General features: G+C 44.8%; 1 protein-coding gene across 1 annotated transcript; it reads right to left on the bottom strand.

The window, feature by feature from the left end:
* Positions 1-36,626: 36,626 nt before the first annotated feature.
* On the bottom strand, positions 36,627-113,093 carry LOC141145599 (cytochrome P450 2C29-like). The gene is made up of 10 exons (XM_073632425.1): positions 112,988-113,093; positions 104,498-104,682; positions 83,395-83,557; positions 75,411-75,551; positions 65,586-65,746; positions 54,312-54,485; positions 51,733-51,874; positions 46,847-47,034; positions 44,291-44,432; positions 36,627-37,615 (listed from the first exon to the last, which is right to left on the bottom strand). The coding sequence occupies exons 2-10, from the start codon at positions 104,675-104,677 to the stop codon at positions 37,419-37,421; spliced, it is 1,488 nt and encodes a 495-aa protein (XP_073488526.1). The 5' UTR covers positions 104,678-104,682; positions 112,988-113,093; the 3' UTR covers positions 36,627-37,418.
* Between the last annotated feature and the right edge of the window lie 31,086 nt (positions 113,094-144,179).

The raw sequence follows: 144,179 nt of genomic DNA on the forward strand, positions 1-144,179 counted from the left end.
GCAGGGGGTATTACCAGTATGCTGGGCATGGGGGAGTGAGGGCAGATGAAACTTGGGGGGAAGTTCCACTGGCCACACTCACCCCATGCCCAGGGTGGTAGCATCCCCTCTTGGTGGTAGACGATTGCATATAGGTGGGGGCAGGGGGTATTACCAGTATGCTGGGCGTGGGGGAGTGAGGACGGATGAAACTTGGGGGGAAGTTCCACTGGCCACACTCACCCCTTACCCAGGGTGGTAGCGTCCCCTCTTGGTGGTAGATGAGTGGGTGTAGGTGGGGGCAGGGGGTATTACCAGTATGCTGGGCGTGGGGGAGTGAGGACAGATGAAACTTGGGGGGGAAGTTCCACTGGCCACACTCACCCCATGCCCGGGGTGGTAGCGCCCCCTCTTGGTGGTAGATGAGTGGGTGTATTGGGTTGTGAGGCAGTTGATCCAGAGGAAGGCGAAAAACCACAGCAAAGCATGATCCAATGTGCTCCAGCTGGGGAAAAAATTCCTTCCTGATCCCCCGAGAGGCAATCGAATATTTCCTGGATCGGCCCTGTGTGTGGGGGAGGGCGGGCAATTGGAGCCCCACCCTCGGTGGTAGGTGAGTGGCGATGTGGGTGTCAGTGTGTGGGGAGCGGGGGAGAAGGGACCATCCCCCACACAGAGCTCTGGAGGGAGGAGCCATTGTCCGGACTACAGCCGGGTCACGGCGTGTCTGTGTGATCTGCCTCCTCTGTTCAGGCTCTAAAGGAACTACAAGTTCCAGCAATCTGGGAGTTGTAGTTCCTCAGAGCCTGAGCAGAGGAGGCAGGTTCCCCGGACACACAGACACGCTGTGACCCGGCTGTAGTCCGGACAATGGCTCCTCCCTCCGGAGCTCTGTGGTGGAGATGTTTCCTGGATTGGCCCCCTGTGTGGGGGAGGGCGAGCAATTGGAGCCCCACCCTCGGTGGTAGGTGAGTGGAGATGTGGGTGTCAGTGTGTGGAGAGCGGGGGAGGAGGGACCATCCCCCACACAGAGCTCTGGAGGGAGGAGCCATTGTCCGGACTACAGCCGGGTCATGGCGTGTCTGTGTGATCTGCATCCTCTGCTCAGGCTCTAAAGGAACTACAACTCCCAGCAATCTCTGTCCGCATGAGGAACTACAACTCCCAGCATGCACTGTGTAAGTGCGGGGGTTCCGCTCCCAGCCTGGAATAAGATGCTGTGGGACTACATATCCCAGCATGATTTTCTCTATGGAGATATTACAGGTCCAGTGATCTCTACATACCCCAGTCTGCTCCCCGGCCCCTCCCCCTCCTCAGAGGGAATTGCACCTCCCCAGTCCTGACCAGCCCTCCCCCATCCTAGGGGGAGGGGACCCACCACCTGTGGTGGGAGAGGATGGTGGGGTGCAATTACCCCTGAGGAGGGGGAGGGTAGCAGGCTGGGGTATGTAGAGATTGCTGGGACTTGTAGTACATCTATAGAAGAAATCATGCTGGGATATGTAGTCCTGTAACATCCTATTCCAGGCTGGGAGCTGAACCCCCATTACTTACACAGTACATGCTGGGAGTTGTAGTTCCTCACGCGGACAGAGATTGCTGGGAGTTGTAGTTCCTCATGTGTACAGAGATTGCTGGGAGTTGTAGTTCTTCAGAGGCTGAGCAGAGGAGGCAGGTTCCCCGGACACACAGACACGCTGTGACCCGGCTGTAGTCCGGACAATGGCTCCTCCCTCCGGAGCTCTGTGCTGGAGATGTTTCCTCCTCTCCGCTCTCCTCATACTGACGCGCTGCCTTCCCCGCTCGGCTATTTATCAGAACAAGCCGTGACGTCACAAGTGTAACGGCTCCAGCCTCCAGCTCCTGATTGGCTATTCGTCCTCTGGTCACGTGGCCTCGCTCTACCTGCTACGTGCAACACGTGACTCCCGCAGAGAGCGACGTAACGGCTCAGGTGGGAGTCACGTGTTGCACGTAGCAGGTAGAGCGAGGCCACGTGACTTCACAAGAGGCGAAGCAAGACATCCTGCCTGCAGCTACTGCGCATGTGCGGCTCAGAAACGGCAGAAGGTAAACAAGCCGAGGGGATGATTTCCATGGAAACCATTAGCCCCATAAATGGCAGACACTGGAGTCTCCGCCCCCTGCAGGTTCCCAGCCTATCTCGTGCAGGCTGCTGCTTGAGTGGGCGGGATGGGGGTGTAACTAAACAGAGTGTAAACATTCCTGAGTCCTCAGCACTGAGATGGTAGAAAGATAAGAAGTAATACTTCAGCTCTGAGCCATTCGTCTATCAGACGGGAGATCACGTCCAGTAGCAGCAGGTTACTGTATAATCACAACATGGGTGGGACAAAGAGATGTCACCAAGAGAGGTAATAAAGAGGAGGGACAAGCATGGTAGAGGTAAGAGAAGTATAGAAAGCTTTATTGGTGAAATATCGATCAGTCACAGAATAGAGCCAATCAGAGCAGACAAATGGGGGTGTGGCCTGGAAGAGGGAGGAGTTCCTGGAGGTGCATTACTTTCCAGGCTCCTCTATGCTGACCAATGGGGTGCCATCTCCTTCTCATGTATCCCGTGTGTCATGTATGTAATCTCTGACCGTCCCGTGTGTCATGTATGTAATCTCTGACCGTCCCGTGTGTCATGTATGTAATCTGTGACTGTCTCGTGTGTCATGTATGTAATCTCTGACCGTCCCGTGTGTCATGTATGTAATCTCTGACCGTCCCGTGTGTCATGTATGTAATCTCTGACCGTCCCGTGTGTCATGTATGTAATCTCTGACTGTCCTGTGTGTCATGTATGTAATCTCTATACAAGTACATATTTGGGGGGCACACCATACAATGCATTTAAATTCAAGATGGTGCTGCTGTAAGACCTATAAACAGTACAAAATATTTTACAGCGCACACATACAAGAATGACATTTCCTGCAGGGCTAGTTAAAAACACCTGAACACCTGAACATATTCAAAAAATACGGGGGTTTGGTCACACTATATGGTCATATAGTGCTAAGCCCACTTACTGCGACAAAGTACCCCGAATTAGTGGGTCCTACACTAGTAATAGAATGGAAGATCCTCTGTCTCAACCATGGGAGCTGAACTCCTCTATGTGGGAGAACTGAAAGGGATACATCCTAATCACTGGTGGCCACTAAATAGGAGGTAATGAGGAGGGGGAGGGGTGCTCCAGCCCAAAAACCTGGTCAGGGCCTATTACAACATACAAGTACATATTTGGGGGGCACACCATACAATGCATTTAAATTCAAGATGGTGCTGCTGTAAGACCTATAAACAGTACAAAATATTTTACAGCGCACACATACAAGAATGACATTTCCTGCAGGGCTAGTTAAAAACACCTGAACACCTGAACATATTCAAAAAATACGGGGGTTTGGTCACACTATATGGTCATATAGTGCTAAGCCCACTTACTGCGACAAAGTACCCCGAATTAGTGTTCAGGTGTTCAGGTGTTTTTAACTAGCCCTGCAGGAAATGTCATTCTTGTATGTGTGCGCTGTAAAATATTTTGTACTGTTTATAGGTCTTACAGCAGCACCATCTTGAATTTAAATGCATTGTATGGTGTGCCCCCCAAATATGTACTTGTATGTTGTAATAGGCCCTGACCAGGTTTTTGGGCTGGAGCACCCCTCCCCCTCCTCATTACCTCCTATTTAGTGGCCACCAGTGATTAGGATGTATCCCTTTCAGTTCTCCCACATAGAGGAGTTCAGCTCCCATGGTTGAGACAGAGGATCTTCCATTCTATTACTAGTGTAGGACCCACTAATTCGGGGTACTTTGTCGCAGTAAGTGGGCTTAGCACTATATGACCATATAGTGTGACCAAACCCCCGTATTTTTTGAATATGTTCAGGTGTTCAGGTGTTTTTAACTAGCCCTGCAGGAAATGTCATTCTTGTATGTGTGCGCTGTAAAATATTTTGTAATGTATGTAATCTCTGACTGTCCCGTGTGTCATGTATGTAATCTCTGACCATCATGTGTGTCATGTATGTAATCTCTGACCGTCCCGTGTGTCATGTATGTAATCTCTGACCGTCCTGTGTGTCATGTATGTAATCTCTGACTGTCCTGTGTGTCATGTATGTAATCTCTGGCCGTCCCGTGTGTCATGTATGTAATCTCTGACCGTCCCGTGTGTCATGTATGTAATCTATGACTGTCCCGTGTGTCATGTATGTAATCTATGACTGTCCCGTGTGTCATGTATGTAATCTCTGGCCGTCCCGTGTGTCATGTATGTAATCTATGACTGTCCCGTGTGTCATGTATGTAATCTCTGGCCGTCCCATGTGTCATGTATGTAATCTCTGACCGTCCCGTGTGTCATGTATGTAATCTCTGGCCGTCCCGTGTGTCATTTATGTAATCTCTGACTGTCCCGTGTGTCATGTATGTAATCTCTGACCGTCCCGTGTGTCATGTATGTAATCTCTGACTGTCCCGTGTCATGTATGTAATCTCTGACTGTCCCGTGTGTCATGTATGTAATCTCTGACTGTCCCGTGTGTCATGTATGTAATCTGTGACTGTCCCGTGTGTTATGTATGTAATCTCTGACTGTCCCGTGTGTCATGTATGTACCGTCCCGTGTGTCATGTATGTAATCTCTGACCGTCCCCTGTGTCATGTATGTAATCTCTGACCGTCCCCTGTGTCAAGTATGTAATCTCTGACCACCCGTGTGTCATGTATATCATTATACCTCTCATCCATTCATGATTAACCGGTTTGAGACCAGCCGCTGCCGTTTGACGGTGGCACAATGGCCCTAATGCGCGAATCGTCGTAGCTGTACACCGGCTCGCGCAGGCTCAGTTGCGGGTGGGCGCGCGGTCGCTCTCGCTGCGGGGGAGTGCCCGTGGGTTGGGAGGACTCGATGTTCTCCGGCGGCCCATGATTGACTTGTACACAGGCAGAACGGGGATGTAAACAAGGCAGTTCCTCGTTCTGATGGGTGACATGACAGGGATCTACTGTTCCCAGTGATCTCTGTCATGTCCCAGTAAGCCCATCCCCCCCCCCTACAGTTAGGGAACACAGTTAACCCCTTGATCGCCCCCTAGTGTTAACCCCTTCCCTGCCAGTGACATTTATACAGTAATCAGTGCCTATTTTTAGCTCTGATCGCTGTGTAAATGTCACTGGTCCCCAAAAAAGTGTCCGATCTGTCCGCCGCAATGTCGCAGTCCCGATAAAAATCGCAGATCGCCGCCATTACTAGTAAAAAAAATATAAAATAATAATAAAAATCACATTAATCTATTCCCCATTTTATAGATGCTATAATTTTTGCGCAAACCAATCGATATACGCTTATTGAGATATTTGATTTTTTATACCAAAAATATGTAGAAGAATAAACATCGGCCTAAACTGATGAAGAAATTTGTTTTAAAAAAATAAATGTAAAAAATATTGTTTTTTTTTTTCAAAATTGTCTCTCTTTTTTTTTGTTTATAGCACAAAAAATAAAAACCGCAGAGGTGATCAAATACCACCAAAAGAAATCTCTATTTGTGGGGAAAAAAAGGACGTCAATTTTGTTTGTGTACAACGTCGCACGGCCGCGCAATTGTCAGTTAAAGCGATGCAGCGCCGAATCACAAAAAATGCTCTGGCCATTAAGGGGGTAAAGCCTTCCGGGGCTGAAGTGGTTAAGGGTTCCTTGGACTCATTTTGGATATGTCATATGGATACTTTAGGATATGTCAACTTCATATACAGTATCTCACAAAAGTAAGTACACCCCTCAGTCACATTTTTGTAAATCTTTTCTTCTATCTTTTCATGTGACAACACTGAAGAAATGACACTTGTCTACAATGTAAAGTAGTGAGTGTACAGCTTGTATAACAGTGTAAATTTGCTGTCCCCTCAAAATAACTCAACACACAGCCATTAATGTCTAAACCGCTGGCAACAAAAGTGAGTACACCCCTAAGAGAAAATGTCCAAATTGGGCCCAAAGTGTCAATATTTTGTGTGGCCACCATTATTTTTCAGCACTGCCTTAACCCTCTTGGGCATGGAGTTCACCAGAGCTTCACAGGTTGTCACTGGAGTCCTCTTCCCCTCCTCCATGATGACATCACAGAGCTGGTGGATGTTAGAGACCTTGCGCTCCTCCACCTTCCCTTTGAGGATGTCCCACAGATGATCAATAGGGTTTAGGTCTGGAGACATGCTTGGCCAGTCCATCACCTTTACCCTCAGCTTCTTTAGCAAGGCAGTGGTCATCTTGGAGGTGTTTGGGGTCATTATCATGTTGGAATACTGCCCTGCGGCCCAGTCTCTGAAGGGAGGGGATCATGCTCTGCTTCAGTATGTCACAGTACATGTTGGTATTCATGGTTCCCTCAATGATCTGTAGCTCCCCAGTGCTGGCAGCACTCATGCAGCCCCAGACCATGACACTCCCACCACCATGCTTGACTGTAGAGACACACTTGTCTTTGTACTCCTCACCTGGTTGCCACCACACACGCTTGTCACCATCTGAACCAAATACATTTATCTTGGTCTCATCAGACCACAGGACATGGTTCCAGTAATCCATGTCCTTAGTCCGTAGGCTGAAAACTCGATTCCAGCTGGAGCATTGACAATGCAGGCATCAGTGCCACTATTCCTCTGGCGTTCCTGCTGGAGTAGACACTACTTGGCATTAGGAATGGGCTCGGGCATGTTGGGATTGAACCCGCCACTGCACACCACCAATCATAGGCAGCGCGTGTATGTGCAGCTGCTGGTCGAGAAAACGCCTCACTGCCTAGGACTGGCGGTGGGCAGCGACGGCTTCCTGGCGGGTTCAGTCCGAACACACCCCCAAGCCCATCACTACTTGGCATTATAGACAGGGCACTGGAGAAACAGCAGCAGGCATAGGAGGAGAGTTTCCTGGGGTCTCAGGGCCCACTATATTCAGACGCTGTCCCTGTGAGGGTTCAGTAGATACCGGAGCAGTATGAGGAGGAGAAGGATGAGGGTCACGGCGGACCTCAAGAAGCAGCGTTGGATAAGCTCTCACCCCTCTTCGCTGACACTCTGCTGATGTGGATCACCTGCTAACATCCAAGCCCAGGGGGCAGCTTCTCTATTGCGTTTGAAGGCTCCCGCCGGTGCACGGAGATCCAAAACATGTCGTGGCGTGGCTGTACGGCACCTATCAGTAACAGTTAGTGACGGACGGGACGTGGTTTTGGATCTCCGTGCACCGGCGGGAGCCTTCAAACGCAATAGAGAAGCTGCCCCCTGGGCTTGGATGTTAGCAGGTGATCCACATCAGTAGAGTGTCAGCGAAGAGGGGTGAGAGCTTATCCAACACTGCTTCTTGAGGTCCGCCGTGACCCTCATTTCCACAGTGGTGCTGGGCGTTTCACAGAGGAGGATTGAGTTTGATTTGGATTTGATTTGCAGTGTCAGTTTGGCTTGAAAGAAGAGTTTTTCTTGTGAGTGTAATGATTGAAGTTTTAAAGTTGAATAAATTTCATGTTTTACGGTATCACACTATTTTGAGTTCTTTTTATGAATTGAGGTGACACTTGGATAAATAAAGAATCTGGATCCTTTTACCTTCAATTGACCAACTATATACCTATGCCTTATTGCCAAAACACGAGAGTGTGAGGCATATTGAGCTGGTGAGTGTTGAATTCAAGGGGAGAGGAATCACCAACACTGAGTGAATTGGTGGACTGTTTCCAGATACTGCACATTTCCTTCACGGTGTCCTGTCTGTGGAATCTTTATGGACTAAATTACCTATATCTCACGTTCAATATCATTTTGCAATATAAATTGCTGTGTGTATGGTACACTTTTATGGAGATTGTCACGATTTTTTGTACACCGATGAGATTTTGTATGTTTGTTTTTTACTCATGATTTATTTATATACATTCTTTGCTACAGCACTAGATCACTTTAGTTTATACTAGACAGTATAGATACTGTCATTTAGCGCCACTTTTATTGATTCACAAGGACCAAAAAAGCTTAGGGCCTCTTGGAAACAATAGAAAGGTTTGTACAGTATAATTTAGTTAACCGATTGCCGACCGCCGCACACTGATATACGTCGGCGCAATGGCAGCAGTGGGCAAATGGGCGTACCTGTACGCCCCCTTTAATTTGCAGGGCTATTGGGCGCGCGCCCACCGCGTACAGCGTGACCGTGCCCGCAGACTCGATGTCCGCCGATGTCCCGCGATCGTGTCACGGAGAGGCAGAACGGGGAGATGCCTATGTAAACAAGGCATTTCCCCGTTCTGCCTAGTGACATGACAGAGATCTGCTGCTCCCTGTCATAGGGAGCAGTGATCGCTGTTATGTGAGTAGTAGCCCATCCCCCACACAGTTAGAATCACTCCCTAGGACACACTTAACCCCTTGATCGCCCCCTAGTGTTTAACCCCTTCACTGCCAGTGTCATTTACACAGTAATCTGCAGTTTTATAGCACTGATCGCTGTATAAATGACAATGGTCCCAAAAATAGTGTCAAAAGTGTCCGATGTGTCCGCCATAATGTCGCAGTCACAATAAAAATCGCAGATCGCTACCATTACTAATAAAAAAAAAATGAATATTAAAAAACACCATAAATCTATCCCCTATTTTGTAGACACTATAACTTTTGCGCAAACCAATCAATATAGTCTTATTGCGATTTTTTTTTTTTAACCAAAAATATGTAGAAGAATACATATCAGGCTAAACTAAGGAAAAAAATCGTTTTTTTATATATTTTTTGGGGATATTTATTATAGCAGAAAGTAAAAAATATTGCTTTTTTTCAAAATTGTCATTCTTGTATTTTATTTTTATTTTATAGTTTATAGCACAAAAAATAAAAACCGCAGAGGTGATCAAATATCACAAAAAGAAAGCTCTATTTGTGGGAACGTTTGATGTAACGTCGCACGGCCGCGCAGTTGTCAGTTAAAGCGACGCAGTGCCGCATCGCAAAAAGTGCTCTGGTAAGGAAGTGGTTAATATGTAAAGTTTAAAAAAAGGCAATTTATTCTTAAATATCTCTATGCAGTGGTAAATATAAATAACCAACTGTATGGTTAGGGAGTAAAATCTTAAATCCACTCTGAGAATAACGGACAGAAGAGATATACTGTATATAGTATTAGAGGAGATATATACTATTAGAGGAGATATATACTATTAGGGGAGATATACTGTATATACTATTAGAGGAGATATATACTATTAGAGGAGATATACTGTATATACTATTAGAGGAGATATATACTATTAGAGGAGATATACTGTATATACTATTAGAGGAGATATATACTATTAGAGGAGATATACTGTATATACTATTAGAGGAGATATATACTATTAGAGGAGATATACTGTATATACTATTAGAGGAGATATATACTATTAGAGGAGATATACTGTATATACTATTAGAGGAGATATATACTATTAGAGGAGATATACTGTATATACTATTAGAGGAGATATATACTATTAGAGGAGATATACTGTATATACTATTAGAGGAGATATGCTGTATATACTATTAGAGGAGATATATACTATTAGAGGAGATATACTGTATATACTGCTAGAGGAGATATACTGTATATACTGTTAGAGGAGATATACTGTATATACTGTTAGAGGAGATATACTGTATATACTATAAGAGGTTGAATCTAGAAAATATCATCAGACTCAGAGATCAATTTTTTTTATTTAAAAGAAAAAAAAGTTAAAGATTGTTTTGCAGATTTTCGAATAGAACTGTAATATATTATATGCTGGCCATACAAAAACAATGTCTTCCTTCAAGAAAAAAAAATTAATTTTAAGAACGTTCGTTCGATTTTCTAATCGTTAGTGGGGTCAAATCGATGTTCGTTTTCAAAAACAGTGATGGGAAAATTGAGAAATAATAGAAAACTTCTTGGTCAAAGGAATTTTCAGACAGTGGATGTGGTTTTAGTTCAGAAATGAAATTCGTTTTAAAACAGAATGTTAAAAATAAGTGAAAATTTCAAACAACGTTCTTTCATTCAGCGAATGTACAAAGATTTTTCGTCTGAAAATTGATCTGTGTGGCCAGCATAAGGCTTGGTGTACACACCTATGCAGTATACTTTTGATCTGTTTCTGCAGTGCTTTTTGCTGTGCGTTTTGATTTTATGGGCACAGCTGCCCACTATGCCCACTATGTATCTTCCCCACCTTCATATCAGCCAGGGAAGAAATAGAATAGAAAAAGGAGCAGAGAAGAGGATTGTGGGACATGTAGTCCCGAGGACTGGCAGCCCCACTGTAACATGGAAACTGCAGCCCACACAGCATGCTCAGCTGAATGGGAGAGAGAGAGACGGGAGCCCGGGAAAGCTTTCAGGGAAGAACACCCAGGACTTCAGAGGGAGAGGGCAGTGCTGAGGGAACACCATCAGAGAGAGAACCCCACTGCCCTGCGCCACCAGAGGGAAAGCCACAAAGCCTAGCGCCATCCCTGGTGGAGAAAGGAATGGAGTCATTGCAGAAATACAGATCTGAACTCTACCCAGCAGAGTCGCCATGGGCAATTCAGAGTGAGCTGACTCCTGATCAGAGGAACCTTTGTTGCTGTATAGCTGGGTCAAGTGAGAGGGCCGATCGGCCATTATCTACTAACGTCCATAGGAACTGCAGTCACTGACCATCTCCTGTACTATGTCTCCAGTCTCTGACCATCTCCTGTACTATGTCTGCAGTCTCTGATCATCTCCTGTATCATGTCTGCAGTCTCTGATCATCTCCTGTAGTATGTCTGCAGTCTCTGACCATCTCCTGTATCATGTCTGCAGTCTCTGATCATCTCCTGTACTATGTCTGCAGTCTCTGATCATCTCCTGTAGTATGTCTGCAGTCTCTGATCGTCTCCTGTATTATGTCTGCAGTCTCTGATCATCTCCTGTTCTATGATTGCAGTCTCTGATCATCTCCTGTTCTATGATTGCAGTCTCTGACCGTCTCTTGTATCATAACTACAGTCTCTGACCATCTCCTGTACTATGTCTGGGGGCTCTTTCTAACAGAATCTCTAACAGAAGCCCTCTCTGTGTGCATCAGAGAGTCCCCCTCCAGGTCTCATTAGTGTACGCTCTTCCTGTATTTTTTTTATTGTTAAAAGATCATAGGAGGATCCTAGGGTAACAAAGACTTCTTAGGGGAGCATCTCTGTTTTTGAGTCGTTGCCATAGAAACATTTGTAAAGCGGAGGAGTTGGTAAGATGACCACGCCCATGTGGGGGGCGCCGGAAATATTTCTGCACCCAGGCGCCAGTGACCCTAGGATCAGCCCTGAGAGATTGTGCAGACATAATACTAGAGAGATGGTTAGAGACTGTGTTGACATATTACAAGAGATGGTCAGAGATTGTGCAGACATAATACTAGAGATGGTCAGAATCTGTAAAGATATGATACAGGAGATGGTCAAAGACTGTGTGGCTATAATACAGGAAATGGTCAGAGACTGTGCGGACATACTAGAGATGGTCAGAGACTGTGTTGACATAATACATGAAATGGTCACAGACTGTGCAGACATGATACTAGAGAGATGGTCAGGGACTGTGCGGATATGATCCAAGAGATGGTCAGAGGCTGCAGACATGATCCAAGAGATGGTCAGAGGCTGTGCAAACATAATACAAAATATGGTCAGAGACTGTGTATAATACTACAGATGGTCAGAGACTGTAAAGATGTGATACAGGAGATGGTCAAAGACCGTACGCCCATAATACAAAAGATCTTCAGAGACTGCAGACATGATACAAGAGATGGTCAGAGGCTGTGCGGATATGATCCAAGAGATGGTCAGAGGCTGCAGACATGATCCAAGAGATGGTCAGAGGCTGTGCAAACATAATACAAAATATGGTCAGAGACTGTGTATAATACTAGAGATGGTCAGAGACTGTAAAGATGTGATACAGGAGATGGTCAAAGACCGTACGCCCATAATACAAAAGATCTTCAGAGACTGCAGACATGATACAAGAGATGGTCAGAGGCTGCAGACATGATACAATATGTGGTTAGAGACTGTGTGGCTATAATACAGGAGATGGTTAGAGACTGTGCGGACACAATACAGGAGATGGTCACAGACTGTGCGGACACGATACAGGAGATGGTCAGAGACTATACGGACACGATACAGGAGATGATCGGAGAATGTGCAAACACGATACAGGAGATGGTCAGAGACTGTGCAGACACGATACAGGAGATAGTCAGAGACTGGATCCTCCATGGCTTTACCTCAGTATGTGGTGGCCCGCTCACCCCGTCAGCCTGAGAACACCTAGGGCCGTCTTTAATATTGACTTGACCCTGGGCAAATATTTTAATAATGTAAACATAAACATCTGGTTCACATCTCACTGATTTCTCCAGGCTCACTGATTGGTTGCTAGGTTACTACACATCATAACCGCTGACTGGTTGCTAGAGGTTACTGCACCATTCTCATCACATCATTATCATCATTAGCACATCATTATCATCGCAACATTACCTCTCACTGGGTGGCAGGGCAGTATTGTGGTGTTTAATGCAACTGTTGGGGTACTGGGGGATGAAGATGACAGGGGGTGGGGTGGTAGGAAACTGCCAGTGGGGTACAGGGGGATAAAGATGATGGGGGTTGAGGTGGTAGGAAGCTGGCAATGGGTTACAGGTACAATGATGGGGGTGGGGTGGGTGGTCGGAAGCTAGCAGAGGGTTACAGGGGGGGATGAAGATGACAGGGTAGTGTGCTAGGAAGTTGGCAGTGGAGTACAGGGGGGATGAAGATGACAGGGGTGGGGTGGTAGGAAGCTGGCAGATGGGTACAGGGGGGATGAAGATGACAGGGTAGTGTGCTAGGAAGTTGGCAATGGAGTACAGGGGGGATGATGATGACAGGGAGTGGGTGGTAGGAAGCTAGCAGGGGGGGTGAAGATGACAGGGAGTGGGGTGGTAGGAAGCTGGCAGTGGAGTACAGGGGGATGAAGATGACAGGAGGTGGAGTGGTAGGAAACTGGCAATGGGGTACGGGGGGATGAAGACGACAGAGGGTGGGGTGGTAGGAAGCTGGCAGTGGAGTACAGGGGGGGATGATGAAGACAGGGAGTGGGGTGGTAGAAAGCTGGCAGGGGTGATGAAGATGACAGGGGTGGGGTGGTAGGAAGCTGGCAGAGGGTTACAGAGGGGATGAAGATGACAGGGGTGGGGTGGTAGGAAGCTGGCAGAGGGTTACAGAGGGGGTAATGATGATAGGGTTGGGGTGATGGGATGCCAGGCACAGGGAGATGATTAGGAGGATAGGACCGTTGTGCTGCACCTTGAGGCTCTGGCAGACAGGCTCCCCGATGATCGCCAAGAGCCTGCTCTGTGGCAGGTCCTCCATTACAGACCGTCCATCCTGGAGAGTGGATCAGAGAGCTGCTCGGCCGCTGCACATTGCAGGAAATCCGCAGAGCCTGGCAGAAGGGGATGCGCTAGGGAGGGGAGTACATTGGGTCACCCACTGACCCTGGGACCTCGGGCAGTGCAGTGGTCAGTCCGCCCCTGGCTGGGGAAAATTAGTTGCAGGTCATAAAGACCAATTTGACCTTTTCATTATTAAGCCATATTTGGAAAAGCGTTAAAACTGTCTCTAAGTCTTTTAATGCAAACTAAAAGTATCCCTGTCTCTTGAAGAGCACTGCTGTCATATACATTCTCTGAGCATACAGTGCCTTCAAAAAGTATTCACACCCCTTAAAATTTTGCACATTTTGTCATGTTACAACCAAAAACGTAAATGTATTTTATTGGGATTTTATGTGATAGACCAACACAAAGTGGCACATAATTGTGAATTGGAAGGAAAATGATAAATAGGTTCCAATTTTTTTTTACAAATAAATATGTGAAAAGTGTGGTGTACATTTGTATTCAGCCCCCTTTATTCTGATACCCCTAACTAAAATCTAGTGCAACCAGTTTCCTTCAGAAGTCACCTAATTAGTAAATAGAGTCCACCTGTGTGTAATTTAATCTCAGTATAAATACAGCTGTTCTGTGAAGCCCTCAGAGGTTTGTTAGAGAAACTTAGTGATCAAACAGCATCATGAAGGCCAAGGAACACACCAGACAGGTCAGGGATAAAGTTGTGGAGAAGTTTAAAGCAGGGTTAGGTTATAAAAAAATATCCCAAGCTTTGAACGGCTCACAGAGCTCTGTTAAATCCATCATCCGAAAATGGAAAGAGTATGGCACAACTGCAAACCTACCAAGACATGGCCGTCCACCTAAGCTGACCGGCCGGGCAAGGAGAGCATTCATCAGAGAAGAGCCAAGAGGTCCATGGTAACCCTGGAGGAGATGCAGAGATCCACACCTCAGGTGGGAGAATCTGTCCACAGGACAACTATTAGTCGTGTTCTCCACAAATCTGCCCTTTATGGAAGAGTGACAAGAAGAAAGACATTGGTGAAAGAAAGTCATAAGAAGTCCTGTTTGCAGTTTGTGAGAAGCCATGTGGACTTAACTTTTTGGCCTAAAAGCAAAACGCTATGTGTGGCAGAAAACTAACATGGCACATCACCCTGAACACACCATCCCCATCGTGAAACATGGTGGTGGAAGCATCATGTTGTAGGGGTTGCTTTTCTTCAGCAGGGACAGGGAAGCTGGTCAAAGTTGATGGGAAGATGGATGGAGCCAAATACAGTGCAATCTTAGAAGAAAACCTGTTATGCCTTGTACGCACGTTCGGATTTCTCTTAGGAAAAAGATATGATGGCTTTTCCGACGGGATTCCGCTCAAGGTGGCCTTGCATACACACGGTCATGCAAAAGTTCACTGAAATTACGACCGTCAAGAACCCGGTGATGTACAACACTACGACGAGCTGAGAAAATGAAGTTCAATGCTTCCCAGCATGCGTTGAACTGTTTCCGAGCATGCGTAGGAATTTTGCGCGTAGGAATTTTGCGCGTCGGAATTGCCACAGACGATCGCGTTTTCGGATAGGAACTTTTCCCGACTGAAAAATTGAGAACATGCTCTCAATCTTTTGCTGGCTGAAATTCGGCCAGCAAAAAAACCAATGGAGCAATACACACTCTCAAACTCTCATCGGTCTTTTGTGGTCCGAAATTCCGATCGTGTGTACGCGGCATTAGAGTCTGCAAAAGACTTGAGACTGGGGCGGAGGTTCACCTTCCAGCAGGACAACGACCCAAAACATACAGCCAGAGCTATAATGGAATGGTTTAGACGCTCTCCATCCAATCTGATAGAACTTGAGCTATTTTGCAAAGAATGGGTAAAAATGTCCCTCTCTAGATGTGCAAAGCTGGTAGAGACATCCCCAAAAAGACTTGCAGTTGTAATTGCAGTGTAAGGCGGTTCTACAAAGTATTGACTCAGGGGGGCGCCATACAAATGTACCCCACACTTTTCACATATTTATTTGTAAAATAAATGACAAAATGTGGAAAATTTCAAAGGGTATGAATACTTTTCCACACTTATGTTTGGGCCGAACTGTTCGCCCATCCCTATTGGTGAGAAGGGCAAGGGGTCTGACATCTGCGTTTTATCACACTAGACATGGGTTTTTATGTTCTCCTTCAAGCACTGTGACTTGCTTCTCCACTACAATCGGGAATTTAAAAAAGCCGTAATGTCACTTTTCCGGTGGTATGGCCCCTTTAACCAGTTCCCACCCAGCCTATAGTCAATTGGCGGCTGGCAGGCCTCTCGCCAATCTGGGTGGATGTCATATGACGTCCTCCTGGATCAGGCCGTGCTGTGGCACAATGTTGTGTCGCCCGGACACAGCCGATGACTGATCACTGTACCGTTGTAAACAATGGATGGCTATCTTTCATGCCATCCATTGTCAGGGCCGGACTGGGAATAAAAACCAGCCCTGGAAATAATTTCATACCAGCCCCAGGGACGTAGCGTGGGTTGTCAGCACCCAAGGTAAGGCAAGTAAATTGCACCCCTAACCGGCGGACATTTAGCACTCCCTGAGTCTCTTCCACTCATACTGTATTAAACCCCTTATGGTACATTTTAGGATGTACCACTCCTTCTCTTTGTTCTCTTTCCTTTTCCCTTTATTTCTCTCTATCATAATTTCTTGTTATTTTCCCCATCTCTCTCTCTCTCTATCCATCTTTCTTGTTCTCTCTCTTATTATGTCTCTCCCTTTTTCTTTGTTCCTCCCCCTCTTTTCCTCTCTCTTCCACGTATTCTCTTTTTTTCCCCCTCTCTCATTCTCATTTCCTTTCTTGCCCCCTCTCCCTCTCCCTCTCCCTCTTTCCGGAAAGTGCCCATTTATTGCATAAAATGCTAACACTAATATAAATATATATATATATATATATACACACACACACACACACACATATATATATATACACAGATATATATATTTATTTATTTCAGGTACTTATATAGCGCCGTCAATTTACGCAGCGCTTTACATATACATTGTGCATTCACATCAGTCTCTACCCTCAAGGAGCTTACAATCTAAGGTCCCTAACTCACATTCATACATACTAGGGCCAATTTAGACAGGATCCAATTAACCTACCAGCATGTCTTTGGAGTGTGGGAGGAAACCGGAGTACCCGGAGGAAACCCACGCAGGCACAGGGAGAACATGCAAACTCCAGGCAGGTAGTGTCGTGGTCGGGATTCGAACCAGCGACCCTTCTTACTGCTAGGCGAGAGTGCTACCCACTACACCACTGTGCCGCCCCCTAATAAATAAATATATATATATATATATATATATACACACACAGACTGCAGACATAGTACAGGAGATGGTCAGAGACTGCAGACATGATAAGGAGATGGTCAGAGACTGCAGACTAAGGAGGAGCTCCGGTGTGTTCGCACAGCGCACGTGCAGAGCCCGCCAGGAAGTCGGCATTGCGCTGTGCTAATCACAGGCAGTGAGACATTTCCCGATCTCTGCAGCCGCACACTGTGATTAGCGCAGCGCTGACTTCCTGGTGGGCTCTGCACGTGGGCTGTGTGAACACGCCGGAGCTCCTCCTTACTGCAGATATGATACAGGGGATGGTTAGAGACTGCAGACATAGTACAGGAGATGGTCAGAGACTGCAGACATAGTACAGGAGATGGTCAGAGACTGCAGACATAGTACAGGAGATGGTCAGAGACTGCAGACATAGTACAGGAGATGGTCAGAGACTGCAGACATAGTACAGGAGATGGTCAGGGAATGCATGTATGGCTGAACTCAGTGTAAAAGCATATAGTAGGGCTGCGCCACTCTACTTAAACCAGCTCTTCAAGATCAAGTTAGTAATCCTCCTTTTAAAGTACAACTAAGTGCCAGAAGACAGCAACACATCCAATTTCCAAAATTCAAATTGTCTTACAATGAACTGGTCAGGATTAGTGAAGAACTTTAAACAGGTAATGAGTCTGTGAAGCTTCCAGCCTGAATCAGCAATAAATCATCCAAAAAACATCAAACTGTGCAGAACACACAGAGCTCTGGCTAAATAGTTGAGCTGAAATGGTTAACAGCCAGCCATGTATGACCTGTCACTGGACACAGAATGCTGGCAGTGTCTCCCAGAGATCTTATCAGTGTGCAGGTTAGGAAGCTAAAAAAAACAAAGCATATGGAGTCAGACAAGAGGGAGGGAAGGCTGATCAGTAAACCTGCACACTGCCCAAAAGGCAGAGATTTCTGGATGACACCGGCCGGCCAGCATTACATATGACATTGCTCCCGATGATCTTGTTTCCGTTCAGCCAGAGCTCTGTGTATGCAGGATTCGTTTTGCTGTGGTCATACCTTCCTCTATCTCCTCGGCTTCAGGTACTGTGTGTATCTCCCTCCCGACGGCCCCATTCATCCCCAATCCAGCACCTCGGCACATTTAAATGTGGCGGGCTGGAGAGGGAGGGGGGTTACACTGCCTGCTGCACGATGGTTCCTCGCTCCTCCGGCCCTCGCTGCTACACATTTCCTCAGCCAGCCCCGCCTCCTGTTCACAGCACAGCCGCTTCTCTCTCAGCTGTTCTTTAAAAAAAAAAAAAAAAGTTCCAGAGCTCCTAGCTGACAGCGGCCTCGCAGCAGGGGGCCTACCGGGATATTTCCCGCTATCCCGGTAGGCCAGTCCGGCCCTGTCCATTGTGTACAATTGTATTGCTAGCTGTGATTGGTCACAGTGATCACATGGTACAGACTGGGGCAATCACAGCCCATCTGTGCCATGTGATCAGCTGTGGCCAATCACAGCTAGTCAAAACAAAACAAACTGAAGGAATCAATTTCATTCAGTAAAATGCTTGCTTATAGCAATGGAATTTTGATCACTTCCCCAGAGTAGTACAATGTTACAATGTTACTATGGTAACATTATATTGCTTTAGTCAAAGTTTGTGGGGGGGGAGAAGATCCCCCACTAACTGTCAGAGTGCGGATCGGGGGTAGCTGGGGACAGTCAGTTCATAACAAGTTACACCCTGAATATGGGTGCAACATGTAACATGTTACGAAAGGTGAACTTATCCTTTAAAGAACAACTAAACTTTTTTTTTTTGCATAGAGTGGAGAGGGATCAGAACCCTTGTCAGTTTTTATTGCGGCCTGTGCCCCTCCCCCCCCCCCTTTAAGGAGATTGACCCTCTCTATTTGTCCTGTTTACCATTATCATTAAAAGTAAGCTGGAAAAAAAATCCCAAAGGGGGGAGGGGAAATCTTCCAATGGAGACACTAGATTTGGTGACCTAGGAGTCCCCAAGGAATTCCCTTAACCACTTCAATACCGGGTACTTTCACCTCCTTCCTGCCCAGGCCAATTTTCAGCGCTGTCGCGCTTTGAATAACAATTGCGCGGTCATACAATGCTGTACCCAAACCAAATTTTTATAATTTTTTTTAAAAACAGATAGAGCTTTCTTTTGGTGTTATTTAATCAGCCCTGTTTTTTTTTTTTTGCTAGACAAATGAAAAAAGACTGAACTTTTTGAAGAAAAAAAAAAGTTTCTGTTACAAAATTTTGTAAATAAGTATTTTTTCTCCTTCACTGATGGGCACTGATAAGCTGCACTGATGGGCAATGATGAGGAGGCAATAATATGCAGCCCTGATAGATGGCACTGATATGCAGCACTGATGGGCACTGATAGACAACACTAATGGGCACTCTTTATGGGCGCTGATGGGCACTAATGAACAGCACTGATGGGCACTGATAGATGGCATTGATAGGCAGCACTAATGAGGAGGAACTGATAGGCAGCACTGATAGGCACTGATTGGCACTACTGGTGGGCAATGATTGGCATCACTAGTGGACATCGCTGGTGGACACAGGTGGGCATCACTCGTGGGCACTGGCAGGCATCAATGATGGGGCTACACTGATAATCAATGCACTGATTATCAGCACAGACCCCTCCCCCCCGTCAGGAGAGCCGCTTATCGGCTCTCCTCTACTCATGTCCTATTTACACTGTGATCAGCTGTGATTGGACACAGCTGATCGCATGGTAAAGAGCCAAGTGATAGGCTCTTTACTGTGATTGGAGATGCGGTGTGTCCGGGCCCCCCGGGGGCGCGCATAGTGGCTTGTTCTGAAGGACCTCATATGACGTCAAGTCAGAACAATGGAAACCCTAAAGCAAAATGACAGCCGGGCGTGAAGGTGTTAATATGCTGGGATTTCCCCTCACTTCCTGTTTGGAAATGGGACAGGAAGTGAAGGGAAATCTCCGAAATGGGGAACAGAACGTGAAAAAAAATCTGACGGGGGTTATAACCTTCCCTTTCTCTACCCAAAAGGAAAAAAAATGTTTTGCCTACAGTTCTACTTTACAACTGCCCACACCTGGGAAATCGCAATAATTTATGGTACCCAAAATTCTCCATAGGTGATGAGACAATTAAATTCATATTTGTAACATCTGGCAATTTGTCATCAGATTACAGACAAATGTGTAGTATATAAAGGGCGTAAGAGATGGCAGCGTCCATGCCTCCTGATGACATCCTGAATGCGACAAAATGCGTACCTGTGACAGACCCTTCCACTGATTATGGCCCACGGAGCAGGGTTGCACCTAATCCCCTCCAAAAGCCTCTGTCCTGATTGGGTCTGTCACAATACCCTTTATGAGGTTACAGCTCTGCTGATGTCCATCTTGGTTTTCCTACTAGGGCGGGAGGAGGAGCTAGCACCTCTTAGGGCGCAGAGGACACTCCTTACTATTTCTATGTACATAAGGCAGTATTATCACCCCTTCTTTGATGTTTTGGAAGGACCTGATTAAAAAAGCACTACCACTATTTAAAGGCACTTACTTAAATAGGGGCTGCCCCAAAAATTTGAGAAAGTTTGGGACAGCTGGCTCTCTAACACTTCTACGCCTAATTTAGGTTCCACTGCAGAAACCCAATTGTAGTATGCTGACTGTAGCCACCGTCCTTGTCTCATAAAGTTGGTTCGGTGTTGTCAATGGGGCCATAGGTCTTAGAGTACCTTTTATCTGGCCATTGACACTACATTGTAATGCCCCGTACACACGGTCGGACATTGATCGGACATTCCGACAACAAAATCCATGGATTTTTTCCAACGGATGTTGGCTCAAACTTGTCTTGCATACACACGGTCACACAAAGTTGTCGGAAAATCCGATCGTTCTGAACGTGGTGACGTAAAACACGTACATCGGGACTATAAACGGGGTAGTAGTCAATAACTATCGTCTCTTAATTTATTCTGAGCATGCGTGGCACTTTGTGCGTTGGATTTGTGTACACACGATCGGAATTTCTGACAAAGTATTTTGTTGTCGGAAAATTTTATAGCAAGCTCTCAAACTTTGTGTGTTGGAAATTCCTATGGAAAATGTGTGATGGAGCCTACACACGGTCAGAATTTCCGACAACAAGGTCCTATCACACATTTTCCATCGGAAAATCCTATCGTGTGTACAGGGCATTAGACTTACCCAGGCTCCATGGCCGTGTTCCTTTAATTGTTACATCAAAGGTAGCATCCTTCATTTCATCTTCCATGAAGGTGTATTACACAGTGTTGGGTGGGGGCACTTATGGTTGTTCGATGGATTGTTCATACCACCTCGGCGGGGTTCAACCCTGGCCGTGTTTTTGTTTTGATAATTGTAACTGGCATCCCAGAAAAGGTCTACTTTGAAGATCTTAGACATGTCCCTTATGGGCATACCTTTTGTACATTGTCTTGTAGAATCAAGAAGTGTGTGGAATAGTTTTGTACTACTGTATGTGTTTGTTTAAAAGAAATAAAAATAGTTTTCCACCAAAAAAGTATCAGCAGTTCTGGTTCTTCAATTTTACTAACCATCTTCTCTAACAGACTTCTAGAATTTGTGAACATACCGTTTAACGGCGTAGAAGTGTATATTATATTGTCCTTGCTGACTGGTGCCACAAGTTTTTGGAGAATGAAAAAAAAAAAAAAGTTTCTTACCCAATGTTGACATTTTAATGATACATTTCTCACACATACCATGGGTATATGTGGAGTTATACCCCAAAACACATTCTGATACTTCTCCCCCAGCCTAGCCATGTATGGGGACCCAAAACCAATGACCACCTTCAAAGTTTCAAAGACCGTATTTCCTCATTTCACTTTCTAACTACCTATTATAGTTTTGGATGCCCTAAAATGCAAGGACAGTTCAGCCCCCCCATGACCCCTTTTTAGAAAGTAGACACCCAAAGGTACTAGATAAGATCCATGGTGATTATTTTGCAGATCTTAGTTTTTGTCACAAGGTTTTGAAAACTGAAAAAGTTAAATAAAAAATACATTTTTGTTTTATTTCTTTATTTTCCAAAAACCTGTGGCAACAAATAAAATCTGCAAAATACTCATAATGTCTCTTAGCAAGTACCTTGGGGTGTCTACTTTCCAAAAATTGGACATAAAGTAAAGTTATGCCCTTTGAAACCCTAATGGTGGTCATTGGATTTTTGGCCCCCATATGCGGCTAGGCTCCCAAAAAGTCTCTCACATATGGTATCCCTATATTTGGGAAAAGTAGCAGAATGAGTTTTGGGGTGTAATTCCACATATACCCATAGCACATGTGAGAAATGTCTCAGTAAAGTGACAACTGCGAAAAAAGAACCCAACAGATTTTTACATTCACATTGATTGATGTGGATGAAGAAATCTCTGCCAGAAAAAAGTAAAAAAAAGTATATGCCGAAGCATAGGAACTACTGGCCACTAACCACCCCACGCTCTTAATGATTGGGCATACGTATTCTTTTTTTTATCTGTGGATGAGAAATCTCCTCCTGCAGTGCTGTAGGACTGACATATGTATTCTGAGAGCAGCACCTTGCTGCTGTCAGAATAATAGTGCTGCAGCTGACTGGCGTTCCTGCAAGGCAAACCATTAACAATAACACACAGTAACGAAATAACATTAACTGAATAAAACAACTTTTTTTAATCTTATTTATTTTTTTACTTTTTTTTTACTTTTTTTGTAACAACTTTTTAGAACCATAACATTTCTAGGGTCTCTCAAAATGTGTTAGACAACATTTCTGACTATCTAACATCTTTAGAGATCTTTCTTGTGCAGAATCTTGTGGACCCTATCCTGTGCATTGCCGTGCCCTAGACCAGCCTTTTACAGCCAGGGTGCCTTGAGGTTTCTTCAGGGGTGCCTTGGCAAAATGACTAAAAATTGCCCCAAAATTGTATACAAGCCAGCAGATGGATGAAGCCTGCCTTTTAGTTAAACAAAGCCACAGGTTTTCATTATGCACCATTACGACCTTCTAGCCACTGGTGTCCTAACAACCAATGACCCTCCCGTGTCCCTCTATGTCAGTGTTGGGGTCACATTAGCTGAGTGATGGAGAAACACTGAGGGAGAAGAGAAACATTGGAATACTAGTCAGTACCAGTGTGCAAAAGTGTATTGGATTTGGAAGAATAAATCACCTCTAACAGTGGGTGTCCTACGTGTGTGGATGTTGATGTATTATGTAAAATGATTAGCATAGTTTTTTACATTTTAAAATGGGGTGCTTCATAGTTACATAGTAAGGTTGAATAAAGACACCAGTCCATCCAGTTCAACCTGAGTGAGTGTGGGTGCGTGTCTACAATTATCCCTATTTATCTAGGGTACCCATATATGCAAGGTCCACAGCTCATATTCATATACTAGGGCCAATTTTGGACAGAAGCCAATTAACCTACCAGCATGTCTTTGGAGTGTGGGAGGAAACCGGAGTACCCGGAGGAAACCCACACAGGCACAGGGAGGACATGCAAACTCCAGGCAGATAGTGTCGTGGTTGGGATTCGAACCAGCAACCCTTTTTACTGCTAGGCGAGAGTGCTACCCACTACACCACTGTGCTGTTCATAATTTTAGAGGGTGCCTTGAGATTGTCCATAATTTTAAAGGGTGCCTTGATTGAAAAAAGGTTGAGAACCACTGCCCTGGACCAATAGTTCACTTCAGTGTGGTAGCATTGGAAGCAGTCCTTGAGGCAGAGGCCAGGTTGGTCAGAACTGGAGGGACGAAAAAAAAACGGGTGTTATGCCTTATTTCGCATTTACTACAGACACATCTTTTTTGGGTGACCTTTGTGCTGGAGTAGGTCGGAGGACATCTAGAAAATATCTCTCATGCAGCCAGCTAACTGCATCTGGACTCTGGCTTTGGCCCACAGCACCTTTTATACAGAAGGGCTGAGATGATCGCTTCCTGAAATTTTAATACAAAACGAATTGTAAAGAGCCAATTGAAATAAATATATACACACTTTTTTTTGTACCAGTGTCTAGTTCTGAGGGAGGCTAAATACGTCTTGAAATTTTGGTTGTTAAAGTCTACCCTTCCCATATTTAAAATATAGCTGTGGATGCAGAGAGGCTTTTCAATGACACCAGACACCATGTGAATTTAGACTGTCGTGTCTGGGTGAATGGAAGATAGGATGAATTCAGCCTGTTTGTCCTTCCACTTCACTACGAGTAGTTCTTCATTCCGCCAGCAGGCTTTCCTCTCCTTTCTAAGTTGGGTGTTAATGAGATGTTGGGGAAAGCCCCTGCGATTAGGTCATATATAAACACATGATTAGATCATATGGTGCCACAGCAGCCAATTCCTAGAATAAACAAGTGTCCAAAAGGTGGCACGCTGGCATAATAGTTGTCCACGTACAAATGGTACCCCTTCTGGAACAAGGGTCACACCAAATCCTATACTATCTTGCCACTGCTCCTTATGTAGTCTGGGCATTCTGATGGCTCCACATCGCTGCCTTTTCCCTCATATACCCCAAAAAAAAATCAGTACGTATAGCCTGTGGCCCTCTCACAGAGCTTATACCATTTGACCACATATCTGCAATGCTTTCTGGGGAGATATCGCTTTATCGCAAGCTTGCCAGTAAAATGTATGAGGGACTCGTCTACACAGATGTTTTGTTGAGGCGTATGCACATCTGCAAATTTCTCAGGGAGGTAGTTTATGAGGGGCCCAATTTTATGGAGCTGACCCATAGTCAGGGTCACCCCCAAGGGCGACAGGGGGTATTGTCACTGAAATGCATATCTTTTCCTGACCATTGCAACAGAGAACACGGGCATATTGTGAATCGGGTCTGTGGACAAATATGACCACAATACCACAAAAAAGATTTATGTTCGGAAACCGTGATAGGTTTCCACTCAAATGGCCTGGCAAGGTATGAATTTGGTTTGGCAGTGATGTACTTGTTGGCATTAAGATTAGTTTGGTTCACAATGAAAATGTAGAGGTCTTGGTACCACTTGCGGACCGCCTGCCGTCGTTGTACGTCGGTACTTTGACGTTGAATACCTTTATTATGGCAGCAGATAGCTGCCATAACCTCGGTATTCTCTTCAACGGCAGACGGTCCTCTTTCAGATAAAAGTGGTCAAGATCACTTTTATCGGGGACGGGAGAGGGCCACCTCCCGCCACGCTCCGGTCGCCTCTGCTGCTTACCGTAGCCGTCGGTGGCGGTGAAGACGATCCGGTCGGTTCCTCTGAGAGGCTGGATGCTGAGTGAGGGAAAGATGGCCTCCCCGCTCGGCTCCATACCATTGGATGACGAAAGCAACGTCAAACGTCACTTCCGCCCAATCGTCTTAAAGGGGAATTTTGTTTTTTTGCATTTATTTATTTATTTATTTTTATTGCATTTAAGTGTAAATGTGAGCTCTAAGGTCTTATTGACCCCAGATCTCACATTTAGGAGGTGCTGTCATGCTTTTTTTCCATTACAATGGATGTTTACATTCCTTGTAATTGGAATAAAAGTGACCCAATTTTTTTTTTTAAAAGGACAGTGTAAAAATAAAAAGTAAAATAAGTAAGTAAAAAAACGTTTTTTTTAAAGTGCCCCGTTCCACCGACCTCACGTGCAGAAGCGAACGCATACGTAAGTGTGGTGTTGTCCCTCGCGCTGTATTGAGTATACGGACTATGTCAATGCCAGAATAGAATGAAATAACTCAGTGTTATGAACGCATACGTAAGTCACGCCTGCATATTGAAACGGTGTTCAAACCACACATGTGAGGTATCTTCACGATCATTAGAGTGAGAGCAATAATTCTAGCACTAGTCCTCCTTTGTCACTCTGTAGACATTTTTAAACGTCGCCTATGGAGTGTGTCTGAAAAAAATATATATAATGTTTGGGGGTTCTAAGTAATTTTCTAGCAAAAAAATAAATAAAATGATTTTAACTTGTAAACACCAAGTCTGAAAAATAGGCTCAGCCCATAACTAGTTAAAAAAACAGCTCAAGATAATCCAAAGGCGTTGTTAAATTCGCTGTTTCCACCTGAACCCAGGGCTGGGCTCTAAATGGGGGGATAACGGGTGCTGCTGAATCTGGGGGAAGCCACTTAGGATTTGCAAGCACCTCTGGAAGGACACTATGGGCTTTAATGGCCTGTGCTCGAATTCTTGGTGGCTGCGGTTGCTACTAGTGCAAGCCACATCACCAGCTTCTACTGCTTTTCTGGTGCTTGCCACTTCGCCATGAGATACTGCTGCATTGGTGTCTAAAAGGCCAGGATGTACTAGGCCGCTGGTGCTTGTCAGTCCACTAAAAGGTAGTGCAGCGCTAGTACTTGCACCCTGCTGCATATGAGCATAACTCCGCGTTTCAGATTCAGCTAAGAGGTCCCTGCTAAGATCAAGGTTGCAGTCAAAATCATTGGCCAAGACCTGCTGGCAAAGTTGTGCTGTAGTCAATGAGACCACGGGGTTGGTGGTTGGCATGTACAGGAGCAAACTCGCAGACCAGGAAGAAGCCAGTCACGTATCTCAGTATTCATACAGATGTTCTGTGAAGCCCTCAGAGGTTTGTTAGAGAACCTTAGTGAACAAACAGCATCATGAAGGCCAAGAAACACACCAGACAGGTCAGGGATAAAGTTGTGGAGAAGTATAAAGCAGGGTTAGGTTATAAAAAAATATCCCAAGCTTTGAACATCTCACGGAGCTCTGTTCAATCCATCATCCAAAAATGGAAAGAGTATGGCACAACTGCAAACCACCTAAACTGACAGGCCGGGCAAGGAGAGAATTCATCAGAGAAGCAGCAAAGAGGTCCATGGTAACTCTGGAGGAGCTGCAGAGATCCACAGCTCAGGTGGGAGAATCTGTCCACAGGACAACTATTAGTCGTGCTCTCCACAAATCTGCCCTTCATGGAAGAGTGACAAGAAGAAAGACATTGGTGAAAGAAAGTCATAAGAAGTCCTCTTTGCTGTTTGCGGGAAGCCATGTGGGGGACACAGCAAACATGTGGAAGAAGGTGATCTGGTCAGATGAGACCAAAATTGAACTTTTTGGCCTAAAAGCAAAATGCTATGTGTGGCAGAAAACTAACACTGCACATCACCCTGAACACACCATCCCCACCGTGAAACATGGTGGTGGCAGCATCATGTGGTGGGGATGCTTTTCTTCAGCAGGGACAGGGAAGCTGGTCAGAGTTGATGGGAAGATGGATGGAGCCAAATAGAGGGCAATCTTAGAAGAAAACCTGTTAGAGTCTGCAAAAGACTTGAGACTGGGGCGGAGGTTCACCTTCCAGCAGGACAACGACCCGAAACATACAGCCAGAGCTACAATGGAATGGTTTAGATCAAAGCATATTCATGTGTTAGAATGGCCCAGTCAAAGTCCAGACCTAAATCCCATTGAGAATCTGTGGCAAGACTTGAAAATTGCTGTTCACAGACGTTCTCCATCCAATCTGACAGAGCTTGAGATATTTTGCAAAGAAGAAGAATGGGCAAAAATGTCCCTCTCTAGATGTGCAAAGCTGGTAGAGACATCCCCAAAAATCTGTAATTGCAGAGAAAGGGGGTTCTACAAAGTATTGACTCCTGGGGGCGCCATACAAAATGTACCCCCCACACTGTTCACATATTTATTTGTAAAACATTTGGAAAACCATTTATCATTTTCCTCCCACTTCACAATTAGGTGCCACTTTGTGTTGGTCTATCACATAAAATCCCAATAAAATACATTTACGTCTTTGGTTGTAACATGACAAAATGTGGAAAATTTCAAGGGGTATGAATACTTTTTCAAGGCACTGTATGTATTTGTAAGAGATATGTGTAAAAGCATATTGTAACCTCAGTTTATGTGATTGTATTGCAGTTTTACAGAACTATTCACAGAAATAAATAACAGTTTTGGAAGGAAACACAATGTTTTATCTGGCAGTTTTTAGTTAGCTGTCACCTGACCTACCCAGTAATATCCCACCTCCATCACACACACCTTGGTCTTTCCCCAGTGAGATGCCACCACCAGCACCAAACACATTCATGAGTCTCTCCTCACTCTGAGCCCTGAACTCCCATCACACATATTGGAAACTGAACATTCTCCATGATGCCCACTAAGTCCAGACACTACTACTACACTGGGGATTTTCACGGACAACCATCTCTCTGGTTTACAGCAGGGGTGGCGGCCCTCCAGCTGTTGCAGAACTACAAGCCCCATCATGCCTCTGCCTGTGGGAGTCATGCTTGTAACTGTCAGCCTTGCAATGCTTTATGGGAATTATAGTTCCGCAACAGCTGGAGGGCTGCCAGTTTGACAACTGTGGTTTACAGAGGATGGTCCAAAAAAGAGAAAATATCCAGTGAGCGGCAGTTGTGTGGACGAACATGCCTCGTTGATGTCAGAGGTCAGCGGAGAATGGGCAGACACGGGTTCCAGATGATAGAAAGGCAACAGTGACTCAAATAACCACTTGTTACATCCAAAGTATGCAGAATACCATCTCTAAACGCACAACACATCGAACCTTAAAGCAGATGGGCTACAGCAGCAGAAGACCACACCGGGTGCCACTCCTGTCAGCTAAGAACAGGAAACTGAGGCTACAATTGGCACAGGATCACCAAAATTGGACAATAGAAGATTGGGAAAATGTTGCCTGGTCTGATGAGTCTGGATTTCAGCTGCGACATTCAGATGGTGGGGTTAGAATTTGGCGCATGGATCCATCCTGCCTTGTATCACCGGTTCAGACTGGTGGTGGGGGTGTAATGGTGTGGGGGATGGGGTATCACCGGTTCAGGGTGGTGGTGGGGGTGTAATGGTGTGGGGGGAGATTTTCTTGGCACACTTTGGGCACCTTAGTACCAATTGAGCATGCTTTAGCAACTTCAATACTGGGCACTTTCACCCCTGTCCTGCCCAGTCCAATTTTCAGCCTTCAGCGCTGTCGCATTATGAATGACAATTGCGCGGTCATGCGACGATGTACCCAAACTACGTTTTTATCATTTTTCCCCCACAAATAGAGCTTTTTGGTGGTATTTGATTACCATTGTTTTTTTGTTTTTTTTGCGCTCCATTTAAAAAAAGACAGAAAATTTTGTAAACAAAAAAAAGGTTTTCTTCTTTTCTGTTAAAAAACTGACGGGCACTGATGAGGCAGTACTGTTTGGCACTGATGAGGTGGCACTAATGATGAGGCACTGATATGCAGCACTGATGGGCACTGATAGGCACTGATGAGGCAGTACTAATGATGAGGCACTGATATGCAGCACTGATGGGCACTGATAGGCAGCACTGATGGGCACACATAGGCAGCACTGATGGGCACACATAGGCAGCACTGATGGGCACTCATAGGTGGCACTGATAGGTGGCACTGGTGGGCACTGATAGGCAACACTGATGAGCAGGCACTGACAGGCAATCACTGATGGGCACAGAGTGCCATCCTAATGAGCACTGATTGGCATCCCTAGTGGGCTCACCTGGTGGTCTCCAGTGGGCATCCTCGATGGGTCTGCACTGATAATCAATGCGCTGATTATTAGCCCAGAGCCCCCCCCCCCCCCATCAGGAGAGCAGCCGATTGGCTCTCCTCTACTCGCATATGTCAGTGCAAGTAGAGGAAAATCCGGTAAACAGCTCTTCCTGTTTACACTGTGATCAGCTGTGATTGGACACAGCTGATCACATGGTAAAGAGTACGTCAGAGGCTCTTTACCAGGGTCAGAGAAGCGGTGCATCAGATTGACACCACCGATCACCACCGATCATTGCACTGTGTGCTAGTGGCTTATCCAGTTGGACATCATATGAAGTCCAGTTAGGATAATACAACCACTTTGCACCCGTCATTTTGCTATATGGTGGGCGGGAAGTGGTTAATCACCACGGCCTACCTGAGTATTGTTGGTGACCATGTCCACCCCTTTATGACTACAGTGTCTCCATCTTCTGATGGCTCCTTCCAGCAGGATAATGCACCATGTCACAAAGCTCCAATCATCTCACCACTGGACAATGAGGTCCCTGTACTCCAATGGCCTCCACACTCACCACATCTCATCCAATAGAGAACCTTTGGGATGTGGTGGAACGGGAAATTCGCATCATGGATGTGCAGCCGACAAATCTGCAGCAACTGTGTGATGTGATCTAGCACCCTGGTGTTTAGGCAGGGTTGCTCCTAAATTTACCTGCCAGGTATAGCTACCTTGGCTTATTGTTAGGAAAATAGGAAGTTTGGGACTTTGAGTGAGGCCATAGACATGGTGAAGATAGATAAAATGAAAGTACACATTTATTGTCATAAGAGTCATAAAACATGTCAATAACAGGAACCACATGGGTGAGACAACATTATATAAAAAATGTAATTTCATGTTTGTTCACACACACTATTAAAAGTGTGCGTGCAATACAGGCAACTAGGGTACATCTGGGTCTGGTAGCCAAGTGCCCCGCAGTGGTCTGAATTGATCAGTCAATGCATTCCAATGAGTTCATAATGGTACATAAAGTATATAACAACACTTGCAAAAGAGACAATGAGACCACAGTAAAATACAAAATCAAATAGAAAAAGAAAAAAGTAAAATGATCGAGGTGTGAGGAAACATCCCAAAATGCCCAGAGTGGATGATTGAGTAGGGGCTAGTATGTGCATCCCAAATAATGCCCGACGCGTTTCGTGTATATTACACTCATCGGGGCGGGTGCTAGTAGTATATCTACAAAATATGATAAAATAGAATTAGTAGGATGTATTTGAACCTATCGAGAAGAAAGTGGGTAAGTATAATCAAAAATGCTTACAAGAACTCACTGTAGTGAGGTATGATAGGTATGGAACCGAGGTCAACCAATCCTTGCCGGGAGCTGAGGTAATGGAGCAGCGTGCTGACAGGGCGTACATCCGGAGGCTCCACAAGGCACAGGACCCAAGTTGGAAATGTATGGTAAGACTAGGTTCACAGAGGTTCACAGAGCCGACAGAGCTGGGGAAATGAGCGTCTGTCGTGGGTGGTCTAGACCGCCGGCGTCGGAGCTCCTCCCCGTTCTTGCCGTGCTAGCGTGACGCTGGTGGGAGTCGGCCTGCACGTGTGCAGGGCTGCTATATCTGGCCTCCCTGGGCGTAGTTCCCTGTTGTCATCCTACACTGGATGCTGCAGTCCATCCTACCACTTCACTCCACGCTGAGACACCAGTAGGTTACCCTTTACTATGGTCTGCTATCTTGTAAACCATGCATCACTCTTCAACTTTGGATGAATGGACATTCTCATACCATGACATTCAATCTTTTCAGACTTTCCCCGGTAGCCACCAACGGTGTAATATCTAGTCTTACCATACATTTCCAACTTGGGTCCTGTGCCTTGTGGAGCCTCCGGATGTACGCCCTGTCAGCACGCTGCTCCATTACCTCAGCTCCCGGCAAGGATTGGTTGACCTCGGTTCCATACCTATCATACCTCACTACAGTGAGTTCTTGTAAGCATTTTTGATTATACTTACCCACTTTCTTCTCGATAGGTTCAAATACATCCTACTAATTCTTTTTTATCATATTTTGTAGATATACTACTAGCACCCGCCCCGATGAGTGTAATATACACGAAACGCGTCGGGAATTATTTGGGATGCACATACTAGCCCCTACTCAATCATCCACTCTGGGCATTTTGGGATGTTTCCTCACACCTCGATCATTTTACTTTTTTCTTTTTCTATTTGATTTTGTATTTTACTGTGGTCTCATTGTCTCTTTTGCAAGTGTTGTTATATACTTTATGTACCATTATGAACTCATTGGAATGCATTGACTGATCAATTCAGACCACTGCGGGGCACTTGGCTACCAGACCCAGATGTACCCTAGTTGCCTGTATTGCACGCGCACTTTTAATAGTGTGTGTGAACAAACATGAAATTAAATTTTTTATATAATGTTGTCTCACCCATGTGGTTCCTGTTATTGACATGTTTTATGACTCTTATGACAATAAATGTGTACTTTCATTTTATCTATCTTCACCATGTCTATGGCCTCACTCAAAGTCCCAAACTTCCTATTTTTCTTGAATTAGGGATGAATCCTATATGTGCCTCATATAAAGTCCCACAACCCTTCCCATTGTTGGCCTATTGTTAGGGATCAATTGATTTCACTCTAATGCCCCGTACACACGGTCGGACATTGATCGGACATTCCGACACCAAAATCCTAGGATTTTTTCCGACGGATGTTGGCTCAAACTTGTCTTGCATACACACGGTCACACAAAGTTGTCGGAAAATCCGATCATTCTGAACGCGGTGACGTAAAACACGTACGTCGGGACTATAAACGGGTCAGTGGCCAATAGCTTTCATCTCTTTATTTATTCTGAGCATGGTGGCACTTTGTCCGTCGGATTTGTGTACACACAATCGGAAATTCCGACAACGGATTTTGTCGGAAAATTTTATAGCCTGCTCTCAAACTTTGTGTGTCGGAAAATCCGATGGAAAATGTGTGATGGAGCCTACACACGGTCGGAATTTCCGACAACAAGGTCCAATCACACATTTTCCGTCGGAAAATCCGACCGTGTGTACGGGGCATAAGTCTGTAATTGCTGCACTTTTCTCTTTTGCCGCTAGGTGGCCGGGTACCTGGTGGCTTTAGATATGAGAAGGGCAATGCAAGGTCAGGTTATGGGTATGTGGGGTTTCCCAGCCAATGGGCAGGGGTTTTCTTAAATCCCTTGGCCTGCTGGGAGAACCTATATATTCGGGTGGAGTCAGGTAATCGGGGTTCTGTGCCACCTGGACGGCTGTCTGGGTGGACGTGTGTTGTATTGCCCAGGCTGTTAGGCCGGAGATTGGGCTTATCCCGGGCACATCTGGCTTCTAGGCTGTCTGAGGGCCTATCCAGAAGCAAGAGAGCAGTGCAGGGTTGGGATTGCGGCTTGCGGTCCAACCAGAAGTGACGGTTCTGCCAGAGAACCTGTTGTGGTCGGAGGTAGAGGGGAAGCTGTCACCAGTAAGGGACCATCCACCTTATTACCAGGGACCGCAGTGAGTAACTGAAGCAAGTACCGGAGCAGTCTTCTCACCAACCGGGGACGGTGAGGAATCTGGAAACTTCAGTGGGTATCAAGCCAGGGACCCAGCCAGCGGAGGTGACGCTTGCAGAGCAGCCTTGTGTGTCAAGCCAGGGATTGAGCAGGCCAGCGGGGTGAAGCTTGAGAAGTACCTTGAGTGCCAAGCTAGGGACCCAGCAGAGAAGCGGGGGTGACGCTTGAGGAAGATACCACCGTGAAGATTGGAGGAGCTCCAGGGATTCAGAGGCAGTTAATCAGCGGGTCTAGTGGGAGACCAGGAGCTCAGTGGGCTGAAGAACTACAAGAGGTGATTGTAGTGGAAGTGAAAGAACTGTTACGTTTTGTGTTAGGAACTGTTAAAGACTGTTGCCATAGGAGACAGCATTCCTGGACATGCAGATGTGGCGTCTTTCTGGAGGCCTTTTCCTGCATGGCTGTCCTCCTGTTGAAGTCTGGGAGCCTGCCAATTGAACTTGCAACTACCTAAGTCAAGTCAAGCTTTATTGTGATTCCACTACACGTAAGAACATACAGTAGAACGAAGGGTGTCCTGGCCCTAACCCTCTCTCTCCCAAAAAGTTTGTCAAGAGAAATAAACTTTTTTGCATTCAAGTAGTGTCTGACGCCCAATAACATTAATTACTTTACACCCACCATGCCTCACAACCCACCATATATAGAAGGATTTCAGCTATCTCTGGCCCTGGAGGTTCTCACTAGACCAAAGAAGGCCTGGGACCTTGCTACAGTTATAATGTCACTATGGAGCAAAATCTCGGAGGAATGTTTCCAACACCTTGTTGAATCTCTGAAGAATGAAGAAAAGGGGGTCCAACCCAGTACTATCAAGGTGTACCTAATATAGTGAACTGGATGGAGTGTTGTGTTTATTCAACCTTACCTCCTATGTATGTAAGTGGCCGGTGAGTGTATGTGAGTGTGTGTTGCAGGGTTGTGTCTGCTTTTTCCTTCTATGTAGCTTTTCAGTAACTCCATAGTCTGCACACCCTGGTCCCTGAGGTCTCTTCCTGCTGGTGGCATTAGCATTGTGATAGGTCGACACCTAACATTACTGTATATAATCTGTTACCAATCAGTTTTGCATGTTATTCATTAGACATATATGTTTTTTAAAGTCCACCAAAAACATTCCGTGGCACAACAGGTTCTTCCTGTCCCCTTTTCCTTCCTCGGTTTGTACTGTAATAATTATCTGATAAAATACGTTTATTTGGTAACAAATACACAAATTGAAATGAAAAATTGAAGAAGTCCACATGCACAAAATGATCACAATCAACATCTTGCACAAAATCCTCTACATCGTTTATGAATAAATTAAAAAGAATTGGTCCCAGGAGAGATCCTTGGGGGACCCCACTAACCACCCCGGACCACTCTGAGTACTCGCTATTTATCACCACCCTTTGGACCCGCCCCTGTAGAAAGTTTTCAATCCAGGTACTCACCCTATGGTCCATGCCAACGGACCTCAGTTTGTAAAGTAAACATTTGTGGGGTATTGTATCAAATGCCATCCACAGGCCTTCCTTTTATCTAGATGGCAGCTCACTTCTTCATAGAACGTTAATAGATTGTTCTGGCAAGAACGATTCTTCATGAATCTGGGCGGATTATCACTAATAATACCATTTTTATTACTAAAATCTTGGATATACTGTAGTCCCTTATCCACCCCCTCCATTAGCTTACATACTATCGATGTTAGGTTGACTAGTCTGTAGTTTCCAGGGATATATCTCAGGCCCTTTTTTAAATATTGGCACCATGTTGGCTTTTCTCCACTCAGCTGGTACCATTTCAGTAAACTGTCCATAAAATTAAGAACAATGGTCTAGCTATCTCCTGGCTGAGTTCCTTAACCACTTCTGGACCACCACACACCGATGTATGTCCCTATTTTGAAGGAGGATATCGTTGTTATGGCAGCAGCTAGCTGCCATAACCCTGGTATCCCCGTGTTCGGCCGGCGGTCCGCTACAGGATAAAGGTGGTCTCTGCGGCGGATTCGCCACGAGATCACTTTTATCGGCGGCGGGAGAGGGGCCCCCCTCTCTCCCACCGCGATCCGGTGCCCTCCGCCGCTTACTGGAGCCATCGGCAGCAGCAAAGGCGATCTGGTCCATTCCCTAGCTGTACATGGAGATGAGTGAGGGGTAGATGGCCCCCACCCGTCTCCATGACACTGCAGGACGGAAGCGACGTCAGAACGCTCTTAAAGGGCCATTTTATTTTTTTTCCATTTTAGTGTAAATATGAGATCTGAGGTCTTTTTGACCCCAGATCTCACATTTAAGAGGTCCTGTCATGCTTTTTTTCTATTACAAGGGATGTTTACATTCCTTGTAATAGGAATAAAAGTGACACATTTTTATTTTTTAAACAGTGTAAAAATAAAAAATAAAAGGTAAAATAAATAGGAAAAAAAAATTAAATTTGAAACGCGCCCCGTCCCGCCAAACTCGCGTGCAGAAGCGAACACATATGTGAGTAACGCCCGTGCAACGGTGTTCAAACCACACATGTGAGGTATCGCCGCGATCGGTAGAGCGAGAGCAATAATTCTAGCCTTAGACCTCTTCTGTAACGCAAAACATGCAACTGGTAGAATTTTTTAAATGTCGCCTATAGAGATTTTTAAGGGTAAAAGTTTGTCGCCATTCCACGAGCAGGTGCAATTTTGAAGCATGACATGTTGGGTATCAATTTACTCGGCGTAACATTATCTTTCACAATATAAAAAAAATTGGGCTAACTTTACTGTTGTCTTATTTTTTAATTCAAAAAAGTGTATTTTTTTTTAAAAAAGTGCGCTTGTAAGACCTCTGCGCAAATACGGTGTGACAGAAAGTTTTGCAATGACCGCCATTTTATTCTCTAGAGTGTTCGGAAAAAAAATGTGTGGGGGTTCTAAGTAATTTTCTAGCAAAAAAAACATTTTTAACTTGTAAACACCACATCTAAAAAAGAGGCCCGGCCTTAAAGTGGTTAAGGACCCTCGGGTGCAAGCCATCTGGTCCTGGTGACTTATTTGTGTTAAGTTTTTTAAGTTTATTTCTGATATTGGCTTCTGTTAGCAATGAGGGTGCATTCTGTGATGTGTTACTATTACAGCCTTAATTACTATACACTCCTGTTTCCTTTGTGAATGCAGAAGAATGCATTTAAAACCTTTGCCTTATCTTTGTCTTTTGTAACACAATTCTCTTCATCATTCTTTATGGGGCCAATATGTTCTGGCCTCACTTTCTTACCGTTTAAATATTTAAAGAATTTTGTGGGGGACTTTTACTCTCCTTGGCTAAGTGCCTTTTGTGGTCTATTTTAGTTGACCCGATTGTGCTCTTACATTTCTTATTGTATTCTTTGTATTGTTTGAATGCTGACAATGACCCCTCAGTCTTGTATTTTTTTAAAGGCCTTTTCTTTTGATTTTGTATCCATTTTTATGTTAGAGTTTAGCCACCCAGGTTTAATTTTAGCTCTTTTAAACGTATTTCCCGTTGGAATGCACCAATACACTTGGAGGTCATTTTAGAAGGGCCCCCTTACATTAGTGGTCTTTGAAGAAGTGTCCCCTATACATTGGTGGTCTTTGGAGACGTGTCCTCTATACATTGGTGGTCTTTGAAGAAGGACCCCCTCACATTAGTGGTCAGTGGAAAAGTGTGACCTATACATTGAGTGATCATTGTAGAAGGGCCCCCTTGCATTGGTTGTCAGTGGAGAGGTGTGCCCTATACATTGGTGGTCTTTGTAGATGGGTCCCCCTTACATTAGTGGTCAGTGGAGAAGTGGGAAATAGAAAAGGGTTGTCCTGAATGAATAGCAGTGGGAAGAATTACCCTTCTTACATTACTGGTCAGTGGGAAGGCCCCATTACATTGGTGATCAGTGGAAAGAATTTCCTCTAAAGACAGCTAAAAATGTCATTGGTATCAGTGGTAACCAGTGTTCATTGGTATCAGTGGTAACCAGTGTTCATTGGTATCAGTGGTAACCAGTGTTCATTGGTATCAGCGGGTACCAGTGGTTACAAGTGGTACCAGAAAGATGAGAGGAGAGGTTCCACTGGAGCCATGCCATTAGCTCTGCCAAGGGTCAATGATTCCACCACAACAATGCAGGTGCCAATCAACTGAAAGATCAAATTGCCAATGCTCTCTACTGAAGGAAACCCCCATGACCCCTGGATAAACCTTAGTTGATCAAGGCTAGTAAAACTAAACTTTGTATTACATGTATACAACCTATACTTTCCTTCTCTCTTTCTCTCCATATTTGCCTAAATTATTGATAAGCTTATTGATAAGCTTAACAGATATATTACACCATTCACAGTTTGGATTTTAAGGAGTTCCCCTACAGAAACTCCTGATGATACAGGTTACTTGGTGGGTAATGCTCGGGGCACGAAACACAGCTGGGCATTACCGATAATGTCACGTTTATTGGCATTCAGCCATTTGGAGTCCCGACGCTCAGCTCCCGGGGGCAGCTTGAAGGTGAATTTCTGAAGCAGAGCAGAGAGGAGAAGGAAGAGCTCCATTCGGGCCAAATTCTCTCCGGCACAAACTCGCTTTCCTGTAGAAAAGATGAGGAAAATTTGCACATAAGACAGACCTATCAATCCGCCCAAGCAAACTTTTATGTTAAATGCACTAGAGTAATTTTTAGCATAATTTGCAAATAAGTAGCATAAGCGTCGTATATTGTCAAGTGTTTTGTGGATCCAAAAAGTGGGTGTACACAACCAAGCAGAAGGCTTTATTAATGAGAGTGGGGTCAATAGATTTGTTTAGTCAAAATCTGTATATAATGCATGTAGCCCAATCTGCAGCTCTGGCAGGAAAACAACTTTTGTGTCTTTGTTGTAGAAGAGGACTTTGCACAGGCACGGTTCAGGGAGGTCTGCCTTCTACCAAATAAGGATGCGCACAGGATGCAGACTGGAAGGATTATGGGAGGTGTAGTTTTGACAGACTGAGCTAGCTTGGTAAGCTGGAAGCAGTGTTCATTTTGGCAGCAAAGCTCCATTTAGTTTTAGTCATTTAGACTAAAATGCCATTTTAGTTTTAGTCGCATTTTAGTAAACTGCAATTGTTTTAGTTTTAGTCGTATTTAGTAGTCTAAAATCAAATGGGTTTAGTTAAATTGTAATGCGTTATTTAAGCATTCCTCTACAATTTCAAAGCTCATTATATACTGCTGGAGTAAAAAAGTCTACTATCAAGTTATTATTTATAGTATTATTGTTCAAACTACCGTCTGAGGAGGGCTGTAATGCTGCACAGTGCTCTGGATGGTTGTCTGAGGAGGTCTGCAATGCTACAAAGTGCTCTGAATGGCGATCTGAGTAGGCCTGTTCTGCACAGTGATCTGGACAGTGGTTTGAGGGGGCTTGCAATGCTACACAGTGCTCTGTATGGTGGTCTGAGGCCTGCAATGCACAGTGCTCTGGATGGTGGTCTGAGGAGGCCTGTAATGCTGCACAGTGCTCTGGACAGTGGTCTGAGGAGAACTGTAATGCTGCACAGTGCTCTGCATGGTGTTTTGAGGAGGCCTGTAATGCTGCACAGTGTTCTGGAAGGTGGTATGAGAGGCCTGTAATGCTGCACAGTGCTCTGGACAATAGTCTGAGGAGGCCTGTAATGCTGCACAGTGCTCTGGACGGTGGTCTGAGAGGCCTGTAATGCTGCACAGTGCTCTGGACAGTGGCTGTAATGCTACACAGTGCTCTGGCCGGTGGTCAGAGGAGGCCTGTAATGCACAGTGCTCTGGACCGTGGTCTGAGGAGGCCTGTAATGCTGCACAGTGCTCTGGATGTTGATATGAGAGGCCTGTAATGCTGCACAGTGCTCTGGATGGTGATATGAGAGGCCTGTAATGCTGCACAGTGCTCTGGATGGTGGTCTGAGGCGAGGCCTGTAATGTACAACACTCTGGGATTGTGGTCTGGGAGGCCTGTAATGCACACAGTGCTCTGGATGCTGGTGGTCATAGGAGGCCTGTAATGCACACAGAGTGCTCTGAGGGGACGCCTGTAATGTACACACTCACTGTACTTTTCTTTGGATGGTCGTGGGACTCTTGTTGGGAGGCCTGTAATGCACAGTGCTGCTCTGGACGGTCATCTGAGGAGGCTTGTAATGCTGCACAGTGCTAACTGCTAAGTAGTAAGCACGCTACAGACTCATTTGCTTGCTGGAAGCAGAAACACTCATGGGCTGTACACAGGCGGAGCTCTGTGGAAACCAGAAGTTCACGAGGGTAAATATCCCTCCCATAGATTTTCATTTTGCTTTCATTCGTTAACGAAAACAAAATTGATTTTCGTCATAGTTTTCGTCAGTGGACAAAAATATGGTGTACTTTTCATTTCGTTTTCGTCACTGTAAAAAGGCCGCTGACGAAAATTTTGACAAATGTTTTCAAACAAACAAAAGTAACACTGACTGGAAGCAAAAGTGTGAATGCAAATCCCCCAAGACACGGGGGCAAAGAAAAGAGGTGGTTCCCTGCAGCTTTCCTGGGCTGAGGAGAAGAAGTATGGAGGTTGTTTCTGAGAGGACTATGTGCATGTTTGGCTGCTGGAAGACGACTCACAGCGGCACGCGAGAGGGAAAGAGGCACAGATATCTGAGGACATTGGAGAGACCCACGGATGTTGGTGGAACATGCTGCTTGATCAAGGGGGAAGGACGCTACAGACACCGATGATGATGATATGCTAAAGATGATACAGACACTGTGTTTCACCGAGTGTACAGAGGGAGACCATCTGCCAACACAAGAAGTGGGTGAGAGGCTACTTGCCAAATCCACATTACATGTTGACTAAAGAGGGACAGTGTTGCCTGCGAGTATCACAGAGCCAATTTCAGTGACGTTATCAGTGCTTAAAGGGACCAGAGTCTGTATCTTCTTCAGTGCTTAACCACTTGCCGTCCAGCCAGGGCTGGTGCAAGGATTTTTGACACCCTAGGGGAAACCTAATTTTGCGGTCCCCCCCTGGCTCCACCCCTGACTCCACCCCCTTTGCCCTGCCCATGTACATCCCACCTTTTTAATGAAGCGCCCATCAAATTCAGCCCACCAGCACCCATCAATGCAGCCTCACCAGCGCCCATCAAGGCAGCCTCACCAGCGCCCATCAAGGCAGCCTCACCAGCGCCCATCAATAAATGTTTTCTTGCTTCCATTCATTCGGGAGTCGGGACACAGACACAGTCCTCTGCCGCAGCTGCACCTTTGGCACTATGCGCGAACAGAGCGGCGGCTGCCTGCTGATGCTGAGACTTAGTTGCTTGCTGCAGAGAGAAGAGGGTAGGAACACCAGTGCTTTGGCGCCCTAGGCAGCAGTGCGCCCTAGGCGACTGCCTAGTTTGCCTAGTGGTAGCACCGGCCCTGCGTCCAGCGACGTACCCGTACTTCACTGGACTTTCTGACTGGGGGATGATGCCTGCAGCTGTACGCATTACCCCAGTATAGGTTTTTTTAGAGCCGACAGTTGGCCCTCTTGTAATAGCAATCAGAACAACAGCTCACCAGCCACTTGATTGCTATTACAAGCAGCGAGAAGGGACATTCCCTTGCACCGCCTTCCCCGGTTCTGTCGGGTTCTCCCTTCCCATCAGCTGTTCGTAATTGTAACCTGGAAGCGACGTCATGACATCACTTCCGGTTTACTCGGAAACCATCGTTGCCATATAAAATCAAAAGCATTCAGAAACACAGATCTTGGGGTTTTGAATGCTTTTAAGGACAGAGGAGGGATTTGGGAGTCTTATAGACCTCAGATCTCACCATAAAGAGGACCTGTCACTTGCCTATTGCTGTCAACAAGAATGTTTACATTCCTTGTGACAGCAATAAAAGTAATAAAATAAAAATGAAAGCAACAATGTAAAAAAAATATATAATATTTATAATATTAATAATAAAAAAATAATAATTTGAAGTGCCCCCATTCTCCCGTGTTTGCGTGCAAAGGCGAATGTGCAATTTGGCCCCACAAACAGCGATCGTCCCGCGCATGTTTATATCACCATGAACATCAGATCATGGGCAGAAATTCTAGCAACAGACCTCCTCTGTAAATCTAAAGTGGTAACCTGTAAAGGCTTTTAAAGCGTTGCCTATGGACAGTAACATTTACGTTGTTTGTCACTGTTGCACAGGCATTCGCAATTTTAAAGCGTGACATGTTTGGTATCTAAACACTCGGTGTAACTTCATCTTATATATGTTACAAAACAAATGGGTTATGTATTGTGTTTTTTTTTTTTTTGTATTAAAATGTAAAAAAAAGTGTATTTTTTTCCAAAAATTGCATTTGAAAAACCGCTGTGCAAATACCGTTTGACAAAAAATTGCAAAACCCACCATCTTCTTCTCTAGGGCCCCCTAATGTTTGGGGGTTCTATGTAATTTTCTAGCAAAAAATACTGATTGTTTCATTTGGAAAAAAAAGTGCCAGAAAAGGCCCGAACTGTAAGTAGTTGACCAGAGTCACTGTCATTGTAGGTGCTTAAAGGGACCAGAGTCAGTGCCATTATAAGTGCTTAAAGGGACATTATCTTGAGGGCTCTGACATAACGGTTGGCTTACAAGCTGGATAGTAGAATAAAATATGTTACAGACTGTTGAACTGTTAGTGGGGTAATTCTCCTTAGTTAAGATTGCCCCTAAAGGGTTTAGGAGAAGTTGCTCTATACACCCATTGTTTGCTTTATGATGTATTTCTTTCTACTGTTCAACTATTTGCAATATATTCCGATTAACTATCTGCTGTAATATTGCTTCTGTCTCATATTTATTTTGCCATTGAGGTACTGCAAATACATTTGCAAATGATTATTCCCCACCCAGTCAGGTGTGTCAGAGTGTGTGGTGCTATTTGCAGAGTCATGGGCACAGGAGCAGGAGACCCAATACTTCCAGCAGCTCCTTTGGGAGTGAGCACCACACACACAATTACACAATTACAATTAATTCTTATATTAGTTATCAGTACTGAGCACAAGGCTGGAGAGGAATGGAGAACAGGAACCAAGGAGTGAATCCTTGGATCAGTTCACCAATCTGGTTGGTGGCTGCATTCAGAGGAATCAATGTCTCCATTTCCCTCCAGAATGCCTGTCGGAGGGAGAGGAGGAGAATTAGGCTTTTAGAGACTGCAGGAGTTAAATGGAGAGATTGATTCCTATACAGTAAAACCTTGGATTGTGAGCATAATTCGTTCCGGAAACATGCCTGTAATCCAAAGCACTTGTATATCAAAGCGAATTTCCCCATAAGAAATAATGGAAACTCAAATGATTTGTTCCACAACCATTTATTCATAAGTTCTTCAGTTTATAGTCCATATAAAAAGATTATAGCAATGTGATAGGTTGTGTAACCATAAAATGTCCATCCACTAATGGAAGCCTCCACAAGGGGATTAGAAGCAAAATCCAGCAGGAGCTCCAGAGTATAAAAGAGAAGAGAGGAGCCTCAAACTATTTCGCAGAAGGGAGTTTAACAAGACTCGTGGCCACTCATTAAAATTAAAAGTAAAGAGGTTTAATCTTAAACTACTTAGAAGGTTCTTTACTGTAAGAACAGCAAGGATGTGGAATTCCCTTCCGCAGGTGGTGGTCTCAGCGGGGAGCATCAATAGTGTAAAAAAACTATTAGATAAGCACCTGAACGACCGCAACATACAGGGATATACAATGTAATACTGACACATAATCACACACATAGGTTGGACTTGATGGACTTGTGTCTTTTTTCAACCTCACCTACTATGTAACTATGTGTAGCAATATGTTGCCAAATGTTGTACCTTCATTAAATGTAACCATATTGCTACACTTAGAGGTGCCTCTCTTCTCTTTTATACTCGGTTGTGACATGCCGCTACTTTTACATCAAGATATCGCTTGTATATCAAGTCAAAATTTATTAAAAAATGTTGCTTGTCTTGCAAAACGCTCTCAAACCAAGGTTTTGCTGTATATGCAACAGCTCATGCAGCTCCTATCCAGCTTCTTTCTGCTGCTCCCCCCCTGCCGTGCTCTCCACCCCCCCCCCAGTGTTCTCTGACCCCCCTGTTCTCCCCTCCCCCCCAGTGTTCTCTGGCCCCCCTGTGCTCTCCACCCCCCCAGTGTTCTTTGGCCCCCCTGTGCTCTCCACTCCCCCCAGTGTTCTCTGGCCCCCCTGTGCTCTCCAACCCCCCCAGTGTTCTCTGGCCCCCCTGTGCTCTCCACCCCCCCATGTTCTCTGGCCCCCCTGTGCTCTCCACCCCCCCTAATGTTCTTTGGCCCCCCTGTGCTCTCCACCCCCCGTGTTCTCTGGCCCCCCCTGTGCTCTCCCCCTCCAGTGCTCTCCACCCCCCCAGTGTTCTTTGCCCCCCCCCCGTGTTCTCCGCCCCCAGTGCTCTCCCCCCCCAGTGCTCTCCACCCCCCCAGTGTTCTTTGCCCCCCCGTGTTCTCCGCCCCCAGTGCTCTCCACCCCGTGCTCTCCGCCCCCCCCCCCCCAGTTCTCTCTGTCCTCCCGTGCTCTCCGGTTAAAAAAAACAAACTTGTATAGCTGGTTCCTAGATTCAAAGCAAATATGTCAAGCCCTGATATAAGACTTTCAAGATTGTCTTCTTTTCTCTTAGAAAAAACGATTGATCTTTTCTCTGGGAAAATGTAGAAAAAAAGGATTACAGGCAACAAAAGGGATTTCCTGGTGCAAGTTTCTTGGTGCATTACAGTACAGTCCCTGGATGAGAAGCAGAAGACCTGGGTTGGCTTCTCTACCTATAAATTTTAGGGCTAATTTTACTGTTTTGACTGAAGTATTCAGCCCTGGCTCCTTCCTCATTCAGGGCAATGTGACAGGATCTTTTTCAAAGCCCGCCTCCCAACAATCCCTACACTTACCTTCACAGTCCTCCCCTTGCCGCTCCTTCTTCTTCTTCTTCTCTTGGCTGCCACCACAATTACCCGATGCTTCCAGGTTATGGGGACCTGCATTGGCTATGCCAGACGAAGGATAGGCAAGGGAGCGTACCTGTGAAGGTGGTGTGAGGTGGCAGTTTAAAGTGGTGGGGGGTGTTTATTTGCCCTAAATGGGCAAGGTGACGGGTTTTTTTTCGGGGAACCCTCTTAGAAGCCAGACCAGCAGAGCCTTGTGTGATAGATTTACAATTAATATGGTAAAAAAAAAAAAAGGTTCACTTCACCCCAGCCTGGCATTGACAGAATAATGTTATGGATTTCTCACCTGCTGAGAATGGCATGAAGGCCACCCGATTGCGGAACTGGCCCTCCTCATCCAGGAAGTGCCCGGGGTTGAACTGTTCCGGTGTCTCCCACTGGGAGGGGTCATTAAGCACCGATGTCAGGAATGGGATGATGATGGTGCCCTGTTAAAGTAGAGAGAGAGAGAGAGTCCCCATTATACATGAGCATACCTCCCAACATTTTGAGATGGGAATGAGGGACACCTACTAGCAAATGTATGTAGGCATGGGACACGCCCCCCTGCCACACCCCCTTAAAGGAGAATTAACCCCCCAAAAAAGGTTAATTAAATCCACAAGTGCTTTTTACCACTGCTATTCCTTTATATTGGCTTTTAAAATTTACAAATGCAGCAATTTAGAAAAAGGATGAAAGGTTTAGCTCTGGGAAACACTTAAAGTGCATTTTATATACAACTCTATAGATCAGACCAAAATGAGGGACAAATGAGGAGGAAGGAGGGACAGAGGGACATTTCTCCAAATCAGGGACAGTTGGGAGCTACGCATGAGTACAATCACATCATACAGGCTCAGTACCGATTAAATCATGCCGGAGCCTGTAACAAGCTGAATACTCAAATGCAACTTTTAAATCTGAAAGTGAATGTCGGAAAAATGCAGACGAGTAAAATTACAAGGCGGGAATAGGAAGTATATAGGTGCCCAGGAAGAAATAGAGAAATGTTTATTATTGGCTTTTCTATACTCTGCTATTAGGGTTGCCACCCATCCGGGATTCCCCCGGACAGTCCAGATTTTGATTCATGTGTCCAGGATTCAAGCTCCTTGAAACCCGGGCACATTATTCAGACTGGACTGTGGACCCTCCCAACATAAGTGTGCCTGGGCACACCCTAATCACCCAGTGTAGTGCAGATTCCCTCTGCTGCCTGGGTTGCACACACCTACAGTATGCTCCCCAACTAACCAAGTACCACAACCGCTAAGTGCATAGGCCGCCTTCCTCCCTTCTCTCTCCTGCCCCTGAGTGAGTGCACTATGGTAAGGGGGGACTCAGATGTAAGGGGTGCTCTATGGACTCAGATGTAAGGGGTGCTCTGTGGACTCTGATGTAAGGGGTACTCTGTGGACTCTGATGTAAGGGGTGCTCTGTGGACTCAGATGTAAGGGGTGCTCTGTGGACTCAGATGTAAGGGGTGCTCTGTGGACTCAGATGTAAGGGGTGCTCTGTGGACTCTGATGTAAGGGTTGCTCTGTGGACTCTGATGTAAGGGGTGCTCTGTGGACTCTGATGTAAGGGGTGCTCTGTGGACTCTGATGTAAGGGGTACTCTGTGGACTCTGATGTAAGGGGTACTCTGTGGACTCTGATGTAAGGGGTGCTCTGTGGACTCTGATGTAAGGGGTACTCTGTGGACTCTGATGTAAGGGGTACTCTGTGGACTCTGATATAAGGGGTACTCTGTGGACTCTGATGTAAGGGGTGCTCTGTGGACTCTGATGTAAGGGGTGCTCTGTGGACTCTGATGTAAGGGGTGCTCTGTGGACTCTGATGTAAGGGGTGCTCTGTGGACTCAGATGTAAGGGGTGCTCTGTGGACTCTGATGTAAGGGGTGCTCTGTGGACTCTGATGTAAGGGGTGCTCTGTGGACTCTGATGTAAGGGGTGCTCTGTGGACTCTGATGTAAGGGGTGCTCTGTGGACTCTGATGTAAGGGGTGCTCTGTGGACTCTGATGTAAGGGGTGCTCTGTGGACTCTGATGTAAGGGGTGCTCTGTGGACTCTGATGTAAGGGGTGCTCTGTGGACTCAGATGTAAGGGGTGCTCTGTGGACTCTGATGTAAGGGGCGCTCTGTGGACTCTGATGTAAGGGGTGCTCTGTGGACTCTGATGTAAGGGGTGCTCTGTGGACTCAGATGTAAGGGGTGCTCTGTGGACTCTGATGTAAGGGGTGCTCTATGTACTCTGATGTAAGGGGGGCTTTGTGAACCCCGATTTAAGGGGGAATGCTGACAATTCTGATGTAAGTGGGGGGCTTTGGTGAAACCCCCTTACATCAGAGTTCCACAGCCTTCCCCCTTAAAAAAAAAGTAAAATAAAAAAAATTGTCATTTGCCGCTAAAGTGTTGGGGTTTGGCTTGAAGAAATGGTGGCAGCCCAATCTGCTATACTGCAGTATATTACATTCTGCCAAGGAAAATATTAAATGAGACAAACTCATAATGAACAGGCTGTATGACATCTAAATGGTAGCTAGCCATATCCAGTACAAGACATCCCAGGAGATCAGCAGTTTTTCAAACACTCATACCAGCCCGTCTGGCACCAACAACCATGCCACGTTTAAAGTCACTTAAATCCCCTTTTCTCCCCCATTCTGATGCTCGGTTTGAACTTCAGCAAGTCGTCTTCACCACGTCTAGATGCCTAATGCATTGTGTTGCTGCCATGTGATTGGCTGATTAGCAATTTGTGTTACCAAGCAATTGAACAGGTGTACCTAATAAAGTGGCCGGTGAGTGCATATCTGTACAGTCTGGCACAAGCACAGTCTGACGTATCATAGCCAAATACCTTTGGGATGTTGTATCCATAGAATTGAACGTCTTTGGTCACGGCGTGGAAGACAGCAGTTGGAGCCAGGTCTAGAACCCTCTGTATTTCATGGATGACGGCGTTGGTGTACGGCAGTTGTAGTCTGTCCTCGATCGTAGGTGGGCGCAGTGACTGGGTCACCTCATCGATTTCCTGTTGGACTTTCGCTGAAATGTGAAAGGAGTTACCTGTGACTTCCTAAAATGTCTGTGTTAACTGACAGACAATCAGAATGAGTGCTTCCAGCATGTAGTCAGTTGGCCTATACTATCCAGTACTAGTTGGAGTGCGGAAAGAGAAGGTGAGCACAATATTCTAAGGTCCGCATAGCTCCTAACCGTCCCGGATTTCGAGGGACCGTCCCGGATTTCGAGGGACTGTCCCGGATTTCGAGGGACTGTCCCGGATTTCAAACAAATTCCCTCCGCCCCTCTTTCCTCCTCATTTGTCCCTCATTTTGGTCTGATCTGTATAGTCGTATATAAAATGCACTTTTTATCTTTCAAAAAGTGCTAAACCCAGTGCTAAACCTTTCATCGGATTTCTAAATTGCTGCGTTTGTCAATTTAAAAAGCCGATATAAACGAATAGTAGTGGTAAAATAAAGCACGTGTGGGTTTAACTAATCTTTTTTTTGTAGAATTCTCCGCTTGCCGACTGCCACACGCAGATTTACGTCGGCATAATGGCACAGGCAGGCAAATGGGCGTACGGGCACGTCCCTTTAAATTTGCCGCCTTTCAGGCATGCACGCGGGTCCCGGGAACTCGATGTGGGGAGGTGCCTATTTAACAAGGCATTTCCCCTGTTTCTGCCTTGTGTCATGACAGACATCTACTGCTCCCTGTGATCGGGAGCAGTGATCGATGTCATGTGAGTGGTAGCCCCTCCCCCCACAGTTAGAATCGCTCCCTAGGACACAGTTAACCCCTTGATCGCCCCCTAGTGTTTAACCCCCTTCATTGCCAGTGTCATTTACACTGTAATCAGTGCATTTTTATAGCACTGATCGCTGTATAAATGCTAATGGTCCCAAAATAGTGCCAAAAGTGTCCGATGTGTCCGCCATAATGTCACGATAAAAAACGCAGATTGCCGCCATTACTAATAAAAAAAATAAAAAATATAATAATAATAATAATACAATAATAAATAAATAATAATAAAAAAATAATAAATAAATAATAAAAATAATATAATAATAATAAAATTGCCATAAAACTATCCCCTATTTTGTAGACGCTATAACTTTTGCGCAAACCAATCAATAAACGCTTATTGCGTTTTTTGTTTTACCAAATATATCACTTATTGTGATTTTTTTTTTTTTTAAACAAAAATATGTAGAAGAATACATATCGGCCTAAACTGAGGAAAAAAAATAGTTTTTTTATATATTTTTGGGGGATATTTATAATAGCAAAAAGTAAAAAATATTGCTTTTTTTTCAAAATTGTCGCTCTTTTTTTGTTTATAGCGCAAAAAAATAAAAACCGCAGAGGTGATCAAATACCACCAAAAGAAATCTCTGTGGGAAAAAAAAGGACGTCAATTTTGTTTGGGTACAGCGTCCAACGACCGCGCAATCGTCGGTTAAAGCGACGCAGTGCCGAATCGCAAAAAGTGCTCTGGTCAGGAAGGGGGGTAAAATCTTCCGGGGCTAAAGTGGTTAAGGGGGCGTGGCAGGGGGGTGTGTCCTATGCCTACATACTTTCGCTAATAGGTGTCCATCGTTTCCATCTCAAAAAGTTGGGAGGCGTGATGTTGGGTGATTATTGAATAACTATAGACAGTACAAGTACCTCCCACTGTATTCAGTTGTCCAGTACTTGGCAACACTCACAGCTCCATCATTTATCTCCATGAAGCCATCAAACAACCAGCTTTCTCCTGCAGCACACTCCAGTCGTTGGCCAGAGATGGACTCGGGATTTTGTTATTCTAAAGAGGTGCTCAGAAGAGACATTTGTTGTTCAAAAGGGGGATGTGGTCTATGGGTTCCATGAAACATGTAGATATGAATAAAGTTTTTTTTTTTTTTATGGTGATCGTTCTTCACCTAAATTTCTTTTCAGAGCACCTACTAGGTCAAGCAAAACCAATTTGTCAATTATTGTTTGTTTGTGATGTAGTGTTGGATGAAGTGGGCAAGGGTTCTGCATTCTGCTATGGTTATTATTGATCTTAAAGTGGTTGTTAACCTCCTATTGTAGTATCCCTCTCTGTGTGTGATTTATAAAAAATAAATGCTGCAAATACCTCATTTCACTGCCGAGATTGCGATCACATGACTGCCCAGCTTTCTCCTTTCCTCCTCTGAGAGATGCAGGGGGCGGGACTGAGATTCCTCTGCTGATGTCAGTCTGGGGGGGAGGAGGAGAGAACTTGCTAGTCACGTGATCACAATCTCGGCTCTTAAATGAGGTATTTACAGCATTTATATTTATAAATCACACACAGAGGGGGGCACTGCAATAGGAGGCAGTGCTGGTGGTGTATACAGGTTAGTGTTATGAGAGCAGCAGAAGGGGGGGAGGGGCGGCTCACACACAGACAGAGAGGGGAGGGGGGAGGAGGACACAGGAGCAGAGAGGAGAGCAGATAGCAGGCTGCTGATGACAGAGACACATAAACTGACCACGGTGTCTGGTATCAGCAGCCATGATACACCGTGGTCAGTTTACAGAAGGGTGGGGAGAAACTGGCAGGATCAGCCAGGTTTTTTAGGTGTTAAAGGGGCCCAAATGACAAGCACTGTGTCATATAACATGCTTTAAAGGAGCAGGATCCAATTTTTTAGGGGGGTTAACAACGTTCTAAATTAAACAGTGATAAAACGGAGGTTTTCCTAATTGGCACGCAATCCACCCTGACCAAACTTAGTTTTTCACCCTCAGCAGTACACTATCCCTCCAAGCCCACACCAGCAATGTTACTCGGTCAGCATATTTCCCTTCACCCCCTTCCTGCCCAGGTCAATTTTCAGCTTTCAGCGCTGTCACACTTTGAAAGACAATTGCGCGGTCATGCAACGCTGTACACATATGAAATTTGTATCATTTTTTTGAGACAGATAGAGCTTTCTTTTGGTGGTATTTAACCATTTCCGTACCGGGCCTATTCTGGCACTCCTCTCCTACATGTAAAAATCATAATTTTTTTGCTAGAAAATTACTCAGAACCCCCAAACATTATATATATATATATATATATTTTTAGCAGACACCCTAGGGAATAAAATGGTAGTAGTTGCAACTTTTTATCTCGCACGGTATTTGCGCAACAATTTTTGGAAATTGGAAAAAAAACTGTTTCATGATTTAAAAAAATAACAAAACAGTAAAGTTAGCCCAATTTTTTTGTATAATGTGAAAGATTATGTTACACCGAGTAAATAGATACCCAACATGTCACGCTTTAAAATTGCGCACACTCATGGAATGACGCCAAACTTCGGTACTTAAAAATCACCATAGGCGATGCTTTAAATTTTTTTACAGGCTACATGTTTAGAGTTACAGAGGAGGTCTAGTGCTAGAATTGTTGCGTGTGCTTTAATGCACGCAGCAATACCTCATATGTGTGGTTTGAACAGCGTTTACATATGTGGGTGGGACTTACGTGTGCGTTCGTTTCTGAGCGTGAGCTACCGGGGGCAGGGGCGTTTCAAATTATTTTATTTTTTATTTTACTTTATTTTTTTTATTTTTACACTTTCTTTTACAACATTTTTTTTGTGACCACTTTTATTCCTATTACAAGGAATGTAAACATCCCTTGTAATATGAATCTATTGTGACAGGTCCTCTTTATGGAGAGATGTGGGGTCAATAAGACCCCACATCTCTCCTCCAGGCTGGAAAGCATGAGATCAGAAAAAAAAATCCACAATCTCATGCTTACCAGCTGCGATCGCGGCTTTGTTTACATCCGCGGCCCGGACGTGACGTCATAACGTCGCGCCCGGGCCTCCGACGGTCATAGAGATGACTGGAAATCTCTATGGTCGTCATCCGGCGGTGGCCGATTCTTTCTCCAGGTCCCCGATGGCATGGGAGAGCCCGAAGAAGCACAGGATGGCGGCGGGAGGGGGGGGTTGACGTCCCCTCTCATCGCCTGTAAGAACGATCAAGCGGCGGAACTGCCGTTATGATCGTTCTTATGGTGCACAGAATCGCTGGCTGAAAACAAGGATATCTGAATGATGCCTGCAGCTGCACCCATCTTTCAGATATTCCCACTGAAAATCAAAGACGTCATGTGACGTCTTTGGGCGGGAAGTGGTTAATCGCCGCTGGCTGCACTGATGGGCATTGATTAGGAGGCACTGATGAGGCTGCACTGATATGCAGTACTGATGGGTACTGATAGGCAGCAATGATGGGCACTGATAGGTGGTAATCATGGGCAAAGGATTTTTTTTTTTTTACCAAAAATATGTTGTAGAATACAAATCGGCCTAAATTTATGGAGAAATTCGAAATTTTCTAAATTGTCGATGTTTTTTTGTTTATAGTGCAAAAAATAAAAAAACGCAGAGGTGATCAAATACCACCAAAAGAAAGCTCTATTTGTGGGAAAAAAATTACACACATTTTATTAGGGTACAGCGTTGCATGACCGCGCAATTGTGAATTAAAGTAACTCAGTGCCGTATTGAAAAAAAAAAATGGCCTGGTCATGAAGTGGGGGCTGGGGGGGTAAATCTTCCGGAGGTCAAGTGGTTAATGTTCATGAAATGTATATTTATTTTATTTATTTATTTTTTGTTGCTCTGTTGCTATTCTTGTGACCTTGGGTGTTCTGAAACACGCCTATAAAAAAATACATTATTATTATTATTATTATTTTTAATATGATCTTACCCTGGGCATCAGGATAGTGGGCCAAGAAGACCACGCAGAATTTCAGGGTGGAAGCAGTGGTCTCAGAGCCTGCTGATATCAGACTCACCAACATCGCCTGCAGGCTGATATCACAGAAATCCGGGTCCTCTTCATGCTCCACCTGAGGAGGCAGATGGGGGAATAAACTCAAAATGAGTTTAACCAAACTCAAACATTAACCAAACACCACATAATGTTGCAAGAGCATATAAAGAAATGCTTTAAAGTAAAAATGCTTTCAGAAATATATAATTTTAATTGTTTATTTTTATAAATTTACAAAATGAAAAGCGAGCGAAGAAACATCTAAATCAAATCAAATCAGTATTTGGCGTCACTACCCTTTGGCTTCCACCCAGCATTAGTTCTTACACTATTTTGTAGGATTAGAGTCAGGTGTATGATTAATCCATTATACCAAGCAGGTGCTAATGATCATCAATATCATATGTAGGTTGAAACACAGTCCTTAACTGAAACAGAAACAGCTGTGTAGGGGGCTTAAAACTGGGCGAGGGACAGCCAAACTCTGCTTCTAAGGTGAGATTGTGGAAGACGGTTTCATGTCACAGGTCATACACCATGGCAAGACTGAGCACAGCAAAAAGACACAAGGTAGTTATACTGCATCAGCAAGGTCGCTCACAGGCAAGCATTTCAAAGCAGACTGGGGTTTCAAGAAGTGCTGTTCAAGCTCTTTTGAAGAAGCACAAAGAAATGGGCAACTTTAAGGACCGCAGACGCAGTGGTCGGCCAAGGAAACTTAATGCAGCAGATGAAAGACACATCATGCTTACCCTGTTTCCCCGAAAATAAGACCTAGCGTGATTGTCGGTGATGGCTGCAATATAAGCCCTACCCCCCAAATATGTCCTAGTTAAAGTCCTTGTAGGTCTTATTTTCAGGGTAGGGCTTATGTTCGGGGAAACAGGGTACATCCTTTCGACATTAGAAAATGTCCAGCACTACCATCAGCACAGAACTGGTGGAAACCCATAGGACCCAGGTACACCCTACTCTCCAGAGAAGTGGCCTTCATGGAAGAACTGCATCCAAAAAGGCATACCTCTGACGTAGAAACAAGGCTAAGCATCCCAACTATGCATTAAAACATAGGAACTGGGGTGCAGAAAATGACAGCTTTGGACTGTTGAGTCAAACTTTGACTCAATTATTTGGCTGTATCAGGAGGCAGTTTGTTCACCGAAGGGCTGGAGAGTGGTACAATAATGAGTGTCTGCAGGCAACTGTGAAGCATGTTGGAGGTACCTTAAAGTGGGGTTCCACCCAAAAAAACAAAAATACCTGAAAAATTCTAAAAAAAAAAAAACCAAAAAAAATTTGGATATATTTTTTTTTTTTTACTTACCTCTAAATGCCTGTTGCTAGGTGGTCTCTCGTAGTCTGCCTCTTCCTTTGCCTGGGCTGGTGACATCACTTCCCCCTCGGCACAGGAAGGGCTCGGCTCTGCTCCCTCCCTCCTGTCAATCATCTGGGACCCATTACAGGTCCCAGGTGACTGAGCGGCATGCGCAGTGGGTGCCAGGCTGTGAAGGCACAGCCCGGCGCCCACAGTTGAAATGCCGGCACCGACGAGCGGAGGGGGGGGGGGGGCGAGCGGGGCTTCGATCCCCCGCATCGCTGGACCCAGGGACAGGTAAGTGTCCAATTAAATGTCAGCAGCTGCAGTATTTGTAGCTGCTGACTTTTAATTTTTTTTTTTTAAATGGACTCCCTGGGTGGAACAACTCTTTAAGTTTGGGGGCTGCATTTCTGCAAATAGAGTTGGAGATTTGGTCAGGATCAATGGTGTCCTCAATGCTGAGAAATACAGGCAGATACTGTATATATAGATTTTAAAGCACCTTGCAAAGAAGATGATTAATACTGACCTATCCAACAGGAGGTGAGTTCTTTGCTTTTATGAAAAGCTATGGTTTGCTGGCTTAACCTAAATCATATGCCTTGTCCCCTGCTGCACACTGTGGTTCCAACAGCGGGGAACCAGGCACCCAACAAAACCACAAGGACATCAAAAGTGAGTTGAAATCCTTGTAACACTTGTGGAAGTTCTCGGAAGCTGGATTGTGAGGTAGCTCACTCTGAAATGGTTTAGGGACTTGCAAGAAATCCCACACAGCTTGGCCATAGATTGCTGAACTCTGTTTTTCCCACCCAACACAAAGTTTTTCTGACTCATCCATATTGCGTGCCACCTTCACATAAGCTTTAAAGAACCATAGCAGAGATAACTGAGTCAAAGCACGTCCTCGTCCATAGGAAGCGGAGCAGAGAAATGCGTTGACTCATGAGAACGTACGGTCACGACCAATACTCATATACATGCCAGATGCTGTTTATATTCATCCATAATTTATGTGGTGGTCAGTAGGTCAGCAGTTGTACTTGTTATGATGTAATTGTGTGACATGTTTGTTTTCATGGCTTCCAGCCTAATGTAAATTTTAGCCTTTATAATAAAGTTTCAATTTTATGAGATTTATGAGTTCCCCATCCGCTGCCAGTAAAGTCCACAGATCTTTTTTTGTCTTGTATACCTCTTTCATCTTCAGCAGAAAATAATCAATGAAATCCCGGGGGGCCTCGGGCTTCAGGGTGCGTTTGTGCTCCTTGATGTAATCTAGGACAAAGTTGTCCAGGTAGGAGTTTTCCTTGAAGACAATCTTTGGTAATAATGGCAGCTTGAGGAGGAATGGGAAGACATTGCAGATCTGACCGGGAAACACAAGGAGAAAACAATTAAAGAATTACAGTGTATGTCATATGCAATACATCTCAGCAATACATGCACATTTCCCACATTTCATCCCTTTAAAGAATAAGCAGGTACAGAAAAATACCTGATAATCTGCCTGAAATACACCCAATTCCCTAATTTTATGTTGTGAGCTAACAAAATATTGCCTTTTCTGGACTGAAATGTCAAGGAATAGTGTCATTCCTGCCGTTACCTTTTCCTAAACTACAGAATTCCTCTCTACTCATTTCTACAACACAGGGGATAATAGTTTTGCAGTTCCAGGTAAGAACCGGGAGAACCAATTAGGCTCCTTAAGATAACACAGGGTACAAGTTCTCACACTGTGTATATAAAGCTGCAACAAGTCAAATCAGGTTCACATCATTTCCTGGCTGGAGGACATCTAGAATTATCTAGCCCTTTCCTTTCAAGCTGAGCTGTCCCTGGCCCACCTTATTCATTCAATGGATTTCTCTTATTTCAACCATGGAGGCTCAGCATTACAAGTGTGTAGGCAGGTACGCTTCCATCCTGTTGGGTGCGCTGTGACATTGTTGTAGGGAAAGAGGGATCTATAAGGGAAGTTTGCCCCTTGGAGACTCCATCAATCCTCTCTGGGAAAATTGGCACCTGATGGGAAGCTGAATTCTTGTGAAGGTAGAGATGGCCATCTTAACATCTTTAAATAGGTTTTGTTCACAAGAACAGTTTTGTCTTTGTGGTCCTCCCGAGTGGGTAACTGCATCAAGGCCCCCCCTACAACTTGGTATAGTTCAGCACTAGGGATGAGCTTCGAGTTCGAGTCGAACTCATGTTCTACTCGAACATTGGCTGTTCGCAAGTTCACTGAACAGCGAACAATTTGGGGTGTTCGCGGCAAATTCGAATGCCGCGGAACACCCTTTAAAAGTCTATGGGAGAAATCAAAAGTGCTAATTTTAAAGGCTTATATGCAAGTTATTGTCATAAAAAGTGTTTGGGGACCCGGGTCCTGCCCCAGGGGACATGGATCAATGCAAAAAAAAGTTTTAAAAACGGACGTTTTTTCAGGAGCAGTGATTTTATTAATGCTTAAAGTCAAACAATAAAAGTGTAATATCCCTTTAAATTTCGTACCTGGGGGGTGTCTATAGTATGCCTGTAAAGGGGCGCATGTTTCCTGTGTTTAGAACAGTCTGACAGCAAAATGACATTTGGAAGGAAAAAACTCATTTAAAACTACCCGCGGCTATTGCATTGCCGACAATACACATAGAAGTTCATTGATAAAAACGGCATGGGAATTCCCCACAGGGGAACCCCGAACCAAAATAAAAAAAAAAAAATGATGTGGGGGTCCCCCTAAATTCCATACAAGGCCCTTCAGGTCTGGTATGGATTTTAAGGGGAACCCCGCGCCAAAAAAAAAAAAAAAAACGGCGTTGGGTCCCCCTAAAAATCCATACCAGACCCTTATCCGAGCACGCAACCTGGCAGGCCGCAGGAAAAGAGGGGGGGACGAGAGTGCGGCCCCCCCCCCCTCCTGAACCGTACCAGGCCACATGCCCTCAACATTGGGAGGGTGCTTTGGGGTAGCCCCCCAAAACACCTTGTCCCCATGTTGATGAGGACAAGGGCCTCATCCTCACAACCGTGGCCGGTGGTTGTGGGGGTCTGCGGGCGGGGGGCTTATCGGAATCTGGAAGCCCCCTTTAACAAGGGGACCCCCAGATCCCGGCCCCCCCCCTGTGTGAAATGGTAAGGGGGTACTTACCCCTACCATTTCACTAAAAAACTGTCAAAAATGTTAAAAATGACAAGAGACAGTTTTTGACAATTCCTTTATTTAAATGCTTCTTCTTTCTTCCTTCATCTTCTTCTTCTTCTGGTTCTTCTGGCTCTTCTGGTTCTTCCTCCGGCGTTCTCGTCCAGCATCTTCTCCGCGGCGTCTTCTATCTTCTTCTCCTCGGGCCGCTCCGCACCCATGGCATGAGGGGAGGCTCCCGCTCTTCTCTTCATCTTCTTCTCTTCTTCATCTTCTTCTTCATCTTCTTCTTCATCTTCTTCTTCTTCTTCTCTTCTTCATGTCTTCTCCGGGCCACTCCGCAGCCATGCTGTGGCATGGAGGGAGGCTCCCGCTGTGTGACGGCGTCTCTTCGTCTGACGGTTCTTAAATAACGGGGGGCGGGGCCACCCGGTGACCCCGCCCCCCTCTGACGCACGGTGACATGACGGGACTTCCCTGTGGCATTCCCCGCCCCCCTTTCTTACCATTTCACACAGGGGGGGGGCCGGGATCTGGGGGTCCCCTTGTTAAAGGGGGCTTCCAGATTCCGATAAGCCCCCCGCCCGCAGACCCCCACAACCACCGGCCACGGTTGTGAGGATGAGGCCCTTGTCCTCATCAACATGGGGACAAGGTGTTTTGGGGGGCTACCCCAAAGCACCCTCCCAATGTTGAGGGCATGTGGCCTGGTACGGTTCAGGAGGGGGGGGGGGCCGCACTCTCATCCCCCCCTCTTTTCCTGCGGCCTGCCAGGTTGCGTGCTCGGATAAGGGTCTGGTATGGATTTTTAGGGGGACCCCACGCCGTTTTTTTTTTTTTTTTTTTGGCGCGGGGTTCCCCTTAAAATCCATACCAGACCTGAAGGGTCTGGTATGGAATTTAGGGGGAACCCCACGTCAATTTTTTTTTTAAATTTTGGCTGGGGTTCCCCTTAATATCCATACCAGACCTGAAGGGCCTTGTATGGAATTTAGGGGGACTCCCACATCATTTTTTTTTTTTAATTTTGGTTCGGGGTTGCCCTGTGGGGAATTCCCATGCCGTTTTTATCAATGAACTTCTATGTGTATTGTCGGCAATGCAATAGCCGCGGTAGTTTTAAATGTGTTTTTTCCTTCAAAATGTCATTTTGCTGTCAGACTGTTCTAAACACGGGAAACATGCGCCCCTTTACAGGCATACTATAGACACCCCCCAGGTATGAAATTTAAAGGGATATTACACTTTTATTGTTTGACTTTAAGCATTATTAAAATCACTGCTCCTGAAAAAACGGCCGTTTTTAAAACTTTTTTTTGCATTGATTCATGTCCCCTGGGGCAGGACCCAGGTCCCCAAACACTTTTATTGACAATAACTTGCATATTAGCCTTCAAAATTAGCACTTTTGATTATTCATGTTCGTGTCCCATAGACTTTAACGGTGTTCGCGTGTTCGAACGAATTTTTTTCCTGTTCGCATGTTCTGGTGCGAACCGAACAGGGGGGTGTTCGGCTCATCCCTATTCAGCACGATATGGATAGTCATGCTCCCACACAGGCTGCACGCCACCATGGTACCCCTTGGGACTGATCTAACGCTAATCCATAAATATAATAGCACCAACATTCCACTAAATGAATGGGTAGAGAAGCTGGAGAGCTCTGCTCATCTGTGTCAGATTCCAGAGAAAGTCATCCCGGAGTTGGAATGCACTTCTTGGAGGTGGACAGCAGGAAGGCTGTTTGGGTGCTATCTGATAAAGAATGTGCTATGCTGACACAGATTACAAAATGGTTAGAGAAAGTGTATGGCAAAGTGACATTAGTGGCTGAATTAAGGCAACAACTCTTCATAAGGACGCAAAGCAAGAGAATAAGAACATTGCCCAATATGCAGTAGTGTGTCAGGCGTTGTGGAAGAGGTTAATTGAGAAATATGAGAAGGGCTATGCTTGCCGGAGGACCCCCGACATAGTGGTGAGTGATCACTTAATTGCCAGAATTTGAGTGCCCTCCATCAAATGAACACTACTGGACAGGGTGAAAGATGCCAAAGATGTGGAGTTTAAGGATATACTGGTGACTGTGGAGAGAAAACAAGAGGATGCTGGGGCTCAAATAGATTTCACTAGGAAGAATAGGCAAGTAGTCTTGAGAGATGAGTTGATCCCTTTCCCTACTAGAGATGGACATCTGAGGGTTAACTACGTCCTCTGCCATGATACAGCAAGAATTGACTGAGGTGAAATGTGAGTTAGCATAGGCTCCATCTGGGAACAACACATTAAGGGCACTGGAGATGCTGGCAGTGCAAATGGCGGGGCCATATATATCCAGGAATTACAGCCAGAGAGAATAAAGAGGCCCTGTTATCAGGACATTAAAGTAGATGTTCCCAGGGCAGGGGGACGACATGTGGGAACCACTATGACACATCCCAAGCATGACCGTCCATCTTCAGCGGTCACGGTGGAGATGGACTGTCCAACTATAGACTATGCTTTTTACCAAGTTATACTGCCAGAACCCGACTAGCTGAGATTGAAGGCTGCTATCAACCTGCCTATACCCATAGAGGGGGTCACCTGGATGTCGATTAGAGTGCTTGTCCAGATGGCAGAGTGCATCGGAGTGGTAGTGTCTCAGGATTCTATCCTTACGGATATTCTGGTAGTGCTGGGCATGAATGCTCTGTAGGGGCTGGGCCTAACCAACATCTGCAGAATGCCACTCCCATACAACAGAGATGTCAGAGGAACAGCTGTGGTTGCAGAAGCTGGTCAAAGCTTGCCCAGCACAAGAACAGAGGGACCACTGCTGCCCCAAGAAGGGTGAGTCATTTGACTGCTAGACATGTGCACTGCCGAAAAATTAATTCGTTTTCGTTTCATTTGTTTTTTGTTTTTTTCGGAAATTCAAAAATTTGAAAATTCGAAAATTCATAAATTCATAAATCGAAATAACGAATGTAGTATCTAAACCAGGGATATGCAATTAGCGGACCTCCAGCTGTTGCAAAACCACAAGTCCCATCATGCCTCTGCCTCTGGGTGTCATGCTTGTGGCTGTCAGAGTCTTGCTATAGCTCATGGGACTTGTAGTTTTGCAATAGCTGGAGGTCCGCTAATTGCATATCCCTGATCTAAACAATTGGAACGGAACAAAATAATAATAAATAATAATACATTTTTATTATTATTGTTATTTATTATTATTAATTTGTTAAGTTCCATTCATTTAGATACGGCATTCGTTATTAGGGATAATTTGTAACTTCGGATAAATTCGTATTCGTTCCGTTCACTAACAGCCAAAATTGAAAGGAAATTCCAATACCTATAATTTAATAGTTAAGTTATTATTAGTTAGTTATTTCAGATTTTTGAATTTTCGGGTTTCGAATTTTCGTTCTTATTTTCGGATTTTCGTTCTTTTGAATTTTCGGATTTTCATTCTTATTTTCGGATTTACGAATTTTTGAATTTTTGAATTTAGAATTTCCAAATTTACGAATTTTGAAATGTCAAATTTCCAAATTTACGAATATTCGGAAAAATTCGGAAATTCGAAAATTTGGAGGTTTCCGAATGAACTAATTTGTCTGAATTCGGTAAAAAACTAATTCGGAACTAAACGAATTGCACATGTCTATTGACTGCCCCCTTGCCATTGGATGCAGGTGATGACAAGGCCAAAAGGTAGTGTGTCCGCGTCCGGTGGGGGCCAGCATTATTTTTACAGGAAACAACAGCAATGGTCGAGCCATGGCAAGATATAGAAACCCGATAAGGGTGACTGGTTGCCAGGATGCTGTCCAAGGTACAACAAAGGAAAGTGTTGGTACAGGTGGTTAATTTAGGTGACACTCTGGCAAAATCTGATTACTCAGAGAGCCATCTCTGATGTGTTCACTGCTCCAAAGAAATGTATGGAACTACCTTGACCAGGAGTCAAAGTGATATGTGCCGCACTTGCCACTGATATGGCAGCTCTAGAAAACTCCCAATACCTAAAACTTTTTGAGCAGTTAGCCCCACCCATGCAAGAATTTTGCTTGGAACCACAACTTCTGTAGCATCAAATACTGGAGAAGCATGTGACCTGAGGATTATGGCAGTACTGAGGCCCTGGATCACCTTATCCATTTGGGGATACTGTATCCATCCAGGAGTAGTACCAGAACATCCCTCTAGCATTGTGTCAAGAGGTGAAGGGCTCACTTCACAATGTGCTGCAACGGGGTGGTATTAGAGAGAGACGGAGCCCTTGGGCTGCCCCCATTATGCTGGTACAAAAGAAAGATGGGAGTCTCAGCTTCTGCATTGACTATTGGAAATTAAACGCCTGTCCCATTAAGATGTTTACATTGAGATGTTTACCTTGAGTCACTGGCAGGCCTGTTACCTCTCCACTTTGGACCTCTCCAGTGGCTTTCGGCACCTACCTTTTATTGAGGAAGACTGAGACAAAACCACTTTCATTACACTTAGGACTATAATGCCCCGTACACACGGTCGGATTGTCCGACGGAAAATGTGTGATAGGACCTTGTTGTCGGAAATTCCGACCGTGTGTAGGCTCCATCACACATTTTCCATCGGATTTTCCGACCCACAAAGTTTGAGAGCAGGATATAAAATTTTCCAACAACAAAATCCGTTGTCGGAAATTCCGATTGTGTGTACACAAATCCGACGGACAAAGTGCCATGCATGCTCAGAATAAATAAAGGGATGAAAGCTATTGGCCACTGCCCCGTTTATAGTCCTGACTTACGTGTTTTACGTCACCGCGTTTAGAACGTTCGGATTTTTTGTGTGACCGCGTGTATGCAAGACAAGTTTGAGCCAACATCCGTTGGAAAAAAATCCTAGGATTTTGTTGTCGGAATGTCCGAACAAAGTCCGACCGTGTGTACGGGGCATAAGAGTTTAATCGGATGCCTTACGGCCTAACCAACACCCCTAATACCTTTCAGAGGCTGAGGAAAAGATGTCTTGGGGACCTCAACTTTGACATCATTTTTATTTATCTGGAACACGTCCAGTTGTGGCTTAAGGCGCCCTAGTGGGGACACTGTGGAACTGCACTCACTAATGTCTAAACTAGGCAGGGGGCTGCGGTCGTGTAAAAACAACATTAAAGTGGAATTTCACCCAAAAAGGGGAAGTTCCACTCTTCCTCCTTCACCCCCTCCTTTTTAACTTTTGGTACATAATTTTTTGGGTGGTGGAGCGATTACCTAGTTCTAACAGGTACCTGCTCCCACTTCCACTTGGAAGTTCTCCTCCTCCATGCTTGCTTCCTTCTGGGACACGTCACAGGTCCCAGAAGGCTGCGGGACCATTCACTAAGCGCAGCTGGCTGCCCACAGTTAACATGCTGGCACCAGGGGGCTGAAGACCGGTAAAGAAACCGGGCCGAGTGAGGACGGCACTGGATCCTTGACCAGGTGAGTGTCTTTTTTTTAAAAGTCAGCAGCATCAGTTTTTGTAGCTGCTGACTTTTAATGTTTGAAGAAAAAAAGATCTCTCAAACTTAGAAGCAAGCAGCACTTGCACAGTTAACTCTCTGTAACCCATGGCTGAGCTTGTTACACTCTTAATGCTAAACACTTTTAAACACAGCTAGAGAACACCACTTCTTGGGTGTGCAGCAATTAGGAACCTGTGAAATGTTTAACTGTTACTATTGGATATAGGAAATAGCCTTTTAGTGTAACTACATGCTTGTTCTCTATCCCAAGGTAGAGTACCTCATACATGTCTCTCTCCTGTGACGCCCAGCTAAGTCCCTGGGCACTCTGTGCTGCAAGATCAGTCCCAGTATGTGGGAAACCAGATGATAGTAAAAGGGCCAAGCATAACACCCCTTCAATACCAGAGTAGCCATCACTCTTGCATGTCACCCATTTCCTAGCTAGTTGGCCGCTTTAGCAAATGATGCAAGTACAGTTGCCCCTAGCACAGCAATATAGCCTATGCTAGACAGCATACTACATGCTGGACTTAAATGTACTGTATCTTCTCTAACTCTCAGGTCCTCTCATGTAAGCCCGCTTTTTTTTGATATGCCATGCATGCACCCCTTTAAGAGACTTCACACCAGGCAAAGTAGATGTACAACTCCTTTACTGAGGTAATCAAACGTAGCCCAGGACCAGTTCTTCGAAGACAAACTCCCATACACTCCTGAACAGAGTTTTCTATGTGCCCAAAAGGTAGGAATGGTAAGTTTAGCTTCTCTTTAAAGTCAGTGTCCTACAAGCAGGATGGACTTTCATTAAAATAGTTGGAAACTACTTAGCAACCAGCAACTGTTGAGACAAGAAACACTTTGGTCAGGAGTATGCAATAGACAGCAGTAAATACTTTATTGTGTACAACACAATGTATAGAGTACAGTGGTCAGCCATATATATTATATTTTCAAAAGTGTTGGGACACCTGCCTTTACACGCACATGAACTTTATTGCCATCCCAGTCTTAGCCCGTAAGGTTCAATATTGAATTGGCCCACCCTTTGCACCTATAACAGCTTCAACTCTTCTGGGAAGGCTATCCACAAGGTTTAGGAGTGTGTCTATGAGAATGTTTGACCGTTCTTCCAGAAGCACATTTGGTCAGGCACCGATGTTGGATGAGAAGGCCTGGCTTGCAGTCCCTGCTCTAATTCATCCCAAAGGTGTTCTATTGGGTTGAGGTCAGGACTCTGTGTAGACCAGTCAAGTTCCTCCACCTCAAACTCGCTCATCCACAATATATTGCCAAAAGTATTGGGCCACCCCTCCAAATCATTTGGTGGAGGGGGGATTATGGTGTGAGGTTGTTTTTCAGGGGTTGAGCTTGGCCCCTTAGTTCCAGTGAAGGGAACTCTTAAGGCATCAGCATACCGAGACATTTTGGGCAATTTCATGCTCCCAACTTTGTGGGAACAGTTTGGGGACGGCCCCTTCCTGTTCCAACATGACTGCCCACCAGTGTACAAAGCAAGGTCCATAAAGACATGGATGAGCGAGTTTGGGGTGGAGGAACTTGAGTGGCCTGCACAGAGTCCTGAACTCAACCCGACAGAACACCTTTGGGATGATTTAGAGCGGAGACTGCAAGCCAGGCTTCTGGAAGAATGGTCAAACATTCCCATAGACACACTCCTAAACCTTGTGGACCGCCTTCCCAGAAGAGGTGAAGCTGTTATAGCTGCAACGGGTGGGCCAACGCAATATTGAACCCTACGGACTAAGACTGGGATGCCATTAAAGTTTATGTGCGTGTAAAGGCAGGCATCCCAATACTTTTGGCAATATATTGTCTGTCATAGTGTCTGGTTATATTCCTGTCAGCAGGAGAAAAAGAAGGCTGATAGTTGTCAACAGGAGAAAAATGAAAAGCACCAATGATTAGCAGGAGAAAAAAAAGCCTGCTAAGGGAAAGGAAAAATGTCTGCCATTAGGGGTCGGAGGTAGGAAAAAATACCCAATGTTGGTCGTCAGGGGGAGGAAAAAAGCCAGTTCCAGTAGTCAGTGGCAGGAAAAAATGCCTGGCATTGGTGGTTGTTAATGGAAGGAAAACATACCCAGAGTCTGTGGTTAGCGTCTGTGTTTCTTTAACATTGGCGGTCAGTGTTTTTGCCCCCTTACATTAGTGATAAATGTCCGTGCCCCCATATATTAGTGGTCATTGTTTGTGTCCCCTTTAATGGGTGGTCAATGTCTGTGATCGGCATCCATGCCCCCTCCCACTGGTTGTCAGTGTGCCTCAAAACCTTAACCACTTGTCTGTTGGGGCAATTTTTCTTATTTTTCACACATATATTAAAATTTACATTTTTTGATGGAAATAATTTTCAACCCCCAAACAAGTGTGTGTATATATATATAATTGAGGACAGTCAATAGATGCCAAACATGTCAAGCTTTAAGAATGCATACGCCCATGAGATTACAAAAAAGAGAAAGAGAGCTGCTAAAAAAACCTTTGTGAGGGTAGATCTCATATGATTTGTGATACTTTTTAACCACTTAAAGACCAGCCTCGTTTTGGATTTTAGGTGTTTACATGTTTAAAACAGTTTTTTTTTGCTAGAAAATTACTTAGAACCCCCAAACATTATATATTGTTTTTTTTCTAACACCCTAGAGAATAAAATGGCGGTCATTACAATACTTTTTTTTGCACCGTATTTGCGCAGCGGTCTTATAAGCGCACTTTTTTTGGAAAAAACTCACTTTTTTGAATAAAAAAATATGACAACAGTAAAGTTAGCCCAATTTTTTTTTATATTGTGAAATATAATGTTACGCCAAGTAAATTGATACCCAACATGTCACGCTTCAAAATTGCGCCCCGCTCGTGGAATGGCGTCAAACTTTTACCCTTAAAAATCCTAATAGGCGACGTTTAAAAAAATTCTACAGGTTGCATGTTTTGCGTTACAGAGGAGGTCTAGGGCTAGAATTATTGCTCTCGCTCTACCGGTCGCGGCAATACCTCACATGTGTGGTTTGACCACCATTTTCATATGCGGGCGCTACTAACGTATGCGTTCGCTTCTGCGCGCGAGCTCGTCGGAACAGGGCGCTTTAAAATTTTTTTTTATTATTTATTTTTTCACTGTTTAAAAAAAAAAACAAATTGGATCACTTTTATTCCTATTACAAGGAATGTAAACATCCCTTGTAATAGAAAAAAGCATGACAGGTCCTCTTAAATATGAGATCTGGGGTCAAAAAGACCTCAGATCTCATATTTAGACTTTAAACTACTTTTTTTTTTTTTTTTTTTGCATTAAAAAAAAATGACACAAAAAAAAAATGTGCCTTTAAGAGAAGTGGGCGGAGCTAACGTCATGACGTCGCTCCGGCCGTCCTATGGTATGGAGACGAGTGGGCGCCATCTTAGCCTCACTCGTCTCCATACTGAGGAAGGGAAAGGACCCGATCACCTCCGCCTCTACCGACGGCTCCGGTAAGCGGCGGAGGGCGCGGGAGAGCGGCGGGAGGGGGGGGTGGCACCTCTCCCGCCGCCGATAACGGTGATCTCGCGGCACACCTGCCGCAGAGACCACCATTATCGTGTACAGAACCGCCGGCCATAAAGATGGATACCTCGGTTGTGGCAGCAGCTGCTGCCGTTACCGAGATATCCATCTTTAAAGTAATGACGTATATATACAGTGGCCGGTCGGTAAGAAAAGCCCTAGAAAGAGAAATCGGCAAGTCTTTGGAAGCGCTACTTTGAGCTAATCATCCCGCACCATCTACTATTTTACTTACAATTTGCTTTTTTATAAGGCAAACCCACCATTGATTGATGACAACTTACCATGTGCAATGGGGACATAATATTCCTAATGTGTCGGGAGGAGTAAGACATCAGATCATGTAACTTCTGGTCTTTGTAGTTAAAATGTTCTCCAAACAACACCGAACTCATAATATTCCCAACAGCGCTGGCCAGGATCAATAGCGGATTGAATAGTTTTCCTACAATAAGAAAAAAAAAAACAGTAACTTTTACAGCTAAAATAAAGATTGTTTACAATTTCTTTACTTCTGGATTGACGTGCTAACAAATTTTTTTTTTAAAGAAAACCTTTCTGTTTTCTACATATAGCTTGTTTTAGACCCAGTGATGCCAAGCAGGGTTTCTGGGTTTCTCTATGCAATGCAGGCAGATCATGGCTGGTGGCCATTGTACATGCATAGGCAATGCCCACATGTGATGCCGAGCCTCCAAGATTGAAACAACTGAAATCCAAAGAACGAAAGCGGTGGACAGGCTGGAGAGGAAAAGCCTAGATGAAGCTGGATGTCCTGCTGCCAGGAAATGAGGTGGGATCTATCTGACTTGCTGCAGTTGCTAATGCACATTGTGAGAAGCTCACAGTGTGCAGTGAAATCAGAGAAAGCCATTTCAGTACAGGAGAGGAACCGATAGAACTGTGCAAGACTGGAGGGAAGGCCGAAGCTAAGCTTTGAGCCTATGAGAGTGAAAAAAAAAATGGAGTAATAAGCAACAAAAACGTGTTAAAAACTTCCACTAGGTTGAAGAATTTGTGTCTTCAGAATTAGCTATTGTAGTGTGTTACACTTCTAGAGGGAGGATCAGATGCTGGCAATGCTCCTGAATCATTTCTAGTGATGAGTGATCCAGGCAAAGTTCGATTTGTAGAGGTTTCGGCGAACTCATGAAACAATCTGCTAAACCCGAACAGTGCTGAACCCCACTGAAGTCAATTTTTTATTTGTGCCCTTTTTCAAGGCCAGTTTGTTAGCTTTTGTTAAAAAAAGGGCATGGGTAGCTGGCCACCTTCATAGAAGACATGTACCAATGCAAAAAAAAAAAAAAAAGGACCATTTGTTTGCAGGTACCATCAGTTATCTGCTGTACTGCATGGCTTAATTTTTACAGTTTTTCTGCCCTGGAGCTGTGAAGGTCAACTGTGCACAGTGGTACGTCAGCCATCAGCAAGGTTACGTAGGCCAGTGACGATATAGGAGCATAGGATTTAGTGTCTGGGGGTATGTGTAGATTCCATGGGAAAGGAGTAAATGCCAACATCTTGTGATGCGATCATTCATCTTTATGAGTGTCCTGAGATGGGACCTCAGTTGGGAAAGTGAGAGACTGTAAATGGTTATGAGTAAGCACAATGCCTGTGTGAAACGCGTCAACTGTAGCAGCCCGTTTGTGTCCTAACTGTCATATCACTTGGAATTTGTACAATTAATGGTGCAGGACTTGCCGTGGTTTGCAGCCAAAGCTTCATAGATTCCTTGTATATGGAGGTGACCCCTGTGTGAGAAGTCCATCAGGCTAAGTATATATCACCTGTAGCGGCGTGTCCTTGATCTCTCATGCAATACAATCAGACCGACATGTTTCTTGGGTCAGCATGCCCCTTTCATCAGAGCCCACCAGCAGTGAACAATGCTGTCAGAGCCCTGACTGGACACATCCCAATAAATATTGTATTCCAAGTTGGAGGATATCGGGGATATCACTTCAGGAGGAGCATTGCTGGAGTACCTACTGTAGCAACTAGAGGAATGACTGCTCCAGTAAGGATGGGGACAGGTATGTAGGCAAAGACAGACAGATTCTGGTGGTAGGTGAATCAGTTATTAGAAAGGTAGACAAGGTAGTCTGTCACAAAGACCCCCATTGTTGAACAGTTTGGTATTTACAAGGTGCTTGGGTTCAACATGTTGCAGACCGAGTTGACAGATTGTTGTGTGAGGCTGGGGAAGACCCACCTGTCATGGCACGACTTGGTACAAATGACAAAACCAGAGGAAGATAGAGCATCCTAAAAGAAACATTTTCAGAGACTTCGGTAACAAATTAAGCAAAAGGACCACCAAAGTAGTATTTTCAGAAATACTCGCTGTGCCACGAGCCACGCCAGAGAGGCAACAGAGTTTAGGGAGTTAAAGAAGTGGCTGAGAGGCTGTGGTCGTGGTTCTCCCTATTCGCATATGACCGCTTTCTTGCTCTTCTCCAAACTTTTTCTGTCCTTCCTTCTCCTTTTTCTTTTCTTTCCCTTTCTCCTCATTAGCCTTTTGAGGACGAGTGCTTATATCATTTGTGGTCCACTGTTCTCCAGGGGGTGTTGAGGGTTTATCGTCTCTCTGTCTCAAAGTAGCATTTTCCTTTTGATTCTCCCCTTGTAACTCTTGGCTTGTTCCATAAACACCATCATCATGTATAATACCACTGTGGCTGATGCCTATTTACCGAGATCCTTGCTGAGACCTCTGAGACACACCTACTGCCAACATCTATTATCCTATTTGGTTCGTGACCTCCCATGATGAAGCAGACTTGATGGATATAATATGATTTCTGTCTCTGTTTCTTTTAGAATATTTTGGTTTGCATATATTGTTAAATGTACTATTTGCCTATAGTTGCCTCTCTTTGTTGACTCATTTATATGCAGGTCCTCGGGCTACTTTGGACCGCTTTCATACACTGATTACTGTACTTCACCTTTGTTTTTCTGGCAGCACCTCATTGAGGCTCTCTTCCTTGATTCATGTCCTTTATTTATTTGTTTGAAAACGAATAAAGTCTTATGCCGTGTACACACGACCGGACTTTTCGGCATCAAAGGTCCGACGGAAGGAATCCGTCGGACAATTCGATTGTGTGGGGGCTTCATTGGACCTTTTCTGTCGAAAAATCTGATGGACCTTAGAAATAGAACAGGTTTCAAATCTTTCCGACGGACTCAATTCCTATCGAACAAACCGTTTGTCTGTATGCTAGTCCGACGGACCAAAAAAGACGCAAGGGCAGCTATTGGCTACTGGCTATTGAACTTCCTTTTCTAGTCCGGTCGTACGTCATCATGTTTAAAACGATCAGACTTTGGTGTGAACGTGTGTAGGCACGTCCGTTTAGTTGGAACTCCGTTGAAAAATCCTTCGGCGTTCAGTCCGACAAAAAAGCCCGGTCGTGTGTACGCGGCATAATTCTTTAAACAAAATAGAAGAAATGGCTTAGAAACTGGTGTAAGAAGGAGGGTTTTTACTTCTTGGAGAACTGGGCTGACTTTTCAGTTAGTTACGGGCTGTAATGTAGCAACAGACCGCATCTAAAGGGGGAGGAGAGCAAGGGCCTATGGGTAAAGGATATAGCGGGGTGGAATAGTGGGGTGAGCAGGGCTCAAACAACAGCAGAGAAATTGCATCACCTAAGTCCAATACAAAAAGAATGATAAGTAATAAGAGAATAATAAATATTAATACAAAATTAAAGGGTATGCTCACATATGCAAGAAGCCTGACAAAGAAAATAGATGAACTAGAACTTCTGTTATTGGAAGAGCACTTTGACTTTGTGGGAATATTGGAACCTGGTTGGACAGCTCCTACAACTGGGCTGCAAATATTGAGGGGTATTTTGGAGGGACAGAAGAGGTGGAGAGATATGTATGTGTGTGAAGAGTGATCTGAAAGTGAGTGTGAAAGATTATATCACTAACGAGAACTGTGATGGAGCAGCCATTATGGCGGCAGCTCCATAAGAATGCAGCAAATCGTATATTTCTTGTGGGCCCTTAAAATAAAATGTGATGGAGGCGTCCAGCACCCAGCTTTGGTGCTTCCTTCAGTATACAGCTTCCTCCAGTCTGCAACCAGGAACCAGATATTATAACTGAGCATACAAGACTAGCCGAAATTAGCTTGTAGATGCAAACTGGAATTGTTTATTGAAAACTCACACAGAATTTATAGTACACCAGATCAGGTGAGCCTCATCACATTATCATATGCAAAGTAAACTGTATACAGGAATATAATTAGCATACTTAAGGAACAGCCTATACTATATGCTAATCCACATCTAGCAACTAATAGGTGAAAGTGATTTAATTGACCCGTAAGCTAATCAACATAAACATATAACATTCCACAATAGTTTGCTAACAAGGTGGATGGGACACAATACTAGCAGATGTTCAGAAACAATAGGCGATCAAATTAACAATGGGAAAGACACAAACTTGTTGTATTCTGTCCACTACACAAGTCATTGGAGAACATACAATGTCCCAGCAGTTTGATACAGTGGAATTAATTTATATTCATAGATCCCTTGAGGATTATGGTTGATAAATATTTCTGTCCCAAGTGAAGGAGCCTCTCCAACCCAGTCTGCAGGAGGGCCACTATATTTCCTTTGACCATTACCCTGTACAAGAATAATATTACACCTTTACATCCACTCCAGAAGGGAAGCTTTATTGTCCTTATTCAGAGCAGTAATCCAAGCCTTGCTCTCAGCGACCATTAAGTGGTGGTCCATCATTAGAGAATGATCTGCTCTCTCTCCATGGGCCATAATCAGTAGGTAGGAGGCTTGCCCCTAGTCCTCTGCAAAACCCACTGTCCTGCCTGGGTCTGTCACAGTCTCAGTTCCTTTCACAGATTGAAATGGCTGGGAAGCAGGATGATGCTATTATTGTGGGCGATTTTAGCTACTGAACAATAAAAAATATGTGCAGCGCTAAAACTAAATGAATTAATAAAATGTGCTAAAAATCATACAAAAGTGATTAATCCACCACACAATGTATTAAGAGAAACACAACAGGTCTCCTATAGAAGATAGAGACAAATGTCACAACATATGTCATATGTGAAAAAAAATTAATATAAGGCATAAAAAAATGTGATCCCAAAAATTATACCAAAAAAAAGTCCATAAAGTGAAGTGGGTGGATGATCAAAATAAATTCTGAAGAGATGTGACACAGGTGAATCCAGAATCCAAAGTGACTGGGAGTGGGAGCCGCAGCCCGGACTCCGCATCATTCCCCGGCAGGAGACATCACCAAGGTTCAGTCTGGTGCTCAACAATCAACCACATATAATTCTACATACTGGAAAGATCGGCATAGGTTTGTGGGTGACCTGTTAATTTCCCAAATGCCTGGTGGGACCACTGTTATGGTGGTCATCTTGAGCTGGTAAGGAGCCTCATACCTCACTTGGGTGCAAGTCACTTTGGATGCTGGATTCACCTGTGTCACATCTCTTCAGAATTTATTTTGATCATCCACCCACTTCACTTTATGGACTTTTTTTTGGTATAATTTTTGGGATCACATTTTTTTATGCCTTATATTAATTTTTTTTCACATATGACATATGTTGTGACATTTGTCTCTATCTTCTATAGGAGACCTGTTGTGTTTCTCTTAATACATTGTGTGGTGGATTAATCACTTTTGTATGATTTTTAGCACATTTTATTAATTCATTTAGTTTTAGCGCTGCACATATTTTTTATTGTTTGGTGTTTTGGAGTTTAGTATTGGACTTTTAGTGCTGGCAGCTTTTACACTTCACATATCATTTTACACTGTTTTAGCGCAGCGTTAACCCTTACTTTGGGTTTTTTTTATCTTATTTTAGCTACTGGTTGGGCAAATGGTGACAACCAGCATGGATTTTTGAAGGACCATTTTTGTCAGACCAACCTGTTATCATTCTACGAGGAAGTAAGTGAGAATTTTTATGGTGGAAGTCCAGTGGATGTAGTTTATCCAGATTTTGCTAAGGCCTTTGATACAGACAAAAGATGGCCAATTCAAGAAGCCCTGGTGCAGTTGCATGCTACTCTTACTTAGGCTGGCCATACATTAGTAGAATTTTGTTTGAAATTTTTGGTTTTAAGAATGTTCATTCAATTTTCTAACTGTAAATGAGGTCAAATCGATGTTTGTTTCAACCACAGTGATGAGAAAACTCAAAAAAGCAGAATGGAAAATTTTTCTCAAGTGAACAATATTCATGTAGTGCTGGTAGATTTTTAATCTACCGTTATATGTAAATTTAGTGGGTGATCTGTTCTGTACATAGTTCAGATTTAATCTATGGCTAAATTAGCTTCTGTTCCAGCCTTGGTTGTGTTGCGTGCAGTTCCACTCCGTCGCCTGTCGGTGTCACTACAGACCGGAGCTGGAAAGCAACAGACTGATGTGTATTGAGTGCTCTTCTTTCTCAGAAGTAACTTGGCAGAGCTTGTCCCCTGCTGTGCATTCTGGGAAATGGGTATTTAAGGGACAGACGCCATATTTCTTGGTCTCTTTCTTTCCACCTGCTGGCCCTTCTGGCCAACAGGTATGTGCTAGGAGTCCTACCTTGTGGTCCTCCGGGCCGGAGGACTGCGTTGCTGCAGCGTGTGGGTGGGCCCAGAAGTCTGTCTGGGGCCTACTACAACTGCTGCGGAGATGGTCCTGTGCCGTCTGTCCTACGGGAAGAAGCTGGACAATTGAGAAGACTCCAGGGGAGGACCCATCATGGAAGGATCATGCAGAGCGCTGGTCTGGAGAGGGGTCTGGTGACTCAATTGGAGGACACATCTTAAGTTAACCTACCACATAGTACTGCCGGGTCGGCTTAAAGGTTCTAGTACTGTGTTGCTGTTCATCGAAAACTACTACATCCTACGGCAGAGGATCGTACAGTTTTGTTCTATTCAAGTCTGTGGCAGAGACTTTTTGTTCGTGCTACGTTCTGGCTGCTAGGTCAGTGAGAGAGATCTATCCTGGCGGGCAAAGATTTAATCCTGAACTGAAGATACATTCATCCCTGAGATTTCAATTCCTTAGTGCTACACCAAGAAAAGGTATTTGAACTTCCCTGCAACTCTTCTTCTACCCCTTTCCTGCTACTTCTTCCAGTTATCTCCCATTAAAGCATTGGGAAAATACTAAAGTGACTGGTGCCTACATTGTTAGATAATAAGCTCAACGTGGACTCTAAGTCTGATGTTGGTGAAACTACAGGTGAAAAGGTGACGGTAACAGCCCACTTTAAATCAGCAGCTCCACCGTGAGTTATTGCTACATTCAATAGTGTGTGTACTTAAGTTTTCATTCAGGGACAGTACATTCATTCCATAATCAAATGTCATAAGCAAACAAAATTTTGAAGCATCATTCATTAAGTGATCAAATGTACTGAGAATTTTCATATGTTCGTACTTCATCAGCTTGACCTTCAGGTGTCCTACCAGCCAGTGTAGTAATTTCCAGACAGTTACATGATTACTGTATCTCACAAAAGTCAGTACACCCCTCCATGGGCGTCCGCAGAACTTTTTTCGGGGGGGGCATAATTTTATGGACACCCATGCTCGTTCCCTTTTCGACAATGTCATGAAGGGGAGGGGCGTACTCATTATCACATAAAGTTCAGGCAGGCAGGCAAAGGTTTGAGAAACCTGATGCAAAAGCTTAATAGAGGGATCAAGCTGCCATTGTCTGATCAGCAAATTCTAAACTGTTTTTATGTTTACACTATTGAATGCACCAAATTATTCATACACACATGATCAAGGAGCTACAAGTGAGTTATAAAAATGAAAACACATGTAGAATCTGCATTTGGTGTTAACAAAGGACAAATAAAATATATGGCTCATTTATACCAGAAGGTGGTACAGGAAAAATCCATGTTCCGTGTGCGTTTCCCACACTGCGTTCAAAACGCACTGGGTATGTGATCTCCTGCAGGTGTGTATATATATATATATATATATATATATATTTCTAAGGACACCTCAAACACAGATCACAATTGCAGTGATTTTGCCTGCCCCAGATCTCATGGTACCATAGTACCATGCAATTTGGTGCAGTACGCTTTTGAAAAAGTAGTGCGTGCATTAAATTTTTGTGCGATCCAATGTGATTTCATTCCAGTTAAATGAATGAGCTGAAAATTGCACCGTATGGAGTTGCACAGGAATCCAGCAGGCATTTTCAAAGCTGCATTGGAAAAACAACAAGCAAAATATGGAACAGCAAACTAAAAGCAGTGAGTTAGTACATTAGTGGGTGGTGGTGGACACAGCAGCCTTCCTCCTTATCAGAACAGGTCAGGGAGGCAGAAACAAACACCCTACCCTCTTCTCACAGCACACCAGCTGAGGGCAGCGAACACCATGCCAACCCACACCCCCTTATCACAAGCTCACCTCGGAGGACACTGGCAGGGAGGGCGGCTGGTTCAGCCTTAGGTACACCAGGTCCGGAAGACACAGTGTGCGGTAGCAGCTGCGCCACTGGGGTGGAGAATAGTAACAGGTCTGGCTCGGCAGCGCAGCAGTGGTGGGAGGAGCGAGGAGGAAAACACAGACCAGACCATTGCTGCCGCAGCGTGGGGGGTGATCAGAGAGAGCTCAGAGCAGCCAGCAGAGAAACAGACGTAGGAAAAAAGTCCACAGCGGCCGCGATTGCGGCTGCGGCGGACATTTCAACACACAGTCTGCAAGCCAACAACCTCTGATGATTCCGGGGGGGGGGGGGGGGAGGCAATTGCCCTGCCTTGCCCCTATTTGCGGACGCCCATACACCCCTCACATTTTTGTAAATATTTTATTCTATCTTTTCATGTGACAACACTGAAGAAATGACACTTTGCTACAATGTAAATGAGGTGCCATGCTGAACTTCCAGTGACCAGTATGAGAGACTGAGAGAGATAACCCCAAATTTAACACACCTGCTCCCCATTCACACCTGAGACCTTGTAACACTAACGAGTCACATGACACCGGGGAGGGAAAATGGCTAATTGGGCCCAATATGGACATTTTCTCTTAGGGGTGTACTCACTTTTGTTGCCAGCGGTTTAGACATTAATGGCTGTGTGTTGAGTTATTTTGAGGGGACAGCAAATTTACACTGTTATACAAGCTGTACACTCACTACTTTACATTGTAGACAAGTGTCATTTCTTCAGTGTTGTCACATGAAAAGATATGATAAAATATTTACAAAAATGTGAGGGGTGTACTCACTTTTGTGAGATACTGTACAAAGTTCATCTAGTTCAACCATAGAACTAGTGAGCTGTGAGTCTTATGCCCCGTACACACGATCGGGCTTTCCAACAACAAAATCCTGCATTTTTTTCCGACGGATGTTGGCTCAAACTTGTCTTGCATACACACAGTCACACAAATGTTTTCGGAGATTCCAAACGTCAAGAACGCGGTGACGTACAAGACGTACGATGAGCCGAGAAAAATGAAGTTCAATAGCCGGTGCGGCTCTTCTGCTTGATTCCGAGCATGCGTGGACTTTTGTGCATCAGACTTGTGTACACACGATCGGAATTTCCGACAACAAGTTTTGTTGTCGGAAAATTTGAGAACCAGCTCTCAAACATTTGTTGTCGGAAATTCCGACCGTGTGTACGCGGCATTAAGCTGGCCATATACTAGTCGGTTTTTGATGAAATATCCGTAAGAAAATTCTCAGTACATTCAATGATTTGATGGATGTCATTTGAAAGTGCAATTTTTTTTTATTTTGGAATGAATGGACTTTCCTGAACAAAGTCATATCAACTGTTAGAAATTTGTTTGTTCAAGAAAAAAAATTCCATTCCGCTCCTTCAGATGTGTTTGTCAGTGTTTAAAGTTTTATTTAATTTAATCCAAATAACAATTAGAAAATTGAACAAACTTTCCTGAACCAAAAAATTTGGAACAAAGTTCCACTCATGTGTGGCCACCTCTAGACAATCAGGCCCCACCTCTACATTTTATGAACATGGGAATTTCCAATTCTTTCACTCAGGCAATAATATCCAGTAATAATCAATACAATTTTTTTTCTCCCACCTTCTGTCTCAGAAGCTGCCTGGGTGAGATAAGTTGCTTCCTCGAGCACACGGGATTCCATGGTCTTCTTCCCCATCCCGAAATTCCTCAGAGAGGAGATGGTGAATCGGCGCAGAGGACGCCATCGGGGGCCAGCAATATCTGCAGTGCATAAGGATCAGCAATGGGTTACAGAGCACAGCAGTGACCGTAATCATGTTTAACCACATTCCACTATGAATTTTCACATAATAAAAAAAAATGCGCAGGATCCCCCCAAATTCCATGCCGGACTCGAATCCAAGCATGCAGGAAAGGAGGAGAGGATGAGTGTGAACCCCATTAACAAAAACCAGGCCACGCGCCTTGAACCTATCCAGGCCACATGCCCATCCTTCCCTTCCCCTCCCCGAGCCTGTCAGGCTGCAAGCTTGAATAAGCGTTCGGTATGGATATTTAGTTGCTGATGCAGCAGCTTTATTGAATCCCCCCCCATTGTATCTTACAAAAGTGGAGCTATTTAACCACTTCGATACCGGGCACTTTCACCCCCTTCCTGCCCAGGCCAATTTTCAGCTTTCAGTGCTGTCACACTTTGAATGACAATTGCGCGGTCATACAACACTACTGTACCTATATGACATTTTTTATCATTTTTTTCCACACAAATAGAGCTTTCTTTTGGTGGTATTTAACCGCTTGCTGTCCAGCTGCTGTCACTTTACTGCGGCAGGTCGGCATGATCCCACGAACCGTCGTAGCTATACGTCAGCTCACGGGATAGCAGGCGAGCGCGCGCCCTCTGCACAGCGGGGGTGCCGATGCTCGTGGCCGACGGTCGCGATGACCGCCGGCCACGAGCGATCGCGAGCACGAGACACAGAACAGGGACGAGTGTGTGTAGACACACGCTTCCATGTTCTGTTCTGAGAGGAGTGACAGATCGTGTGTTCCTATTAGCTAGGAACCACGATCCATCACTTCCTGTAGTTAGTCCCCTCCCACTTCAGTTAGAATCACCTCCCAGGGAACATAGTTAACCCATTGATCGCCCCCTAGTGTTAACCCCTTCACTGGCAGTGACATTTTTAGAGTAATCAGGGCATTTTTATAGCACTGATCACTGTATAAATGCCAATGGTACCAAAAGTGTGTCAAAATGTGTCCGCCATAATGTCGCAGTCACGATAAAAAAAAATAATTGCAGATCGCCGACATTACTAGTAAATAAAAATAAATAAATAATGAAAATGCTATAGATCTATCCCCTATTTTGTAGATGCTATAACTTTTGTGCAAACCAATCAATATACGCTTATTGTGATTTTTTTTACCAAAAATATGTTGAAGAATACATATCGGCCTAAACTGAGGAAAAACTGTGCTTTTTTTTTTTTTAAAAAGAGGATATTTATTATAGAAAAAAGTACAAAATATTGTGTTTTTTTCAAAATTGTTGCTCTTTTTTTGTTTATATCGCAAAAAATAAAAACCACAGAGTTGATCAAATACCACCAAAAGAAAGCTCTATTTGTGGGAAAAAAAGGACGTCAATTTTGTTTGGGTGCAACGTCGCACGACCGCGCAATTGTCAGTTAAAGCGACGCAGTGCCGAATCGTAAAAAATTGCCCGGTCATTTAGCAGCCAAATCTTCCGGGGCTGAAGTGGTTAATCACCACTGGGTTTTTTAAATTTTTTTCTACATAAATGAAAAAAAGACCAAAAATCTGGAAAAAAACATGTTTTTCTCTTCCTTTCTGTTATAAAGTTTTGCAAAAAAATAATCTTTCTTCATAAATTTAGGCCAAAATGTATTCTGCTCCATTTCTTTGGTGAAAATAACCCAAATCAGTGAATATTATTTAGTCTGTAGGAAAGTTATAGAGTCCACAAACGATGGTATATATCTGAAAATCGATCAATCCTGATGTACTGGCGATCTCTCATTTCCTGAGGCCCAAAAATGCCAGGACAGTACAAATCCGCACCAAAATGACCCCTTTTTGGAATGTAGACAGTCCAAGGTATATAGTAAAAGGCATGGCGAGTTTTGTGAAGTTATCATTTTTTGTCATAATTTTTTGGGAAAAATTAAGAAATGTAAAAAAAATAAAAATATTTTTTTGTGCACACTGTCACCAGTGCAGTACAGCGTTATTCTATAACGAGTGTTGCGGTGATCAGAGACATTGACTGGTGACAGTACGAAAAAAACAATTATAATTATTTTTTTACGTACAATACATTTTTATTAATTTTTTTAATTAAACATACATGAGGTTTTGTATTTCACATAGAATCGCAAACGTTTTACAACATGTATACATTGGATTGAACATAAACAACATTGTTATGTTAATTTAATGCCAAATTAACATTTAGTAATCAAAGTATATTAATATGATTATTAATAATATGAAAGTATATTAATATGAACCATTTAAGATATAGAAGTAAAAAAAAAAAAGAGAAAAAAAGAAAGATCTGAGTTAAAATAATAAAATGATAAATCTAATAATAAGCGATTTAGTGTAAATTCATAAATGAAGATTCAAATAAAGGTCCAGACTTATCTAATTGACTGTATCTCTAATGCCGCAGATACACACGATCGGAATTCTCGTCGGAAAAAGATATGACGGCTTTTCCGATGGGATTCCAAGCTTGCCTTGCATACACACGGTCACGCAAAAGTTCGCTAAACTTTCGACCGCCAAGAACGCAGTGACGTACAACGCTACGACGAGCAGAGAAAATGAAGTTCAATGCTTCCGAGTATGCGTAGGAATTTTGCGCGTCGGAATCGCCACAGACGATCGCATTTTCGGATAGAGACTTTTTCCGTCTGAAAAATTGAGAGCATGCTCTCAATCTTTTGCTGGCTGGAATTCGGCCAGCAAAAGTCTGATGGAGCATACACACATGGTCGCATTTTCCGACGAAAAAAGCTCTCATCTGTCTTTTGCTGGCCGAAATTCAGATCGTGTGTACGTGGCATAAGTTGTAACCTGAGCGAAGTCTGGTGAATTTCTGAAAATAACCCATGGTAACCACATCTAAATTTCTCTATTTGATCGATTAACTGTTGTTACTAATTCCTCCATGTTGTAAAGCTCCTGAATTGTATTAATCCATAAAATAATTTTTTAATAAAAAAAAAATATGTATATTTTTTCTTTTTTTTACAAATTTTTATATTAACATTTTACTACTCTGGGGAAGTGATCAGTATTTATTTTATTTTTTTTACACATTATGTTTGCCTTTAGCAATGAATTTCATTGCTATATGCAAGCATTTTAATGAATGAAATTGATCCTTTCAGTTTGTTTTGTTTTGATTAGCTGTGATTGGCCACAGCTGATCATATGGCACAGATGGGCCATGATTGGGCCAGTCTGCACCATATGATCACTGTGACCAATCACAGCTAGCAACACAATTGTACACAATGGATGGCTTGAAAGGAAGCCATCCATTGTTTACAACTGTCATGTAACCTGCTGTGATTGGTTCCAGCGGTCACATGGATACCGGCAGCAGGCCGGTATAGTGATCGGTCATCGGCTGTGTCCAGTGGACGAAGCCGGTGACAGATCGCGCTGCTGCGTGGCCCCGTGCGGGACGCGATCAGGGAGGACGTCATATGATAAGGATAAAAGAACGCTAGAAACAATAGTGTAATGGGTATTGAAAACAGTACTAAATATGTGGAAATAACGCGTTAGTCAAAAATATATAAAACATAAAAAGCAGCAACTGTCCTGTGAGACACACACAGTATATAAACAATCTTCATTCATAAAGCTGCGCTGATATAAAATTGACACAAAAACAGTCCAACAGTGAAAAAGAATTCTTCAATTGATGAAGACACCATCCATCACCAGAAATGTGTAATCTTGAGTGTGAACCTTCACCTTATAAAATGCTTGCTTACAGACTCCAATTGACCCCCCTATTACAGAAGGTTAAAATTGCTTGTGGCTTATACAGTGGAACCTTATTACAGAAGGTTAAAATTGCTTGTGGCTTATACAGTGGAACCTCGGATTACGAGCATAATCCGGAGTATGCTCGTAATCCAAAGTACTCGCATATCAAAGCGAGTTTTCCCATTGATGTCAATGGAAATGAAAATAATTAGTTCCGCATTGACTTCAATGGGATGCAATACTGCATGCGGCCAGAGACGGGGGGGGCACCGTAGAGCCTCGAAAACAGCCGAAATGGCCCAAGCCACTTCGGCTGACCTCAAAAAACCTCGGAAAGACTCCATTCATGAGCCTTTCCGAGGTTTGCCGAGGTCAGCCGAACTGTCCTCGGGCCTTTCCGTATCGGCGCCCTCCACCTCAGGCCAAAAGCGGTACTGCACACCGCTTTTGGCCTGAATCCTGCTCGTTTTGGGAAACAACACTCGCAAGCCTAGTTAGGATTTTTAGAAATACAGTGCTCGGTTTGCGAAACGCTCGTTAACCGTGTTACTCGCAAACCGAGGTTCCACTGTAATCTTGAGTGTGAACCTCCACCTTATAAAATGCTTGCTTACCGACTCCAATTGACCACCCTATTACGGATGGTCAAAATCGCTTCTGGCTTATATACCCTGCCGGGGCCTCTATCCATCCAGGGGAACCAGGAGATAGGAATAGGAACGCCACGTTATAGAGACTTAATCGTGGATGAACCCCAAGAAAGTATAAAGATGGCCATAGCACAAGCCATTTTGACCCTCTGTAATAGGGGGGTCAATTGGAGTCGGCAAGCAAGCACTTTATAAGGTGGAGGTTTACACTCAATATTACAAAATTTCTGGTGATGGATGGTGTCTTCATCGTTTGAAGAATTCTTTTCACTGTTGGACTGTTTTTGTGTCTATTTTATATCAGCGCAGCTTTATGAAAGGAGATTGAACAGTTACCGCCTGTTACTCATCCACTTACTAACCTAATGTACGTGGGGCTCTGTGGCAAAGACTGGCATATAGAAAAAAGGAAAGATGGTACCAAGGAGAGGGTACAGTCCAAAGTACCAAATAAATAAGTCTCGGGGGCGTAGTAACCAAAATAAATCAAAGTGCAACTAAGTATAAAAAATACAAAAATGTATTATTGACAAAGTATAAAAAAATACTTCCTGACCGCCACCTTCCACCATCTAAAATAGACAACAATGTCTGAACCAGAATAGCATCTAGACACCACTCACGCAATCAAACAGTTGCATACATCTAACATAAACCGTGTAGTGCGTGGAATTAAAGAACTGTATGAGTATACCACCTAGGTTTATGTATGGGCAATGGAGCTTCCTGATGACGCATGTATGCATGTGAAACGCATAGAGGCTTCTGGGTAATTACGGACGTCACTTCCTGTTCACGGACCTGTACCAAATCGAGGCTTGGAACGCACGCCGGGATAGTAAGACGGAGCGGCGTGACAGACCCCCAAAAACAAACAGTTGGACAGACTCAGTGCCGGTTTTGAGGCACCATAAAGTGTGAGTTTGCAATTTACCTATTGTGAAAAGTTACTTTTTAGTTAAGATAAATAAATATTTTATGCATACATGTTGCGCTATGATGGATATTTAATTTTTATGGGGCACCATTATTGATATGGAGAAATGAAGAGAACCTAGCGGTAAACTAGCTGGATCTAAGCCAGGACAGTGGAGTGGTTATCCCAGATGAACCAAAGGCAAATCTCTTTCTAGGTCCTGGTGAGTGCCCATTTTAGAAGGTGGTGGTGGCACATGAATTGGTGAAAAGATTCAGCACAAAGCACGCATGAATATTTGAGAACATATATGACAAATGGAAATGGACTTTGGAAATATTATATATTTATGTTGATATTTGGCACTATGTTGGCACGTTGCACTTTACATTGGTTTTGAGAGAATATAAGATGAACCAAAGGCAAATCTCTTTCTGCGTTGAGCAGTGTCAGGCACATAGGGGCATGACGTCAATGCATTTCGCTGGGGAACACCAGCTTCGTCAGGCCCCGGCATTGAGCTGCTTAGCAGCATGAGAGCTGTGCATCTTTACATGGCGCGCTATTGATCGATCTGCCACTAGGAAAGCTATGGGAGTCTGGAATCTCTACACCGGCCGCAGCCATCCACCATATTCACGGGGTTCGCAAGCCGAGACATGGACACGTAACGATACATGGAAATATACACCTGTGCTTTCTGCCTTTCCTCCTGCAGCGATTGCATCTCGACAAGAGGTGGTCCAAATAGCTTGATACTATTTGAAAGAAGGAAGTAAGTGCGCTGATTCAAACATTTATTAATGATATGTTACCACTACTATGGTGTGTGAACGCCATACATTAACCTCACGGTGTATATACCTTATACACCAACCTTATTATAAAGTGAAATGTGTCAAAGTGCCAAATTAAATTGTGCAAGCTGTCGCTCATTAAACATCAATAATCTTTCAAAGCACTGTAAAGTGCAACGTGCCAACATAGTGTCAAGTATCAACATAAAGATATAATATTTCCAAAGTCCATTTCCATTTGTCATATATGTTCTCAAATATTCATGCGTGCTTTGTGCTGAATCTTTTCACCAATTCATGTGCCACCACCACCTTCTAAAATGGGCACTCACCAGAACCTAGAAAGAGATTTGCCTTTGGTTCATCTGGGATAACCACTCCACTGTCCTGGCTTAGCTCCAGCTAGTTTACCGCTAGGTGCTTTTCATTTCTCCATATCAATAATGGTGCCCCATAAAAATTAAATATCCATCATAGCGCAACATGTATGCATAAAATATTTATTTATCTTAACTAAAAAGTAACTTTTCACAATAGGTAAATTGCAAACGCACACTTTATGGTGCCTCAAAACCGGCACTGAGTCTGTCCAGCTGTTTGTTTTTGGGGGTCTGTCATGCCCGGCGTGCGTTCCAAGCCTCGATTTGGTACGGGTCCGTGAACAGGAAGTGACGTTCGTAATTACCCAGAAGCCTCTACGCGTTTCACATGCATACATGCGTCATCAGGAAGCTCCATTGCCCAAACATAAACCTAGGTGGTATACTCATACAGTTCTTTAATTCCACACACTACACAGTTTATGTTTGATGTATGGAACTCTTTGATTGCGTGAGTGGTGTCTAGACACTATTCTGGTTCAGACAATGTTGTCTAGTTTAAATGGTGGAAGGTGGAGGTTGGGAAGTATTTTTGTTATACTTTGTGAATAATACATTTCTCTATTTTTATACTTTTTTTTTTCACAAGAAAACTCTATTTTTATACTTAGTTGCACTTTGATTTATTTTAATGACTATTTTGGTTACTACACCCCTGAGGCACATTTATGTGGTACTTTGGACTGTACCCTCTCCCTGGTACCGTCTTTCCTTTTTCTATAAGACGTCATAAGATGTCCACTCGAATCGTTGAGAGGCCGGCCCCAGCGTCATTCGCCCACATAGGACATGGTGGAACGGGTTAAGACCAACTCTCTTTTGGAGTATAGATAGAGACGCTAGTGTAGACAGATCTTGCAAAAATGTCTCATGTGGATTCCAAAAGTGGCACAGCATGCGCCAAATTCAAGTACAAGCTGAAGACAGGTACATGAATTTGGTGTGCTGCACACTTTTAGAATGCACGCGAGACACTTTCACAAAATCTGTCTGTACCATTCTTTATAAATTCCAGGGAACGTGTGAGTATATTATTTTGAATTTGGTGCACCACAATCTAAAAATGGGGCATTTTAGAACTACCTGAATCGTTGTCAGAACCAAAAGTGTCACAAATGCTTCAAAAATTTGGCACAATACATTAACAAAAGGATTAACGCCAGAAAAGAGGCGCAACAACAGCTTCATTGAATTCCCCTAGCGTTGTTTTTTATTCTGTATCAAGAAAACTTCTTTGCATTGCGTGTGATGTCCCCAACCCTGAGTATTCTGGAATGGGCACTTCTTGTTAGTTTAGAGCTCTGAGTAGTGTCTTGGTGATCTTACTGTATCCTTTGCTGGGGATGACCAGCGTGGGTATGAATGGACGGTCACTGAACTCCTCGGCGTGATTCAGCAGGGCTTCTTTCACCGTCTCATAACCGCAGAGGACCACCACCGGCTTCGTCAGTTTCCAGATGGTGAATATCGAGCCGTACTTTTGGCTGAGCTGTCGAAGGTACAAAAAACAAGGAAAGCCAGAGGTCCACAATGACAGGAATTGTCAAAAAATATGTAGGAGCCAAACCCATTATTATATGTAGCTGAACCTGCCAGTTCCCTGGCTGTCTCTGGCTTCAAGACTTACCAAATCCATGAGAAGCATGCAACAATGTCAGAATACCGGATTTGCATATGTACACTCACCGGCCACTTTATTAGGTCCGCCTTGCTAGTACCGGGTTGGACCCCCTTTTGCATTTAGAACTGCCTTCGTTCTTCATGGCATAGATTCAACAAGGTGTTGGAAACTTTCCTCAGAGATTTTGGTCCATAGTGATGTTGCCAATCTCCTGTTCCACCACATTCCAAAGGTGCTTTATTGGATTAAGATCTGGTGAGTGTGGAGTCCATTGGAGTACAGGGACCTCATTGTCCAGTGGTGAGATGATTGGAACTTTGTGACATGGTGCATTATCCTGCTGGAAGGAGCCATCAGAAGATGGGGACACTGTAGTCATAAAGGCATGGACATGGTCAGCAACAATACTCAGGTAGGACGTGGTGATTAAACAATGCTCAATTGGTAATAAGGAGCCCAAAGTGTGGCAAGTGTGCCCTACCATCTGAATGTCGCAGCTGAAATCGAGACTCCTCAGACCAGGCAATGTTTTTCCAATCTTCTATTGTCCGATTTTGGTGAGCCTGTGCGAATTGTAGCCTCAGATTCCTGTTCTTAGCTGACAGGAGTGGCACCCGGTGTGGTCTTCTGCTGCTGTAGCCCAGCTGCTTCAAGTTTGCATTTGTTGTGCATTCAGAGATGGTATTCTGCATACCTTGGATGTAACGAGAGGTTATTTGAGTTACTGTTGCCTTTCTATCATCTGGAACCAGTCTGCCCATTCTCCTCTCACCTCTGACATCAACAAGGCATTTTCCTCCACACAACTGCCGCTCACTGGATATTTTCTCTTTTTTCCCATCATTCTCTGTAAACCTGAGAGATGGTTGTGCATGAAAATCCCAGTAGATCTGCGGTTTTTGAAATACTCAATCCAGCCCGTCTGACACCAACAACCATGCCATGTTCATAATAAATTAAATTCCCTTTCTTTCCCCATTCTGATGTTCGGTTTTAACTTCAACAATTCTTCTACACCGCATCTAGATGCCTAAATGCATTGAGTTGCTGTAATGTGATTAGTTGATTAGCAATTTGTGTTACTAAGCAATTGAACAGGTGTACCTAATAAAGAGGCCGGTGAGTATATTTTTTGATGTTGGCCCAGAGACTCACAAAGCATTGAAGCCAGAGGATTAGAATGACATCAGGGTGACAAGGACCTTGAAACTGAGAGGTCATTGATGGCAGAGGTAACTGAGCTGCTGAGCTACTGCTGGGAGGGGAATCTGAGCTGTTGAGTCACTGCTGGGAGGGTGGAGCAGGGGAAGCTGGGCTGCTGAGTCCTTGCTGGCAGAGGAGGGGAAACAGTGGGGGATAAGCTGCCGAGTCACTGCCGGCGGTGGAAGAAGGGTGGGGGACGAGCTGCTAAGAGAAAGAATGGAAGGCCGTCAATACTTCTGCTTTGGAGGATGGATTGCTCAGCAGTACTTGCAGCCACAGAAGTCAGTGAAGGCTTTTTTTTAAAAAAAGTTTATCTAAAGCAGAACTTCACCCTACCTATCCCCGCCTATCCCCCCCCCCCCCAAAAAAAAGAAAATCCCTAATACTTGTCCCTGTCTCATAAGAAAAAAACAAAAAAAAAAAACATACTGTAGTTACTACACCATGAAGTCCAGTGTTGTGTTGTTTGAAACACAAGTTCTCCTTTACCCACTTTTCTCTAGAGCTACCATATTTAAACAACTTGCCGACCGGCTCGCGCCGATATAGGTCGGCTGCGCAAAATCACGTTGAGGTACGTCGCCCCTTTAAGAGCCGCCAGAGGGCGCGCATGCCACACAGGAGGCACGCTCGTGCGCCCGCTGCGCGTGCACGAGAGCCAGCACACAAATCCAAATGCTGTCAGAGGAGAGAAGACAGATCGTGTGTTTCTACTAAGTAGAAACAGCGATCTGTCATCTCTCCTAGTTAGTCCAGTCCCCCCACAGTTAGAACACAGTGAGGGAACACACACTTAACCCCTTAATTGCCCCCTAGTGTTAACTCCTTCCCTGCCAGTGACAACAGAGTAATCATTGCATTTTTATAGTACTGATCTCTCTGTAAGGCCCCTTTCACACTTATACGACTTCAAAGTCACGCAATTTTATCGCGATTTTACTGCGATTTGGGAGCAGTACTACTTTGTATGACTTTGCCACATTTTTGGCATTAACAAATGAAAACATACAGTAGTTGGTATGAATCATAAGGGGGAACTCCACACCAAGTTTTAAATAAAAAAACTGGTGTGGGTTCCCCCCCAGGGGCATACCAGGCCCTTGGGTCTGGTATGGATTGTAAGGGGAACCCCCTACGCCGAAAAATCGGCGTGGGGATCCTCCCAAAATCCATACCAGACCCTTATCCGAGCATGCAGCCCGGCCGGTCAGGAATGGGGGTGGGGACGAGCAAGCGGCCCCTCCCCCTCCTGGACCGTACCAGGCCGCATGCCCTCAACATGGGGGGGTGGGTGCTTTTGGGCATGGGGGGCACCCTGCGGGCCCCCCCCCACCCCAAAGCACCTTGTCCCCATGTTGATGAGGACAAGGGCCTCTTCCCGACAACCCTGGCCGTTGGTTGTCGGGAATTTCGTTTGGGTACAGCGTCACACGAACTCGCAATTGTCAGTTAAAGCGACGCAGTGCCAAATTGTAAAAAAGGGCTCTGGTCAGGAAGGGGGTAAATCCTTCCGGGGCTGAAGTGGTTAATGGACACATGGATATTTAGTGCGCATACACACTGTGGGTCCTCTGGCAGAGACCCCCGTGGTCTGTGTGTGCAAGCATGAGCTCTCACAAACTGCATCCCAGGATGTGTATATTACGCACAATGTGCCTGTGCATGCGCGGGGGGGCCCCACAATGTCCTCTTTGTTTAGATGAGTGTAGTCCCCTGGTCCACACCTATACTTTGTCTGGCAGCAAGGACTGGGCTACTATCACTGTCAGGCACAGGAGCGGCTGTGGGGAGATAGGACAGAGGGACACAAAATACTGGCTTTTTGTAGGACTGTACGCACACGGGTAGAGAGCTGGAGGAAAGCCCCGCCCACCTCTCAGGATAACCGAGAAGAGCAAGCTGAGCTGCTGTGGATTGTGGGAAGGGCAGAGCCTGCTGGGAGCAACTATGACTTGTGGGAGATGTAGTTCCCAGACCGATAGGAAAAGGCAAGCCACAGGAACTGCCAAAATTATCAATGTCCCAGAGGGAAGTGCAGCGGAGGACAGCACTTGATTGGGCCACCCTTATGTCCCCAGGATGTCATGGACAACCACTTAAGGACCGGCCACTGTATATATACGTCATCACTTTAAAGGTGGATATTTCGGTAACGGCAACAGCTGCTGCCACAACCGAGGTATTCATCTTTAGGGCCGGCAATTCTGTACACGATAATGGTGGTCTTTGCAGCGGGTTCGCCGGGAGATCACCGTTATCGGCGGCGGGAGAGGTGCCACCCCCCTCCCACCGCTCTCCCGCGACCCTCTGCCGCTTACCGGAGCCGTCGGTAGCGGCGGAGGCGATCGGGTCCTTTCTGTGCCTGGGTATAGAGACGAGTGAGGCTAAGATGGCGCCCACCCGTCTCTATACCATTGGACGGCCGGAGCGACGTCATGACGTCGGTTCCGCCCACTTCTCTTAAAGGCACATTTTTTTTTTGTGTCATTTTTTTAAACGACTTTTATTTTTTTTTATTTTTTGCATTTTAGTCTAAATATGAGATCTGAGGACTTTTTGACCCCCAGATCTCATATTTAAGAGGACCTGTCAAGCTTTTTTCTATTACAAGGGATGTTTACATCCCTTGTAATAGGAATAAAAGTGATCCAATTTTTTTTAAAACAGTGAAAAAATAAAGAAAATAAAGAAAAAAAAAAAAAAAAAATTTTAAAGCGCCCTGTCCCGACGAGCTCGCGCGCAGAAGCGAACGCATACGTGAGCAGTGCCCGCATATGAAAACGGTGGTCAAACCACACATGTGAGGTATCGCCACGACCGGTAGAGCGAGAGCAATAATTTTAGCCCTAGACCTCCTTTGTAACGCAAAACATGCAACCTGTAGAATTTTTTAAACGTCGCCTATGGAGATTTTTAAGGGTAAAAGTTTGACGCTATTCCACGAGCGGGCGCAATTTTGAAGCGTGACATGTTGGGTATCAATTTACTTGGCGTAACATTATATTTCACAATATAAAAAAAATTGGGCTAACTTTACTGTTGTCTTATTTTTTTATTCAAAAAAGTGATTTTTTTCCAAAAAAAGTGCGCTTATAAGACCGCTGCGCAAATACGGTGCAAAAAAAAGTATTGCAATGACCGCCATTTTAATTCTCTAGCGTGTTAGAAAAAAAAAAAACAATATATAATGTTTGGGGGTTCTAAGTAATTTTCTAGCAAAAAAAACTGTTTTAAACATGTAAACACCTAAAATCCAAAACGAGGCTGGTCCTTAAGTGGTTAAAGATTCACAGGCCAAATTGTAAGAAGACATGGTCTGGGTCTTCATGCATGTCCCCAAGCCCCTGCAGGAGGACATGAGTGTGTGCAGGAGGAACGTTGAAGTGGAGTCTATATATACAACGCCTTGAAATAGTATTCATACCGCCTGGAAATTTTCCAAATTTTTGTCACGTTACAACCTGTAGCACCCTGGAGTTTAGGCGGGGTTGCTCCACACAAATTTACTTGTCAGGAGTAATTATCCCGGATGATTGTTAGAGGTCTATTGATTTCTCCCTAAGTTTGGCCTGGTTGCACTTGTCTCTTTTACCAGTAGAGGGCCGGGTACTTGGTGGTACCAGATATGAGAAGGGTAACACAAGGTCAGGTTATGGGTACGTGGGGTGTCTCAGCCAATGGGCAGGGGTTTTCTTGGATCCCTTGGGCTGCTGGGAGAACCTATATATTTGGGTGGAGTCATGTGAATGAATGAATGAACGGTCAACACAGAGGACAAGACTCTTTACGCCTAGAGGAAAAGAAATTTCATTCCCGAATACGGAAAGGTTTCTTTATAGTAAGAGCTGTGAAAATGTGGAATAGATTCCCTCCAGAGGTGGTTCTGGCCAGCTCAGTAGATTGCTTTAGGAAAAGCCTGGATTCTTTCCTAAATGTACATAATATAACTGGATACTGATATTTATAGATAAAGTTGATCCAGGGATTGCCTCTTGGGGATCAGGAAGGAATTTTTTCCCCTGCTGTAGCAAATTCGAAGAATGCTTTGCTGGGGGTTTTTCGCCTTCCTCTGGATCAACTGTGGGTATAGGATTGTGTATATGGGATTGTATCATTTTATTATTTATTTCTTTTTATGGTTGAACTAGATGGACTTGTGTCTTTTTTCAACCTGACTAAATATGTAACTACCGTGAAGATTGGAGGAGCTCCAGGGATTCAGTGGCAGTTAATCAGCGGGTCTAGTGGGAGACCGGGAGCTCAGGGGGCTGAAGAGCTACAAGAAGACATTGTAGTGGAAGTGAAAGGAACTGTTAAGCTTTGTGTTAGGAACTGTTGAAGACTGTTGCCATAGGAGACAGCATTCCTGCACATGCAGATGTGGCGTCTTGCTGGATGCCTTTCCCTGCATGGCTGTCCTCCTGTTGAAGTCTCGGAGTCTGCCAATTGAACTTGCAACTACTTAAGAGTGTCCTGCCCCCAACCCTCTTTCCTCTAAAAAAGTTTGTGAAGAGAAATAAAATCTCTTTTGCATTCAAGAACTGTCTGGCGCCCAATGACTTTAATCATTTTGCACCCACCATACCTCACAACCCACTATATACAGAAGGATTTCAGCTATCTCTGGCCCTGGAGGTTCTCATTAGACCGAAGGAGGCCTGGGACCCTGCTACAAACCAAAAAAAAATGTATTTTATTGGGATTTTATGTGATAGACCAACACATAGTGGCTCATAATTGTGAAGTGGAAGGAAAATGAGAAATGGTTTTCAAAATTTTTTACAAATATGTGAAAAGTGTGGGGGGGCATTTGTATGGCGCCCCCCGGAGTCAATACTTTGTAGAACCCCCTTTTGCTGCAATTACAGCTGCAAGTCTTTTTGGGGATGTCTCTACCAGCTTTGCACATCTAGAGAGGGACATTTTTGCCCATTCTTCTTTGCAAAATATCTCAAGCTCTGTCAGATTGGGTGGAGAGTCTCTGTGAACAGCAATTTTCAAGTCTTGCCACAGATTCTCAATTGTATTTAGGTCTGGACTGTAACTGGGCCATTCTAACACATGAATATGCTTTGATCTTTTCTTCTAAGATTTCCCTGTATTTGGCTCCATCCATCTTCCCATCAACTCTGACCAGCTTCCCTGTCCCTGCTGAAGAAAAGAATTCCCACAACATGATGCTGCCACCGCCATGTTTCACAGTGGGGATGGTGTGTTCAGGGTGATGTGCAGTGTTAGTTTTCCCCCACACATAGCGTTTTGCCTTTAGGCCAAAAAGTTCCGTTTTGGTCTCATCTGACCAGAGCACCTTCTTCCACATATTTGCTGTGTCCCCCACATGGCTTCTCACAAACTGCAAACAGGACTTCTTATGGCTTTCTTTCACCAATGTCTTTCTTCTTGTCACTCTTCCATAAAGGGCAGATTTGTGGAGAACACGACTAATAGTTGTCCTGTGGACAGATTCTCCCACCTGAGCTGTGGATCTCTGCAGCTCCTCCAGAGTTACCATGGGCCTCTTGGCTCTTCTCTGATGAATGCTCTCCTTGCCCGGCCGGTCAGTTTAGGTGGACGGTCATGTCTTGGTAGGTTTGCAGTTGTGCCATACTCTTTCCATTTTCGGATGATGGATTGAACAGTGTTCTGTGAGATGTTCAAAGCTTGGGAGATTTTTTATAACCTAACCCTGCTTTAAACTTTTCCACAACTTTATCCATGACCTGTATGGTGTGTTCCTTGGCCTTCATGATGCTGTACTAAGGTTCTCTAACAACCCTCTGAGGGCTTCACAGAACAGCTGTATTTATACTGAGATTAAATTAAACACAGGTTGACTCTATTTACTAATTAGGTGACTTCTGAAGACAATTGGTTCCACTAGATTTTAGTTAGGGGTATCAGAGTGAAGGGGGCCGAATACAAATGCTCTCCACACTTTTCACATATTTATTTGTAAAAAAAATTGAAAACAATTTATCATTTTCCTTCCACTTCACAATTATGTGCCACTTTGTGTTGGTCTATCACATAAAATCTCAATAAAATACATTTACGTTTTTGGTTGTGACATGACAAAATGTGGAAAATTTCAAGGGGTATCAATACTATTTCAATGCACAGCACTGTAAGTGTGTCACCTATTGTTTCTGTCTGTCTGCTCAGCTTTTAGTGATGTTATTAAAGTGGTTGTAAACCCTGTTACACCACTTTCACCTACAGGTAAGGCTTACCTGTAGGTAACGTGAATATCTCCTAAACTTGCACAGTTTAGGAGATAATCACTGTATCCGCATGCGCCGACGTCATCGGCACATGCGCACTGAAGAAACAGCCTGCTTGTGCTGTTTCTTCAGGAGCCGTGCCGTGACCGGCGGCTCCTGCGCGCATTTGCGGGAGTGACACAATTGCGGCTCCAGCCAATCACAGCGATAGAGCCTGCGAATGCGGAAATAACTCCGGGAGACATGTCGCCGGTCACATCGGTGTGCAGGGACCTCTGCAACAGCTTCGATCTTAGGTAAGTATTTCATAATGAGCTAGAATACGATGCATACTAGCTCATTATGCCTTTGTTTTGCAGTTTTTTTTTTTTTGGAATTTACAACCACTTTAATATTGTGTCCACTTTACCTTGTTATCGAACCGTAATGTACTTTGTGCATCCAGGATTGTGGGCTTGTTGCCGGATTGTCTGGGAATCCCCTGACTAATCAAGGCTTTATAATTAGCGTACTGTGTATGTTTAATGTTGGCTGTTCCTTAGATATGCTAATTGTCTAGGATAATGTGATCAAGCTGTAACCTGATCTTGCATGGTATATATTCTGTGTGAATTTACAATAAAGTCAGTTAGAGTAACAGTTTGCACCTAAGCTAGTGTTGTCTAGTCCTTGGGTGCTCAGCTATAATTCCTGGCTCCTGGGTCCAGACTGGAGGAAGCCGTATCTTGACAGAAGCACCCAAGCTGGGTGCTGGACGGTCGGTCACAAAAAGGATGGTGGAAATGTTGGGAATAAGCTTTATTTGGCAGGGAAAGTAGAGATTTTTTACTTAACTACAGAAAGTGGGGGGTTAAAAAATGGGACAGTCACGCTAAAAAAATGAATCCTTATATATACCCAGTGACTTGACTAGCCTCAGGTGATACACAGTGATGAAGCAAATCCTTCTACATAAGCTGCACCTGTTTATCTGCACCCAAATATCCCCTGCAGCCTTCTAAAGTACACATAATGCCTCCATAACAAAAATTATTATCACGATTATGATAATCATTTTCACTAAACTTGCTTCTCTCCAGTTCTGCACTTTGTATTGGGCTCTTATGTTACATGTTTTGCTGTTGTGTAATCTGGGTGAGAGGAGACTCGTGAAAATTTAAAATCCATAAACTCTGCACTCTGTACCCTTACTGTAACTCGGGTGTTACATAACATATGAAACTGCAGATGCAGAATATATCAAGCAAAAAATGTAGACAGAGATCAGTCTACCTTAGTTAGGCAAAGTCTAAGTTTAATTGATGGAAAAATGAGAGCTCACAAGCTGCAGTCACAACAGCTTTTTAGTGGTCCCTTTAGGAGGGTGCATGTAGGTAAGTAAAAGTGTATAGGATATACCAGTAGAATAAAAACTCAAGAGAATGTTCAGCACTTTAGAAACAAAGGTAAAAGGTGAATATTATCCTGCAGATGACTTCCCAAGCCTCTTACCAGATTTTCAATCCACTTATACCAAACAGGTCTAATAAATAGGGATGGGGGCGAACATTTCGGGCCGGGGATCAATTTGGGCCGAACATTTGCCCATTCGGCTGTTCGCCGAAACCCCAAATTTGCATGGTGTTCACTGAGTCTTCGCCCCGATAAACACCCTGCACAGTGCATTCTGCACCCTGATTGGGCAAAGCCTTGGTGCAGTGTACACTGGTTGTTAAGGAGTGGGGACAGGAAGCCGACTGCTTTAAAAAAAAAAAAAAAGTGTTGGTTAAAAAATATAAAGAAAATAATGGTCTGTGCCCCCCCCCCCCCCCGTAGTCCATACCAGGCCCATTGGGGAACCCCATGCCAAAATTAAAAAAGAAAACGGCATGGGGTTCCTTTCCAAAACCCATACGAGACCCTTATCCGGGCATGCAGCCTGGCAGGTCAGGAAAGTGGATGAACCATACCAGGCCACATACCCTCAACATGGGGGGGTGGGTACTTTGGGATGGGGGAGCTCTGCCCAACGTGCAGCAGTCTGTGATGTCAGAAGGGGGCGGTGCCACTGGGTGACGTAGCCCCTTACCTATATAAGAAATGTCAAAGCGTAGAGGAAGCAGTCGCCAGGAGGCGGGAGCGGTTTTTTTTGCGGGTCGGCGGGCGGTGTGATTGACGATGGATATACATGGAGGGACACTTATTTTTTATTATTTATTTTTTTAATAAAGGATTTGTCAAAAACTGTCTCTTGTGTTTATTACTTTTTGCCACTTTATTTGGGAATGGGTAGGTGTACTATGTACCCGATACTCATTCACATGGGGGGGCAGGGACCTGGGGGCCCCCCTTGTTAAAGTGGGCTCCCAGATTCTGATAAGCCCTCTGCCCGCAGACCCCAGACAACCACAACTCAGGGTTGTCGGGAAGAGGCCCTTGTCCTCATCAACATGGGGACAAGGTGCTTTGGGGTGGGGGAAGCAGAGCCCCCCACCCCAAAGCATCCACCCCCCCATGTTAAGGGCATGTGGCCTGGTATGGTTCAGGAGGGGGGGGCACTCAATCGTCTTGTCATGTGTCTGGTATGGATTTTGGGGGGGCCCCCGCGCCATTTAATAAAAAATGGTGTGGGGTTCCGGTATGGACTGGGTGGGGTGTGTAGAATGAGGTTTAGTAAGGTAAGTAGTTGGGCGTACAATATTGAGTTAAGGCTCCTAGTGTAGGGGGCCCATTTACATACCCTCTCAAAATGCATCATGTGTGTCAGCGATGTTCTGTCTCGGCAGTAAGGGGTAAAAAAAAGTGTTCAGAGCTCAGGAGGCCATAGTTTTCCTGAAGAGCTGGGAACATTTTAAAGGATGTTGAGGTAGTGAATCTATATCCCTAATAAGCTTAGCTGATTACCAAGTTTGGAAGGGAGAGGGAAAGGTCCAGGCCGGATAAAATGAGGGGTTCTTAAAAAATGACAGTAGGGGGACATGGGGTGATTGAAGGCCATGGTGCATCTTACTTCTATCACCTACAGTTAAGTATTCTTTTGTGATCGGATTAGATAGTTCTGCGGTCCAACAGGTGCAACCAAAGGGAATCAGCCACAGACAAAGGGTTGCAGTCCACAAATTCCAAGACTACCCACAGTGGAGATTCATGGATTGTATGATACTTCAGCAAATGTGCCAGTTGAGCTGCATAACAGTAATTGGGCAGCCCAAGTGCGCCCGGAAGTCTAGGGCATATAGAGTGGCATTAGGATGGCGGGGTGTGAGTGACCCCAAATATAAGAAGTCAGTTGGCACTGCAGAATCCTCAGGAAATGTGCCATAACAGAAATAGGTATAATATTTTAGGTAGTGTGGACATCTTTACTATCGTCATCCTGCATATCCAAGATAGCAGGAGAGTAGTCCATGGAGTCATTCGTTTAGTAAGGTGTGTAAGCATGTGAGGATAATTAGCTGCGTAGAGGTCAGCGGGCTTAGCGGTCAGCTTAATACCTAAGTAGGGAGGGTGATGAGATGACCACGGGAACGGTAGAGTAGCTTGAAGGACCTGTGTTTTTTTTTTCCATTTCGATATATTTATTAATTTGAACATGTGGTGCAAATCAAACATTCCGCAATTGCGGGTACAAAGAGAATAAGCCAAATGCATGGATCAACATTATGTCAAACTGGTATCCAATAAGCCCTGAAGAGCGAAGGGGAAAGATGTGACATTGTTTCTGAAGCATACCAGCCTTTTTCAACCAGGGTGCCTTGAGGTTTGTTCAGGTGTGCTTTGGCAAAATGCCTAAAAATTGCCCAAAAAACTGTATACAAGCTGGCATGTGGATGAAGCCTGCTTTTTAGTTATATAAAGCCACAGGTTGTCAATGTGCACCATTACGACCTTCGAGCTGCTGGCATCCTAACGACCAATGTCATCATCAGTTGATAAGGAGGATGTAAATTGCCCACATATCATCCTTGTTTGACCCTCCCTTGCCCCTCTCCATCAGCATTGGGTTCACATTAGTTGAGTGATGGAGGAAAATTGAGGGAGAAGAGAAACACTGGAATACTAGTCAGTACCAGTTTGCAAAAGTGCATTTTCTTTGGAAGAATAAATCACCTCTAACATTGGGTGTTCTACACATGTGGATGTTGCTGCATTATGTAAAATTATTAGAATAGTTTTACATTTTAGAATGGGGTGCCTCAAGACTGTTCATCATTTTGGAGGGTGCCTTGAGATTGTCCATAATTTTTAAAGGGTGCCTTGACTGAAAAAAGGTCGAAAAACACTGCCCCAGATCAATGCGAAGAATATTACATCAGCACTTGATGTCAAAAGTGGACCTGTGTTGTTGTTTTTTTTTTTTTTTTTACATTTTATAAACTATGTAACTATTTGTGTCTTAATGCCACTGTTATGAGGCTTAATAAGAGTCCTTTGAAGCTTAAAGGAAGGTCTTTGATGGGTGCTTTATGTATTCTCTTGGATTTTGCTATGGTGTGTTGGGGGCTCAGAGAAAGAATGCTTTGATAAATAATTTCATTGGCTGCAGCCACAAGCAACAGACTTAAAGTGGATGTAAACCTGAAAAAACTTTTTTTTTTTTTTAATGAAGACTTCTACCTGGTACAGTAGAGGATGTCAAGTCATCTGTGCCCAGTCTTGCCACGAAGAGTTAATACAGCTCTGAGCAATCCTCTTGTCTTTTTGTACAAAGATAAAAAAACGACACACAGATATGTTTTTGTCGCCACATCCCCCACTGCTGTGACTGACATCTGATTTCTTTATCTAATCAACAGCATGAGCGAGAGAGAGTGTTAGGATTCCAGCTTCGCATCCCCCTCCTCCTTTTTTCTCCAGCTCTCCCAGAATTGCCTGCTCCATACCACAGCATAAATAGGCATGCTGAAGTCATGTGGTGCCTTTCCTGAGTTTTGACTGGATGTTGCTCAAAACTCAGAACTAGGAGAGTGTAGAGGTGGGCGGGGAGTCTTGTGACATCACGGCTCCGCCCACCGAGCTCCGACAAAGAGACCCACCCACCGATTCCAGAGTTTTGTAGGGCTCCTACTACTTAAGGGAGTGACATTTGCAGGGTAGGGATACATGCAGGAGACTTGCATGTATATATACATTAATACTGTGCCATTAGTTTATACTGGTTGAGTGGTGGGTTTACAGCCACTTTAACCCTAAATTATTTATTGGGAATTCTTTTATTAAACAATATCTAAAAGAATAAAGCTTAAACTCTAATACCCTAAACCAGAAATTAAAGAATCCTTCTCTTCTGCGCTACTATATTTTAAATTCTGTCATATTCCTATCTGGTGTGGAAGGGTGTATTAACAGTTTCTTATAAGTCAGAAGTGTTACAGCAGATACAATACTGTGAACAGCGCATGTTTCTGTTAACCACTTGCCGACTGTGCTATAGCCAAAAGACAGTTACAGCAAAATCGGCTAGTTCTGGGAGGGCGTCTATTGATGTCTTCCCGGAACCCCGCCCCCCCTACGGTGCGCATGAGGTGCGCTCAGTGACCGCTGTGTCTTTTGGACACCGCTGATCACAGATCACGATAAAGGGACAATCACAGCGGCCCTTTACCATGTGATCAGCTGTGTCCAATCTCAGCTGATCACATGCAAACAGACGTGACAGTTATTGGCAGTCCTTTCCTAACACGCTGTGTCTGTGGGAGGAAAGGAGAGCCACTAACCAGCAAATCTGTCAGTAGATTGTTTACACTGATCATCAGTGCCCATCAGTGCAGCCTCATCAATGCCCATCAATGCAGCCTATCAGTGCCACCTCGTCAGTGCAGCCTCATCAGTGCCTATCAGCGTAGCCTCATTATTGCCCATCAGTGCAGCTTATCAGTGCCCATCAGTGCAGCCTCATCAGTGCCCATCAGTGCCTATCAGTGCAGCCTCATCAGTGCCCACCAGTGCCTATCAGTGCAGCTTCATCAGTGCAACTTATCAGTGCCCATCAGTGTAACCTCATCAGTGCCCACCAGTGCCCATCAGTGCAGCCTCATCAATGCCCATCAATGCAGCCTATCAGTGCTCATCAGTGCCACCTCGTCAGTGCAGCCTCATCAGTGCCTATCAGCGTAGCCTCATTATTGCCCATCAGTGCAGCTTATCAGTTCCCATCAGTGAAGCCTCATCAGTACCCACCAGTGCCCATGTGTGCAGCTTATCAGTGCTGTATAAAAAATGTGAAAGAAACCGCGCTGTCTTAAACAAAAAATAATAGCTGCCAGCACATCTGTGAAAAAGTAAACCAAATAAGATAGTATAGTGCAGCGCTAATGCAATGAAAAAAACTGTGAAGATATCCCAATGGGAAATTGGAGTATATATAAGTGCAAATACAATAAAATTATTAAACCACAATATTGTTAAAGTGTAGATCAACAGTGATAGTGTATATAAAGTGCATATAGTCCATGTATAACATCAAAATGGTGACTATAAATGAGTGTGAACTGGTTGTCTGTGTGGATAATCCACCACCGTAAGGAAAGAGGCCTACCAGACAGGTTGAACCCAACAAGGCGTATGACTGATGAGTCAACCAAGCTTTTGGTGTAACGCACCCAAGGAGGTACAGCAACCACGACTTCCAATCTAGACCGAATGGGATGTGGATCCGTGACGATTGTGACATCAGTGAGTATCCACCATATGAATAGCAACCGGAATTCGTGAGCAGTTCCTCTCAGTGTGACATATAGCAAAAGGAGAAAAAATTGGGCCACATAGTGTGATTGCGTTTAGATGTAAAACATTTATTGAAAATGCTAAAATGGTCACTCACATTTGAGAAGACATTAAAAGCGTTTGGATAAGCAGAGCCTGTCCTGACGTTTCGTCCTAATAATCCTCTGAGGATGCCTTATTATTGGGAAAAAAAAAAAATATTCAGTGATCAACAGTTGTGTGGAGGAAAATGCCTTGTTGATGTCAGAGGTCAGCGGAGAATGGGCAGACTGGTTCCAGATGATAGAAAAGCAACAGTAACTCAAATAACCACTCGTTACATCCAAGGTATGCAGAATACCATCTCTGAACGCATGACACATAGAACCTTGAAGCAGATGGGTTACAGCAGCAGAAGACCGCACCGGATGCCACTCCTGTCAGCTAAGAACAGGAAACTGAGGCTACAATTGGCACAGGATCACCAAGATTGGACAATAGAGGATTGGAAAAACGTTGCCCGGTCTGATGAGTCTGGATTTAGCTGAGACATTCAGATGGTGGGGTCAGAATTTGGCGCATGGATCCATCCTGCCTTGTTTCACCGGTTCAGGCTGGTGGTGGGGGTGTAATGGTATGGGGGAGATTTTTTTGGCACACTTTGGGCCCCTTAGTACCAATTGAGCATCGTTTAAATGCCACGGCCTACCGGAGTATTGTTGCTGACCATGTCCATCCCTTTATGACTACAGTGTCCCCATCTTCTGATGGCTCCTTCCAGCAGGATAATGCTCCATGTCACAAAGCTCCAATCATCTCACCACTGGACAATGAGGTCCCTGTCCTCCAATGGCCTCCACACTCACCACATCTCATCCAATCCAATTGGCATCATGGATGTGCAGCCAACAAATCTGCAGCAACTGTGTGATGTTATCATGTCACTATGGAGCAAAATCTCTGAGGAACGTCTCCAACACCTTGTAGAACAAAATCTCTGAGGAACGTCTCCAACACCTTGTAGAGCAAAATCTCTGAGGAACGTCTCCAACACCTTGTAGAATCTATGCCATGAAGAATGAAGGCAGTTCTGAAGGCAAAAGGGGGTCCAACCCGGTACTAGCAAGGGAGACCTAATAAAGTGTCCGGTGTGTGAATAGTCCTATAGGAAGATTGAATGAAAGGCCCTTGAAGGTACCTTGAGTAAAGTCCAGAAGCTGTACAAAAACAGGATGTCCCCGACAAGAGTTTTGGAGTTAAAAAAAAAAATTATTTCAATATATTTAAAAATAACAAGCCAACACTTTTAATGGAGTTATTGGAGTTATAATGTACCCCCTTCATCAGGGCTAAAAGAATATATAGTAGACAAAGAATATGTAAACAGTCTCATTATTCTGATAAAATTATAGACATAAGAATAAAGGTGAATATGAATATAACTGATCGTATGTATAAACATAAATACATAGCTTTGAACTTTTTTTTTTTTAAATCTTTTTTACTTTGACTTGTATGTTCGAAATTTTGACATTATTTTCCTAAAAGGCAGTGATAAAATACGATAGTCTAGAACAGTGGGCTCCAAACTGCGGCCTGGGGGCCAGATGCGACCCTTTGCTTGCTTTTATCCGGCCCTTGGGGCACTATTTTATATTTTTTTTAACACTTTTTATTGACGGATATGCAGAACATTTGACATATTGAACAAAATGCTTCACGGAAGCACAATGGTATACAAAATACAAATAAATCGTCATGTAACAAAGTATTGAAGAATACAGATACAGCTTCGCTTGGATCATAATAATAAAAATACACAAAGAATATGTCTAGAACAGAGATATGTAATTAGCGGACCTCCAGCTGTGCCATCATGCCTCTGCCTCTGGGTGTCATGCTTGTGGCTGTCAGAGTCTTGCTATGCCTCATGGGACTTGTAGTTCTGCAACAGCTGGAGGTCCGCTAATTGCATATCCCTGGTCTAGAATATACCACTAGGTACATAGAACCCGCGGATGGAGGGTGAAGTTCTAACATGTCAGATACACCACACACTTAGATCAGTGGACCCAGCAACATAAGTGTTCTTAATTTCTGGAGATATTATGGGTGGAGGAACACCACACATCCCATACGTTATTATAAGTCTTAGGGCACCTTCTATGTTCATATACTAGTTTCACCATCTGAATCCATGCTTGGACAGATGGAGGATTGGGTTGAAACCATTTGAGAGCCTTTCTGGGCAGTGACAACGTCTCTTTCATCAAGACTCTTTAAATATCTCTGCCACTGCTCCTCATCTAAAATACCTAAGAGGCAAATTCTAGGAGTGCAGGGTACAGGTATTGACAAAACATTGGATAAAAGATCTGTCACCTGTTTCCAGTGGCGAGATGCTTGACAAGAATGAAGGACTCACTGCTCCAGGTGGGTTAATTAGTGCCGGATAGGAATGTCCAACCAAGTGCTAGCCCCGGCCCCGCCTCCGTGGGTAAGTAGATAAAGGAAGAAATGGCTGTGCATCAATTTAAATACAAAATGTCGTTTATTGATCACAAAGAGAATAAAAAAAACCCAAAAAGGTAAATGGGACTTTGAAGGCAACAGAGTATTAACAAAAAAGGATAATTTATTGAATACAAAAAACAAGAAAAAATATACAAAATCACAATAAGCATATAGACATAAAAATGAAAGATTGTAATAATAATAGAACCACTAAAAACAAGGATATGAAGTGGTTATGGTGTTTGTGCAGTCTTCCACACAGCTGAAAGACTGCACAAACACCATGGCCACTTCATATCCTTGTATGTAGTGGTTCTATTATTATTACAATCTTTCATTTTTATGTCTATATGCTTATTGTGATTTTGTATATTTTTTCTTGTTTTTTGTATTCAGTAAATGATCCTTTTTTGTTAATACTCTGTTGCCTTCAAAGTCCCATTTACCTTTTTGGGGTTTTTTGTATTCTCTATATCTAGGGATGGTGGCAACTTATATGATCTACTTGGATGGTTTCCTTCTTTAAATATTGATCACCAAGATGACATCAAAGGACACCAACACACAGGTCTTGTAGACGCGTTTCACACAGTATTGTGTGCTTAATCATTACATCATTTAGGTAATGATTAAGCACAACTGTACTGTGCGAAACGCGTCTACAAGACCTGTGTGTTGGTGTACTTTGATGTCATCTTGGTGATCAATAAACGACATTTTGGATTTCAATCGATGCTCAGCCATTTCTTCCTTTATTTCCAGTAGCGAGATATGACAGGGCATACCCAAATTAGATATACAAAATCAGCTTTTGTGGTATTACATCTAACATAGGGTTGCGCCATGTAGGAGGTTAAGCCTCCATGTCGCTGAACCTGGCAATACGTTTAGACTCCCTCCATACCAACCCTGCTAGGTTTAATATCGGCAATACGCACTTTCTTCCTTTATTTCCAGTAGCGGGATATGGCAGGGCATACCCAAATTAGATATACAAAATCAGCTTTTGTGGTATTACATCCAACATAATTTGAGATGGGTATGCGATGCATAGCGTGCAGCCTTATCGGTGTGAGAGAAGACTGGTGTATCATATATAGTTGAGTCCATTTATTGTTAATAGCTGGTGACACCATGTGAGGAACAAGCCTCTTCCCAGTCGTTTTCTGATAAATCTGGTATGATTTGAAGGCATTTAGATTGCACCGTCAATGGAGTATTGCTAACAGTGGCGGTTGGAAGAAAGGTAGGTATAAATCTCTGAATTGAGACCTCTGGGGCCCTGTCATTTTAATATGCCTATGAGAGGGTAGTTTGAGAATTTAAAAATGCTGTTGCCAAACTGAGCTTGCAGCACGTACCTAAATTGAAGGTATCTAAAGAAGTTTGTACGGTGGAGATCAAATCTCCGCCGCAAATCCTCAAAAGACATAAGAACAGTACCAGAGTAGACGTCTGCCAAGGTATGTAATCCTTTTTGTTTTTGTAATCTGCAAGATTCTGCAATTGGGAGAACATAGGGTTGCGCCATGTAGGAGGTGCAGCCTCCATGTCGCTGAACCTGGCAATACGTTTAGACTCCCCTCCATACCAACCCTGCTAGGTTTAATATCGGCAGACACACTTTTGCTAAAACTATCTTTGGAGCCTTCAGTGCAATCAGCAAGTTGTTCAGTTAGAGGACATGAGCTAGATGTGACTCTACCACGGTGGGCAACACAGGTATCAGCCGGTCAGACAAAGGATGTAACTGTCCTGCTAGAAAATAATAATATACGTTCGGGAGTGCCATACCCGCTTCCACCTTAGGGCGTTGCAAAGCAATGGACTTAAAGCGGAGTTCCACCCTGAAATTTTTTTTTTTTTATAATCAGACTCCTTTAAACCTATAAAAAAAATTTGGAGGAAATTTTTTTTATACTTACCAGAATCGCCCTGTTGCTATGTAGTCCTCTTAATCTGCCACTTCCTGGTCCGTGGAGCTCTTCTTCACTTCCTCCCTTGCCTGTCTGTGGGCAGTACTGTGATCAAAAATCGCGTTATTTCCTGACAGGAAATGACGCCATTTTGGGCGGATCACAGCGCCGAGATGTGTTCATCTATGTTGCCGTAACAACGGTGCGGGACCTTCCTCCATTGCCGCCCATTGTTATGGCAACTTTAGAAACAATCGGCGCTACGGCCGCCGGTGAATCGCGCATGCGCGAGATGGAGAGGTGCATGCTGGTAACCCAGCATGCACCTCTCCAAAGCTTATCCAGGAAGATATATCGATTGGGCTTCACATGCCCACAATCATGATGGCAACGGCCACAACAGGAGGGAGAGAATTGTAAGTAATAAATGTGTATTTTAGAAAGCTCCACAATTTACCATGTATAATCGATTTTTAGTTAAAAAATGAATAATGCTCGGATCAATAAAAAAAATAAAAATATATATATATATATTTATCCGGAACTCCGCTTTAAGCTTTCTTCTTTGCTGGGCCTATATAAATGAACTAAATTGGGAATCTAATGCCATGTACACACAGGCGGACTTTTCGAGGGGACTGGTCTGACTGGACAAATCCGTCGGACAATTCGACCGCGTGTGGGCTTCATCGGACTTTTCCGGTCGAAAATCAGACGGACTTTAGATTTGGAACATGTTTCAAATCTTTCCGACGGACTCGAGTCCGGTCCAAAAATCTGCTCGTCTGTATGCTAGTCCAGTGTTTCTCAACTCCAGTCCTCAAGGCGCACCAACAGGTCATGTTTTCAGGATTTCCACTATTTTGCACAGGTGATTTGATCAGTTTCACTGCCTTAGTAATTACCACAGCTGTTTCATCTGAGGGAAATCCTGAAAACATGACCTGTTGGTGCGCCTTGAGGACTGGAGTTGAGAAACACTGTGCTAGTCCAATGGACGAAAACCGACGCTAGGGCAGCTATTGGCTACTGGCTACCAACTTCCTGTTTTTAGTCCGGTCGTACGTCATCATGTATGAATCTGTCGGACTTTGGTGTGATCGTGTGTAGGCAAGTCCATTCGTATGAAAGTCCATCAGAAGTCCGTCAAAAGTCCGTCGAAAGTCAGTCGGAAAGACCGTTGGACCTTTGATGCCCAAAAGTCCGCCCGTGTGTACACGGCAAAAGGTTTTAAAATAGGACTTGGGAACCAGTTGGGGCACTATTTCATCCACTGATACCAACAATGGAGCATGATCCCCACCCACTGACCCCAATGAAGGGTCACAATTCCTCCCAATGACACCAATAATGGTGCAAATTTCCTCCCAATGACACCAATAATGGTGCATATTTCCTCCCAATGACACCAACAATAGGGCACAATTCTTTCCAATGAGACCAATAATGGTGCAAATTTCTTCCCAATGACACAAATAATGGTGCAAATTTCCTCCCAATGACACCAATAATGGTGCAAATTTCCTCCCAATGACACCAACGATAGGGCACAATTCCTCCCAATGACACCAATAATGGTGCAAATTTCCTCCCAATGACACCAACGATGAGGCATTGTATTTTTCCACTGACATCAGGACCTTTTCTACTCCCATTGGCAATAGTCCGGCCCCCAAAAAGCCTTAAGGTGAGTAAATTGGTCCTTTGTTTAGAAAGTTTGGAGACCCCTGGTCTAAAAAAAAAGATATTCAAGCCTGTTAGCTCTTTTATCTTTATTTTTACATCTATAATGTTCTCATCATAATGACATGCTTTCAGCTCTGATGAAGGAGGTGGGGGGTGGGGGGTTGGGGGTGCTTTATAATCCCTGAAATGATGTGTTGAGATTGGTATTTTGGATTTATAATACCATATACAAATTTTTAGATTCATCAACCAGCGGTGTGACTCTTCTGCTTCCCAACACCTTCTGCTTTGATTTAAAGTACCAATAGAGGGGTGTTTGGGATGGTGTGGGGCGAAGCCTACCCGTGTCATCGTGGTGACATCACTGTTATATTATCTGGTTCTACTTTTTAAAGGAAAGCTTGCTACCTAAAAATTTGCCAGCTATAAATGCCTGTGCTGGACACTGGGACCCCACTGGATGCTCACTGCGGAGCGGTCCATGTCTGCTGCTATAGATGGAAATGTATCTTCATCGGGTGCAGGAAACACATTTTGCATAAACAGTATCTCAGAAGCTGGATTCGATCGCAGAGGTCACTTACCAAGGTGAAGCTTTTATCGGCAATTCGCAGATTCATATGTTTCAGGGTCCCCAGGAAGGGCAGCGGGGTGGGTCCGGGGGGCAGTGACCTGTACCGCCTGTGATGTCTCCACCATGATAGGACAAAGTGGAGGGTGAGGAGGACGGTGACCAACAGAGCGAGGATTGTGGAGAATCCCATTTTTCCTGGAAGAGATAGACAGATACCAACTATGACAGAGGTCAGTTATTCCTCCCGCTGTACAGCCCACCTCTGCACATTGACTAACTGATACATGACTTTGACTCAGTTAAAGCTGAAGTTTAATCTGCTTATCTTCTGCCCTCCCTGGTTCCTCCTTCTTCATCAACATCACATTTTTAAATAAAACCTTACATTACATACCTTATTTTGGACCAAATTATGTAATCCCTGGGTCTCTGCGCTTTTCTATGCAAAGCAGACAGATCATGGCTGGTGGGAGGGGCCGGCAGGGTGCTGTGCATAGCTTCCTTAAAAAAAAAACCCATCACGGCACCCCTGCCCCAGTACTCCTTCAAGGGCCCTCAGCCCTGGTGATAGCAGTGATCGAACGAATGGAAGGAGCAGGCCAGGTATAGTCAGGCTGCCGAGGAAAGGGCTAGAGACCTCCCACAGGCAGAGGCATGATGGGACTTGTAGTTCTGCAACAGCTGGTGGGCCGCCAGTTTGACACCCCTTGGCTAGATGATGCTGGATGTCCTCCAGCCAGGAAATGAGGCGGGGGCTCTATGTTATAGGCAGCATCTTCTAATGCACATTGTGAGAAGCTGTACCCGTACGCCATTGTGCCTGTACAGCGGAATACTCGGGGGCCCAGTGGTCATGTAATCTCTATGCTATGCGATTACATGATCACAATGCCAACAAAACTGTTATGATCTATAGCAGCTTTGCTAGTGAGCAATGACTGGCCCACAGCTATCACATGGTACCTGGGCCAATCACAGCACCCTGTACCATGTGATCAGCTGTAGCCAGGGGCAGACTGACAACTCATGGGGCCCCCGGGCAATAGGAGAAGATTATGGGGCCCCCGGGCAATAGGAGATTATAGGGCCCCCGGGCAATAGGAGAAGATTATGGGGCCCCTAGGCAATAGGAGATTATGGGGTCCCCCAGGCAATAGATTATGGGGCCACACAGTATACACACACATACAGTATACACACACATACAGTATACACACACAGACACACAATATACACACAATATACACACTTATGCCCCGTACACACGGTCGGACATCGATCGGACATTCCGACAACAAAATCCTAGGATTTTTTCCGACGGATGTTGGCTCAAACTTGTCTTGCATTCACACGGTCACACAAATGTTGTCGGAAAATCCGATAGTTTTAAACGCGGTGACGTAAAACACGTACGTCGGGACTATAAACGGGGCAGTGGCCAATAGCTTTCATCTCTTAATTTATTCTGAGCATGCGTGGCACTTTGTGTGTCGGATTTGTGTACACACGATCGGAATTTCCGACAACGGATTTTGTTGTCGGAAAATTTTATCTCCTGCTCTCCAAATTTGTGTGTCGGAAAATCCGATGAAAAATGTCCGATGGAGCCCACACACGGTCGGAATTTCCGACAACACGCTCCGATCGGACATTTTCCATCGGAAAATCCGACCGTGTGTACGGGGCATTAGAGTATACACACACACACACAGTATACACACACAGACACACAATATACACACACAATATACACACACAATATACACACACAGTATACACACACAATATACACACACAATATACACACACAGAATACACACAGACACACAATATACACACACAATATACACACACAGTATACACACACACACACAATATACACACACAATATACACACACAGTACACACACAATATACACACAGTATACACACACAATATACACACACAATATACACACACAGTACACACACAATATACACACACAGTACACACACAATATACACACACAGAATACACACACAGAATACACACACAGAATACACACACACACTGAAAAGGTACTGGAGAGGCGGGGCAGCTATAATCTTGGGATTTAAAAAAAAACAAAACACAGATTTTTACATACTGTCCCTGGTTTTATTGAGGCCGGCAATCCTGATGGAGCCCCTTAGTGGCAAGGGGCCCTCGAGCAGTGCCCGAGGGCCCGAATGGTCAGTCCGCCCCTGGCTGTAGCCAAAATTACAGATTACAAATCACTAGTATTCACAGCTATGGCAAAAATGAACTACTCTGATGAAAGTATTTAGAAAAAAAATAGTAAAAAAATAAAAAAAACAATGTCACACTTTGAATGACAGTTGCGCGATCATGCAGCTCACCGCACCCATACAAAATTGTTATCATATTTCTCACACATAATAGAGCTTTCTTTTGGTGGCATTTAACCGCTTCAGCCCCGGAAGATTTTACCCCCTTCCTGACCAGAGCCCTTTTTACAATTTGTCACTGCGTCGCTTTAACTGACAATTGCGCGGTCGTTCGACGCTGTACCCGAATGAAACTTGCGCCCTTTTTTTACCCACAAACAGAGCTTTCTTTTGGTGGTATTCGATCACCTCTGCGGTTTTTACTTTTTGTGCCATGAACAAAAAAAAAAAAAAAAATAGAGCGACAATTTTGAAAAGAAAACCAATATTTTTTTACTTTTTGCTATAATAAATATCCCTAAAAAGTTTTAAAAAAAAAACAAATTTCTTCATCAGTTTAGGCCGATATATATTCTTCTACATATTTGTGGAAGAAACGACATGTCTCCTCTCCTCTGACAGCACAGGGATTTGTGTGGTTACACACACAAATCCCCTTGCTGGCGCTCGTGCACGCGATCGCTCGTGGCCAGCGGTGATCCTGCCATGCGCACCGGGTTCCCCGCTGTGTGGCGGCCATGCGTGCGTGCCCTCTGTAGGCCGAAAACGGGCAGGACGTACAGGATTTCACCCAGGAGAGCCATTGTGCCACAGTAAATCTGCGTGTCACAGTCGGCAAATGGTTAATCACCATTGAGTTTTTTATTTTTTGCTAAACAAATGAAAAAAGACCAGAAATTTTGAAAAAAAAAAGTTTTTTTTTCTTAGTTTCTGTTATAAAATTTTGCAAACGGAAAATTTTCTCCTTCACTGATGTGCGCTGGTGAAGTGGCACTAAAGGGCAGTGATAGGTGGCACTGGTGGGCACCAATAGGCAGCACTGATGGGCACAGATGAGCGGCACTTATGGATACTGATAGGCGGCACTGATGGATGATATTAATGGACACTTATAGACAGCACTGACGAGGCACTGATTGTCAGCACTGATGGGCGCTGATTGGCAGCACTGATGGGCACTGACTGAATGCAGTGATGGGCACTGATTGGTACTGATTTGCAGCACTGATGGGCACTGATTGGTACTGATTGGCAGCACTTATGGGCACTGACTGAATGCAGTGATGGGCACTGATTGGTACTGATTTGCAGCACTGATAGGCGCTGATTGGCAGCACTGATGGGCACTGACTGAATGCAGTGATGGGCACCGATTGGTACTGATTTGCAGCACTGATAGGCGCTGATTGGCAGCACTGATGGGCACTGACTGAATGCAGTGATGGGCATTGATTGGTACTGATTTGCAGCACCTATGGGCGCTGATTGGCAGCACTGATGGGCACTGATTGGTACTGATTTGCAGCACTGATGGGCACTACTGGTGGGCACTCATTGGCATCACTGGTGGCCACTGTTGGGGATGCACTGATCATCAGGACACTGATGATCAGTGTCCTGATGACCAGTGCAGATGTCCTCTTTCACACTAGCCGGTTACCATTTCTCTCCTCTCCTCATGCTGTCAGCGTGAGAAAAGGAATGCCGATAACTGGCAAGTGTGTTTCCATCATGATCAGTTGTAATTGGACTGTAAAGAGTTGCTGTGATTGGCCCTTTACCCCGATCTGTGATCAGCTGAAGGACACAGCGATCACAGAGCACACAACGGGCGCACGGGGAGGCACAGTTCTGGGAGGAAGTCATATGATATCCTCCCAGAACTGGACGACCATGCTGTAGCTGTCATTTAGCTATAGTGCGGTAGGTAAGTGGTTAAGATGCTGTCACCAGTCAGTGTCCCTGATCACCGTCACACCAGTCATATCATGACATTGTAGTGCGGTGGTGATGGCAGGTAAAAAAAAAATGTGAAGGAAAAACAAATTTTACGTAATTTCCTTATTTTCCAAAAAATTAGGACAAAAAATTAGAATTTCAAAAATCGTGTCTCTTACTAAACGCCTAAATGGGGGGTATTTGTACTGTCCGGTGATTTTAAGGTGGTCAAGGAACGATTGATCAATTTTCATATCTATCTATCTATCTATCTATCTATCTATCTATCTATCTATCTATCTATCTATCTATCTATCTATCTATCTATCTATCTATCTATCTATATCATATTTTGTGGATGCTATAACTTACCTACAGACTAAATAATATACACTGATTAGATTTTTTTTTTACCAAAGACCTGTAGCAGAATACATTTTGGCCTTCATTTATGATGAAATTTGATTTTATTGGATACGTTTCATGACAAAAAGTAGAAAATATTTTTTTTTTTTTTTTTTACATTTTTAGTCTTTTTTCATTTATAAAGCAAAAAAAAATCCATTGGTGGTCAAATACCACCAAAAGGAAGCTCTATTTCTGTGAGAAAAATATAATTTGCGTACAGTATTGCATGACTGCTCAATTGCCTTAATTAAATGAGCGCAGTGCTGAATAGCAAAAAATGCCCTGGTCATGAAGGGGGTAAAACCTTCCGGAGCTTAAAGAGAAGCTCCCGGCTCCTTCAGAAATAATTAAAAGTCAGCAGCTACAAATACTGTAGCTTCTGACTTTTAATATTAGGACATTTACCTGTCCAGGAATCCAGCTGTGTCTTCACCTCAGCCGATTTTTTTTCGGGTGCTGCCACCATTACTTGTAAGGGAAACTGGCAATAAAGCCTTGCAGCTTCACATCCGGTTCCCGACTGCGCGTGCGTGGAGTGCGCTGCACTTTGTGAATGGCCCGCCGGTGGGGGAAGGAGGAGGGGGACCGTATTTCCAGTCGATCTCGCCGCGGTGAGATTACCTGGAAGTGGGAACGGGTACTGTCAAAAGCAGGTACCGCTCCCTCCCTGAAAGGTGCCAAATATGGCACCGGAGGTGGGGGGGGGGCAGATAAGCGGTGCTTCTCCTTTTGAGTGGAGCTCCGCTTTAAAGTGGTTAAAAGTCAGCTCCAGGAAACCTTAACGTTACCCCACATAGGGAGCTCCATAATGCCCCATAATGTGTCAATTACTTGACCAACGTCTGTTTGAGGGAGCATCTCCACTCAGGTCCACCAACCCAACATAATACATTTGTATTGGCTAGATGGGGGGGGGGGGTGACAAGAGAAAAGCTGGTATGAGATGGGTAAGAAAGAGGAATTTATCTCAGTCCCAATGGCCTCCTGCCTTCACGGGACCTACAGTGAGATATAAGGAGCAGCCTGTCTATGAAATGAGTAGACATGTCCACATTCCATGTACAAACTGTACAGATATATGGATAAGTAAGACATTGTCATGCAATGATAAGATTATATACAGCTGATCTGTTACATGCACTGTATGTATAAAGACAAAGCATTACAAAGACTACAATTCCCCTTCAAGAGATTTAATGGAGACCTCACACGTGATTGGAGGTATACACAATAAATGGACACACTTAAAGTGATAAATTGAGTGCCATCAGGACAGGGCTGGTACAAGGATTTTTGACACCCTAGGCGAAACCTCATTTTGCCGCCCCCCCCCTTGACTCCACCCCCTTTGCCCTGCCCATGTATACCCCACCTTTTTAATAAAGCGCCCATCAAATGCAGCCTACCAGCGCCCATCAAATGCAGCCTCACCAGCACCCATCAGTGCAGCCTCACCAGCACCCATCAATGCAGCCTCACCAGCACCCATCAATGCAGCCTCACCAGCGCCCATCAGTGCAGCCTCACCAGCGCCCATCAGTGCAGCCTCACCAGCACCCATCAGTGCAGCCTCACCAGCACCCATCAATGCAGCCTCACCAGAGCCCATCAAATGCAGCCTCACCAGCGCCCATCAATGCAGCTTACCAGCGCCCATGAATGCAGCCTCACCAGTGCCCATCAAATGCAGCCTCATCAGCGCTCATCAGTGCAGCCTCACCAGAGCCCATCAAATGCAACCTCACCAGCACCCATCAATGCAGCCTCACCAGCACCCATCAATGCAGCCTCACCAGTGCCCATCAATGCAGCCTCACCAGTGCCCATCAAATGTAGCCTCACCAGCGCCCATCAATGCAGCCTCACCAGCACCCATCAATGCAGCCCCACTAGCACCCATCAAATGCAGCCTCACCAGCACCCATCAGTGCAGCCTCACCAGCGCCCATCAAATGCAGCCTCACCAGCACCCATCAGTGCAGCCTCACCAGAGCCCATCAAATGCAACCTCAGCAGCACCCATCTTTGCAGCCTCACCAGCACCCATCAATGCAGCCTCACCAGAGCCCATCAAATGCAGCCTCACCAGCGCCCATCAATGCAGCTTACCAGCGCCCATGAATGCAGCCTCATCAGCGCTCATCAGTGCAGCCTCACCAGAGCCCATCAAATGCAACCTCACCAGCACCCATCAATTCAGCCTCACCAGCACCCATCAATGCAGCCTCACCAGCACCCATCAATGCAGCCTCACCAGTGCCCATCAAATGCAGCCTCACCAGCGCCCATCAATGCAGCCTCACCAGCACCCATCAATGCAGCCCCACTAGCACCCATCAAATGCAGCCTCACCAGCACCCATCAAATGCAGCCTCACCAGCACCCATCAAATGCAGCCTCACCAGCACCCATCAGTGCAGCCTCACCAGCGCCCATAAAATGCAGCCTCACCAGCACCCATCAGTGCAGCCTCACCAGAGCCCATCAAATGCAACCTCAGCAGCACCCATCTTTGCAGTCTCACCAGCACCCATCAATGCAGCTTACCAGCGCCCATGAATGCAGCCTCACCAGTGCCCATCAAATGCAGCCTCGTCAGCGCTCATCAGTGCAGCCTCACCAGAGCCCATCAAATGCAACCTCACCAGCACCCATCAATGCATCCTCACCAGCACCCATCAATGCAGCCTCACCAGCACCCATCAATGCAGCCTCACCAGCACCCATCAAATGCAGCCTCACCAGCGCCCATCAATGCAGCCTCACCAGCACCCATCAATGCAGCCCCACTAACACCCATCAAATGCAGCCTCACCAGCACCCATCAGTGCAGCCTCACCAGCGCCCATCAAATGCAGCCTCACCAGCACCCATCAGTGCAGCCTCACCAGAGCCCATCAAATGCAACCTCAGCAGCACTCATCTTTGCAGTCTCACCAGCACCCATCAAATGCAGCCTCATCAGCGCTCATCAGTGCAGCCTCACCAGAGCCCATCAAATGCAACCTCACCAGCACCCATCAATTCAGCCTCACCAGCACCCATCAATGCAGCCTCACCAGCACCCATCAATGCAGCCTCACCAGTGCCCATCAAATGCAGCCTCACCAGCGCCCATCAATGCAGCCTCACCAGAGCCCATCAAATGCAACCTCAGCAGCACCCATCTTTGCAGTCTCACCAGCACCCATCAATGCAGCCTCACCAGCACCCATCTATGCAGCCTCACCAGAGCCCATCAAATGCAGCCTCACCAGCGCCCATCAATGCAGCTTACCAGCACCCATCAATGCAGCCTCACCAGTGCCCATCAAATGCAGCCTCACCAGAGCCCATCAATGCAGCCTCACCAGCGCCCATCAATGCAGCCTGCCAGTGCACATCAATGCAGCCCACCAGTGCCCATCAAATGCAGCCTCACCAGCACCCATCAATGTAGCCTCACCAGCACCCATCAATGCAGCCTCACCAAAGCCTAAAAAAGGAACCTCACCAGTGCCCATCAAATGCAGCCTCACCAGCGCCCATCAATGCAGCCTCACCAGCGCCCATCAAATGCAGCCTCCCCAGCGCCCATCAATGCAGCCTTCCAGTGCCCATCAAATGCAGCCTACCAGCGCACATCAGTGCAGCCTACCAGTACCAATCAATGAATGTTTGCTTGCTTCCATTCATTCGGGAGTCGGGACACAGTCCTCCACCAGCGTTGCGCCTCTGACACTATGTGCGAACGGAGCGGCGGCTGCCTGCTGACACTGAGATTTAGTTGCTTGCTGCAGAGAGTAGTAACACCAGTGGCCGGGCACCCTAGGCAGCAGTGCACCCTAGGCGGCTGCCTAGTTTGCTTAGTGGTAGCACCGGCCCTGCATCAGCAACTCAATGCACCGGACTCTATAGTAGTAAGTACAGCATGGTCCCCTCCCATAGAGAACCCCATTATCCTTACTTGTTCTTTAGTAGAGGAGGGACCCCTGGAGACTCTGAACAGTCAGTACTTCCTCTGTATCTCCGTTACTTGGTTTGAACAAACCTGACTGTGCTCAGTGGAGCTCTTCGCTGTGGATTGGTTGTTAGAAATCCTCCCTATAGATCTATGCTAATGATTAAACCATGAGTCCATGAAGACACGGGTTGATTTACTAAAAGCAAATAGACTGTGCTCTTTGCAAAGGGCAATTGCATTCAGTGAGAGCAGTTGCTCCAGAGCTTAGTAAATGAGCAGAAGCTCTGCTGACTTCCATCATCCAATCAGCGCTACCCCCATAGGAGCCGTTGGTGAATAGGGATCCTCCACCCTGCACAGCCAGGCACACCTTGAGTCAAGAAACAGTCCAGCAACTTTGTTTTTTTTTTTTGTTTATTAGGGGTATTGAACTTGCATAGAAATAGGGGTATTACGGGATACCCACTTGACATTTCAGCAAAAGAACTCTTCAGGAACACAACTGTTTACACTCCATATATACAATCCTCTTCCGCTTTCTGCACAAAACTTGCTTGCAGAACTCAGCAGGGTCGGTCTGGGAATAAAATCCAGCCCTGGAAATAATTTCATACCAGTCCTATAGTATTATTATACCAGGCCAACAGCAAATACTTAATTATTTTCTTATTCATAAAAGGGACAACCATGCATTTTAACCACTTAAGGACCGGAAGAATTTGCCCCCTTAATGACCAGGCCATTTTTTGCGATACGGCACTGACAATTGTGCAGTTGTGCGATGTTATACCCAAACAAAATTTATGTCCTTTTTTTCCCCACAAGTAGAGCTTTCTTTTGGTGATATTTGATCACCTCTGCGGTTTTTATTTTTTGCGCTATAAACAAAAAAAGACAGACAACTTTGAAAACAAAACAATATTTTTTACTTTTTGCTATAATAAAGATCCAAAAAAAAAAATGTAAATGTAGCACCCTGGAATTTAGATGGAATGCTCCCCACAAATTTACTTGCCAGGAGCAGTTATCCTGGTTGATTGTTAGAGATGTAGCAGTGTAGTTGCCACTAGTAACAAACATCCACCATATCACCCCGCTGCCAGAATCCCATATATCACTTGCAGAGACAATGAAAAGTCATTTGCTGTGTTTTGTTTTTGTTTATTGAGGGGTATAACTTGGTTGGGAGAAAGGGGTATATGGGATGCCCAAAGAATAATTCACTTTGCCATCATACTTAGAGATTTGTTTACAGATTAGCACATAGTTTGATTCTGAAGGGTTGATGTACACGTTTTAACAATTATGCCCCGTACACATGATTGGAAAATCCACCAGTAAAAGTCCGATGAGAGCTTTTGGTCAGAAATTCCGACCGTGTGTATGCTCCATCGGACTTTTGCTGACAGAATTTCCACCAGCAAAAGATTGAGAGCAGGTTCTCTATTTTTCCGACAGAAAAAGTTCCTATCGGAAATTCGGAAATATCGGAAATAGCAATTTCAACGCGCAAAATTCCTATGCATGCTTGGAAACATTGAACTTCATTTTCTCGGCTCGTCGTAGTGTTGTACGTCACCGCGTTCTTGACGGTCGAAAGTTCCGAGAACTTTTGTGTGACTGTGTGTATGCAAGGCAAGCTTGAGCGGAATTCTGTCGGAAAAACCATCCAAGGTTTTTCCGACGGAAATTCCGATTGTGTGTACTGGGCATTACAGTCTTTTCCCTGCATCACCATGCAGACTATTGCTCCTCCTCTGTTTAACTCCAGCAGTCTATTGCTTCTAGAACTTCCTCACCCATGACCGTGTAAGGATAAGGACATCACTCTTGACCGTGTAAGGGTGATGTTCCCAGAAATCCTTTCTTCCTCCTGCACAAACTTATACTGTAGTTATTAGTGTAATATCACAGCTTCTTCTTTAAGCAAAAAGGACCCACTCTGAATAGTTCCTCATGCAGGCTCTGGTTGCTCGCTGCTACTGGGCCAGAGGCCTGCAGTACCTCTCCATGGAGGCCTAGTAGATTAAAAGCACATACTGAGCGGTGGACTACTGTTCTCAGCTAGCCCTGCTTGCAAATCCTGTGCCCTCAGGCCACATCAATTTGACACAACTCCCCACAGTCTCTCCTCTGATCCAGGACTCCTCATCATTGACCTGTAATGATGAGGACTTCACTAATGACCGTGTAGAAGTGAAGTTCCCTAACAGACTTCCTGGCACATCCAGCCCTCCACTGTGGTACACTCACCAACCTTTCTCTGCCCCGAGTCCTTGATGGAGAACCTAACTGGACCATACATTCCGACAACTTCACCTGCCCCTCTGCTCCAGGAATTCCCCATCAATGACCGTGTAAAGATGAGGACATTGCCAAAGACCGTGTAGAGGCAAAGTTCCTTCACAGTTCTCCCCGGGCCTCCTCCTGCGATCGGCGCACCCCCCCCAGATGGGGGTGCCCTCCTGCTGCTGTCTAGAATTAATGTAAAAGGGGATGATTAATGCGCTACCCAAAAAAAAGAAGAAAACCCAAAACCATATGACAAAAAGGGAAAACAGATGTAAAAATAAATTGTAGCGCTAGAAACACACAAAAGATATTAATAATAAATAAAATTCAAAGTACATATAGACGTAATGTCCCAGAAAAAGCAAATATGTGATCCAAAGGAGCAAAAAAGTCCACAATGAGAATGGATAATCCGTATATCAATTTTGTCTGCTTCTCAACCTTCAGCTGGTATATCATCAATTTAAGCGAGTAGATAAAATACGCTTACCAGAGAAGTTGGATTCTACTGCCATGAGCATAGAATCAATGGAGCTTAATGCCACCCAGGGTGAAGTGGTGAAGTGTTGGAGGCAGAGGTAGAGCCTCTCCCGGGCCAGGACAGCTCCTCTCTACCAACAGGAGCAAAGCCGAAAAATGGGTTCCAGAAAACGTGGTGGTTTCTCAGTTCACCAGGGTATATGGAAAAAAGAGAAGAGATGCTTCCACATAGTATAACTTCTGGGTGTTTTTATTCATAAAAAAACACGATACATATATAAAAAATGTGATCACAAAGATAGAATAAAAAGCAGTGTATAGGGTCTGTAAAAAGCCGCCCTACACGTTTCGGTCCAATGACCTTCAACAGGGGCATAAGGGACCCTCATAACACTGCCCAAATTTATAAAATACTGTATGTCATCTAAAATAGTCAAGACCAATAGGCTGTAAGTAAACAAACAACAATGGATACCATTGGACCCAGGGAACATCACCTGTTGCAGTATGTCACGCCCCCTAAGAGTATCCAATCAGTGAACTTATGGCATAAGATTTACTATATCTTCTGGACCAATATAAATGTAGTATTTCTCTATGTCTATATCCAAGCCTGTGGCTGCAGTGGGCGTCCTCGTGTAAAAAACCGGGAACACTGTTCAACGTATGCGTGTGACGTCAGTGGCTAAGAATGTGCGGGCCGTGCAGGAGGGTTGCCTGGCAACCGTACACGCTGTATCCTGAAAAGCCCGCAAACTCGGGAGGCGTGCCTGCACGGCCGTCACCTGAGGTGAAATGCCGGAAGTATGCGGACTGCGCAGAAGGGTTGCCTGGCAACCCTGCATGTGACCGCCCGCGAACACGAAGAACATGTCCGCGCGGCCTCCCGTAATGCCAAGTTGTCCATCATGTGATGACTGACGTCATTCACGTATGGACGCTCGGGATAGGTTGCTAGGCAACTAGATCACGGGGCCAGGAATGCTTGCGAGCCTGAAGGAGATGCCCGCACGGCCATCACATGACCCTAAACAATCCGTCATGTGATGACTAGCAAACACTGGAGACAAGTTGCCAGGCAACAAAGACCCAGTGTCAGGAAAGTCCGCAATGGTGCGGACGTGCCTGCACTGTAATCGCCTATTCTGGAAAGATCTCACATTTGATAACTGACGTGAATCAATATTTGAGAGTACGCTGGTGGGCTAGAAAGGATGGCTTCGTGGAAAGGGCGCCCTGACTAAAAAACCTGATGTTCCTTGAAGGGCAAAAAAAGGGCATACACAAAATAATAAAGTGAGAATGTGAAATAAAATAAAATGAAATAAAAGTCCTCTTTATTAAATGTGTAATGATGATTAAAAAAGGTGACGATTTGAATAAATAAAAATGGGGTGATATGGGTTAGACTAACCCAACTCACTGGGCCCCATAGAAATGTAATAATAGTGATGTGGGTCATGACCCTAGGGTCAAGAATGAAAGAGTTTTATGGGATAGATTAAATGTGGGTGAGTCATATTAATGAACGGTGCATGTGTAATGTGGCACGTGAGAAGAAAAAAATGTATATGGATGTGTGAAGATGTATACAGAGTCATATAAAAAGTATACGATCCTGTATAAAAAAAAAAAAAAAAAAAAAAACCTAGGAATCTATCACTCTTAAGTACTTTCCAGTGTTTTCTAAAAATAGCCTTTATTTCTTTAAACTGGGTGGAATATGTAGTAAAAAACGACCATTTAGCTCTGGAATTAGAGGTATCAGAAGGACGTTCTGTGAGTGTCAAATTCCTATCTATCTGTGACACTCGATTAATCTCTGCATCAAGTTCTCCTGCATTGTACCCCTTAGCTATAAATCTATCCTTCAATATCTGAGATTGAGCATAATAATCATTAATTTGGGAGCAATTACGACGCAAACGTAAAAACTGGCTGCGTGGAACAGACCGTAAGCTTGAGACGTACTGGATATACCAGCTCAGATCTTATTTTCCTTTTGGACTCAATGTGGAATGGGATCTGAACTCGTTTATCAATCTTTCATAATACATCTTTTTCACAAATTTTATTTATTCACCTCATTGTACACTTCATCATCACCACTTTTTTTTTTTTTTTTATACAGGATCGTATACTTTTTATATGACTCTGTATACATCTTCACACATCCATATACATTTTTTTCTTCTCACGTGCCACATTACACATGCACCGTTCATTAATATGACTCACCCACATTTAATCTATCCCATAAAACGCTTTCATTCTTGACCCTAGGGTCATGACCCACATCACTATTATTACATTTCTATGGGGCCCAGTGAGTTGGGTTAGTTTAACCCATATCACCCCATTTTTATTTATTCAAATCGTCACCTTTTTTAATCATCATTACATATTTCATTTACACATTTAATAAATAGGATTTTTATTTCATTTTATTTTATTTCACATTCTCACTTTATTATTTTGTGTATGCCCTTTTTTTACCCTTCAAGGAACATCAGGTTTTTTAGTCAGGGCGCCCTTTCCACGAAGCCATCCTTTCTAGCCCACCAGCGTACTCTCAAATATTGATTCACGTCAGTTATCAAATGTGAGATCTTTCCAGAATAGGCGATTACAGTGCAGGCACGTCCGCACCATTGCGGACTTTCCTGACACTGGGTCTTTGTTGCCTGGCAACTTGTCTCCAGTGTTTGCTAGTCATCACATGACGGATTGTTTAGGGTCATGTGATGGCCATGCGGGCATCTCCTTCAGGCTCGCAAGCATTCCTGGCCCCGTGATCTAGTTGCCTAGCAACCTATCCCGAGCGTCCATACGTGAATGACGTCAGTCATCACATGATGGACAACTTGGTATTACGGGAGGCCGCGTGGACATGTTCTTCGTGTTCGCGGGCTTTCGGGCGGTCACATGCAGGGTTGCCAGGCAACCCTTCTGCGCAGTCCGCATACTTCCAGCATTTCACCTCAGGTGACGGCCGTGCAGGCACGCCTCCCGAGTTCACGGGCTTTTCGGGATACAGCGTGTACAGTTGCCAGGCAACCCTCCTGCACGGCCCGCACATTCTTAGCCACTGACGTCGCACGCATACGTTGAACAGTGTTCCCGGTTTTTTACACGAGGACGCCCACTGCAGCCACAGGCTTGGATATAGACATAGAGAAATACTACATTTATATTGGTCCAGAAGATATAGTAAATATTATGCCATAAGTTAACTGATTGGATACTCTTAGGGGGCGTGACATACTGCAACAGGTGATGTTCCCTGGGTCCAATGGTATCCATTGTTGTTCGTTTACTTACAGCCTATTGGTCTTGACTATTTTAGATGACATACAGTATTTTATAAATTTGGGCAGTGTTATGAGGGTCCCTTATGCCCCTGTTGAAGGTCATTGGACCGAAACGCGTAGGGCGGCTTTTTACAGACCCTATACACTGCTTTTTATTCTATCTTTGTGATCACATTTTTTATATATGTATCGTGGTTTTTTATGAATAAAAACACCCAGAAGTTATACTATGTGGAAGCATCTCTTCTCTTTTTTCCATATACCCTGGTGAACTGAGAAACCACCACGTTTTCTGGAACCCATTTTTCGGCTCTGCTCCTGTTGGTAGAGAGGGGATGTCCTGGCCCGGGAGAGGCTCTACCTCTGCCTCCAACACTTCACCACTTCACCCTGGGTGGCATTAAGCTCCATTGATTCTATGCTCATGGCAGTAGAATCCAACTTCTCTGGTAAGCGTATTTTATCTACTCGCTTAAATTGATGATATACCAGCTGAAGGTTGAGAAGCAGACAAAATTGATATACGGATTATCCATTCTCATTGTGGACTTTTTTGCTCCTTTGGATCACATATTTGCTTTTTCTGGGACATTACGGCTATATGTACTTTGAATTTTATTTATTATTAATATCTTTTGTGTGTTTCTAGCGCTACAATTTATTTTTACATCTGCTGTCTAGTATTCCATTCTCCACTTCAACCGGCCGACAACTCCCAGTGGCATGTTATCTCTGCTTATATAGGAGGCCCGCCCCCTGCCAATACCAATTGGGGATTGGTCAGGGCTCCCACATGAGCTGCCTGCCACTCCAGTTCTAGGCCCTGCCCCTCTTCCAGAACATTCTCCCTGGAAGCAGGGGGGGCGCCTCAGAACTAGAGCACAGGTGGTCACACCCACTGCTACACTAACCACTCCCTGACCCAAGATCAAAACAGACAGGCCTAGCTCAAAGCATAGGCCTGCCTAAATTTACCTGTGCTGACAGACTAACTAGTAAAAACCCTATACTACCACCTACTTATTGGTAGAGGTATGGGTGCTAGAGAGATCTATTAATGTCTCCCTAAGTTTGGCCTTGTTACACTTTTCTCTTCTACCACTAGGTGGCCGGGTACTTGGTGGTACTAGATATGAGGAGGGCAACTCAAGGTCAGGTTATGGGTATATGGGGGTATCTCAGCCAATGGGCAGGGGTTTTCTTGAATCCCTTGGCCTGCTGGGAGAGCCTATATATTTGGGTGGAGTCAGGTGATTTGTGTTCTGTGCCACCTGGACGGCTGTCTGGGTGGACATGTGTCATGTGCCCTGGGCTGCTAGGCTGGAGATTGGGCCTATCCTGGGGGCATCTGGCTGCTAGGCTGTCTGAGGGCCTATCCAGAAGCAAGAGAGAAGCACAGGGTTGGGATTGTGGCTTGCAGTCCAACCAGAAGTGACGGTTCTGCCGGCTGGAGAATCTGTCATGGTCAGTGGTAGAGGGGAAGCTGTCGCCACTAAGGGGCCAAAAACCTTATTACCAGGGACCACAGCGAGTAACTGAAGCAAGTACCAGAGCAGTATTCTCACCGAACGGGCACGGTGGAGAATCGGGAAACTTCAGGCGGTGATCAAGTCAGGTGACGCTTGCGGAGCAGCCTTGCGTGTCAAGCCAGGGACCGAGCAGGCCAGTGGGGTGAAGCTTGAGAAGTATCGGGAGTGCCAAGCTAGGGACCCAGCAGAGAGGTGGGGGTGACGCATGAGGAAGATACCACCGTGAAGATTGGAGGAGCTCAAGGGATTCAGTGACAGTGAATCAGCGGGTCTAATGAGAGATCGGGAGCTCAGTGGGCTGAAGAACTACAAGGAGAAGTTGTAGTGAAGGTGAAAGAACTCTTAAAGACTGTTGCCATAGGAGACAGCATTCCTGCACGTGCAGATGTGGCTTCTTGCTAGAGGCCTTTCCCTGGACGGCTGCCTTCCTATTGAAGTCTGCTAATTGAACTTGCAATTACTCAAAGTTGTTCTGGGCCTAACCCTCTTCCCCTCATAAAAGGGAAATAAATATCTCTTTTGCATTGAAGAAGTGTCTGGCGCCCAATAACTTTATCCACCTTGCACCCACTATGCCTCACAACCCACTTACATACAGAAGGATGTTAGCTATCTCTGGCCCTGGAGGTTCTCACTAGACTGATGGAGACTGGAGACCTTGCTACAGTTGACGCCCAACATGGGGCTAAGGCTTTGTCCTTGCAGCAGTCGCCCATAGCAACCGGCTTCGGCTCCACTGGGACTCCGTCTGGCTCCATTAGAAGGTGGCAAGTAACCTTTACCCTTCTTACAGACTGTGTTGTCATGTGTACTATCAATGTGGGGAAGAACTAACAAGTTTCATTGCTCAGGGGAAAGAATCAGCTTGGTCTTTTGACAGTTCCAGCCAGCGCTGTGAGTGTTAATACAGACTCCAAAATGGACACCAGTACAGTTTTGGCACGCCACAGCATGAAGAAGGCGGGTGCCACCGTTCCCAGAGAACATTTGCACCAATCCGTTGGCAGGGGGAGGAGTTCCCGCTCTGCACAGGAGGATAAGGAAGTGCTGCCACGTGTGTCTGATTGTGGGTTGAAGAGAAAGATGGCGCAGTTCGTGAGTGAAATGGCGGGTTGGAGAAAGTATCCTCCCGGTGTCTGTTTCGGTCCTAGCGACGTGAAACCTGTCCTGACACCGGAGTGCGGTATACACCGCAGGGGCCAGCTTGCCTTGTATATGGCTGAAGGCTACGAGTCTCTGGGACTAATTTGTGAAAAGTGTTCTGGCCTGACCATGCAGTTGAGGTCTTGGATCGTCTGTGGACGCTGTGGAGAGCATCTGTTCGAGGTTGTCCCTCCAACTCTACCACCATGGATCCTGCAAGTTGATTGGGATAAGAATGTTGCTATCCCGGCTGGGAGTGATGCCCAGAGCCCACCTGCCATCACCAGAGTTATGCCGGAGCCTGCTGCCCTTGCCTCGGGGACTATCCCAGGACCCAGCGCATCAATTGCTCCTCGAGGCCACGGTCAGGCCCAGCTGCTCACCCTGATGTCCAAGCCACTGGAGCCGGGTAAGCCAGCAAGAAGTGAAAGTGGTGTCCCTGCTGGCCGTCACCCCTAGCAACCGCTAAAAGCCAGGGGGGACTTTGCCTGTTTTACCAAGTTTGGGGTACAATGAGGAAAAGACTATGTTTGCTCTTAAAATTTACTTTTGCCACATGCCATTGGCCATAGCAACCGAATTCAAACTTGTCGCCAAGTGCTGTTGTCCATAGCAACCGCCCAGGATCAGCGCTGCCATCACGCCCTTGCACTCAGTTGTCTTAATGGACACTCACCACCACGATAAACCCTGCAAACAGTGACTGTAACCATGTGCTATTACCGTGACAACCACAGCGAGCGATCGCGCTCCGGATTACAAATATGTCCAGCGCTTTGCATGGCGCGGGCATTGTACACTGCATTTTTAGAGAAGAAAAAAAAATGTTTGACTTTATTAATCCTGCTTAATGCAGTGAACGGAGTTGTGGATGTCTACTGTTGCCCCTAGTAACGGTATGCAACGAGGGGGTGTCTTTGACGGGATGCTGCAGGTCAGTCCCACCCAGTAGGATATCACAGGAGAGACTTTACTATGTTAATGATGATCGCTGTAGAGTTTGCCTACTTTCAGTTCCAGCTCTGTGACGCAGTTTTAAAACTAAACCTGGGCAGTGCCTGCAATTCATCAGTGCCAGACACGAGGTGGAGGAAAATGGCGGAGGGTGTTTGGAGGATGCCCGCTGTACAGAGACTACCTGAGATGCAGGACCAGGTGCTAGTCGACACTGGCATCCAATTGGAGCTCTGTGGAGGACTTGCTTTGGGGGTGATCGGAGGAGTGGAGTGGTTATGTATGCTGTGTCCCAGGTGCCACCTACCTACAATTGGAGTCAATGCCTGGGCCCAGTGCGGTCACTGTGGGGAGCCACAAACCCGCTTAGGGGCAGTGCAGCAGGAGTCAAGGTATTATAATATCCATCCGCTCTCAGGACTATGCATGCTGCAGCCGCAGGACATTCAGAAGGCCGGAGAGGGCCAAGGATCACTTGCCAGTGATGGAGGAGAACAACCAACAGGTATGTCCACCTCAGAGTTCTGGGACATATGGGAGAAAGAGACTGCTGTGGAGGCCCGTGGCCTGGCCAGGGGCCCGGAGGCTGCAGGAGTCAGTGTGCAGCCTCCGGTTGATATCCCTGAAGAGCCAGCTCCAAATAAGACCCTTGGTGTGCCCTATCGGAGGGAGCCCATGCTGTAGGAGGGAGTACCTTCAGGTAAGCTGGATGAGGTGAGCGAAGGCCAGGTCATAGACTGGGGTTCACCCAGAGTGCTGGAGAGGTTCGGGTCAGTAGAGAAGCTGTTTACCTGGTCTTCCCCTGAGGAGGGCTCCAGTGAGGAGGAGTGGGAGACCGGAGATTCCCAATCCGTTGATACCCCATCCGACGCAGTGGAGGAACCACAGTCCCCAGCATGGACCCCAGTGCAAGTCAGCAGAATCTTCACAAATCAGCCATCCACTATCCAGACCAGGGCACCCACGTACAGGCTATGGGTCATCAAGGCTCCAGATGCCTGCATTCTGCCGGGAACAGGAAAAACTTAAAGTTACCCTGACTCTCATGTTTCCAGCGGGAGGTACAAAGGAGGGTCGCCTTGGAGTGGGGCTTAGATTACCCCTATGTCCCAGCCCAGACCATGGACGTCATAGAGGACTCACGAGGACAGTGGGAATATGACATGGTTTGGGACTTTTTGCCCGTCTCCAAGCCACTCCGGATACCAGAAAGTGATGCCTGGACCTGCTTCAAGGACATCGAGCAAGAATGGAGTATGGGTCTTGCGATCCACAAAGACCGGGTCCTGGTTGTAAAGGCAGGTCGGCCTACCAGGAGCCACTTGGTATTAACTGGTATTGGCAGGGGGCGGGCCTCCTATATAAGCTGAGGTAACATGCCACTGGGAGGAGATGCCAGCTGAGTGAAGGTTGGAATAGTACACAGCAGCAGGAGGGCACCCCCATCGGGGGGGGGGTGCGCCGATCGCAGGAGGAGGCCCAGGAAGAGCTGTGAGGGAACTTTGCCATTACACGGTCATTGACAATGTCTTTATCATCACACGGTTGTTGATAAAGAACTCCTGGAGCAGAGGGGCAGGTGAAGCTGTCGGAACGTATGGTCCAGTTATGTTCTCCATCAAGGACTCAGGGCAGACAAAGGTCGGTGAGTTTTACCACAATGGAGGGCTGGATGTGCCAGGAAGTCTATGAGGGAACTTTGCTTCTACATGGCCATTAGCAAAGTCTTAATCATTTACATGGTGAGTTATGAAGAGTTCTGGATCAGAGGGGAGACTGTGGGGATATGTGCCAAATCGATGTGGCCTGAGGCCACAGGATTTGCAGGCTGGGCTGGCTGGGAACAGTAGTCCACCATCCAACAAATGCTTTTAAACTACTAGGCCTCCGGGGAGAGGTGCTGCAGGCCTCTGGTCTAGTTGCAGCAAGCAACCAGAGCTGGCTTAAGGACTTAAGGAGTGGGTCCTTCTTGCTCATAGAAGAAGATGTGACATTACTTTACTTCAGGATAAGTTTTGTGCAGGAGGAGAGAGGTTCTGGGAATATTACTCTTACACGATCAAGAGTGATGTCCTCATTCTTTACACGGTAATGGATGAGGAATTCTCGGAAGCAATACTCTGCGGGAGTTGAGCAGGGGAGGAGCAACAGTCTGCATGGTGATGCAGGAGGAAGATCAAAGCAATTATAAATGCACATCATCTCTTCTGGCTCTAACTATGTGCTAGTGTGTGAAATCTTTAAAATATGATGGCAATTGAACTATCCTATGGGCATCCCATATACCCTTTTCCCCAACCAAGTTGCAATCCCCCAATAAAACAAAAACAAAACTAGCAAAAGACTGTTCATTGTCTCTGCAAGTGATGTATGGGAGTCTGGCAGTGGGGTGAATTGGTGGATTGTCTGTTACTAGTGGCAACTACACCGCTACACAACAATAAAGTTTGTAACCAATGTCTCACTGAAGGGCACTATCTCAGCACAGTCCCTCCCGCAGGTTGACCCCGATTACCCCGAGCAACAGTAGACACTTCCAGGCATACTTTACTATCTATAGCAGGAGTTTGGAGCAAAATTTCAAGATGCCCAGCATTAGCAGAGCGCTGGGCATATTTGTAATCCAGTGAGAGATGTCCAGGATTAGCAGAACGCTGGACATATTTGTAATCCATGGGCGCAACCGCCTGTCGTGGTTGCCAAGGGTGACAGCACATGGTACAAAAGTCTCTGAATTGCAGGATTAGTTTAAGTGTCCAACGCAGTTGGGTAAACAGGCAGCAATAACTGGTAATGACTCCCGCTGGTTGCTATGGGCAATGGCACTTATTTTTACAGTAGAATAGCAGCAAAACACACAATTCCTTCCCAGGGTTCAATTCCTAAATACTGGCGGAACAAACACAGTTCCCCAGCTTGCTCAACTGTAGTTGCTAGGGGCAATGGCTGACAGATTACCCGTGAACAGGTGGTCCCAGAACGAGCCCCCAAATGTAGCGGTACCCCCATAGGGGCTTCTGAAAGTTGTGGCCCACCTGTCACCCTGCCCAGCCCGGCATTCCCTTCCCAATCACCTTGGAGACAATGAACAGTCGAGATGTTTGTTTTGTTATTTTATTGAGGGATTTGAACTTGGATAGGGATAGGAGTATATGGGATGCCCAGTAGAACGAACAATTGGTTGATTGGATTTCAATCAGTTGGGATGACTATATACACTTTACAGCTCCAGTCTCCTCCAGCACAACACTTGCTTGCAGACTGTTTCTCTCTCCTTGCACAACACTTCACTTCCAGGTACAGCTAGCACATGGGTAGGCCCAACACTGACTCAGTAAGGCCCTAGAAATTGCCATTTGCAGGCAGGGACCGCGGGTCTGTTTTAGTGTAGCAAAAATAGAATAGAAAGTCTTTTAGTGCTAGCTGACCTTTGTTGGATTACTGCTCCCAGCAATACCTCTTCAGGCCCTGCCAGCCCTCCTGGCCGCAGCTGCCCATGACATTGCAATACTCATTGGCTCCACACCCAGCTCTGACTGTTTCCTCAGTTCTCTCTGGCATGCCTCTCCAGTCCCCCTGATAGCACATGTCACTTACCAGCCCTCCAGGCTGTACACCGGTGGTTCCCTCCTGAAGACTTGCCTGGCAGTACTAGCTCCTGTTGTCCTCTCTGACTCCTTTCTGTGCCTCCAGTTCAGATCCTTCATGCGTTCTTGAAGGGATCTGTCCTGCACCCAAGTCCCCAGGCCCAAGGTTACCCCCCAGAGTGGGGAACACCCTCAAAGGCCCTGACAGCATAGTACTCCATCCTCAGTTCTTCCACCCGACAACTCCTCCCTAGCTGGCCTGACCCTGGGTATATCAAGGAGGCCTGCCTCCTGCCAAATCTAGTTGGGGATTGGTCGGGGCTCCCTGAACACTTCAGACAAGCCCACCTCTTTTCCCCTCCTCTCTTCTAGAATCCTCTAGAAGCCAGAACTCGGTAACCGAGAAGTGATACTATCTGTGAGAGTCACCAGCCTACTCTGAGCCGCCACTCCCAGCCCACGCAGATCAAAACATTCCAGCTAGGCCTGCCTAAATTTACCTACGCTCACCAAAAATTTCACCTCTAGCACTTACCTAAGTAGAGGGTGCTACAGTTATGTTACAGGCTTATTCCAAAATGGATTAAATTCATTATTTTACTCAAAATTCTACAAACAATACCCCATAATGACAACATGAAAGAAGTTTGTTTGAAATCTTTGCAAATTAAAAAAAAAAAAAAAAAATCCATGTAAGTATTCAAAGCCTTTGCCATGACACTCAAAATTGTGCTCAGGTGCATCCTGTTTCCACTGATCATTCTTGAGATGTTTCTACAACTTGATTGGAGTCTATCTGTGGTAAATTCAATTGATTGGACAAAATTTGGAAAGGCATACACCTGTCTATATAAGGTGCCACAGTTAACAGTGCATGCCAGAGCACAAACCAAGCCACAAGTCCAAGGAATTGTCTGTAGACCTCCGAGACAGGATTGTATTGAGGCACAGATTTGGGGAAGGGTAAAGAAAAATGTCTGCAGCATTGAAGGTCCTAATGAGCACAGTGGCCTCCAGAATCCATAAATGGAAGAAGTTTGGAACCACAAGGACTCTTCCTATAGCGGGCTGCCCGGCAAACAGAGCAATTGGGGGAGAAGGGCCTTAGTTGACAAAGAACCAGATGGTCACTCTGACAGAGCTCCAGCATTTCTCTGTGGAGAGAGGAGAACCTTCCAGAAGAACAACCATCTCTACAGCACACCACCAATCAGGCCTGTAATGTAGATTGGCCAGACAGAAGCCACTCCTCAGTAAAAGGCACACAACAGCCCATCTGGAGTTTGCCAAAAGGCACCTGAAGGACTCTCAGACCAAAGATTGAACTCTTTGGCCTGAATGGCAAGCGACATGTCTGGAGGAAATCCGGCACCTCTCATCACCTGTCCGATTTTATCCCTACAGTCAGGGGCGTTGCTAGGTCTTCAAAAGATCTGAGGCTAGAGCCCATAGCAGCGGTCACCAACCTTTTTGCAGGCCCGTGGGGGGGCACGCCGGTGGTAAGCCATAGTTCGCGGGCAATGGCTGGTGTTGGCCCTTCAATCATCATGGCACCATGGTTGATATGGTGTCAGGGTGATTGAAGCGCATTGTTTCTATTGTTACATTCTAATATATAATGAAGTGGTTCAACTCACCATAATGCAGAGTCAGTGGGAGCCAGCCTGCCCGCCGCAGCAGCTGCGGCCGCAACCTGCTGGTTAGACAGGGACCCTGCGGCAAGAGACTCGGGGCTATGGGCTCCAGATTCGGGGCTATAGCCCCAATAGCCACCCCCTAGCGACGCCCCTGCCTACAGTAAAGCATGCTGGTGGCAGCATCATGCTGTGAGGATGTTTTTCAGCTGCAGGAACTGGGAGACTAGTCAAGATCAAGGGAAAGATGAATGCAACAATGTACAGAGACATCCTTTTTTTTTTATCCATCAAAATTTTATTAAACTTGCAGTGTATTACAAATATTATCTTCATTGCAATATAATTCAGCTTCATACATCACATTCCAACTGTTAACCAACAACAAGAGTATAACTTTTTTTATCACCTTATCCCAGTTATAGCTTTCCTTAGCCCGTTATTCACCCTATATTTATTCCTATTAGTCTGTCAGCCACCAGTTCCACCAGGGCTAGTCCTGGCACGTCCAGCCAGGGTGCCCACCTTCCCTCAAATTTTTTTGCACTTCCCCTGTGCTGGTATACAACTTTTCCATTCTCAGTGTTGTGCTAATGTTATCAATCCATTCTTTTATGGTTGGGGGCGTCTCAGACTTTCAGTGCCTCATAATTAACTTTCTAGCCTGAAATAGGACTCTGTGTATAGCCTCTCTGCTGTGCTCCTCCCATTCGTATTTCTCCAGAGCACCCAGGAGATATGCTCTTGGGTCCTGTGGAAGAGTAACTTTGAACACAGAATTGATAGTTGTTACCACTCCTGCCCAATATGTCTGCAGCTTGGGACACCTCCACAGCAAGTGTATGAGGTCTCCATGGTCTCGTTTGCATCTTGTGCAAGTAGAGTCAGCCTGCAGATTCATCAAATGGAGCCTGTGAGGGGTAAAGTATGTTCTTAAAAGTATATATAGCTGAGTAAGTTTCTGGGACACATGGAGTGAGCAAAAGCCCACCGCCTGAAAGATCTCCTCCCATTGTTCCCCATCTAACTGTCCCACATCTGCCTCCCATTTCTCCCTCACCTTCAGGGGATGCTGCTTCATTATGGATTGTAACAGGATGGAATAGCATTAAGAAATAAATCCTTTAGACGAGACAGCATCCCCAAGAAGATTAAATACTGGGGTCAAGGACAAATGCCACTCTGAGGACCGGCCCGTACAGAGACATCTTTGATGAAAACCTGCTCCAGAGCACTCTGAACCTCAGACTGGGGCAAAGGTTCATCTTCCAACAGGACAAGGACCCTAAGCACACAGCCAAGATAACGGAGTGGCTACGGGACAACTCTGTGAATGTCCTTGAGTGGCCCAGACTTGAACCTAAGTGAACATCTCTGGAGAAATCTGAAAATGGCTGTGCACCGACACTCACCATCCAACCTGATGGAGTGTGAGAGGTCCTGCAAAGAAGTAGAGAAACTGCCAAAAAAATAGGTGTGCCAAGCTTGTAGCATCATACTCAAAAAGACTTGAGGCTGTAATTGGTGCCAAAGGCGCTTCAACAAAGTATTGAGCAAAGGCTGTGATACTTATGTACATGGGATTTTTTTTCATTTTTTTACTTTTAATAAATTTGCAAAGATTTCAAACAAACTTCTTTTACGTTGTCTTTATGGGCTATTGTTTGTAGAATTTTGAGGGAAAATAATGAATTTAATCCATTTTGGAATTAGGCTATAACATCTACAAACTGTGGAAAAAGTGAAGCACTGTGAATACTTTCCAGATGCAGTGGTATATACGGTGCAAGTGCCATAAATACTGTGCCAAGTGCAGTGGGCATCAAAAGTGAAAAACAATCAATAAAGTCCATATAGAAATTATCATCGAAAAAAGTGCTGAGGGCTTCATATCGGAAATATTCCAAAAAGTGTTTTTACTGACAAAGCTGCTCCTGAATAAAAGCAGATGGCCTCTTACCCACACTAGTGGATCTTGACTACAGAAATCAGAAACAGCCTGTACTTTAGCTCCAGGTAGATAACCTCACACATAGTATGTCTCCAGTCCGTGAATCGAATGGAATCTACTCATCAAGATGACACATGAAAAGTAGGGAGAAGCCTCATAGCGTAAATCAGTGAAAAAGATTTATTGTAAATCGCAGAGATATATTTACATTGAGGCAAATATAATCGAGCAGTGTAAAAACAAGCCGGCCGCGGTATTATCTGTCTAAATCGCCCGCGATGACGTCACGCATAGTCCTCATCCAACGCGTTTCCCCAGAAATGGCGTCTACTGGGATTGGAAGATACTGTGCAACGTTAATGGGCAAGCCTTAAAGAGGAAGTGACATCAGGAGTGAATTTAAAAACGTACACGGCGCCACCATGAAGACAGTATGTGCAAATCAATGTGACTTACACGAAGCCAATTGCAGACATCTTATAAGGGCACTACTCTGATTTTAAAAAGATAATAAAAATAAATAAAGATACATGTGCAATTCATTTTGTTTCAAATTTGTTTTTGGATGAAATTCGGCATATTCGTTCCTGAGGAAGCGTCCAAATGAACAAAAGACTCTTTTGACAAATGCATACGAAAACGAATTGTCCGAAAGAACGAAACTCCAAAAGAATTAAAATCTGAAGATGCGGAAAACGATTTAACCTACGGAGTTTAACGAATCGACTACCTTTCAGATAAAATAAGAAAATAAGAACAAAGTTATGAACTATCAGAAGTAATGAATGCCAATCATAACAAATGATCCGATAAACAAAAATAAATAAAAGTGAAAACAAAACTAAACAAATTTTTCGGTAGTGCACATTTCTAATAACTAAAGAGATGATAACTAAAAAAACAAATGTTTGGTAGATCATACAAAAAAATACAGCACATACTGTCACCATCTAGCAGTTATTTAAATTAATACAATGAAGTGCAAAAACATCATGTAAAACTATTGATCAGGATGTTACATATCTCAATGTTGTATAATAGATTGTAAAAAAAAAAAAAAAAAACAAGATATATTTTTAAAAAATATCTCAACTAAAAATATTTAAAAAACAAAAAAAGTGTATTATCACTGAAAAATATATTTTCATGAAACGAATATATATATTTTGGGTATATTATTAATTATGAAAGTATGCCTTAAAACATAATCCTTAAAAAAATTTAAAATTATATATATATATATATATATATATATATATATATATATATATATATATATATATATATATATATATATATATATATATATATGTGCATATTCACAGGCAGGAAAGAAATAGGTGTTTCAAAACAAAAAATGATTGAGACAAAAATATTATACACCTTTTAGCTATTGTTAATATAGGAATTCAAGCTCCATTCCACAATGAGAGCCCTAGGGTTGTAGGGTCTTAGGTCAAAAATCAATCGTATTCGCAAAGGGAAATCTGCCTCTTAAGATTACTACCCCTCCAGTGGGGAGAATATTTTTCAATACCAACTACCTGTAAAGAAGCAGGGTTTCTATCATGTTATCGATTGCAATGTTTGGACAAGCTGTGGGAAGGCAATCCCTCTTTAATATTGCTCAAATGTTCACAAATGTGAACATTAAGTGCCCATGTGGTTCTCCTCTCATATTGAAGTCCACATGCGCACCTCAAAAGATATACTACTCCTTTAGTATGACATGTTATAAAATCCTTTATGTCATATTTTTTTTGATGTGGAGGAGGAAAAAAATTAGGAGGTCCGAGTCGTTTGGGATGTTTTACACATCTCACACTTTCTACATTGTGAAAAACCTTTAAGATTTTAAAATATTTTATTAATGGGAGGAGGAACTATGGGATGAGGAGCTATTATATCTCTAAGGGAGAGTGCTTTTTTATATACAACCTGTGGATGATCAGGAAGTTCTGGACCCAACACACTGTCTTCCTTAAGGATATTCCAGTACTTGTGTAGGACTTTTCCCACCCATCGGTGTTGATTTGAAGAGGTGGTGAGAAAAGCCCATTCAAATTTGTTAGCAGATGAATTTTGTTGCTGTTTAACAGTAAAAAGAGAATTTTGATGTAGGGCCGATACCTGATGAATCTCTGGTTCCAATGTATCCTCGGAGTAACCCTTTTCTAAAAACCTATCTTTCAATATCTCTGCTTGGTGGACACCTTCTTGCTTAGAACAATTCCTGTGAATCTGCTGAAATTGTCCTTTTCGGAATAGATTTTAACCAGTTGGGATGATGACAATTCCCAATTGGAATAAAGCCAATCCTATCTGTGGACTTAAAATAAGTCTTAGTCAGCAGTTGGTACCTGTCTTGATGAATGGTTAGATCTAGAAAATTAAAGAATTTTGGTTGTGCTCTATGCCCGTAACTTTAAACCGTGATAATAAGTGATCAATGCATGATAACTTAAATTGAAGCTGGAATAAAATCCCACAAATAAATAATGTAACTCTATAAATGTTCAGTGACTCTATGTAGAGATTCCAATCACAGTCGGTCAAACTTCAATCAACCAATCTCTCACAATTAGTGAAGATATCGCCTTGTGATCAGTTCCAAAACGTAAATATGACTTTGTTTGCAGACCCACCACCATAAGAATTGTGCGCTTACCAGCTGCACAGACAAGTAATGCCTGTGGCTAACACCCAGCCAGGGCCTTTTCCTCAGTGGAGGTCCGATATCGATCTGATCACCGCGTCTGTGGGGGGGATCCTCTGGTCCGGACTTCAACAGACCAAAACCTCCGCTGGGAGCTTGTATTTAATCAAATGCACGGTGATGCAAACTTGGCTGTAGAGATGGAATTCTTCTGCTGTATCCTGCATATCACTATCCCACCAGCAGCTCTTCTGTAATCAGCAGCAACACGCGTGTGGGATAGTGATATGCAGAATACAGCAGAAGAATTTTGAGTTTTATCAAGATCACGTAAAACCATTTTTTTTGAAAAGAGAAATATTAGAACTTACATTGCCTGGGGCATTGTGTAATGAGGCATTTCTCAGGCACGTATGAATAACTCCATCCCCTTGGAAACCATTAGTATTCCTAGTGACTGGATTGGATAAAAAAAATGTCTTTTAATTGACAATTTTCTGATAAATTTTGGGATAGCGCGAAAAGTTTCAAACTTGTTAAGGGGACGAGCTGCTACACATTTGAGACCCTTGTGGAGAACTTCTTTCTCGGCTTGGGTCAAAACAGCTCCTCAGGCTGAAAATGCCTGTACAATCTCTTTCTTTTTTGGAGTTGTTTCCTCCTACTTCCCCTGTATCCTCGATTTTTCCTCCTTTGACATTTCCCTTGCCTTTGCCAAAAAAACCACGGACCTATATTTTAATGGTGCTCCAATGTTAGACCTTTCTGGCTGCAGTTGTGCATAGTACAGATTATGGTAACCATCATCCTCCTCATCCGAATAATCATCCAAAGGTTCATAACGATTTTGTAATCACAGCACATATGGGTTTCCTATAATTAGAGCCTGATCCTCCATAAATTACCTATGTATTCCACACATTCTTTCCGTATGGGGGATTGGTATGAACCATAGGAGCCATACATGGAAGTGCTTGTCTACCACCTTTAGGTCTACCTGATTGAGCCCCACTACCTCTCCCTCTAGATGGATGAGGAAGGGTGCAATTCCCAGGTCCCACAGGTTTAAATTGAGGGTCTGAATTGTGGGGATGGGTGATTTTGAATACCCTGCTTGTTCACAGTAATTTGAGTGGTAGAACTCCTTCCTGTACCATTGGATTTATTAGTGGTGTTGTTAACCAAATTTTCCTGCCATTTAAAAAACACATGGGGGTTGATTTACCAAAGGCAAATCCACTCTGCACTACAGGTGCTCTTGGAAGTGCAGTCACTGTAGATCTGAGGGGAGGATCTGAAATGAGAGGAAGCTCTGATGATTTTATCATCCAATCATGTGCAAGCTAAAATGCTGTTTTTTATTTTTCTTGCATGTCCCCCTCAGATCTACAGCCACTGCACTTGTAGTGCAAAGTGGATTTCCCTTTAGTAAATAAACCCCATTGCATCTTATAATCTTGACATCACCCATTGACCACGCCCCAATCCTATATAAGTCGTTGCGGACCGCGCACACGGCATTACAGTGGGAGTGTCGTGTCAACATCGGAAGAAGAGAAGAGGGAAGGAGACCGGGCCACCGCTAGCAGAAGATAGAGGAGCCCGGCAGAAGATACCGGAGAGCGCAGAGAAGAGGCCGGAGAGCGCGGAAAAGAAGGAAGAGACCCCGAAGTCGAAAGAAGACCTCCGGAGCTGCCTAATAAATTATTTTAAAAACCTGTCTAGTGTGTTTTTTGACACTTTTTTTCCTAGGTGAATGGGTAGGGGTACGATGTGCCCCATATTCATTCACATAGGTTGGGGGGCCCACTTATTAAAGGGGGTTCCCAGATTCCGATAAGCCACGCAGACGCCGACAACCAACGGCCAGGGTTGTTGGGAAGAGGCCCTGGTCCTCAACATGGGGACAAGGTGCTTTGGGGTGGGGGGTGGCCACAGGGTGCCCCCCTGCCCCAAAAGCACCCACCCCCCCATGTTGAGGGCATGCGGCCTGGTACGGTTCAGGGGGGGGGCACTCGCTCGTCCCCACCCCCCATTCCTGACCGGCCGGGCTGCATGCTCGGATAAGGGTCCGGAATGGATTTGGGGGACCCCATGCCGTTTTTTTTTTTTGGCGTAGGGGGTGCCCCTTAAAATTTATACCAGACCGAAGGGCCTAGTATGCCCTTGGAGGGGGAACCCATGCCGGTTTTTTATTAAAAAAATGGCGTGGAGTTCCCCCTCAAGATTCATACCAAACACAGTGCCTGGTATTGGCGGGGATCCAAGTCAGATCCCCGTTCATTGAAAGTCGGACGCATGCCGGCTTCCAGTCGCTGGGCAAAGTCGGATCCAAAGTAGGACGGCTGTCATGACGCACCAGTGTGAACCCGGCCTTAAAGTGTGTCAGGTCTGGGCTAAGCCCTTCCTTCTCAGAGCTCAGGCTGCTCAGCTGTCGGTTAATTGCCAGCACTCATCATTCCACAGTGACTCACCTGATGATCATATCCTGCTCAACTTAAACTCCATGGATCAGATCTCCTGTGCCTTCGCCTTGGTCAACATATCAAGACTCTCTCTGCTGTCTATTTTACTGGATTGTTCCGACTACTCGCTCTGGTTACTGAACCCTGACTATGTTTTGACCACGTTTTTTCTGTTTGTACCATTTTATTAAAGTGTGATTTTTTTTTTTTTTTATTGCACTTCTGTCTCAGTTCGATTTATGGTTCCTGACAGTGTGTTACTAAACCTAAAAAAAAACTTTACCTTAATGTATTGCTTGTATTAAGGTAAAAAAAAAAAAAAAGTTTTCAGTGTCCCTGTGTCCCCCCCCTTTCCTGTGTGAAGGGGATGAGAAGAGATTAGCGCTGTGCATGGCTGCACCTTTTTCTCCCCCTTACTTCCTCTTCACCCAGCAATTCTATGGAGCATGGCTCCAAACACACAGGTCAGGAGCATGGGGACTACACTTTCCCATAGCAAGCAGCTAGCTATGGTAGTCCCTCAAGAGAAGGAGCCAAGATCGCCGCTGGGGACCCCAGAAGAGGAGGATCAGGGCCACTCTGTGCAATACCACTGCACAAAGCAGGTAAGTATAACATGTTTGTTATTTTTAGACATGGGCGGCTCAATTCATTCCAAATTAATATTCAGATACATTTTTCATTATTCGGAAATTCGGATATATCCACATACCCAAAATTAAAATAAACAAATTTTACAGAATGCTCCGAATAACGAAATAAAATTTGTCCAAAATTCGGATTGAAGTTTACATCGAACTCTAGTCGAATTCTAAGTGTACGCATATTGCTAAAATCAAACACTGTGTTATTAGAGTACCATTTCAAAATCATGCTGTTAAGGCAAAAGGTAATTTAAAGACTCATTGTAATCATTTGATGAAGATTTTTTGATTTGAATCGAAAAAAAAAAAAAAAAAATCTAAAGTTTGATTCGACCAATTGAAAAATGTATCGATTCGAACATTTTGAATTGGGGGGGGGGGAGCCACCATTACTAATAAATAAGGATGAGCTCCGGCGTGTTCGCATGCTGCACGTGCCGATCCCGCCAGGAAGTCGGCACGGCGCAGCGCTAATCACAGGCAGTGAGACATTTCCCGAGCTCTGCAGCCACACATCGGGAAATGTCTCACTGCCTGTGATTAGCGCTGCGCCGTGCCGACTTCCTGGCGGGATCGGCACGTGCAGCATGCGAACACGCCGGAGCTCATCCTTACTAATAAAATAAATAAATAAATTCCATTAAAATCTCCCATTGTTTGTAGATGCTATAACTTTTGTGCAAACCAGTCAATATACACTTATTGGGATTTTGTTTACCAAAAATATGTAGCAGAATACACATTAGCCTAAACTGATGAAGAAATTCAATTGTTTTTATTGGATATCTATCATAGCAGAAAGTAAAAATATTGTTTTTTCTCCCTCCAAAATTGTCATATTTTTGTATATAGCAGAAAAAATAAAAACCAGAGGTGACCAAATACCACCAAAAGAAAGCTCTATTTGTGGGAAAAAAAAAAAAAAAAAAAAAAAAAAAAAAAAAAAAACACACACAACAAACTATTTGGATACAGCATTGCACGACCGCGCAATTGTCAGTTAAAGTAACGCAGTGCCGTATCGCAAAAAATGGCCCGGTCATGGGGGGTGATGTAATCCTTTATGGAGCTGAAGTGGTTAAAAAAAAAGTGTTTACTCAATAAAACTAAAGCGCTACCACTTGGTGATACTCTGGTCTACAGTCCTCAGGAAGGATGTGCTGGAACCAGAGAGTCTCCGGAGAAGAAGGGCAACTAAACTAATAAGGGGGTTGGAGGAACTCAGAAGTTAGACTACAAGTATTAAAACATTCTCCCTGAAGAGACGCTTAAGAGATATGATCAAAATATAGAAATATTTAAAATGGCAATTCAAGCATAGGGAGGAACTTATTCAGTATAAGACAACAGGTGGCCCCTCAATGAAGTAGGACAAGAAGCAGTTGAACCTTACACTTCATACAGGGTTCTTATTAGAGCGGTATAGGTGGAGTGCTGTTCCACAATTGGTGGTGTAATTGGGGAGCGCCAACAATTTAACCAATTCCCGCCCAGCCTATAGCAAAATGCCAGAGTGGTATTGTTATTTTGACCGGACCTCATATGGCATCTTTCAGAACAGCCAGCATGCAGCGCGGCGATCGGTGGTGCATTGTGTCAGTCTGACACACCGCAACACTGATCTCGGTAAAGAGTCTGACGGAGACTCTTTACCACGTGATCAGCTGTGTCTAATCACAGCTGATCACGGTGTAAACAGGAAGAGCCGAGTATCGGCTTTTCCTCACTCGCATCTGACAGATGCGAGTAGAGGAGAGCTGATCAGCGGTTCTGACATTATCAGCTCAGCCCCCCTGAGTATGACCACCAGGCATGCCCACCCAGTGCCTCATCAGTGCCCCCCCCCATCATTACCCACCAGGGATGCCGACCCAGTGCCTCCTTATCAGTGCCCCCCCCCCCCCCCCCCATCAGGGGCCCCCCCTCAGCACCCACAAGTGCACCCCCCCCCCCCCCATCAGTACCACCTATCAATGCTGCATATTAGTGCCCATCAATGCTGCCTCATCAGTGAAGACGAAAACTTACTGTACAGAATTTTATAACAAAAACAAAGAAACTTTCAGAATGTTTGGTCTTTTATTTGTTTAGCAAAAAAATAAAAACCCCAGAGGTGATCAAATAACAAAAGAAAGCTCTATTTGTGGGAACAAAATTATAAAAAATTGTTTTGGGTACAGTATAGTATGACTGCACAATTGTCATTCAAAGTGTGATAGCGCTGAAAGCTAAAAATTGGCCTGGATAGGAAGGGGGGGGGTTAGTGCCAGTATTGAATTGGTTAAACATTTAGATGGGCATCATGGCAAACAATATACAAGGCAGACATGTGCGGAATGAAGAAAATGGTTTAGTTTTGGATTGCGTCGTCAACCAATTTCATTGAATTTAGTGGTTTGCCTGGGTTTAATTTTTTTCCAATGGATTCTATGAATTTGAATTGAAAATATCAAATCCATCCAAATTCTTTGTGAAGACTAGCTGATTTTATTTGAATTTCAGAAGATACCGTAGTGCTATTCAAATCTATTTTTTTTTTTTTTTATTCTATGCTTTAAATTTTCAATTCCTTCAAAATTAGAATTTTGGCAGACGGCTATATTTGAATACCAATACACATTGTGGATTTCCTTCAGGACTATATGTTTATTTTTATTTCATTGTCGAATTGTACTCAAATTCAATTCGAATTGGACTAAATTTAGTTTGATTTCAAAATTTGTTTAAATTCGTTATTATAGCAAGTCGGAAATTTGGATACAACTGACTAAAAAAACTGTTCGAATTTTGATTCTGAATAAATGAACCACACATGTCTAATACAAGGATATGAGAAATGGTAGAGGTAGATACACACACACACACACACACACACACACACACACACACACACACACACACACACACACACACACACACACACACTGAAATGGATGGACTGGGGTCTTTATTCAACCTTACCAACTATGAATTCTAGTTAAAGTGAACTGTATGACTCAAAATTTAGAAACAAACAAAAACAGCCAGGCAGCCAACAGTTTCCAAAAGAGAACACCAAGAGCAGACTCCATTTTTCCCAGGAAAGGTTTATTTTAAATTAGCACAGGAGTAGGGATGAGCTTCGTGTTCGAGTCGAACCCATGTTTGACTCGAACATCGGCTGTTCGATCGTTCGTCGAATTGCGAACGATATGGGCCGTTCGCGCCAAATTCGTGTGGCGCGTCACGGCCCATAATTCACTGCGGCATCGCAGTGCATTGCTGGCTGATGATTGGCCAAGCATGCACTATGACCCGCATGCTTGGCCAATCACAGCGCCGTCAGTAGAGAGAGCTGTAATTGGCCAAAGCCAGGGTGGCTTTGGCCAATTATGGCTCAGGGGATTTAGTACACACCCCACACTATATAAGGCCGCCTGCACGGCGGCCCTGTGTAGTGTGTGTTCCGGTGTGCTGAGAGATAGAGAGAGAGAGAGAGAGAGACCGTGTCATTTGATTTGAATTAGATAGATTAGGCAGAACAGTCAGTCAGTTAGCTGCACTTACAGTGTATTGTGTATATATATGCATCCCAGGTGTTGCATATATATATATATATATATATATATATATATATATATATATATATATATATATATATATATATACACACTGTATTCAGTTTAGCTAGATCCGTTCCTGTTATCTTCTATCTAGACTATTTACATTTAGTGCAGTGCATCCTGCTCACAGTGTTCAGCTAGATCCGTTCCTGTTATCTTCTAGACTATTTACATTTAGTGCAGTGCGTCCTGCTCACAGTGTTCAGCTAGATCCGTTCCTGCAATTTACATTTAGTGCAGTGCGTCCTGCTCACAGTGTTCAGCTAGATCCGTTCCTGCTATTTACATTTAGTGCAGTGCGTCCTGCTCACAGTGTTCAGCTAGATCCGTTCCTGCTATTTACATTTAGTGCAGTGCGTCCTGCTCACAGTGTTCAGCTAGATCCGTTCCTGTTATTTACATTTAGTGCAGTGCGTCCTGCTCACAGTGTTCAGCTAGATCCGTTCCTGCTATTTACATTTAGTGCAGTGCGTCCTGCTCACAGTGTTCAGCTAGATCCGTTCCTGCTATTTACATTTAGTGCAGTGCGTCCTGCTCACAGTGTTCAGCTAGATCCGTTCCTGTTATCTTCTAGACTATTTACATTTAGTGCAGTGCGTCCTGCTCACAGTGTTCAGCTAGATCCGTTCCTGTTATTTACATTTAGTGCAGTGCGTCCTGCTCACAGTGTTCAGCTAGATCCGTTCCTGCTATTTACATTTAGTGCAGTGCGTCCTGCTCACAGTGTTCAGCTAGATCCGTTCCTGTTATCTTCTAGACTATTTACATTTAGTGCAGTGCGTCCTGCTCACAGTGTTCAGCTAGATCCGTTCCTGTTATCTTCCTACTGACAGGCAGGCTTGTCTGGTTACAGTATATAAAGCTACCTGAAGAAAATTACAGGTGTTCTATTTGATCCTATTAGTACCACGGTCAGGCAGCTAGACTATTTACATTTAGTACAGTGCGTCCTGCTCACAGTGTACAGCTAGATCCGTTCCTGTTATCTTCCTACTGACAGGCAGGCTTGTCTGGTTACAGTATATAAAGCTACCTGAAGAAAATTACAGGTGTTCTATCCCAGCTTAGTGCAGCTACAGGCCATTAGTATGTCTGGAAGGCCAAGAAGGAGAGGCAGACAGTCACAAGCCAATAAGAGAGGGCAAGCAGGCTCTGTGTCTAGTGCTGGTCGTGGAGACGGTGCATCCTCATCAGCACGTGGCCATGGGACACGCTTGGCCTTTTTTTCGGCAGCTGGCCGTGTTGAGCCGCAACATGCGGAAGACTTGGTCGAGTGGATGACCAAGCCGTCCTCATCCTCCTCATCCTCTCTCACCCATGCCCAGGGTGCTTTGTCTGGCAAAGCAGCGGCCTCTTCCCTCAGCTCAATGTCATCAGTGACTCCTTCCCTAGCTCCACCATGTCCTCATGAGGATTCCCTCGAACTGTTTGACCACAGTGTTGGGTACATGCTCCAGGAGGATGCCCAGCGTTTGGAAGGCTCTGATGACGATACTGAGCTCGATGAAGGCAGTAACATGAGCACGGACAGAGGGGGTGCCCAAGAAGGACAGCAATCTGGCAGTCATGCTCCCCCTGCTGCAGCATACTGCCAGGTTTGCTCCAGTGATGAGGAGGGAGGGGATGATGAGGTCACTGACTCAACGTGGGTGCCTGATAGGAGAGAGGAGGAGGAGGAGGAGGAGGAGGAGGAGGAGGAGGAGGCGGCACATCACCAACGAGGCAGGATGCCCTCCAGGGGCCAGCCTAAGGGCAGCACATTGACTGCATCACACCCCAAAGCTCCACATGTGCAGGGCGCTGCAGTCTCTGCGCGTTATTCAAAAAGTTCTTTGGTGTGGGCCTTTTTTGAGACGAGTGCATCAGATCGCACCGCTGCTATTTGCAACATATGTCTCAAGCGTATCTCGCGTGGCCAAAACATCTCCCGCTTGGGTACCACATGCTTGACCAGACATATGTTGACCTGCCATGCAGTTCGTTGGCAAGCGTATCTAAAAGACCCACACCAAAGAACAAAGAGGATCTCTCCTTGCTCCTCATCAGCTGAGATTTCCAACCCCACTAGACCTTCAGTCCTCTCTGAGACCTGCAGTGAGAGGAATGAAGGTGTAGAATTAGGTGTGTCACAGCCAAGTACTTGTGGGCAATCTGCTTTTGGTACACCGACGTCAGATTGTACCAGGCAAATTTCCCTGCCCCAGCTGCTGCACCGCCGAAAGAAGTTTGCTCCCAGCCATCCACATGCCCAGCGGTTGAATGCTAGCTTGGCAAAATTGCTAGCACTTCAACTGCTGCCTTTTCAGTTGGTAGACTCTGCCCCCTTCCGTGATTTTGTGGAATGTGCAGTTCCTCAGTGGCAGGTACCCAAACGCCACTTTTTCTCACGGAAGGCGATTCCGGCTCTCTACCGGCATGTGGAAGGCAATGTCCATGCCTCGCTGGACAGGGCGGTCAGCGGTAAGGTGCATATTACCGCTGACTCGTGGTCCAGCAGGCATGGACAGGGACGTTACCCAAGTTTCACGGCGCATTGGGTGACTCTGCTGGCAGCTGGGAAGGATGCAGGACAAGGTGCAGTAGTGTTGGAGGTTGTTCCGCCACCACGCCTCCAAAATGCTGATTGTGACACACCTCTCTCCTCCACCCCCTCTTCTTCCTCCATGGCCTCTTCCTCGGAACCAGCGGTGCTCCGTAGGCGTTCGAGGGGCTACGCAAGTACGCAGGCCAAAAGATGTCATGCGGTGCTTGAGCTGGTGTGCTTGGGGGACAGGAGCCACACTGGGGCAGAGGTTTTGTCAGCTCTGCAGGGGCAGGTTCAGAGGTGGTTGACGCCACGCCAACTTAAGGCAGGAATGGTGGTTTGCGACAATGGCACCAACCTCCTCTCTGCCCTCCGACAGGGACAAATGACCCATGTGCCCTGTTTGGCTCACGTCCTTAACTTGGTGGTGCAGCGGTTCTTGGGCAGGTACCCGGGCTTACAGGATGTCCTGAGGCAGGCCAGGAAAGTCTGTGTGCATTTCCGCCGGTCATATAATGCCAGTGCTCGGCTGACGGACCTCCAAAAAGGAGTTTAACCTGCCCAAGAACCGCCTAATCTGTGACATGCCCACCAGGTGGAACTCAACGTTGGCCATGCTGCAGCGGCTGCACACGCAGCAGAGGGCCATCAATGAGTACCTGTGCGACTATGGCACCAGGACAGGGTCAGGGGAGCTTGGTTTTTTTTCCCCCACGCCAGTGGGCCATGATCAGGGATGCATGCACTGTCCTGTCACCATTCGAGGAGGCCACGAGGATGGTGAGCAGTGACAGTGCATGCATCAGTGACACTGTCCCCCTTGTCCACCTGTTGGAGCACACGCTGCGTGGAATAATGGACAGGGCACTTGAGGCAGAACAGAGGCAGGAAGAGGAGGACTTCCTTAGCTCTCAAGGCCCCCTTTATCCAGACAGTGTTCCTGCGTGCCCGCCGATCACACAGGAAGAGGACGAGGAGGAAGAGGAGGAGGAGGAGGAGGAGGAGGAAGATTGTGTCAGTATGGAGGTGGAGCCTGGCACTCAGCATCAGCAGCAGTCTTTAAGGGATCAGTCCCAAGAAACACATGGACTTGTACGTGGCTGGGAGGAGGTGGCTGCGGACCATGTCGTTCTTAGTGACCCAGAGGACTCCGGACTGAATGCCTCAGCAAACCTACACTGCATGGCCTCCCTGATCCTGCAAAGCCTGCGTAAGGATCCTCATATTCGTGGTATCAAGGAGAAGGACCAATACTGGCTGGCAACCCTCCTTGATCCACGTTACAAGGGTAAGGTTGCGGACCTTATCTTGCCATCGCAGAGGGAGCAGAGGATGAAACATCTTCGGGAGGCCTTGCAGAAAGGTCTGTGCAACACGTTCCCAGAGACTGGGAGGTTACAAACTCCTGTTTCTGGACAACGTGTTGCTGAGGCTTCGGTCAGTCAAAGAAGGAGCGGTGGAGAAGGTGGCCGTCTGACCGATGCGTTCAGACAATTTTTTGGTCCGCAGCCCCAAGGTATGATCGGTTCCAGCAACCATCGCCAGCGTCTGTTTTACATGGTGCAGGAATACCTAGGGGCAAGATCAGACTTGGACACCTTTCCCACCGAAAATCCTCTGGGTTACTGGGTCTTGAGGATGGATCACTGGCCAGAGCTTGCACAGTATGCAATTGAGCTACTGGCCTGTCCTGCATCCAGCGTTCTTTCGGAACGCACATTCAGTGCTGCTGGAGGCGTGGTAACCGATCACAGGGTGCGTCTGTCCACCGACTCGGTCGATCGGCTGACCTTCATAAAAATGAATGAGTCTTGGATCACCACCAGCTACCAAGCACCTGATGCTGATGTAACCGAATAATTTTTTTTGAAATCTCAGATCCCTTCAAAGACTGCCTATGCTGATGCTGAGTGACTATCCCTGAGTAATTATCCTCTTCCTCCTCAATCATCACGCTGATAGCTTGTAAGAACATTTTTGGTTCTGGGCGCCACCACCAGTGCCTAAGGCACAATTTTTCAGCCCCTGTTTAACAGGGGCGTGTAATTACAATTTTTGATGTAATACTTTGCAGCAGGGCTCGTTCCTGCATTCCAACTAGAGTGTCTGTGAGGGGTTGCAGTGTTGTGGCACCAGCACCAGTGCCTAAGGCCCAATTTTTCTGCCCCTGTCTGACAGGGGCGTGTAATTACAATTTTTGATGTAATATTTCACAGCAGGGCCCTGTGAGGGCTTACAGTGTTGTGGCCACAGCAACACCTAAGGCCCAAATTTCTGCTGAGTATATAGGGCAGGACCCTACTTTCAAACATCTAACTTACAAACGACTCCTACTTGCAAACGGAAGGAGACAACAGGAAGTGAGATGAAATCTACCCCTAGGAAGGGAAATTCTCTCCTGTAAGAGTTAATATGGGAAAACA

Source organism: Aquarana catesbeiana, linkage group LG05 (assembly GCF_042186555.1).
Source record: "Aquarana catesbeiana isolate 2022-GZ linkage group LG05, ASM4218655v1, whole genome shotgun sequence".
Lineage (NCBI taxonomy): Eukaryota > Metazoa > Chordata > Amphibia > Anura > Ranidae > Aquarana > Aquarana catesbeiana.

Excerpts from the sequence above, each read along its gene's own strand:
- LOC141145599 (XM_073632425.1), bottom strand. The coding sequence starts at position 104,677 with ATGGGATTCTCCACAATCCTCGCTCTGTTGGTCACCGTCCTCCTCACC. Across the intron at positions 54,486-65,585 it reads TTATGTCCCCATTGCACATG|ATCTGCAATGTCTTCCCATT; the intron begins GTAAGTTGTCAT and ends TTTCCCGGTCAG. Across the intron at positions 37,616-44,290 it reads CTTCATGCCATTCTCAGCAG|GAAAGCGAGTTTGTGCCGGA; the intron begins GTGAGAAATCCA and ends TCTTTTCTACAG.